The sequence below is a fragment of the Schistocerca piceifrons genome, unplaced genomic scaffold (assembly GCF_021461385.2).
Source record: "Schistocerca piceifrons isolate TAMUIC-IGC-003096 unplaced genomic scaffold, iqSchPice1.1 HiC_scaffold_853, whole genome shotgun sequence".
In the NCBI taxonomy this organism is placed as follows: domain Eukaryota; kingdom Metazoa; phylum Arthropoda; class Insecta; order Orthoptera; family Acrididae; genus Schistocerca; species Schistocerca piceifrons.
In genome coordinates this window covers 318,906-452,526 of record NW_025729117.1, presented here as the reverse complement: position 1 = coordinate 452,526, position 133,621 = coordinate 318,906, and the positions used below count along the sequence as shown (strand labels likewise).

Below are 133,621 nucleotides of genomic sequence, written 5' to 3'. Positions count from 1 at the left end.
TGGGATATGGATGCCATTTGAAAATTCCATTTCTGATTCATGCTATAAATATTACTATTTGTGTATTTCTCTTTTCCACTTTTCTGGATGGTTTACCCAACCACTTACTACATTTTTGAGTCACAAGGTATTTTGAAACTTACTTTGCTTTTCCTTGGCCTGGGACAGTGGAAATTTTAGTTCAAAACCTCTAAATCTTGAACACAATGAAAATCTAAGAATTCATGTAATACCTATTTATAACACAAAAGAACGTAATAATCAGTGATATATTGGTGAATAATTACTGTACACACATTACACTGATTGCTAAGGAGTAAATACTGATGGAAAGCTGTTACAGTAATTCAACATCCTATTTATAGATCAGCAATAACACAAATACATCAAAAACAATTATTTCTAAACAATAGAGATTCATTATTAGTTACATTAACATACTTAAGAAACATTAACTACAGACAAAATTTAAGAAATTTGATCTAAAGAGAAATACACAATTAATGAAAAATAAAACAAGTAATTTGAGATTAATGTTTTACAATTTTTTGACTGTGTTCAGAGTCTGGGTTTGCTTCCTTTAAAATTAAACAACAATGAAAACTACAAATAGATAAAAACTACTGGCAGAAATATGAAGGAACAAAAGTGTTTTATTACTTCATTATGCAACAAATATTTCAAATGAAAGTAATTAAGCCTTTTGCAAATGATGATTTTTGAAGTATTAAAAATAGGATGGAAGATGCTACATACCTGTGAAAGTAATGTGAATATGGTAAGGAGTCAACAGTTTTTCCCTTAATAAAGTGGTAATCATATTCTGACCATAGTTCCTGTAGGCACACAAAGTCATAGTCACATGTTGCCAAGTGATCTGCCAGGGCAGTAATTCTTTCATGCCGATTCTTGGATACCAGTGGTATTCCCCTACAGACAACATTAAAGATACGATTAATACATTTCAGAAATAAAATGTGTAACTACAAAACTCACAATCATCATGGATAACTATTTTCATTGCAGTTGTAAAAGATACAAATGACAACACTTATTCTAGATCACTACAACCTCTGGTTTGCTTGATTCATTATAGTTCAACATGCCTGGGTTAAATATCGTTCTACCATGGATCTTAGTCATTAAACTGTTAAGCTTTGTCAAAAAATCTACCGTAAATTTCACTTTGTTCGTATGTAAAGACACGAATTAAATCCACACTAAAATTTCATCCTAAACACATTGTCACTCGTAAAGGTGTTTTTGACATTAACAGTACAGCTACAATGGAAGTGATCACTAGTGGCAACCGCGGTGTAGCCGTAACATATGATAGACAGATGCCACCTTATGGTTACATAATACACATGCAGGTGGGTAACACATTAGCTACCATATTATATGCTGAGAATAAAGCATTTTGGCATTGAAATCTATGACAATTAGTGACAAACAGAAAGTACAACTTGTTAGATATAAAAAATATTAAAAAGTGAGATAAATTATTTTTATGCTCCATAGCACAAAATGAATTTCTTCCATCACTGTGGATGCCTTATAATGCAATAGTATGCCCAGAGAAAATGCTGCTCCATGTGGCACATGAAATATACCACAACAGACAGTGTGAACATCCATTTTCTCTTTTTCATTGACTGAGCCATCCTCTGTTTTCTCATGTCTAGCCAGCTCTTCTACAGTCAAACATCCAACACTTCTGTTTCTTCCAGATGGCCTCTGATTCACTTGTTGCCTTATAGAGCAGTACCAGGCCTAAACACAGGGAGCACACTAGTTGGAAACTCAAACTTACCAGTAAACTGGATTCGCTGACCAACTCTGCCCTCTACATACACAAATGTAATAATGAAATGATTATATGGCATTACAGCCCAGGACAGCCCATCTGGGGATGTTCTGCCATCTGGTGCAAGTCTTTCTATTTGCGCATCTTGATGATGAAGGTGAGATGAGATGATCACACCTACACAACACCCAGGCCTCGAGCAAAGATCTCTGACCCAGATGGGAATCGAACACAGAACCTTCCGACTCTGAGGCAGTGACACTTCCAATTAGTCCAGAAGTTATGGGCACACAGATGCATAAAAAGGGAGAATGTTCTTTACTTTTTGATTACTCCATTGGTACCAATCACTGGAAATTCAGAAACATAAAATACCTTGGAACAAGTCATGAATAAGCATGGTTTTAGAAAACATTGCTCTTATGAAACTCAGCTTGCCCTTTTACACGATATACTGCCAGCTGTGGAAGAAGGGCAACAGAATATTTCTAGATATCCAGAAAGTGTTTGACACAGTGCCCCATTATAAACAGTTAAAGAAGCTATGAGCATACGGAATAGGTTCACAGATATACGAGTGGCCTGAAGACATCTTGGGTTATAGAACTCCATACGTTGTCCTTCACGGCAAGTGTTTGTCAGAGACAAGATTATCGTCACATGTGGCCTAGGGAAGTGTGATAGGACTGCTATTATTCTCTATATACATAAACGATGTGGCAGACACAGTGGGCACCAATCTGGAGTTGTTTGCTTATGACGCTGAGGTGTACAGTAAGGTGCCGAAGTTGACTGACTGTAGGACAATACAAGATAACTTAAGACAAAATTTCTAGTTGCAGTGATGGATGACAGCTAGCACTAAATGTAGAAAATGTAAGTTAATGCAGATGAGTAGGAAAAACAAACCCATAATTTTTGGATACAGCGTTAGTGGTGTCCTACTTGACACAGTCATATTGTTTAAAAATCTGTGTGTATTGTTGCAAAGTGATATGAACATTGTGGTTGGGAAGGCAAATGGTCAACTTTGGTTTATTGGGAGAATTCTAGTAAAGTGTGATTCATCGGTACAGGAGAATGCACATAGGGTGCTAGTGCGACCTATTCTTGAGTACGGCTCAAGTTTTGGGGTTCGCATCAGGCTGGATTAAAGGAAGACATCAAAGCTGTTCAGAGGTGCGCTGCTAGTTTTGTTGTTTAGTTACTGGTAGGTTCGAACAACACCCAAGTGTTACGGAGATGTTTGGGAACTCAAAGGGGAATCCATGGGTGGGGGGAGGGGGGGGGGGAGGCAATGTTCTCTTCGAGAAACACTATTCAGAAAATTTAGAGAACCGGCATTTGAAACTGATTGCAGAACAATCCTGTTGCCTCCAACATATATTGTGTATAAAGACCATGACAGAAATTAGTTCTGATATGGAGGCATATGGGTAGTGTTTCTCCCTCATTCCATTTGCAAGTGGAACAGTAAAGGAAATGACTAGTAGTGGTATGGGGTACCCTCTGCCACATGCCATAAGGTGGATTGCGAAGTTTCGATGTAGATGTAAAACAATGACTGAGGCAATTTAACACACAAAAAGCATTAACAACTAGTTGTAGGAGAAGTGGATGCCAGATTAAGATTTACTGGAATAATCCTAAAGGAGTAATTTATCCCTGGTGGAGATACCTCACAAAACTCTCATCCAACCAATTCTACAACACTGATTATCAGTCTGGGCCCATTACCTGATAGGATTAAGAAAGAAGGTGGAGAAGATTCAAAGAATAGCTCCTTGTTTTGTCAGATATTCATTTAGCTACTCTCAGAGCTACTCAAGAGATGCTTACCCAATTTCACTGACAGATGCTATAAGAGAGGTAGTGTGCATTATCAAAATTATCAATAATGCATATCCCGAGAGAGAAATTAGTGGTGCAGCTAGAGAAATTCAATATTATATAAGCTTCTAACTAGTCATTCTTCCTGCATTCAGTTCTGGAATCGAATGGAAGAGGAGAAGGGAGGGGACAGGGAGAGGGGGGGGGGGGGGGGGGGGGAGATAGCAGTAATATGTGATGCACTCACACTATGCAGTCAAGTGACACTCATGTTACGAACCTAAGTGCATACACAACACTCTCACATGTACTGGGAGTAGTGTGATTACTTCTGTTACAGTACAGTGCTGCAGGTATGGGTTTTGGAAGAAACTTGTTCAATTAGCTAATAAATTCTGTCATGTACATTACTAACAGTTTAAATGAGACTAGGAAGGTGTGAAGACTAAGTAAATACAGAAGAACAGACAGTAAGTTTCCTTTTGATTTAATTATTCATGCTGTTGTATATGTTTGTGTACCAGATTAGCTACCACGATCTGTCCAAACAGTTTTACTTTCCCCAATACCTCACTCCTTCCTGAGACAGGCAAGGACAGCTAATTTAGTAAGTGCATATACGTGAGAAGCAATGTTCTGGGTTTGAGTCCTGTTCCAGAGCACTGTTTTAAACTGCCAAGAAGTTTCAAAACAGCGCACACTCCACTTTAGAGAGAAAAAATTATACTGCAAACAATCCCCTAGACTGCAGCTAAGACATTTCTCTCCACAACATCCTTTCATTCAGGAGTGATAGTTCAGCAAGAAATGAAGGAGTAAAATTGTGAGAGAGGGTCATGAATCATGCTTGGATAGCTCAGTCAGTAACTGCACTGCCCACAAAAGACAGAGTTCTCGGTTAAAGTCCAGGTCCGGCACACAGTTTTAATCTGCCGGCTAGTGTCAAGATACATTTTCTCTGTAAAAATCATGGCTACAAGCTCGTCATTTAAATAACTGTTTTCTTAAATATTAATCTACTATAAAGTTTGATAAATCACCCAACCAAATACAGATACTACCTATTAAGAAATTCATCTCTGGAGTACAATGAATTGTTGTTGTTGTGGCCTTCGGTCCAAAGCCTAGTTTGATGTAGCTTGCCATGCTGTTCTATACCGTGCAAGCCTCATCATCTCCGCATAACTGCTGTAACCTACATCCTGCTTAATCTGCTAACTGTATTCATGTCTCATCTCCCTCCACACTTTGTACTGCACCCCCCCCCCTTTCCCATTATCAAACTGGTGATCACTTGATGCCTCAGAACATGTCCTACCAACCTATCCCTTCTTCTAGTCAAGTTGTGCAAGAAATTCCTCTTCTCCCCAATTCTATTCTGTACCTCCTCACTAGTCATGTGTTCTACCCAGCTATTCATCAGTGTTCTTCTGTAGCACCACATTTCAAAAGCTTCTATTCTCTTCTTGTCCAAGCTGTTTATCATCCATGTTTCACTTCCACACCTGGCTACACTCCTTACAAATACTTTCAGGAAAGACTTCCTGAAAGATTAATCTATATCCACTGTTAACAAAACTCTCTTCTTTTGGAAATGTTTTTCTTGCCACTGCCAGTCTACATTTTTTATCCTCTCTCTTCAACCATCATTAGTTATTTTACTGCCCAAATATCAAAACTCATCTACTACTTCTACTGTCTCAGTTCCTGATCTAATTCCCTCAGCACCACTTGATGTAATTTGACCACATTCCATTATCCTCATTTAGCTTTGTTGATGTTCATCTTATATCCTCCTTTCAATATACTGTCTATTCCATTATTGAACTGCTCTTATAAATCCCTTGCTGTCTCTGACAGAATTACAATGTCATCAGCAAACCTCAAAGTTCTTATTTATGCCACCTGGACTTTAACACTACTCTTTTTTTCCCCTCAATGTACAGGCTGAATAACGTCGGTGCTAGATGAAAGCTCCCTTCTCAACCACTGCTTTCCTTTCATGCCCCTCGACTCTTATAACTGCCGTCTGGTTCTTAAACAAGTTGTAAATAACCTTTCACTTCCTGTATTTCACCTCTGTTACCTTCAGAATTTCAAAGACAGTATTCCAGCCAACACTGTCAAAAGCTTTCTCTAAATCTACAAACACTACAAAAGCAGGTTTACTTTTCCTCAACCTATCTTCTATGAGAAGTTGCAGGGTCAATATTGCCTCTCAAGTTCCTACATTTCTCCAAAATCGAAACTGTTCTTCCCTGAGGTCAGCTTCTACCAGTTTTTTCATTTTTCTGTAAAGAATTCATGTTAGGATTTGGCAACCATAACTTATTAAAATGATAGTTTGGTAATATTCACACCTGTCAACACCTGTTTTCTTTGGAATTGGAATTATTATATTCCTCTTGAAGTTTAACAGTTTTCACCTTGCACACCAGATGGAAGAGTTCTGTTATGACTGGTTCTCACAAGGCTATCAATAGTTCTGATGGGATTTTGCCTACTCCCAGGGCTTTGTATCGACTTAGGTCTTGCAGTACTCTCTTCTGTTTCCATAATACTGCCTGCAAGTTCATTTCCCTTGAATAGACCCTCTATATACTCCTTCCGCCTTTCTGCTTTCTTTCTTAGCTTAGTACTGGTTTTCCATCTGAGCTCTTGATGTTCATACAGCTGCTTCTCTTTTCTCCGAAGGCCTCTTTAATTTCCCCTAGTGATATTTGATTCTAAATCCCTACATTTGTCCAATAGCCATTCCTGCTTAGCTGTTTAGCATTTCCTGTCAATCTCATTTTTTAGTGTTTGCATTCCATTTCGCCAGCTTCATTTACTGTGTTTGTATATTTTCTCCTTTCATCAATTAAAGTCAATATCTCCTGTGTTATCCAAGGATTTCTACTTGGTCTTGTCTTTTTACCTACTTGATCCTCTGCTGCCTTCACTATTTCATCTCTCAAAGCTACCCATTCTTCTTCTATTGTATTTCTTTCCTCTGTTCTTGTGAATCGTTCCCTAATGCTCTTTCTGAAACACTCTACAACCTCTGGTTCTTTCAGTTTATCCAAGTCTCATCTTCTTAAATTCCTACCTTTTTGCACTTTCTTCCAGTTTTAAACCACAGTTCATAACCAATAAATTGTGGTCAAAAACCACATCTGGATGTGTTTTACAATTTAAAACCTGGTCTCTAAATCTCTGTCTTACTATTATATAACCAATCTGAAACCTTTCGGTATCCTTGAAGTGTCCTCCACGTGTACAACCTACTTTCATGATTTTTAAATCAGATGTTAGCGATAATTAGACAGTGCTCTGTGCAAAATTCTACCAGGCAGCTTCCTCTTGCATTCCTTTCCCCCAGTCCACATTCACCTAATTTTTTCTTATCTTCCTTTTCCTACTATCAAATTCTGGCCATCCATCACCCATCTTATCGTACATTTCTTCAATCTCTACATCATATGCAGGCCTGGTTGGCATATAAACTTGGTACTACTGTGGTTCAGTGTGGGCTTTGTGTCTACCTTGGCTACAATAGTGTGTTCACAATGCTGTTCAAGTAGCTTACCCACATTCCTACTTTCTTATTCATTATCAAACCTACTCCTGCATTTTCCATATTTGATTTTGTATTTATAACTCTGTAGTCACTTGACCAGAAGTCCTGTTCCACCTGCTACTGAACTTCAGTAATTCCCACAATATCTATCTGCAACCTATCTATTTGCCCTTTGAAATTAAGGGATCTAAAGTTCCATGCACCAGTCCATAATAGCCAATTTTGTTCTTCCAATAACAACATACTTCTGACCAATCCTCGCCTGGAGATCACAGTGACGGATTCGTTTACCTCCAGAATATTTTACCCAAGATGGTGCCATCATCATTTAACCATATAGTAGAGTTGCATGCCCTCGGGAAAAATTACCACCGTAGTTTAACCTTGCTTTCAGTTGTTCACAGTATCAGCAGAGTAAGGTCTTTTTGGTTGCTGTTATAAGGCCAGGTCAGTCAATCATCCAGACTGTTGACCCCGGACAACTACTGGAAAGGCTGCTGCCCCTATTCAGGAACCATACACTTATCAACTAGAAATTATTTCCATTTCTTTTAAAGCTTTCATTATCTACCAGTACCTTTAACTCACAAGGGTTGTGATCGAATTATATGTTTGGCTGCATATTTTGTTCATTTCTATCCAAGAGCAATGTTAAGCTGTGGATAATAAGGCTATTTTCATTTCTGGTGTTAGACACTACCTGATCAAACGTATTCGAACACCTATTAGTGGACATTAATATTGGGCATGTCCACATTTTGCTATGATGATAGTTTAAACTCTGCAACGGGCGACTTCCAATGAGGTGTCCAAATGTCTGTGGAGCACATTCTTCCTCAAAAGCTGAAATGCGAGATGGTAGTCATGGAGGACACTGGTGTTTGGAGCAAATTTGACATTCTGATTCATCCCAATGTTCCATTGTGTTCAGGTCAGGACTCTGGGCAGGCTAGTCCATTTCAGGAATGTTACTGTCCCCAAACCATTGCCTCACAGATGCTGCTTTATAACAGGGAGTATTTTCATGTTGTCCTTCCCTCCACCACCAGCTTCTCTAAGCTATCAAGATGGGAGTTGATCTCATAACATATTCTCAACTCCTGTAATCATCCTGGCCTAAATCTCAGGTAACCCACTGACCCTGCATCCCCTATCCAACAGCTTCCCCCTCCTCTGTCCTGTCACACCCTCCCAATTCACGTTCCCAGGTCGATTCCAGTGTGCGACGCTCCCCATCGGCTCCTACTAGTGTGCTTTTCATGACTAGCCCATATACCTGCCACCCCTCCTCCTGCATTCCTAGGTAGCAAACCGACTGTTTCCCTACAAGCCACTAGCCACCCATCCTCAGTCCCTCTCTACCCCCAATGCAAGCAGTCCACCTGCTGAGAAACGAAGTGTCGGCACTACTAGTCCAGCCGGCACCATACTGGGGCAGAGGTGTGTGTGTGTGTGTGTGTGTGTGTGTGTGTGTGTGTGTGTTTGTTACTCTAGCTCTAGGGGTCTCCTTTAATATAAAAATATTTACATTCTACAAGAATTTTCCTACAAAACAAATTATTATTTCTTTCCTTTTGCCAGATAGGTGACACCATGGACCAGAATCACCCCACACTGCAGCACCTGAGCTATATGCCTTGACAGGGCTTTGATTATGTATCATCATTCCTGGAAATGAGGGGCATTCCATCTCAGACCCTTACAACCATTCCTGAAGTGGTATTCTACCACCCACCCAATCTTCACGACATCCCGGTCCCTCCCTAAGTCACTCCAATCCCCAACCTCTTGACATAGGGGTTCTATCTCAGACCCAGGTGCAAGACCTGCCAAATACAAGATCCCAGCACATCCTATGCCGAGTTGTCACAGGGTTACCCTATTACATCAGAAGCAGAGCCCCATGTAAAAGCAGCCATGTAATATACCACCTGCATTGAAATCACTACACAGCATTTTACATGGGCACGTCCAATCTGCTGTCCACCAGAATGAATGACCACTGCCTAATTGTGGCCAAGAACAAAGTTGGCCTGCCAGCGACACAAAAGACTACTGAGGAAAAGATGCTTAAGTTCAAGGGCTGTTTGACAACTCATATCATATGGATTGTTCCCCTTCCACACCCACTTTTCTGAACTATGCAGATCGGAGATGTCCATGTAACACATCCTTTGCTCCCATAATCCTCCTAGCCTCTACCTCCACTGACCCATAGCCTCTACCCAACAGTTTCACCCTCTGTCTTATCACTCCATAACAATCCACATCATCTTCATCGTGCATCATACCTCAGTGGCTCTGGTACCTGTGTGTCACATGCCTAGCCTGTACACCAGCCACCATCCTATCCTGCATGCCTCCTGCCTCCCTCTGAGCTGCTAGCTATCTGTCCTCAACCCCTTCTCCTCCTTAAAGCCTCTTGCTTCCTCTACTGATCCCAACCTACAAAAGCCCCACCATCAGTCCACTTGCCGAACAGCAACCTTGGCATTATGTGTCCAGCTAGCACAATGTACACTATGTGATCAAAAGTATCTGGACACCTGGCTGAAAATGACTTACAAGTTCATGGTGCCCTCCATTTGTAATGTTGGAATTCAATATCATGTTGGCCCACCCTTAGCTTTGATGACAGCTTCAACTCTCACAGGCATATGTTCAATCAGGTGCTGGAAGGTTTCTTGGGGAATGGCAGTCCATTCTTCACAGAGTGCTGCACTGAGGAGAAGTATCAATGTCGGTCAGTGAGGTCTAGCACAAAGTTGGTGTTCTGAAACTTCCTAAACATGTTCTCTAGGATTCACGTCAGGATACTGTGCAAGCCAGTCCATTACAGGGATGTTACTGTCATGTAACCACTCTGCCACAGGCCGTGCCTTTTGAATACGTGCTCAATCGTGTTGAAAGATGCAATCGCCATCCCCGAATGCTCTTCAACAGTGGGAAGCAAGAAGGTGCTTAAAACATCAATGTAAGCCCGTGTTGTGATAGTGCCATGCAAAACAACAAGGATACAAGGCCCCTCCATTAAAAACAAGACCACACCATAACAGCACCACCTCCAAATTTTACTGTTGCACTACACACATTGGCACATGATGTTCACTGGGCATTTGCCATACCCACACCCTGCCATTGGATTGCCGCATTGTGTACCATGATTCGTCACTCCAGACAAAGTTTTTCCACTGTTCAATCATCCCATGTTTACACTCCTTACGCCAATTGAGGCGTCATTTAGCATTCACCAGTGTGATGTGTGGCTTATGAGCAGCCGTGCGACCAAGAAATCAAAGTTTTCCCACCTCCCGCCTAACTACTACAGTATTTGCAGCGGATCCTGATGCAGTTTGGAATTCCAGTGTGATGGTCTGGATACATGTGCGCTATTACACATTATGACCCTCTTCAACTGTAAGCTGTCCCTGCCAGTCAACAGACAAGGTTGGCCTGTACGCCTTTGTGCTGTCCATGCCGCTTCACATTTCCACTTCACTATCCCATTGGAAACAGTGGACCTAGGGATGTTTAGGAGTGTGGAAATTTCGCGTACAGATGTATGATGTAAGTGACACCCATTCACCTAACCATGTTCAAAGTCCATGAGTTCTGCAGAGCACCCCATTCTGCTCTCTCACGATGTATGATGACTACTGAGGTCACTAATATGGAGTACCTGGCAGTAGGTGGCAGCACAATGCACCTAATATGAAAAACATACGTTTTTTGGGGGTGTCCGGATACTTTTGATCACATAGTGTAGGTGCACAGTTGCGTATAAAATTCATTCTGAACTCTAGAAATGACTGCACAGTTTACATCAAAAGGATATTTACTTCTTGTATTACAGTTATGAATTTTTCAGTTTATCCTACATTTACTTTCATTATTAGCATAACAAATCATTAGGGAGGAAATTTCAGTTAAATTGTCACAATATAAGCCTCAAACATAATTTTCATGAAAACTTTGATCTTTATGTAGGGTTAATAATGGAGTTATGTATCACTGTGGTAAGATATTCAACAAAATAGATATTATATTCAACAAACCCCCCCCATGAACCATGGACCTTGCCGTTGGTGGGGAGGCTTGCGTGCCTCAGCGATACAGATAGCCGTACCGTAGGTGCAACCACAACGGAGGGGTATCTGTTGAGAGGCCAGACAAACGTGTGGTTCCTGAAGAGGGGCAGCAGCCTTTTCAGTAGTTGCAAGGGCAACAGTCTGGATGATTGACTGATCTGGCCTTGTAACAATAACCAAAACGGCCTTGCTGTGCTGGTACTGCGAACGGCTGAAAGCAAGGGGAAACTACAGCCGTAATTTTTCCCGAGGGCATGCAGCTTTACTGTATGATTACATGATGATGGCGTCCTCTTGGGTAAAATATTCCGGAGGTAAAATAGTCCCCCATTCGGATCTCCGGGCGGGGACTACTCAAGAGGATGTCGTTATCAGGAGAAAGAAAACCGGCGTTCTACGGATCGGAGCGTGGAATGTCAGATCCCTTAATCGGGCAGGTAGGTTAGAAAATTTAAAAAGGGAAATGGATAGGTTGAAGTTAGATATAGTGGGAATTAGTGAAGTTCGGTGGCAGGAGGAACAAGACTTCTGGTCAGGTGACTACAGGGTTATAAACACAAAATCAAATAGGGGTAATGCAGGAGTAGGTTTAATAATGAATAGGAAAATAGGAATGCGGGTAAGCTACTACAAACAGCATAGTGAACGCATTATTGTGGCCAAGATAGATACGAAGCCCACACCTACTACAGTAGTACAAGTTTATATGCCAACTAGCTCTGCAGATGACGAAGAAATTGAAGAAATGTATGATGAAATAAAAGAAATTATTCAGATTGTGAAGGGAGACGAAAATTTAATAGTCATGGGTGACTGGAATTCGAGTGTAGGAAAAGGGAGAGAAGGAAACATAGTAGGTGAATATGGATTGGGGGACAGAAATGAAAGAGGAAGCCGCCTGGTAGAATTTTGCACAGAGCACAACATAATCATAACTAACACTTGGTTTAAGAAACATGAAAGAAGGTTGTATACATGGAAGAACCCTGGAGATACTAAAAGGTATCAGATAGATTATATAATGGTAAGACAGAGATTTAGGAACCAGGTTTTAAATTGTAAGACATTTCCAGGGGCAGATGTGGACTCTGACCACAATCTATTGGTTATGACCTGTAGATTAAAACTGAAGAAACTGCAAAAAGGTGGGAATTTAAGGAGATGGGACCTGGATAAACTAAAAGAACCAGAGGTTGTACAGAGATTCAGGGAGAGCATAAGGGAGCAATTGACAGGAATGGGGGAAATAAATACAGTAGAAGAAGAATGGGTAGCTTTGAGGGATGAAGTAGTGAAGGCAGCAGAGGATCAAGTAGGTAAAAAGACGAGGGCTAGTAGAAATCCTTGGGTAACAGAAGAAATATTGAATTTAATTGATGAAAGGAGAAAATATAAAAATGCAGTAAGTGAAACAGGCAAAAAGGAATACAAACGTCTCAAAAATGAGATCGACAGGAAGTGCAAAATGGCTAAGCAGGGATGGCTAGAGGACAAATGTAAGGATGTAGAGGCGTATCTCACTAGGGGTAAGATAGATACTGCCTACAGGAAAATTAAAGAGACCTTTGGAAATAAGAGAACGACTTGTATGAATATGAAGAGCTCGGATGGAAACCCAGTTCTAAGCAAAGAAGGGAAAGCAGAAAGGTGGAAGGAGTATATAGAGGGTCTATACAAGGGCGATGTACTTGAGGACAATATTATGGAAATGGAAGGGGATGTAGATGAAGATGAAATGGGAGATACGATACTGCGTGAAGAGTTTGACAGAGCACTGAAAGACCTGAGTCGAAACAAGGCCCCCGGAGTAGGCAATATTCCATTGGAACTACTGACGGCCGTGGGAGAGCCAGTCCTGACAAAACTCTACCAGCTGGTGAGCAAGATGTATGAAACAGGCGAAATACCCTCAGACTTCAAGAAGAATATAATAATTCCAATCCCAAAGAAAGCAGATGTTGACAGATGTGAAAATTACCGAACTATCAGCTTAATAAGTCACAGCTGCAAAATACTAACACGAATTCTTTACAGACGAATGGAAAAACTAGTAGAAGCCAACCTCGGGGAAGATCAGTTTGGATTCCGTAGAAACACTGGAACACGTGAGGCAATACTGACCTTACGACTTATCTTAGAAGAAAGATTAAGGAAAGGCAAACCTACGTTTCTAGCATTTGTAGACTTAGAGAAAGCTTTTGACAATGTTGACTGGAATACTCTCTTTCAAATTCTAAAGGTGGCAGGGGTAAAATACAGGGAGCGAAAGGCTATTTACAATTTGTACAGAAACCAGATGGCAGTTATAAGAGTCGAGGGACATGAAAGGGAAGCAGTGGTTGGGAAGGGAGTAAGACAGGGTTGTAGCCTCTCCCCGATGTTGTTCAATCTGTATATTGAGCAAGCAGTAAAGGAAACAAAAGAAAAATTCGGAGTAGGTATTAAAATTCATGGAGAAGAAATAAAAACTTTGAGGTTCGCTGATGACATTGTAATTCTGTCAGAGACAGCAAAGGACTTGGAAGAGCAGTTGAATGGAATGGACAGTGTCTTGAAAGGAGGATATAAGATGAACGTCAACAAAAGCAAAACAAGGATAATGGAATGTAGTCTAATTAAGTCGGGTGATGCTGAGGGAATTAGATTAGGAAATGAGGCACTTAAAGTAGTTAAGGAGTTTTGCTATTTGGGGAGCAAAATAACTGATGATGGTCGAAGTAGAGAGGATATAAAATGTAGGCTGGCAATGGCAAGGAAAGCGTTCCTGAAGAAGAGAAATTTGTTAACATCCAGTATAGATTTAAGTGTCAGGAAGTCATTTCTGAAAGTATTCGTATGGAGTGTAGCCATGTATGGAAGTGAAACATGGACGATAAATAGTTTGGACAAGAAGAGAATAGAAGCTTTCGAAATGTGGTGCTATAGAAGAATGCTGAAGATTAGATGGGTAGATCACATAACTAATGAGGAAGTATTGAATAGGATTGGGGAGAAGAGAAGTTTGTGGCACAACTTGACCAGAAGAAGGGATCGGTTGGTAGGACATGTTCTGAGGCATCAAGGGATCACCAATTTAGTATTGGAGGGCAGCGTGGAGGGTAAAAATCGTAGAGGGAGACCAAGAGATGAATACACTAAGCAGATTCAGAAGGATGTAGGTTGCAGTAGGTACTGGGAGATGAAAAAGCTTGCACAGGATAGAGTAGCATGGAGAGCTGCATCAAACCAGTCCCAGGACTGAAGACCACAACAACAACAACATTCAACAAACTCCCATTTAACACAAAGCAAATACGTGGGAATCACAAGTAAACTTAAAAACATAAATTATCTGAATATCCAGGCTCAGGGACTGAAAAGTTACGTTAGTTATAGGGTAAGTTGAGTGCTGGTTGTAAAGTTTCATGAGAAGTGGTAATTTAGTGTAAACAAGGCTAACCATTTACTGTTGTAAGTAAATATTTTCTTCGAACATTATAATCAAGTAAGTATAATCAAGTAACAGATACGCTGCAGTTGTATGGTATAACTGAGAGGGCAACAACATTTTTCAGAGTAGCACATTTTAATTTATTTGATTAAATTTAGCTAACATAAACAGCATTAAATAGTAAAGTGGTAGCTTATTGTACAGCACACATTAAGTTTCTACGATTTTCTTGAATTTTGTTAATGTATGTGTTGACAGATTCCACATCCCTGAGGGTTTTCCTTCTCAATGGGACCTATGGAATGAATTGAATGAATGAATGGCCAATAAAATAAATGAGGAGTATGAGGGAAACAGTTCCTCATTGTACATCTATACTCTGCAAACCATCGTGAGGTGCATGGCAGAGGGTACATCCGATTGTACAAGTTATTAGGGTTTCTTTCTGTTCCATTCTCATAATGAGCACAGGAAGAAAGATTGTTTGAATGCCTCTGTGCGTAAGTAATTATTCTACTCTTACTCTCACAATCCCTATGTGAAACTTTGTTAATAGACTTCTCAGGACACTAAACGTTTATCTTCAAGAGTATTCCATTTCAGTTCCTTCAGTAACTCTGTGATATTCTCCCATGGATTAAATAAACCTGTGACCATTCATGCTGCCCTTCTCTGTAAACATTCAATATCCCCTGTTAGCCCTATTTGGCACTGGTTCCACACACTTCAGCAATATTCTAGGGTAGGTTGCATGAGTAAATTGTAAGCAATCTCCTGTGTAGATTGATTGCACTTGCCCAGAATTCTACCAATAAATGAAAGGCTTCCACCTGCTTTACCCACGACTGAGCCTATGTGATCATTACACCAGATAGTTGTACGAGTTGGCCAATTCCAGCAGTGACTCACTGATATTACAGTCATAGGATACTATGTCTCTTCATTTTGTGAAGTGCACAATTTTAAATTCCTAAACATTTAAAGCAAGTTGCCAATCTCTGCACCTCTCTGAAATCTCATTACGTCCAACTGAGTATTTATGCAGCTTCTTTCAGATAATACTTCATTATAGATAAATGCACCATCGGCAAAAAGCTTGATGTTACTATTAACATTGTCTGCAATGTGAACAGCAATGATCCCAACACATTTCCCTTGGGTACACCAAAGTTACTTCTATATCTGACAATGACTCTCCATCCAAGATAACAAGCTGTGTCCTCCCTACCAGAAAGTCCTCAGCCCAGTCACAAATTTCACTTGATACCACATATGATCAAACTTTTGACAATAAGTGCAGATGTGATACTGAGTCAAATGCTTTTCAGAAATCAAGAAATACTGCATCTACCCGATTTCCTTGAGCCAAAGCTTTCAGTGTATTATGTGAGAAAAGTGCAAATTGGGTTTCACATGATCAATATTTTTGGAATCCATGCTGGTTGGCATAGTTTTTAGGAAATAATCTGACTCTTAGCTACAATAAAACACCATATGTTCAGTTGTGTGTATGCAATAATTTTAGAAATGACATGATCCTTTATGACAGTGGTGTGGTTGGTGAGGTGGAAGACATCACATTTCTGTGATCGAAGTTAGGCGAAAAACACTGATGTAAGGTTCAAATTATGATATTCTGTAGAAGCTATGTAAAACTATCACTATAATTAGAATTTTTTTCTATACCAGTGATTACGAGGTAGTTAGGCTTGCTTACCACACACATTTTCATTCCTTGAAAACAAATGGAACCAAGTTTCGGGGCAACTTCATTCAGACAAAAATGGTATTTTCAGTACAAAACATACTATTTTTTAAACCATATTTTAGGTATTATTTAATAACCTATATGTTCTTTCCTGACACTGCAGTACACTTAGAATACAGAGGGACATTCAATACTAGTGACTGGCTAGGATAAGTGATATGGGAAATCTGCAACAAATAGTGTAAACAACGTGACTACAATAACATCACATCAGAGAGATTTTTTTTTAAAATGGGGTAAGTTACAATAAGTCATACTTCAGTCCGTCACCACAACCCCGTATTCTGCCTTCACATCCATTGGCTTTGCCAACTCACAACCAAACTGCCACTTTCCAGCCTAAGCTAGATTCTTAGGCTAAGCTACTGCTTAGTCTGCTTTCTTAAAAAAAACAATAGTATCTTATCTTATCTTAGACACACACATACAAAGAAGAAATTATGTTACAGCAGCATATAACATTACTTCGCTGGTTGAACCAGAAAGCTAATATAAATATTCCTTTTCATCCTAGATTTATTGTAATTGACTATGTACATTTGTTTTAAGGGTACTGGAGCACACTTGTAATGGAACCAACAGACAATTTTTTTTTTGCCGATGAGTTACTTGATTGTGTGGGAATTAAGGAACCGAACAATGGGATCATTAGTCCCTCATTTGCAAAAAAAACAGTCCACTGACTGTGATGCTGCTAATCAGAAGCAAAAAGTGCCTAAGTGTGTTACTATGCTGTATGGAAAATAGTAGGACAGAGATATCCATAGCTTTGATAATACTAAGAATTAAAAGGATTTTCTGGTACCGTTACAGTATAAGCATACTCAAAATCAGACCAGAGTGCAGATCTGAGGTAGATGAAGGAATATGTCTTCGCCTATGGCATGAATTATTGCTTAGCATCCATTTTCAATAGTTGTCCAAAATAATTAATGATGATTTGCAACAAACTATACAATTCCAAGAATAAATCTACTACTAATCTGTAGAAGATTATAAAAGGTGAAATAAACTGGGGTTGTTACTTAAAAGAATGAAATTTATGGTATAATGTTTTTGTTATGATGGTAAAAGATTGCTATTTGATCTAGTCATCTTTACTTTGGTTCTTCTCAAGCAGATCATTCAAGATATATCCTCAGCTGGGAAATAAAAACACCTCTCGCCAATAAGTTTCCCATATCTTTAATTTGAAACTAATATGTTATACAGTCACATTATTATTATTACTGCTGTTCGTGTTCCTCATAGTGTTGCAGATTTCCTGTGTGAGAAATAAACAAAATAAACAAGAAAACCTGGAAAGAAGGTCTAAACTTGGAAGGAATAAGTGGAACACACCTTCGGAACAAAGAAAACAACTCAAAATCAGGTGTTGACTTTTGCTGATGACTTTACTCTTCTAGTCAGAGACTGGAAGGATGTTTAAAGATTGCTGGAGATCTTGCATGAAATCACTGGAAAATGCTTCTCAAAGTCTCATATGAAAATTCAGAATATATGCAACAAAGACACCAAGGGGAAAAATAACTGGTGGTGAAGAAGTTGGGAAGATTAAAAGGGTAGACAGATTCAAATACTTAGGAAAACAGATGCAAAATAAGAGCCACAAAAATACGCCGTGCTTACAAATTAACATAGAATAGGTACAACAACAGAGTGATAGGTCTATATTACAAGGCCAAAATCATGCACCATAAATCAGTTATAAAACTAGGATTCTATACTTCAGAGTGTCTCAGGTTGAATAAAAAAAGGCACATGGAAGAACCTGAAAGAGGGAAAGGAGAATCCTCAGATCAAATTTAGAAGGAGAAAAAAGTCTTCAACAACAATATGTATTAATTAAGACTGATAATTTTGATCTGTTCCCGGTACTATATAAACACGCATCCTGCATGATGCATGGTAATGAATGGCAACTTTATGTCACCAAGATTCAATTATACTATGGTCATGGGTTTCATAAAGGGGTACAACTTCAGATATGTGCAACCTGTCAATAAGCATGGGCTGTTAACAAGTATCATTACTGTTTGTGTTTATTAAAAGAATAGTTGACCATGCACTGGATAGATATAAACCCAGTAGAACAGTTCACAACAGGAGAGAACCTCCATGGTACACAGTCGCTGTAAAGAAACTTCTAAAAAAACAGATATCACTGCACAATATGCATAAAACAAAGCATAGGGCTATAGACAGACAGATGCTGAATGAAACACATTTGGCTATCATGAGAGCCATGCCTGATGCTTTCAAGGACTACCATAGCAAAATATTGTCAAACAACATTTCACAAAATCCAAAGAAATTCTGGTTGTATGTAAAGGCAGTTAGTGGCACCAAAGTTAGTGTCCAGACAGGAACTGAAATTGAGGGTAGCAAAATAAAAGCTGAAATGCTTAACTCCATTTTCAAATGTTCGTTTACAAAGGAAAAACTAGAAGAATTTCCCCAATTTAATCCTCGTACCACTGAAAAGACGAATGAAATAAATATTAGTGGCAGTGGTGTTGAGAAACAGCTAAAATCATTAAAATTGAACAAAGCTCCAAACCCTGATGGAAACTCTCACATTCCATACTTAATTTGTGGCCAAGTTAGCCCCTCTTCCAACTACCATTTATTGTACATCCCTGGAACAAAAAACCGAACCCAGTTCTTGGAAAAAGAGCACAAGTCACACCTGTCTATAAGAAGTTTAGTAGAAGTGATCCAAACAAACTACTATCCAACACCCTTGACATCAATTTGTTATGGGGTCTTAGAACACATTCTGAGCTCAAACATAAAGAGGTATCTTGAACAGAATGACCTCCTCAGTGCCACCCACCATGGATTTCGAAAATATTGATTACGTGTGATCGAACTTGCACATTTTTCACATTACATACTGAAAGCTTTGGAGCAAGGCAACCAGGTACATGCAGTGTTTCTTGACTTCTCGAAAGCATTTGATTCCATACCACACCTACGCTTACTGTCAAAAGTGCTATCATATGGACTATCAAGTGAAATTTGTGACTAGAATGAGGACTTTTTGGTAGGGAGGACACAGCATGATATCTAGGATGGAGAGTTATCGTCAGATGTAGAAGTAACTTTTGTTGTGCCCCAGGGAAGTGTGTTGGGACCCTTGCTGTTCATGTTGTGTATTAATGACCTTGCATGCAATGTTAATAGTAAAATCAGGCTTTTTGCAGATGATGTCATTATCTATAATGGAGTACACTCTAAAAGATGCTGTATAAACATTCAGTCAGATCTTGATAAGATTTCAACATGGTGCAGAGACTGAAAGCTTGGTATAAATGTTCAGAAATGTAAAATTTTACACTTCATTAAATGAAAAAATTTAGTATCCTATGACTACAATATCAATGAGTCACTGTTGGAATCAGTCAATTCATTCAAATACCTGGGTGTAGCACTTTATAGGGATAGTGGTAGACTTCAGTTTATTTGTAGAATACTGGGGAAGTGTGATTAGTCTACAAAAGAGACTGCTTACAAGTCACTCTTGCGACCAGTTCTACAATACTGCTCAAGTGGTGGGACCTATACAGGTCAACTGATCAATGGGATACAACCAGTCAGCTTTGACTAATGACGTCATAGTTTACTCTTAGATATTAATGCCTTTATTTTCGAGTAATAGATAGTACATCACTTATCTTCCGAGAGGCGTCATCATTGTAAATTGAAATAAATGCATGTGTTTTTAAAAGACAGGGCTAAACATTGATAAGATTTTTGTTGCTTGTATTAATGTAAATCATTTGTTCATTCAAATTCATTTGGCACTTATTTTCATTCTTAGCAAGTTTGAGATATTCTGAAGAACTGGTTTTCATTCTGGACAGTTCTGTAGGTATGGGTTTATCTGTCTTAACTGCAGTACGGGATATAAATTTAACACTTGTCACTTCTTTCACCTTTACTAGTACTAGTATTACGACGATATTTTTCAGTCGACACTAGTATTATAAATGGTAAAATGAGTACATACGAAAAATTTGTATCCCATACTTCAGTTGATCTATTAGGTCAACTGAAGAAAAGGATACTAGTGTTAGTAAAGAAGAAAAAAGTGACATATGTAACATTGGAATGTTTTGCCTCATTTCATCTACGAACATAGTATCCTTTTCTTCAGTTGACCTATACACGTATGTCGCTATTTTTTGCCTTCGCTAGAGAAGGCAAAAAGACCAACATACTTAATATTTGTATCTCGTACTTCAGGTGAATTATATAGGTCAACTGAAGAATAGGGTGTTAGCGAAGGCAAAAGGCTCCAAAGATGTAAAATTTGTATCCCATGCTTAAGTGGACATATACAGGTCAACTTAAGAATAGGATACTACTGCTAGCGAAGATGAAAAAACCAACATACGTAACATTGACATCATCTACCATATCCTTTTCTTCAGTTGAGCTGTACAATTCAACTGAAGAGCAGGATGCTACCGAAGTTGGAAAAAAGCGACATGCGAAAAACTTGTATCCTATTCTTCAGCTGACCCATATAGTTTAACTGAAGTACAGGATACAAATTTTAGGTGTGTTGAGTTTTTCGCCTTCGCTATCACTAGTATCCTATTCTTCAGATGCTTTTCACCATACAATGGAAATGCTGAGTTACAGAAAGGCACAACAGAAAAACTGTCAAAGTCAGCTTTCGACCAACAAGGCCTTTGTCAAAAATAGACAACACACACAAAACACACGATCATAGTCTCTGGCAGCTTGAGCCTGACTCAGCATCTCCACTATATTGTGACAGGGGATATTGAACATATACAGGGAAGGGAAGCACGAATGGTGACAGGTTTGCTTAATCCGTGGCAGCGTGACACAGGGATACTGAAGGAACTGAACTGGCAGACTCCTGAAGACAGACGTAAACTATCCTAAGAAAGTCCTTTGTAAAATTTCAAGAACTGGCTTTAAATTATATACTACAAACTCCTACGTATCACTCACACAGGAATCGTGAGGATAAGATTAGAATAATGGCTGAACGCACAGATGCGTTCAAACAATCATTCTGTCCGCGCTCCATACGTGGATGGAACCGCAAGAAACCCTAATAACTGGTACCATGGGTCGTACCCTCTGCCATGTACCTCAGGTGGATTGCAGAAAGTAGACGTAGATAGCACAAATAAACGGCAATGTGTGTTGAATGCGCACACGACAAAACCTTTATTACAGCAATGTGTTTCAAACTCCGCTAAACGTAAAGTGAAATTCTTAAACTGTGCTGTAGACATAAGTTCTGTTCCCACTGCTCGTTTACTGATACTAACATTTTTTTTTAGATCCTTGCATAATAATACTAATAATATTGAAAAATTTGCGGACTGTAATGTAGTCGACACTGAATGACATTAACGCTGAAGTTATGTCTGAAGGTTCTCCACCTACGTTTAGATCCTTGTCATAACCTATACTTATGTAGCTATCAGTGTTATCTAAGTTACATACCAGCAATTCATAGTAAATATTTTTAGCAATCTTGTTTCTCCTTGCATAACGAATGTTTTCTTAATTCAGTTACAGCAAATATAGGCCACGCTTGCGTCCTTTAACTGATACATGGAGCACAAGTCTAAAAAAAAATATCCTGCTGTACGTGTGCCGACGTACTTCGCCACTACTTCGCTATTAGCAGGATGTGTCAAATGTTTATCACGTTACATAATCCGTGACACCGAATTATTGATTAGTATACTTAAACTTATTTACGTCACTATATTCATCTGTCGCTACTATCAAAACAATACGATCCTTCCCTATTATTGTCATTCTATTACATTATTGTCTCTGGAGTAGAGCCGTCGTATAGATCGCAGGAGATGTTGATTTGTTTATCTGGTGTCGGCTGATTTGTAAGTTGTGAAATAGTGTAATATAATTGCAGTTAATGTAATTAAATGTCATAGGAACAAGTTCTTTTATATAATTATTTATAAAAAAGAAACCACATAAGTCTCGAAGGAAGGAACCTTACATTACGTGGCAGTGTAGCAGTTAAACAACTGTTTGTTGCTGATTGGCTTGGTTCACACCGGTCTTGTGAGGTGTGTAGGGTGCTATAAGCAGGAAATGGTAATAGTTGTTTACGTGATTCCAATTTAGCCACCGCGACATAAACGGATGTTAAATTTGAGACACAGTTTGGATGCATTTGCAGAGATATACGCTCAGAATCTTGGCGTGAGGAAGATTATACGGTTAAAAGTTAGGTAATGGGATTAAAACTATCACATGATTTTGTGTGTGTGTGTGTGTGTGTGGACAAAATATAGTTTTACAAAATACGTATATCATTTCTTAAGAATTACCCACATTTAACTAAACAATAAATTTTAGCTTTAGTTTTGTTAGAGGATATTTTTTTCTGTTTGCAGTAAATCAAAGTTATTACGTAAGGAATGCTGTTGGCTGGTTTTGACGGAAAATTCACATGCGTGTGTCCTCCTTCAAAAGTGAGCTTGCTTACACCTTATGTTCGTGAATCACTTGTCTGACAACAAAGACATCGAACATGCCCGTTGCCGAGAGGCTGTAAAGCGCAAGTTAAAGTCTGTGCAATCGTCATAGCTCTTGTCATCTTACCAAATCGGATATACCAGAAATTTATTTCTTGTTTTCGTCGATGGCGTACCCATAGGTTAGCTAGTTGCAGTCCTGTAAGTATTAGACAATTCTTGCCACATCATTGCAGATACAGGCGTAAGTGTGTGATCAAAACCTGACTAAACGTGCAGTAGGCCAATCACACACTGCAGTTTTCTTCAGTTGGTTGGCAGGCACTGGTAAGAATGTTTCTCAGTATAACACAGTTTGAGGTAAATGTTAGAGTATTCTCTAAAACAGTGTAGCTCATTTAGCCAGACGTTGATAAGAATTGTTCTACAAAGATTTGTAACTTTCATCAAGGATTCACAAATGAGACTTTCTGACACTTTACAAAAGCAAAAAAATGTATTCGAGTGCTACAATATGAGTTAGTTACAATTGGAATCAGTGAGCTTGTACAAAAGCCTACGTGTAACAATTTGCAGTGTTGTAAAATTGAATTACCATCTAGGCTCAATCATATGTGAAACAGTTGGGAGACTTCAGTTCATTGGTAAGATACTGGCGAAATTTTTACACAGGAGAGTGCTTAGAAAACACTTGGACGTCCTATCCATAATATTGTTTAAGTGTTTGGAGACCCATTCCAGATGGTTGTAGTAGTTGATACTTAAAATAAATGAAATAGTGGCAGAAGGCCCCTGAATGATTACAAATCTGTTTGAATCACAGTAGAGTGTCACTGCAATCCTGAAAAAATTCAGTTGATAGGTGCTAGAAAATGCCATCTATTTTATGAAAATGTACCTACTTACAAAGTTTTGAGGAACAATATTAAGTAAGATATCAAGAAACGTATGATAACCTTCCCCCACACCCCACCCCCTTTATGTACCACCTCCATAGCAGACAAGATTTCACTGATTGCATCTCGCGTGGACATTTTTAAGCACTAGCTCTTCCCAAACTCCAAATTACTACACAAAGGGGAGTAGGCCTACTCCGTCCTTTGTAGTCTGCAGTAGTGTAGATGTACTTGGAAAAACAGTGAGTACATTGCTGGTACCATCTTATTTATGCAGTTATAATATTCTTCCATCTTCTGGACAGCAAATATTTAGTGTAATTGAGGATTTCACAACATGTAAAATTTTCATCCATGTATGGTACCCACCGATATAAACAAGTTGAAGTTCAAACATTATTCAATTTAAAATGTTCACTATTGAAACTCTTCATTGCCACAGATTCTTCAATATTGTAATTCCCTTAAATGCACCTTATCACTAATGACACATAAGAAACATACCAGCAGCATGCAGTCTGGTAAGTGTTTACAAAAAAGGTTTATTGAAACATTCAGAATGTTTGAACACAAATACAGTGTTGAAATACTATGCACAGATGTATATAACATATATAGGCCTTTGTTTCTACTACATTTTAGAAATGTTGGCAAGTGAGATAGTCTGTTGCAGTTCTCAAGGCTGAATTTTACTGTTCCATGGAACTAAATTTGGTAGGTTGTTAGTGCTTGCATTATATATGATAAATGAAAACCCTGATCAGTTTTTAGCCAAAGATTTCATCGGTTTTCTTGTATACTATTGTATGTGTTGAACAGATAACACTAGTCTAATGACCATGGATTACACTGAATACATTTATTAGTGTCAATATTTTTACATTAAGTACATTAGGGCTTAAGCTCTTAAATCTGTACAGAAATAAACAAATGTTGAAAATATTTATCACAAATTAATTGTTTGGTCTACTGTGTTAGTTGTGATTGGACAGAACTGGCATCTTTAGTGCAAGGCTTTATTGGGTGAGGATGGGGAAGGAAATTGGTAATTTTCTTTACAAAAGTGCCATCACCATCATTCACATTAAATGGAGTAGGAAAACACAAAAACCCTAACACAGGGCTGGTTAGATAGTGATTTGCCTTCTAATTCTAAATGAGAGTGCAGTGTCGTAATCACTCAGTAATTTGTGTTTAAAGCCACTGGTCCGCTGTGCGTGGTCGATTAGATTAACACATCCATCCATTTCAATATGATAGGCTATTCAAAACTTATTTTTTATTGCTTTGTGTAGTTATTAATCATTTTGTGTAAAATTCAGATTTCAAAAATTTCCATTGTGATTTGAAAGATAAATAATTACAATTGTAGTTTACTTTTGGGAAAACTTTTGAGTTGTGCAGTTTTGAGAAGTCCTTGTACCATTCCATTCTTTTGTCCAGTAAAACGGCTGTAGGGGCTACAGTTTTCCATTGATCGAAATGGCTCTGTGACTAGACACTGGACGAGCAGTGCTCAAATTCTTGTTCGGTCATCCAGAATTAGATTTTTCTATAATTTTTGTCTTACTCACGTGAACAGATGCCTGACTGGTTCCTATGAAAGGGACATTGCTGATAGCTTTCCCATACTAGATTGTGCTCTGTCAGTAATGACACCAGTGTTGTCAGAACATTAGATGCTAATATTCCACAAATGTTGTTCTTCTTCAATGACTTGTTTCTCATCTTAGTATAGCAGCTACTCTTCTGAAGCATGCTAATTTGGCAATTCAGTTTTATCCCAACATTTATTTGCTATGTGAGAGATGCACGCCATCCATCTGTAGCACTTTCAAAATGGAAAAACTATCTTACATACTATATACTAATTAGATTTTAATAATTGCCTGCCCTGGTTTGTCAGTGACTTAATCTACCAGACTTAAGTTCATATGGCAGAATGTAGTTGAAGGTTTTGTGAGATATGTATCAGTATAGGCTGGAGCTCTATGCACTGATATTTTAATTTCTGTGGAAATTTTAACATTTATCCTTGGGCTAAGATCCGTACTGCTAAAGTGTCCAAAAACCCTGTCAACCTCACACCCTTCCCTCCATTCTTTCCTCCAATCTCCCTCTAAGTGTACTTCTGTCAGCTTACTCTTTCTACCCACCATTGGCGTCATCCTCTTCTTGTCAATTAACCCATTCACTTACCATTGTTTTCCCCCATAGTTGACCCTATATTTTCTATGTAAATTTACAAAAATCAGCATAGTTTTATCACACACACTTTTCTCAAAATTATGTAATTCTTTTGATAGGAATTCTGTGTACGTCTATCCTTACTGTTTATTGAAGTGATGAACGAAGATAATACTGTTTTAAAGTTTCTGTTGATGTGGTATACCTGGAAAAATATGGGCATATGCAACACCACTAGACATTTCTCACTCTCACACTGTGTATGAATTTTCTTGTTTCTTGCTGTACACACTACACTATTTCTGGTATGTGTTTTCTTGATAGGATTGGGAGGGATAAACCTAACAAAACTGAAAACAATTGTTGATAACTCGCAAAAATTAGAAAGACATTGAGAGTGTATGTATCACTAAACAGACTGCTTTCTCAGCTTTCCGGAGGTATACAACACATCATGCCATCTACTAACAGAGAAGAAACACTACTAAGACCGTTTCACAGCAGGCGATGTAATAACCTGTGGCCAGTTGTGAGCAGGCTGTATAAGCCAGAGGGTTAATAAGACAATCACCAATAAGGCGTTAATAATATTTCTGTAATATTCACTCACATTTTCGCTGTTTTTTATATTTGACTTATACGTACAGTATTCATTGATTGTGACTGAAACGATAGTTTTTCTGTTGTAGTTTTCATAGTAAAATTTTTTACAAGTAGGCCTCCATTTTATATGTGCAAGTTGCTTATGGTAATTTTTATATTTTAGTAAGTTTATTATTACTTACATTAGTCATTTGTTTTCAGATAAATAAACCATGAGGCTTAAACTGTATCACTCTTCTTACATCTACATTTGTGCACTTGTTTTTGTGTGCCTGTGGACACAGTGCAGATTTGAAGACATAGATGATGACGATGCTGTGGTGACCACAGAAGAAATAGTACCGGTAAGTCAGTGGTTTTTCATATAAACTTAAAATAGTTTATATTAAATTATATTAGTCGTATTCTACAAATGGCAGGAGATTGGTCTTTGGAATATGGGAAAAGTTAAAGGTGTACATTTAAGTGCAGCCATAATCTTTGGATCTGATGATGAGTTTATGTGAAAATATGGTTGAGTGCAAATAAAGTTCTTTAATTCAACCCAGAACTCTACCACATATTATACGTGATATTTAACATTTGGTGATTGTTGGATACATGTATACCCATGTTTCTGACTCCTTCCTGTAATTAGTAAACCCCTTGAAGTCTTTTTAGCTGTTGCTTTTTCTAGAATTGACACTGGATATAGTTCTTATATCATGCTTCTATATTCTGAAAATACTGTGTCTGCAAGTTGATTTCCCTCATAAATGATTTCATAACTCGTTAATGAATGGAAATATTCAAAGGAAACTAGTGACTTCATTTTTAAATCACCTAGTGTAGTAATCATGGGTACTGCAAACATAGATAAAACTACTTAAAAGCATCTACTCAATCCTCTGGATTTGATCATGTATCAAATAGGATTTTAAAATCATGTGCAGTAAGATAGTGTGCTATTTGGGTACTAGTCAGTGAAAACTGGGACATCACAGTGAGTGAGTGAGAGAGAGAGGGAGAGCTATTTTTAGTGTAACAGATGAAATTCTTCGTGAACAGAATTTCTGTTTTATCAAAGACAATCCTTTGTCTGGCTGCAATCTTGCTTATACAACAGGAAACAGAGTTGTCTTCATGGAGGTAGGTGTAGTAATAAACTCAGATGGGGGAAATGTAAAATGCAGCATCTCCCAGGGCACGGTCCTTTCACCACTGATTTTCTTGCTCTACATTAATGATCAACCAATTACAATGAAGAATAGAGCGAAAATAGTGATATTTGCTGATACTAGTATTCTGATCAAAACACTCAACTCCACAATACAGGATACTGTCCAGTCAATCATTAACCAAGTATTCAAATGGTTCACAGCAAATAGCCTAACCTGTATCTTGAAAACTAGTTTCAGGCAATGAATAGGGAAGCTAAGATGATGGAACAATTGATTTGTGTACCCAGTGACTACAATGATTTGGTTTCAGTCATGGGAGAAACAAATATTGCATTGTAACATAGTAACAGGTAGACACATTTACCTGTTAATGTGTTACAGTGCAATATTTGTTTCTCCCATGACTGAAACCAAATCAGTGTTGTCACTGGGTACACAAATCAATTGTTCCATCATCTTCGCTTTCCTATTCATTGACAAAAAGAAGGGACCGATTAGTAGGGCATGTTCTGAGGCATCAAGGGATCACAAATTTAGCATTGGAGGGCAGCGTGGAGGGTAAAAATCGTAGAGGGAGACAAAGAGATGAATACACTAAGCAGATTCAGAAGGATGTGGGTTGCAGTAAGTAGTGGGAGATGAGGAAGCATGCACAGGATAGGGTAGCATGGAGAGCTGCATCAAACCAGTCTCAGGACTGAAGACAACAACAACAACAACAACAACAACAACAGGTAAATGGATAGGTTAAAGCTAGATCTAGTGGGAATTAGTGAAGTTTGGTGGCAGAAGAAACAAGACTTCTGGTCAGGTGATACGCAGTTATAAATACAAAATCAAATAATGGTAATGCAGGCGTAGGTTTAATAATGAATAAAAAAAAAAAATAGGAACGAGGATAAGCTGCTACGAATAGCATGGTGAACGCATTATTGTAGCCAAGATAGACACGAAGCCCATGCATACCACAGTAGTACAAGTTTATATGCCAGTTGCAGTGGAACTCTGCTTTTACACTTTTCAAGGGACTTCAAAAAATTGGTGTAAAATGCAGGAAAATGTAAAATGTGGGAGATAATGTTTTAAACTGTAAAGGTTACATATTGCACTTTATGTATGAAATATGTATATATCAGGCATCGAAAGAGTTGTCAGAGACATGTTTATTATCTAATGAAGGTTTGTTATCTAATAAAAACTGCTGTTGTAACTGGAGATGATAACTGTATGGGATATAGGAATGTTTGACTCAATTTCGTATGTCATAATCAATTTTGAAAGCCTGCAGCTGTCGTTCATTATTTAAGTAATGAATTACTGCAGTAGTTACGTATTTTTTCATTCTTAACATGACACGTTTCGAGAATTTTTTTCTCTTTGTCAGGTGCAAAAATGTAAATAAGTATTTTATGTGGTGTTTGAATATGTGTTGTTCTGCGTGTCTTGTGCTGTAGTCATTTTTTTGTGGTTATCAGGTACTGTGCCTCGCAAACTATCACTCACAAAAAAATACATACGTAAATACTGCACTTGACAACGAGAATAAGTTTTCGAAACACGTTTTGCTCAACGTGAATGAAATGCGTAACTGGCGCAATGTTTAAACTAAAAACATTTGAGCAATGCAAAGCGAATGATGGTATGGGAGCGTGATGTGTGTAGAGGTATACTGAACAAACTGTCGCAACAAATAACTGCACATAAATATATATTTCCACAGTAGTCGTACATATGTACATAGCAAGAGACATAAATGCAGAGTCCTAGAATTACATGGCAGCTCGAATGAACCAATCTCAGTCAAAGATCGTGTCGTTCATGGTCGATTTGGACGCCACACCTGAGGGCCGTTTTCAGTGTGTTGTGCCACCGTTCTACCAGCCCGTTGCTTTGTGGGTGGAATATTTTTTCCAAACGATACTCTCGGAGATGAGCCATATAGTGGTGCAGACGCCAGGGTGAGCGAGGTTATGCAGCATATCGAAGGCCTGTCTTCGCAGGGGGGAGGGGGGGGGGGGGCGGGAGCACTGGGTATAAGGTACTGGTAGAAGAGTCGCACCACACCTAGTCCACAACGCCAGGGAATTTACCTTTGGTAAACACAAGGGATGGTTGAGGGTCCGCGAGGAGAGCTTGAGTTTCCTCATCTGAGGCATGTAAGGCGGCCAGTCTATGATGCGTGAAATAGTATCGATCTGCGAGAAAAAAATCTGCGGCGATGTTGTCTGCGCCTTTGATGTACTGAATGTCGGTTGTGAATTAGGAGACTAGACCAAAGTGGCGAAAACACTGCGGGGGGGGGGGGGGGGGGTGCAGAGAAAGCGTCTGCTAGTGGTTTGTGATCAGTGAGGATGAAGAACGAGCGACCATCCACGTCGAGGTGGAAGTGTTTGATGGCCCTTTAGACCGCAAGGATTTCTCTATCGAAACCAGAGTATTTCTTCTGAGCTGTTGATAGTTTTTTAGAGAAGAAATGAAGAAGGGAAACTGTGTCTGCCTCGCGTTGCTGTAGTAGTGCTCCCACTGCAATGTCACTGGCGTCCGCAGTGATGAACAACTCGACCGAGGGGTCAGGGTGGGTGAGCGTTGCAGTGTGAGCTAAAGAAGTCTTTAGTGCATTGCAGGCCTCCAGCATAGGTGCAGTCCAGCAAACGGGTTTGAGTCCTGAAGTCTGTTTACCCAACAGCGAGTCTGTCAGTGGGGCCTGCACGGCGGTGGAAGAGGGCAGGTGATGGCAGTAGTAATTTATTGTGCCCAGGAAACGTCGGAGTTCTTTGTAAGTAGCAGGGAGTGGCATTGACGTGATGGCTTGCACGTGAGATTTGGGAGGCTGTATTCCGTCGGTGGAGACGATGTAACCCAAGAAAGTGACGGAAGGCTGGCGCAATTGGAATTTTTCTTTGTTGACCTTGACACCGTTGGAGTTCGAGGTCTGGAGGACCATGGATAAATGATTTTTATGTTCCTCAGCAGACTTGCTGAACACGATTATGTCATTCAGATATGGAAAGAAAAACTCGAATTGTTGTAAGATGAAGTCAGTGAATCGCTGCCACGTTTTTCAGGCTGAATGGCATGAAGTTGTATTGGAACAAACCAAGCGGCGTGATAATAGCTGTTTTAGGGATGTCTTCCGGGAATCTGGTGGTAGGCATGTTTACAGTCAATAACACTGAAGATTGTAGTGCCCAATAACATATGAGTGAAATTATGTATGTTAGGCATGGGATAATGATGGTACGAGCGTTTAGATGTCTGTAATCACCGCACATTTGGAAAGAACCATTGTGTTTGAGGGCGAGGTGAATCTGTGAAGACCAGTTGCTGTCTGACGGTTGCAGGATACCTGCCTCCAAAAGTTCTTTAATTTGCTGCCAGGCCGTGCACGACTTAATAGGGTTGAGGTGTCTAACCTTGTGCCTAATAGGAGGGCCGGCAGTGGTAACTATCTTGTGCATCATTCCGTCATTGGCAGAAGAAACTGAGAATGTGAAGTTTTTGGACGAGTAGGGTGTGACGAGGTGTAGCTGTTAGCATGAGTGGGAAAGGGCAGCACGAAAGTCACATGCCTAGTACGTGAGTGCGGCGTGCACTTGTGTGGAGAGGGAGGCTGCGTGCGCAGTGCGGAGTGGGCCAGAACACCTGGTGAGTATCTGCTGTCAACCTTGCACTTGATAACTGCCGCGGGTGAGAGTGGCATTGGCTTAGCACATGGAACAGCGATGGCTGGCGTGTGAGAAGAGGAGGAATGTTTATCAACACACGGGGCGGCTGGTTGCGCGGTGTGCATGGTCACATCGCATGCGCAACTGTCAGTAGAAGCACTATTTGAAAGACAAGGCACTAAACGTGGCGAGCGTGTTGGGGGCGTGGAGTCTACCGGACGCGAATCGTCGCAAGCGATTAATGTGTTAGGGCTAACCTGGTGAGTGTCTGAGCTGGTGTCAGTTGGAGAAGCTCGATTAGGTGGCGGAACTGTGGACCGCCGTTTTAGCAGCGTGTTACAAGCCACAATGAGCTTGTTGTATGTGTGTACGATGTGTTGTTTCAGCTCGTTGCCATCCTGGCGGAGTTGTGCTGCCGAGTCGTTTTCTTACAGTAGATTAGTTACACAGGTCACAATGTCGCCCGTGAGGGCAGAGCACTCCCGTACTACCTCACATGTCGCGAGAGAAGCAGAGCTGGGAACGTAAGTGCAGGAGCACTGTATCTGAGTGTTAGTGGGATGGTGTAGCACTGAGCCCTGAACTACATTTGGAGAGAGTTTGTAATGGGATAAAAAATCCATACCAAGAATTGGTTCATCAATGTTGGCAATGTAGAAAGTCCACAGAGAACAAGGTAGGTGCACCGTAACTTTGACAGAGTCTGAGGTTTGTAATGTTGATGCGTTGACAGCTTGTAGAAGTGACCTCATTGGTGAAAAAACGGGGGCTGGTGAGTCATCGATGTAGGTATGATAGACATGTCAGCACCAGTGTCGACTATGAAAGTGAGCTGTGACGAAATGTCAGTCATGTACAAACAGCCGCTCAGCAGGACGGACGAGTGGACAGAGTGCAATGTATGAGGACTCCTCTGAGGTTCCTCGCAAGACTTGGCGTCTTTTAGGTCCTGCGGTCAGCGTTTGGGTGCTGGCAAGGTAAGCAGCAGTTCTTAGCATCCTTGGCGAAAACCTTGTGGTACCAGCAGTATGGATGAGCCGGATGTGGTGGTGGTGGTGGTGGTTGGTGGTGACTGCGGCAGCGAAGGAGGCTCGTCCTCGTCAATTTGTTCTGCATGTATACCGGCACGTATGGTGCATGGGCGATCCTGGAGTGCTCGGACAGTGGAGAGAGCGAGCAGATGCTGCCAGGCGATATAGAATGCGCGGAGGCGGAGCGAGCCCTGCCTCTGCCAGCAGACGGCCGGTAAGGGGGAGCAGTTGTGGTGAGCTGGCTGGCATTGTCATAGCAACGTATACAGTTAGTCTGTGATGTGGAGATGAGCCAATTGACTTGAAGGAGAGTGGTAGCAGGTGGTTCTGTAGGTCATTAGGCTGCTTGGCAGACGACACCGCCCACAGAGTGATGTCCGACATGGTATGCTCACTCACAAGTAACTGAAGGTGGGCCAGAGTTGTGCTGAGGTTCGGGCCCCAGGTATTCCTCGTACATCTTGATGATTAATTCTTGTGGTGAGCAGGCGAGTTGTTCAGTGATCATCATCTTCACGAACTCGTATTTCGGTGGAGGCGGTGGCGAGAGGAGTAGATCGCAAGTTAAGTCTGAATGATCCTGGAGGTGCGTGAGGAGACACAGGATTTTAGAGTTGTTGTTGGACACGTGATGCAACTCAAAAAGATGCCCGACAAGCGCAGACAATGACACTGGGTTTTCCTCATATAAAGGTGGCAGCTTCAGCAGACGACTTGGAGTTGGGGGCGAAGGCGGCTTTGGTATCTCTTGGAAAACTGTCTGGTCTGTGACGGGTGAGGGTATACAGCATGCTGGCGAGGTGGGTGTGTTTTCTGACAAAAAAGTCCCTAGCAACTGCGGGTTGCATTGTCCTTGATGTGTCGCGAAAACACGACACGGCTGACATGGTCAGTTCCATGGAACGAGTGATTGCTTGGTAGGCACTGGGGTCAGGTAAACAGGGCCGTAGGCTACAGGCACTTATTTGAATTGACCCACCTCGGAAATAACCTGGAAGGCCGGTGCGGCAGACACAGGCAGTGCTGTGGGAGAGGCGAGTGGGTGAGCGGCCGGAACCGGGCCCCCTGCGATTGTGGTGGGGGGGAGGGGATGGGGTTGGTAACTCATATGACAAAAGTTTGAGTTCTCCGAGCACATTGAAGACACGCCCTGTGAGGTCGGACTATAAATGACCAGTGGAACTTGTGGAAAGTCACTTCGGTGTGGTAAGACGCCATTGGAAGGCGAAACACCGAATGATGCACTGAAACCGAAGTGGTCGAAAACTTGCGCACTAAAATGTCCTTGATTAGTTTGCAAATGAGGCAAAACCATACCAGGTTGCAGTTGATAGTGGCTGGGTGCATTTTGCAGTAAAGGCGGCATTGCACATGGCACCACAGTACTGGCATTGCGGCCGTTGAGTGTCGAAGTATGTGTGCAAATGTAGATTGCTTTGAGCATTATACGATTGATCAATAGGTATGCAGTTCTGAATATTGTCCACTTCAAACTTCACAAGTTGGCAAGCACAGTCCGGCAACACGAAACCTGAGTCCATTGTTTGTGTTAGTGGTGTAGCACTCGACCATTGTAGAGCGACAAAGTTTGAGGTTAACGTGGCTGGATATAGTGAATCACTGTGAATTAATGTAGAACTGGTCGTTGGCGAAGGAATGAAGAGGTCTGGTGATCGTTGTTGAGCTCCCAAATCTTCGAACAAAGCGTTGGATGAGGCGGCCACGGCGACGTGCACATAACCTGTTGATGCTACAACACCCAGTGCGGTAGTCACAGAAGACGTGCAGACTTCGAGGTCACCAGTATGGGAACGTGATGTGTGTAGACGTATACTGAACAGACTGTCCTACAAAAATCTGCACATAAATATATATTTCCACAGTAGTCGTACACATTTACACAGCTAGAGACATAAATGCAGACTCCTAGGATTACATGGTGGCTCGAATAAACTGATCTCACGTCAGTCAAAGATCATGTTGTTTATGGTCAATATGACCTATCGATGCCACAACAGTGTCAACTAGTGCTCCTAGTGGCCATATGCTGAAAGACGCTAAACATGGTTTGACGAAGGTGTCACAATGATCACATCAATGACAAAAATGCATTTGTGCAGTGGAAACAGTTTGAAAATGGTTGTGGTAGGTCATGATACCTTCATTTGAATTAACCTAGTTACACCCATCAGACACCATGCCAAGTAGAGCTTGGCAGTGGCAGGAGATACAGCACGAATTGTTCGAACTTTTACAGGTTTACCAGTTCAAATCTGCTGAGTAGAGTGCCCTGGTGTCAAGAAACTTAAATCATGTAATATTTGTAAACACTACTGGATGGCCAACATCATGCCAGCGTCATTTTTTCTCCACAAACGTTTTTTCGTAATGCGTAAATTGCAGGAAAATTATAAATATGTTGACGCAAAATCAGGTGCAAATTAACATTGTGGGCATAGGAAATTTGACAGGACCAATAAAAAATGTCATAAATGGCGGAAAATGTTAATTCAGGGAAAGTGTAAGTGGGGTTATACTGTAGCTCCACAGATGAAGAGCTTGAGGAAATGTATGATGTGATAAAAGAAATTATTCAGATAGTCAAGGGAGATGAAAATTCAATAGTCAGGGGGTCTGGAATTCGACTTTAGGAAAAGGAAGAGAAAGAAAAGTAGTAGGTGAATATGGACTGGAGACAAGGAATGAAATGGGAAGCCGCCTGGTAGAATTTTGCACAGTGTATAACTTAATCATAGCTGACACTTGGTTTAAGAATCATGAAAGAAGGATGTATACATGGAAGAGGCCTGGAGACACTGGAAGGTTTCAGATAGATTATATAATAGTAAGACAGAGATTGAGGAACAAGATTTTAAATTGTAAGACATTTCCAGGGGCAGATGTGGACTCTGATCATAATTTATTGGTTATGAACTGTAGATTAAAACTGAAGAAACTGCAAAAAAGGTACGAATTTATGGAGATGGGACCTGGATAAACTGAAACAACTAGAGGTTGTAGAAGGCAGCAGAGGATCAAGTAGGTAAAAAAATGATGGCTAGTAGAAATCCTTGGGTAACAGAAAAGATATTGAATTTATTTGATGAAAGGAGAAAATATAAAACTGTGGTAAATGAAACAGATGAAAAAGAATACAAACATCTCAAAAATGAGATTGACAGGAAGTGCAAAATAGTTAAGCCGGGATGGCTAGAGGACAAATGTAAGGATGTAGAGGCATATAGCACTAGGGGAAGACCTTAGTCACAACAAGACCCCGGGAGTAGACAACCTTCCATTGGAACTACTGATAGCGTTGGGAGAGCAAGCTGTGACAAAACTCTTCCATCTGATGAGTAAGATGTACGAGACAGGCAAAATACCCTTAGACTTCAAGAAGAATATAATAATTCAAATCCCAAAGAAAGCAAGTGTTGACAGGTATGAAAATTCCCCAACTATCAGTTTAATAAGTCACGGTTGCAAAATACTAACACGAATTCTTTATAGAAGAATGGAAAAGCTGGTAGAAGCCGACCCCCAGGGAAGGTCAATTTGAATTCCATAGAAATGTTGGAACACGCAAGGCAATACTGATCCTACGACTTATCTTAGAAGATAGGTTAAGGAAAAGTAAACCTGCTTTTGTAGCATTTGTAGACTTAGGGAAAGCTTTTGACAGTGTTTGGCTGGAATACTCTCCTCAAAAGGAGGCAGGGGTAAAATATAGGGAGGGAAAGGCTATTTACAATTTGTACAGAAACTAGATGGCAGTTATAAGAGTTGAGGGGCATGAAAGGGAAGCAGTTGTTGAGAAGGGAGTGAGACAGGGTTTGTAGCATATCCCTGATGTTATTGAGTCTGTATATTGAGCACGCAGTAGAGGAAACAAAAGGAAAATTTTAAGTAGGGATTAAAATCCATAGAGAAGAAATAAAAACTTAGGTTTGCCGACAACATTGCTGTTAGACCGCAAAGGACCTGGAAGGGCAGCCTGAACGGAATGGACAGTGTCTCTAAAAGAGGATATAAGATGAACTTCAACAAAAGCAAAGTGAGGATACTGGAGATGTAGTCGAATTAAATCCGGTGGTCGCTGAGGATATTAGATTAGGAAATGAAACACTTAAAGCAGTAAATGGGATTTGCTATTTGGGGTGCAAAATAACTGATAATGATCGAAGTATAGCAGATATAAAATGTAGACTGGGCTATGGTAAGGAAAGCATTTCTGAAGTAGAAGAGAAATTTGTTAATATCAAGTATAGATTTAAGTGTCAGGAGTCTTTCCTGAAAGTATTTTTATGGAATGTGGCCATGTATGGAAAGTGAAACATGTACAATAAACAGTTTAGACAAGAAGAAAATAGAAGCTTTCAAAATATGGTGCTACAGAAGAATACTGAAGGTTAGATGAATAGATCACGTACCTAATGAGGAAGGTACTGAACAGAATTGGGGAGAAGAGGAATCTGTAGCACAACCTGACTAGACGGGATCAGTTGGTAGGACATGTTCTGAGACATGAAGGGATTACAAGTGTAGTATTGAGAGGGAAGCTGGAGGGGTAAAAATCATAGAGGGAGACCAAGAGATGAATGCGCTAAGCAGAATCAGGAGGATGTAGGTTGCATTAGTTATCCGGAGATGAAGGGACTTGCACAGGATAGAGTAGCATGGAGAGCTGCATCAAACCAGTCTCTGGACTGAAGATGACAACAACAACAGCAGCCTTTAGCATGCTATGTATTATAGTATGATGCAATTGAATTCTCCCAGAAAAACCCAGATACTTACAAAAAATTGTAAATAATATAACAGCTGATTTTTATCATTATCATATTTTTTGTAGATGTGGCTTGAGTATGCAACTTAATGAAAGATGTTTAGTTTTATGCTATATGCATTTGCTTCCTTTTATTTACAAGACACATGATTACGTGTCACTGCTGATGCTTTGTCAGAGTGTAATACGACCCGGGGACAACTGGGGAGATCCGGGAAAAACCCGGAAATTTTTTCATTCGGGAGAAAACCGTGAAAAAATATGGGAATTTTTTAGAATTCCCGGGAATCTTTTGTTGTTTTAGTTTTCAGTAGAATTTTTGTAATTTTTGACTGGTAAGAACTGTTACTCTGACAAAGGATATTACTGTATCCCACTACTGCAGAATAATACTGCAGCATTAAAACATGAACGAGAGAAAAAAACGAAAATAAAATTTAAATTGCAAAGGAAATGCGCCATATAAAATAACCACAGTGCTCGTACAAGCGTCTGCCAACAGGCTTTCGGAAGACTATACAATGCTTCATAACAACAAATTGCCTTCGATGAGCGTGATGTCACAACTGCTTATATTATACTCATTTAATCAGTTATGAGCGGGGCTCATGCTCACGCGCAGTTGAGTCGCGTATGATTAAGTACCTTCTCCCGCTTCTGGCTACAGAAATGTGGCTGTTTGCTGTGTAAGCAGCAACCAGCCACATGGTACCCGGAAAAATTTTACTGCCGTCCCCAAGCTGCCAGATTCACACATGTGCAGCAGGCCCATATCAAGTGGGGAGTGAGGGCAAACAGGGGTATCTGAACCAGGGTGGCAATTTTGGGGGGGGGAGGGGGCAAATTCATATTCTTCAGAAAACAAAACCTAGTTTTACAAAGCACCTAGCATCCAGCGCATGCCGGTCTATCGATTATTCATATGATTTTGAAACGCACCCCTGCTGGTTTTTGAGCACATTCTAAGTTGATTTCCGAATGAATTATGAGTTGATTTTTTAATGCGTGCATAGTGTACGTGATGTCTCTGCCAGGGGAATCCTTGTCTCATCTAGAAATAAACTTTCGGGCAGACAAAACCAGTCTTGGGTACTATATGTATAACAGCTTTTTCAGTAGTAGACAACGACATTTCTATTTTTCATGGAGCAAAAACGTTTGACGAATTTTGATAAGGTAATAGTCCTTTCGCAGAAAGGAAAGCACGCTATGTAAAGCTGTAGCAAGATTAGAGAGAAAAATCGCTAGGACCTAAGGATTGAAGAAATGTGTACTGTCTTGCCTGTCTATTTCTTTTTACTGGTTTTAGGTGTCCTATATTTAATTTTATGTCACACAGAAGAGCAAGTTATTAGCTAATAGAGAGTCCAGTTTTTCTGAAGAGTTCTTGTTCTCCTGGTTACAAATAATCCTATCCAGTATTAATTGCAAACGGGTTAAAAAGAGGGGGGGGAGGGAGGGGGGTGCAGGATGTCAAAACTGGCCGACTGGAAGCAGGAGAGGCGCTACAGGACATTTTAATTTCCACTGTCCTGAAATAGTTTGATGGCATCCATTACAAAATATACATGTTTGAGTTCCTCAGAGCGAAATACAGTGACGTGCGGTATAACAATGTTGTTTGAAGATGCGCGGCACCTCACTGCACACTTAAGAACCAAATAACGTGTCTTACATTTCCTCAAAGATATATCTTTTATGTATCAGACTCTTCAGAAAGATGTGCACTACAAAATGAACTTTTTTTTTTTTTTTTCTTTTTCGTTCTGATGCGCAGAGCAGTCTGAGTTATAGTTGGGGGGGGGGGGGGGGGAGTGGGTCTCCACATGACCCATTATTACATTTAGTGATTTTTTCTGTTTCCTCTTCGTTTACTGCTCTCATGTCAAGTGAAAACAAGGCAGATACAGATTTTCTGCGGCTGGGAGCTATCAAGTGGTATTAAAAGTACATTCACATAATTACGGAAGGGTGTAAACTATTTTTGTCCTGTTTGATAAATAAATTTGGCATTTATTAAGCATTTCCTGCTGAGGCAGTTAATTTATTAAACACTATTGGCTAGTTTCAACTGTTCGCTGCATTTCAGGTGCACATTTTCATCTTCTAGCACGTATGGCTTTATGCCATAATAAAGAACCAAACATGGGATAATACAGTATTGGTACTCCAAGAAAATTTACATCCCGAAAACCACACTGAAAAGCTTCATGTATGGTCGAGGCCTACGTCATTGAGAATCTGGACATACGAATGTGCACTGTAAGGCGAACTAAGCATTTTAGTATGGTTCACGAAATTCTGACGCTCTTGGAGTATCCTCTGGTGTCTTGTTTCTTTTATGACATAATGTAAAATCTTTTAATGTTTTACACGTACGGACATACAGGCTTCCTACATCACCGTAACTGCCCTAGCACGGTGACGCCTCTTATCTGGCGCTCCCTGATAACTGCTGAAATGAATCTATTTCTAACAGGTCATGGGAAAATATTGCAAATTGTTGTTTGTAAAGCATTATTTTCAAAGTAAATTTCCTTTTACGCAAAGAGGAACTGTGTGCGAGAATGTACGATGGATTTCTTAAATCACAGTGTGTTTGGTCTCTTTTTAAAAATCAACTCTTTGATGTCAAGCCATTTAGAGCCCAGAAGATCAGAGATTTATGTCGGTATTAAAACTTTTGCTGGCGTATTTGTATGATGTATCTTATAGTGTAACATGCGCTAAACAGATCAACATTATAAGTGAAAGCTTAGCTTCTCTTGTAGCTTATTAATCTTCGAGACAAATATTATATGCGAAAGCTTTGCTTTTTTTGTAGTAACACTATGTATATTAATTTAAACCATTAACTTTTCCTGTTGGTGGAATTCAAATTTATACTTTCATAATAACGAAAATATGCAGCGTACATGTTGGTGCACATCAAAGATGTTTCCAAACGTGTTTTTTTCCCCCCTGAGTATCGTTTTCTAAAGTGCCAGGCAATTCTACGCTGCTGTATAAAACCATATCCTATAAAGATAAGTTTTACAGTTCCGAGAGAAAGTATACTGTCACTTAACGTGGCAAAAACGTATTTTCACCCGGGAGAAAATGTATTGTAACGGGGAGATCTGGCAATTTTTTCTCCCTTGTCTGCGTATACACCCTGTTTGTAAATGAAAGAATTGAAATGTGTGTGGTTTAGAAACAAAGTCTTTTATTTAGTTGCCTAGCTGAACCACATCTCCAAGAACATATTAAAAATAATATTAATAATAATCCTTTTCACTAATTGTGCAGTGATTTTCTTATGGATGACCAGGAGCCTTCAGTACTGTTTATATGTGCATCCATTGGTCCCTGAATGTCACTATGTGGTTCTGTTATATGCTTAAATCCTTAGTCATTCAAACACTTAACACGGTTTGAAACAGTCAGAAATTACTGTAGTTCGCAGGTAGATATATTGTTTTATGACACTCCAGAAGCACTTTCTAAGTACACCTGGGAACAACTTTTACACTTGTGGGTTCCTTTTTCTATTCATCCAAATACGCAACTTGCCTTCATTTAATCACATCTTGCAAATTTTCTTCTGGTAAACATTGCTTTATCGATTTCAGCATCATCTCGACCACAAAGTTTTTTGCTTTGTTTCAGACACATTTCCACATAAACTTCTGTACAAAAGCTTTATCAGTCACATACGCAGCTCGTATGTAGTAAAGTTCCCCACACAATTTTAACACTTAGATGCCTTAAATTTTATAAGACTTAATTTGCTTCCCACAAACCAAAAGCTTTTCCTGAATGCTGTTGCTGACTTGATGATCTCCCTTTCTGCAGCTCCAATGCACACTATCAGTACCTTTCTTACAAGCAATAAGGCTCCATAGCTCAACCATCAACTGTTACTATCCCTTTTAATACAAATATCGCACTAGACTACTCCGGGACTTCTCTATTGAATGGGTATGTAAAATTCCGCTTTGAAAATCATTTTATTTGTAATGGGGAAACAAACCGACGCTTTTCCCTCGACACTGGGCATTGTGTGTAAAGATGTTACGAGCGCTGTCTGTCTGGGCAGACTCCAGGCAGACAATGCAAAAATGAAGTTGCAGATATTTGCTGAAACACCAGAGAAAAAGTGCCAGACATACATACAAAAAGGACTATCCATACTATGCAAGTAATTCATACCAGTTAGTCACCATCACCAATATTCTGCATTTCAGACCAATTCATTTATAATATTTCAACTAGAAAAAGAGTTATATACTTTAAGGATAGAAAGCCAAGATGCTGCAACAGCAGAAAATGGAGAAAGGGACCCATCCAGAGAATGCAAGTAATTGGTGTGTGTCGGTCACAACAAGAAAATACTGTATTTTTTACAATTCAGTTGTCACCCCTACAAATATTCATTACATTAGATGTATTCATTGATATGCATTTCAGTACAAAAATCATAAGTGCTGCAAAAAATTATCTAGAGAAATACCAAGATAAAACACACACACACACACACACACACACACACCACACACACACACACACACACACAACTGGAAAGAATGCTAATTTTGGAGCACAAGAAAGGCAAATGTAAAGATGACTTTGACACAAAAGTGGGGAATCATTTGCCACAATCCTCATTTAATGTCCCCTCACCAAAAATATTCGTGATATTTTAACACGGAAGTTTGTAAACCCTTGCCCAGTCTCTCTTTGTAGTTAAGCCTTCATACTCAGCACCTCCCTGTCACTGCCACTGTCTATATGTCTCTCTTTCCCACTGTCTCCTTTCCCCCCCACCACCATTGATTTACAGTATATCCCACTGCCATTGTCTCCTCTATCATTTACATTGTCTCTTTTTGTCTTTTTTTCTCGCCACTACTGTCTCCACCATACCGTGGCTGCCGAAAAAATTCTGTAGGGTTGAACTTATTTTTTTCCCCTGTGCTCAGGTGTGTCAAATTTTGGTCCAAAATGTGCCCTCTCCTATACCTATTTATTAAATTTTGTTGGTCTGGGAGGGGCTGGACTCCTCCCCTTCGACCCTATTTATGGTTTCCACCCATCTGTATTTATCATTTCCACTGCCTCCTCTTTTGCTCTCAATGCTTCTATCTCGATTCATCTCTCTTCCTCATTTAATACCACTGTCTTTCACTGACTGTCAACATATCTTCTCTCTCTTTGGCTCCTACTGCCTATTGTCTTCATCCATCTCTTTCTCTCTCTCACTGCTACTTTCTCTCTTCCACCATCACTGTCTCTCTGTTACTGTATTTCAGCACTAAAAGACCAAATAAGTTTGCATGCCAACATTTTTGGTGAGAAATCCAGAACAAGAATTGAGGCATCTGGTCCCCCCCACTTTTCTGTCAGAGCCTTTTAAAGAGTAACATTTGCCTTTTTGTGCTCTGACAGGGGCAGTTTTCCACTGGTTCCCTTCTTTTCCATGCTACGGCAGGAAAGCTGCTTACAGAAAATTAATTATATAGGTAAGTAAAGTTTTGGAAGTTTATTTATAGACTTTACATATTTATATAATTTGACGTTTATAAACAGCAGATAAGTACACATAATATAAGGTTAACACACAATCATTTGCTTTACATTTTTCTGGATTCATTGCTTGTCAACACCAGTTCATCGAAAATGCCCATCTCATGATGTGTTTCTTAAAAGAATAAAAATGTTAGAAATATTTTACTGCATTTGCAGTCTTTCCATTTTTTACATAATTTTTGACAGCCATTTTAAGTTGTATGCAGGTATGTTAAGACCCATTTTATTCTATTTTTCGTCAGTGCAGTACCACTTTAGTCATACTTGTGCATGAAGTGCCTGTTCTACAGGGGCAGCGAACTATAAAGTTTCATGGATGGAAAAAATGCCGACTAAAAATAGTTTGATGACATCAGAACCCTTGCAATTACCATTGAACCCTTGCTGTGTGTTCACTACATCAGTTAAAACTGCATTTGCTCCTAAGACTGGATATTATGTGCATAATTTTGGATCTCTGGATCTCGGTAACAGAAAATGATACAGAAAAAAGTTTCAAAGTTCCAGGAGACTATCATCATAAGAACATACAATAAAAATTTCTATGATCTCCCATGAATAGAAATCATAGAAATGGCCATCCCCACAATTGGTACTTCTCGTGCAAAAAGAAAACCCACCCCCCACCCCCCCCCGGGTTTTCTCAGGAACTGGTCAAGAGCAAGTGGTGCTTTTGTAAAGCACCTAAGGTCCACCCTAGACCACACCTAATGCTAAAGAACCAACCAATTTGTTCAACTTTCCTGGGCTGGAGGAAGTGTGTAATGTTTAAATATGACCCTGTACTATAGGATAGCTGCTTTATGCCTGTTCTTACCATAGCAGTACTAAAGGTCACTAGGCCAAAAGCTATCAAAGACACTTGACCCTGTAGCTCTGTGATCAACAGAACTCAATATATGACCCCCTGAAAAATAGCATTTTCTGGCTAACAGCTCGCCATGAGCTGCTGCATAGTATGCTCCAGTTGGCTGCCACCAAACTGATAAGCAAATGCACTGCCAGCATCTGTGCTATGCCACAGATAAGGTCAGTGCCAGGATGGCCCATATTAAAGTTTGACTCATAAAAAAATTCCAAGGCATCCGAATGGAACTGGTCAAGAGCAAGTGGTGCTTTTGTAAAGCACCTAAGGTCCACCCTAGACCACACCTAATGCTAAAGAACCAACCAATTTGTTCAACTTTCCTGGGCTGGAGGAAGTGTGTAATGTTTAAATATGACCCTGTACTATAGGATAGCTGCTTTATGCCTGTTCTTACCATAGCAGTACTAAAGGTCACTAGGCCAAAAGCTATCAAAGACACTTGACCCTGTAGCTCTGTGATCAACAGAACTCAATATATGACCCCCTGAAAAATAGCATTTTCTGGCTAACAGCTCGCCATGGGCTGCTGCATAGTATGCTCCAGTTGGCTGCCACCAAACTGATAAGCAAATGCACTGCCAGCATCTGCGCTATGCCACAGATAAGGTCAGTGCCAGGATGGCCCATATTAAAGTTTGACTCATAAAAAAATTCCAAGGCATCCGAATGGACAATCAGTTAAGAGAGAATGAGCAAATTGAACAGTTGTTCAAGAAACTAAGCTCATCATACTTTGTAGTGAGAGCCATTTCACGCTTTGTTAATGGAGAAATAATGCTGTTATCGTGTTTTGCATATTTAAGTTTTATAATCTCCCCTCCAGGGAGTCTCTTAAAGTGTTTCATGATTTCTCCTTCCTTTGGTTGTATCACACAAAGTGTTAACTGGGTATACCATTTAAACAGTTGTATTTGCAGCACAAGAAATAAACTCACAGTTTTGGGATAAACACAATAACTAACTTCTGAAGAACAAAAATAACAACTTTCTTGACTGAGTGAATGCTCAAATAATGTGAGTTCTAAAAAGTAACAATGTAGAACGAATCCCTTTAAAGTCTATGGGAGTGAATTTTGTAATACTGACACTGAGTGTAACACTTCCCAAATTAGGAGATGTAACAAAACAGAATACCAAGTCCTCTCCGCTTGGCAGCACCCCATTTGGCTGCTCCCACTTAAAGGTAATGGACAGAAATAGGAGTTGATTGCAGTAGCACACCTTCCAGGAGAGGTCTCCCCAGTGCAGCTGGCTGCACTGGAATGGCTACCATCGTAGCAAGGTCCTAAATAGTCGTCTTGCAGAGTAACCCTTCTGTTTGATTGGCACAAACTTAGTTTCACCAGAAATGGGAAATGATTTGGCCTGCACAAGCTGTTCAGGGCTATGTGCGCGCGTTGTAGCTGCTGCTGGCTCGGTTACTAGCATTGCCCCCTTTTGATCTGCCAGTAAGCTGGCTGGTTTGAATTTCTACCTTGTGTGAACTGAAGTACTGTTGCTGTGATGTGTGTTGCGCAGATTGCAGTTTGGCACCTGTTACATTTGTCGCCGCACCATTTAAGATATTTGCTATTACTGGTCAGTGTGTGTACTGACTGATGGTGTTTGTAGCCAACAACAGGGAATTCTTTCTGACAAATTGCAACATCAGACAGGTAGAAAAATTCCACCAAGGCCCTGCAACTTTCACAAAAGAACATGATGGAGGTACCTACTTCGGTATAAAAGTGTGCTGTAAGCTTCCCATTTGTATAAAAAAAAGGAGATTAATAATGGACGGGTATTCCAAAGGAAACTAAAAACATTTCCCATAGATCACATATTTTATGAAACGCCTGAATTCTGGGTTCTAAGGCACCTAATTATTAAAAGAAAAACATGATACTTTTAGTTATGATATGAAGGTAAAAGCATTGCATTTTAATTTCAATTATGATGTAAATTTATTTATTTATTATTTATCTATGTTAGTAACACCAGTTGTTGTTGTTGTTGTTGTGGTCTTCAGTCCTGAGACTGGTTTGATGCAGCTCTCCATGCTACTCTATCCTGTGCAAGCTTTTTCATCTCCCAGTACCTACTGCAACCTACATCCTTCGGAATCTGCTTAGTGTATTCATCTCTTTGTCTCCCTCTACGATTTTTACCCTCCACGCTGCCCTCCAATACTAAATTGGTGATCCCTTGATGCCTCAGAACATGTCCTACCAACCGATCCCTTCTTCTGGTCAAGTTGTGCCACAAACTTCTCTTCTCCCCAATCCTATTCAATACTTCCTCATTAGTTATGTGATCTACCCATCTAATCTTCAGCATTCTTCTGTAGCACCACATTTCGAAAGCTTCTATTCTCTTCTTGTCCAAACTATTTATCGTCCATGTTTCACTTCCATACATGGCTACACTCCATACGAATACTTTCAGAAATGACTTCCTGACACTTAAATCAATACTGGATGTTAACAAATTTCTCTTCTTTAGAAACGCTTTCCTTGCCATTGCCAGCCTACATTTTATATCCTCTCTACTTCGACCATCATCAGTTATTTTGCTCCCCAAATAGCAAAACTCCTTTACTACTTTAAGTGCCTCATTTCCTAATCTAATTCCCTCAGCATCACCCGACTTATTTCGACTACATTCCATTATCCTTGTTTTGCTTTTGTTGATGTTCATCTTATATCCTCCTTTCAAGACACTGTCCATTCCATTCAATTGCTCTTCCAAGTCCTTTGCTGTCTCTGACAGAATTACAATGTCATCGGCGAACCTCAAAGTTTTTATTTCTTCTCCATGAATTTTAATACCTACTCCTAATTTTTCTTTTGTTTCCTTTACTGCTTGCTCAATATACAGATTGAACAACATCGGGGAGAGGCTACAACCCTGTCTTACTCCCTTCCCAACCACTGCTTCCCTTTCATGTCCCTCGACTCTTATAACTGCCATCTGGTTTCTGTACAAATTGTAAATAGCCTTTCGCTCCCTGCCACCTTTAGAATTTGAAAGAGAGTATTCCAGTCAACATTGTCAAAAGCTTTCTCTAAGTCTACAAATGCTAGAAACGTAGGTTTGCCTTTCCTTAATCTTTCTTCTAAGATAAGTCGTAAGGTCAGTATTGCCTCACGTGTTCCAGTGTTTCTACGGAATCCAAACTGATCTTCCCCGAGGTTGGCTTCTACTAGTTTTTCCATTCGTCTGTAAAGAATTCGTGTTAGTATTTTGCAGCTGTGACTTATTAAGCTGATAGTTCGGTAATTTTCACATCTGTCAACACCTGCTTTCTTTGGGATTGGAATTATTATATTCTTCTTGAAGTCTGAGGGTATTTCGCCTGTTTCATACATCTTGCTCACCAGATGGTAGAGTTTTGTCAGGACTGGCTCTCCCATGGCCGTCAGTAGTTCCAATGGAATATTGTCTACTCCGGGGGCCTTGTTTCGACTCAGGTCTTTCAGTGCTCTGTCAAACTCTTCACGCAGTATCATATCTCCCATTTCATCTTCATCTACATCCTCTTCCATTGCCATAATATTGTCCTCAAGTACATCGCCCTTGTATAGACCCTCTATATACTCCTCCCACCTTTCTGCCTTCCCTTCTTTGCTTAGAACTGGGTTTCCATCTGAGCTCTTGATATTCATACAAGTCGTTCTCTTATCTCCAAAGGTCTCTTTAATTTTCCTGTAGGCGGTATCTATCTTACCCCTAGCGAGATAGGCCTCTACATCCTTACATTTGTCCTCTAGCCATCCCTGCTTAGCCATTTTGCGCTTCCTGTCGATCTCATTTTTGAGGCGTTTGTATTCCTTTTTGCCTGTTTCACTTACTGCATTTTTATATTTTCTCCTTTCATCAATTAAATTCAGTATTTCTTCTGTTACCCAAGGATTTCTACTAGCCCTCGTCTTTTTACCTACTTGATCCTCTGCTGCCTTCACTACTTCATCCCTCAAAGCTACCCATTCTTCTTCTACTGTATTTATTTCCCCCATTCCTGTCAATTGCTCCCTTATGCTCTCCCTGAATCTCTGTACAACCTCTGGTTCTTTTAGTTTATCCAGGTCCCATCTCCTTAAATTCCCACCTTTTTGCAGTTTCTTCAGTTTTAATCTACAGGTCATAACCAATAGATTGTGGTCAGAGTCCACATCTGCCCCTGGAAATGTCTTACAATTTAAAACCTGGTTCCTAAATCTCTGTCTTACCATTATATAATCTATCTGATACCTTTTAGTATCTCCAGGGTTCTTCCATGTATACAACCTTCTTTCATTATTCTTAAACCAAGTGTTAGTTATGATTATCTTGTGCTCTGTGCAAAATTCTACAAGGCGGCTTCCTCTTTCATTTCTGTCCCCCAATCCATATTCACCTACTATGTTTCCTTCTCTCCCTTTTCCTACACTCGAATTCCAGTCACCCATGACTATTAAATTTTCGTCTCCCTTCACAATCTGAATAATTTCTTTTATTTCATCATACATTTCTTCAATTTCTTCGTCATCTGCAGAGCTAGTTGGCATATAAACTTGTACTACTGTAGTAGGTGTGGGCGTCGTATCTATCTTGGCCACAATAATGCGTTCACTATGCTGTTTGTAGTAGCTTACCCGCATTCCTATTTTCCTATTCATTATTAAACCTACTCCTGCGTTACCCCTATTTGATTTTGTGTTTATAACCCTGTAGTCACCTGACCAGAAGTCTTGTTCCTCCTGCCACCGAACTTCACTAATTCCCACTATATCTAACTTCAACCTATCCATTTCCCTTTTTAAATTTTCTAACCTACCTGCCCGATTAAGGGATCTGACATTCCACGCTCCGATCCGTAGAACGCCAGTTTTCTTTCTCCTGATAACGACATCCTCTTGAGTAGTCCCCGCCCGGAGATCCGAATGGGGGACTATTTTACCTCCGGAATATTTTACCCAAGAGGACGCCATCATCATTTAATCATACAGTAAAGCTGCATGTCCTCGGGAAAAATTACGGCTGTAGTTTCCCCTTGCTTTCAGCCGTTCGCAGTACCAGCACAGCAAGGCCGTTTTGGTTATTGTTACAAGGCCAGATCAGTCAATCATCCAGACTGTTGCCCTTGCAACTACTGAAAAGGCTGCTGCCCCTCTTCAGGAACCACCCGTTTGTCTGGCCTCTCAACAGATACCCCTCCGTTGTGGTTGCACCTACGGTACGGCTATCTGTATCGCTGAGGCACGCAAGCCTCCCCACCAACGGCAAGGTCCATAGTTCATGGGGGGGGGGGGGGAGTAACACCAGTATGCACAATTAATTATTCTCCGTTGTTAGCATTCATTTAAACTTACACTAGTAAACCACAGGTTGTAATTTTATAAGCAACCAAATGCTCTTAGAAAGTGGGTAAAACTCTCTCTCTCTCTCTCTCTCTCCCCCCCTCTCTCCCTCTCTCTCTCTCTCTCTCTCTGTGTGTGTGTGTGTGTGTGTGTGTGTGTGTGTGTGTGTGTGTGTGTGACAGACAGACAGAGAGAGAGACTGAAATTATTGTGAACAGAATTAGACAGGGCCAGGAGAGACTCAAGAACACGCGGAAACTTGTAGACTGGCCCAGGGCCATTAACAGCAGTCACCGAGTGTGCACAGGATGACAAAATTAAAGGGAAGATGGGCAGTGGGAAAGAGACAACAGAATAACAAGTGTGAAAGATTACCGAAGAGTAAAACTTAACGCATAGCAAATCCTAAGACCTAGAACAACGATCTATTGTGGCAGCAGTACAAGAGCACAGACAAATTATGGCTAAAGACTGAGCCGCTGTGCTGCTAGCTTTGAAGGGCAACTGCAAGCACTTATAGGCCAACAAGTTGGGTGTGGCCGTGGCCAATGATGCAGTGGTGATGCCAGCAGTTGTAGATGTAGCAGTGCTGTCTAACAAGTTCCATGCCCTCCAGAGAGCTTTCAAAATCGCTGGATCCCTCCTGTCTGAAATGAGCACATAGAGCTGGAAGTGTCCTTGGTGATGCTTTGGAAGGTGAATATGTGGCACCATTTGCTGAGAGGAACTGGACTTGACTGGCAACGAGCTGAGGTGCTGCACCCTGGATGACATCAGCTGAGGATCCAGCAAGATCTCGTTTTCCATGCCTGCATCCACAGGAATCAGTGCTTGTGGTCTGAGGCGCAAGTTATACCCCATGCGGTTGAGAGGCAGGCAACGATGAGCTTTTGAGGGCCGACTGAGCCACCGACAGTGGTGCAGTCGGTAGGTGAGGACAGAGTTGGTTGTTAAGACGGTGCTCCAAATTCCATAGCACATCAACTATTGCGAGGCACTGTCCACAAGTGGTGGTAACCAGCGTAACTGGCATCCATACGTCTTCTGTTCCCTATGAGCATCCTCTCACTGCTGTGCCCAGTGGATAGGGCCCTACATGGCAGGTCCAGGTTTCTGAAGCTTTGGGGGCAACGGTATGGAGTAGAGTATGTGGTTGCTACCCATTGAGGAGGTGCTCTTCTGGGCTATGGTCGTGGACAGGATTGCCTCTGTATGTGCTAAAGAATATTGTGAGCACAGCTATGGTGTCAGAGGTTCCCACTGCTTTTAACATTTGTTATTTAGACGCCTGCGGAAAATTGATTGAAGGCCATCATGAATTTTTGCGCCCTTTGTCTGACACGATGGTGGGGAAGGTATTTAAGCACTTTGATGTAGCCGGAAGCTCAAAAAAAAATTTCAGCATCAGTAAGAATTTGGAGGCATAATAACTTAACTAAACTGAGTAACAGAGGAATGCTGTTGGGATTGAACAAAAGTGCGAGTTAGGTATAGTTTAATGAGTAGCAGAGATGGAGACTGGGAATATAGTAGGACTGAAGAACATGTTGGAAGGCAAGTTCCTATGTGGATAACTCAGAGAATGCTGGTGTTGGAGGTGTCTGATAGGATCCAGGCAGGATGTGTTGGCAAACATTGACAGTGGATTGAGTGACATGTTTTACAACTGGATTGTCATACTAGTGCTTGGCTACACTCGGACCAACAAAGGGGGTTTGATGGACTAGTTTTCCAAACTATCTACTGGTAATTAATTTCTGTTGTTGGCGGTTCTTTTAATCTCCTTTTAGCATTATGCATTCTGCACTAATCAATACCACAGACACTCCTTCTCAAATTGCACACTGAACAAGGTGGCACAGTGGTTCAGCCGGTACATTTGCTGTCAGGAGGAGACACAGTCCAAATCCATGCCCAGCCATCCAGTACTGATTAGCCACAGTAGCCAACCCCCCCCCCCCCCCCCCCCCCCCCCCCCCCCCCCCCCCCCCCCCCCCGGCCCAAGATCCTGTTTCTTTGCCAATGACATTGTCATCAGTGGGCTGTTAAATTGAAGTCTTCAGTTTTTTAAATAGCAGTACTATGAAAAGGAAAGTTGCTAAGTTGCTACTCACCATATAGTGGGGATGGTGAGTCACAGATAGGCAGAACAAGACTGTCACAACATAAGCTTTCGGCCATCAAGGCCTTTGTCGAAAATGCACGCGCACACACACACACACACACACACACACACACACACACACACACTTGGCTTCAGTTGCCAAAGGGGGGGGGGGGGGGCCCTTGATGACCGAAAGCTTATATTGTGACAGTCTTTTTACGTTCTGCCTATGTGCAACTCAGCATCTCCACTATATGGTGAGTAGCAACTTTCCTTTTCATAGTATTGTTACGTTCCATCCTGGATATTCCAATGTTTCATTTTTCAAATAGTGTTATAGAATTCTCTGTTTGATCAGTAGCTCTTTTTTTTTTTTTTTTCCTGCCTGGTGAACCAAAGGAAGAAGCTAGATCAGTACAGTTTGCTGGGTTTGTTTTCTTAGATATCATAATTGTGTTTTGATTGATTTGTGCTTACTATGTTGCAGGAAGAGGCAGTTGTAAACGAAGAAATAAATTATGAGAGTCCTAGACCATCTGGAAATGTTTATTTTGCTGAGCATTTTGATGATGTGAATCGATTCAAACAGAGATGGGTTAGTTCTGAAGCAAAGAAAGAAGGCATTGATGAGAACATAGCAAAGTATGATGGTAAGAAATGTACATCCAATGCAATATGAAAATAAAAACGAATTGCAACAATATTCATATTTAGAATAAGTAGCAATCTGTATTTTTCCTACGTTGTTGTTATTCCTACCTGGAGTTTCTATTATTTGATTTTTGTTAATGATAGTTGTGTTGGTCTGCTATATATTTGCCAACATAAAAAGTTTCCTTTACACGTAAAGTTAATTACCGTATTTACTCGAACCTAAGCCACACTTTTTTTCTGGTTTTTGTAATCCAAAAAACTGCCTGCGGCTTAGAATCGAGTGCAAAGTAAGTGGAAGTCCTGAAAAATGTTGGTAGGTGCCGCCACAACTAACTTCTGCCGTCGAATATATGTAGCGGTACACAGGGATGCTTTGCAGGCACAAAGATAAATACTGGCACTAAAACCTTTGCCTTAGCAAATAAATTAAAGAGAAGGTAGAAGAATGTAAACATTATGCCGGGTATTCTTTCGTGTTTGTTGCTATCTCATTTAAATCCTGTCTGCCTAATAAACTACGAAACTAGAGTGAGACAACAGCAAACGCGGAAGAATATACATATCATGTCATGTTTATATTTGTATTATTCTTATGCCGAATAGTGATACAGTCAGAAATGAAGCACGGCAACTGACTAGATTTTTAAATCTAAAATGCCCCTAATTTCTGTGCAGAATGTAATGTACTAAAGAGGCGTCTGCAAAGATTTTCAAACAGAGAAAAATGTTCGCTAAACTCTCGTTCAGAACATCTTCTATCATACGCAGTCTATGATTTGGTTCTTGTTGCCATTATCAAAGAAAGCAGCAGTGTAAGTAACAACAGATAGCAGTCTATTGCTTTTGTTTCGCTTATGAGAAAATTCCTCTCTTTTTTATATTGTAAGTGACGGTAGCGCGCAGAAAAGCGAGCCATGCCGCGAGCGGCTACAGGTCGTAAACACTCATTATCAGAATGCGACAAACAATGCATGACACAGTACAATAATGCATTTTCAGCTTAGAGTGACGTAAACATCTATAACAAAGAGTATGACACTTATCAGATCAAAGCAAAATACGCGATCGATTCAAACCAGACGAAGCACTTGAAAAGGGAAGGGTACCCGTATAAATACGGAGGGAGCGCCTGACACATAGCAATGGCTATTTGGTAAATCTTAACTGTTAAGCTTACGACTCGAACCAAACTACTGTAGCTGTATCTTCATCCTTTCGACCTAAATTGTGTCTCATGCTACAGTGGACCAACTTTGCTTCGATTTGGAGGTGCGGTCTAAAACTTTTCTCTACCCTTGAATTTCGAGTCTCAAATTTCAGGTGCTGCTTAGATTCGGGACCATTTTTTTTTTTTCCGTGATGCGTGATGTCGAGTCTCATTTTTCAGGTGCGGCTTAGATTCGAGTAAATACGGTGATGTTTTCAAGTGAACTATACATGCCTTTGACCTAAATTGTAGATGATTCCCACCATGTCTTTTTCATTTTCAAAATTTTTTGATTATATTTTTTCCAGTATATTAGGACATGTTTTTAGAAAACCGATCTGAAAATTGTCATTATAGACCAAAACTGGTAGTCTGATGACATAAAAATTTGTCACCATAGATGTGAAGTAAAGGAGATTTATTCTATTTTTGGGTCACTGGTAAATTCGCGACCATGTTGCAGCTTTTGATATTTTATTTTGCCTATACAGCTTTTGGAATTTTGTTAGAAGAATTTGTAAGTCTAGAATTAACTGCGAAGACATTTGTAACCTTTTTGTCTTGCTTTTTAAATTTCTGTATCACTAGGCAGGTGGGAAGTCGAACCTCCTGTAAAAGATGGTTTGAAAGGAGACTTGGGATTGGTACTGAAAAGTAAAGCAAAGCACGCAGCAATTTCAGCGCGGCTGGATAAGCCATTTAGCTTTGTAGATAAGCCACTCATTGTTCAGTACGAAGTAGTCCTGCAGGAAGGACAAGAATGCGGTGGTGCGTATCTCAAGCTGCTTTCAGCAGGAAAGGCCACTGCCGATTTGCGCCAATTCCACGATAAAACGCCGTACACCATTATGTTTGGGCCAGACAAGTGTGGTAATGATCATAAGGTGTGTGTCTACGCATACTGTCTCATTTGTTATTGTACTGTTATTTCTGTGTTAAATATTTTATGAGGCCTAACATTGTGTTTCTCATGCAGTTACACTTTATCTTCCGACACAAAAATCCAGTTAATGGAACTTTATCAGAAAAGCATTGCAAGAAACCTAAAGAACGCCTGGAAGAGCCTTTCAAAGACAAACAGCCCCATCTCTACACCCTAGTGGTACGGCCTGACAATTCGTTTACCATTAGCTTAGACAACAAGGTAAGTTGTATCATTTTATAATTTGTGAGACTGAAGAATATACAACAGCAACTAAAGTTAATTTCGTATTGATTTTGCTTGATAGGCACATTTAATTCCCATGAACTCACGTACTCAGCTACATCCCATTATTATGACCACATCTGCAGCATGTAACTTATCGCTAGGAACACGAAAAAAATGCTTTATTGTATGACCAGGTATGCTCCTAATTTGTTCACCAATTTGTGTGTGTGGATTTGCCCCACCCCCCCAGTAATAGTATTATTTTTTGATGGCTTACTTTTAAAGTCTCATATGAACTTTTTATTTTTATCTTGTTTTACTGTTTTACAGTGTTATGATGAAAATGAAATACATACATCTCTGTTACTTTGTATTTATTGATGTTAACTACCACATTTATTTACATTATTGAAAAAGAGCAACGTTTATATTAAATCTATTAAATATAATCAGTTAAAGACAAAAAACACTACAATGATACACTTGAAAGTTTTTCATTAAAAAGCATTGTGATAACTTCAAACTTCACTTTCGATACGTTATGCTGCCGATTTGTCACCACATCTTCAAGCACAGACTGCAAACCACTGTGAAGTGGATGGCGAAAGGTACTTCACATGTGCCACTTATTAGGGTTTTTTCTCATTCCATTTGTGTATGGAGTATGAGAAGAATGACCTGATCTTATCTGTAGGTGCTTAAGGGATTGATACATAGTCATAGAATATTCATAGATTCATCACTTAAAGTTGGTTGTTGAAACATTTCAAGTAGCCTTTCATGGTTTAATTGGCCCAAGTATCACCTGATAGTTCAGTTTGATATGGTACAGAATTGTTTGCAGTTACCCTGTATACGAACATAGAAGACAATCTGTCTTTAGTAAAACAATGTAAATTTGGTAATGTTCACATTTTCTGCTAATGAGAAATGTTGCTTTTTGACTATATAATGAGAATAATCATTGCTCCTGAGGCCTCACATTCCAAGTATACGGAAGATGCTTTATCGTGTTGTTGTTAATATAATCAGTCATCTGAGTAGGCGCGCTCTCGATTTACGATTTTGCAAAGCTAAAGTGCCATATTTGGTTGTTTTTGTGTTTGTACTGCTGCATTACGATGCATACTTTAAAGATCTCTCGAAAACCTTCAGTGTTTATTAGAATTAGGGTATTTTCAAATGACGCCACATTTGTAGCATTGGTTTATAATGCTGGAAGTGATGCGTTATATTGAGGTTACACATTGTAATGGATCTGGGAGATGTGTTATTTTCTACCGGATTTGTCGATACCAAATTGTAAATGTTTTCTTACATTTTTGTCAGAATTTTTTTTATTGTAATTTGCCTTATTATATGTTAATTTACTTAAATTTTTGAGAGTGAAAGCATATTGATTACTATTAGTAAATGTGTCGAAGAATAGCAAAGAGACTGATTACAAGTGGAAGCTTGTGTGTTGTGTAAAATGTCTTTGACGCTGGAGTCGTCTTTGACTATAGTCAGTCGGCAGTTAACTTTTGGTGTGTGTTGACGGTAGAAGAATGTGCAGGTCGCCGTCATAAATAATTTTGAATTATGTTACTATTTTTTTTATATAAACTTTAAGAAGAAACTACATTTGAAGAAATGGCATTTGAAGCACCAAAAATGAGGCAAACACATTGAACCAGGTCATTTCTGCAGCCGACAAAGATACATTGTGGAATCATACTTCCACTAGACAACCGAAGCCAAGACCAATACCGCCTTGTAAACATCCACAATGGATAAAAGTCTTCTTGTAAACATCTAACGGAAAAGGTACTGCCAAGAAATATGCCAAATTAAATAAAAATAGTGAGCATATTTCAACTTTGTGTCTCAGCCGGGATACCATATTTCAACTGGTGTCTCAGCCGGGATACTATATTTCAACTGGGGATTGTAGCCGGGATATTGTGTTCACGAGATCTTCAACAGTGCTACGAGGAAGAAAATTTTTGTGTGTTAATACCAGTTTTTTCAGAATGTGTGTTACAGTATTTGTGTTCATCAGGAAGTAAAAGTTTTGGAGAAGTAATGTTTCGGCAAAAAATGTAGTTCATGACAGAAGAAGTAATTTCAAGAATTTTGGTCAACAGTCACATGGATAGAAAACGTTGATTTGCAACAGTAGAAGAGTGTTCCAGATAAGTCACGAAACCCTCGTATTTTGTTAAAACAATATTTTTATCTTGTTTTGTATTGTTGTGTATACATTTTTTTTCTTCACAATGACTTATGAGATTTTCGAGAGTATTGTGCCTAAAGTAGAAAGTAGTAATTTAATAGACTTCGAAAATCAGGACAGGTCGAATGAAACAGAAAGAACTGATCAATTTGATTTAAAAAGTTTTCTTGTAAATTTCACGAAAGAAATTAGACAATCAGTTGACGACAATAAGACTTACTGGGATGAAAAAACTGATAACATTTTGTTGCAAGTCCAAGCAGTCAATACCCAAGTGGGTGATCTTTCGAACAGAGTTGGCAGTGTTGAGGAAAAAATTGAATCTGTGGAAGCAAAAGTAAATGAAATTGATGCTAAATTGAGCGATGAAATTAATACTGTAAAAAATGAGGTACTGACAGATAGGGAAAGAAATTTAATTGATTTTAATGAGATAAAAGGGGAAATTAAAAATTTGGATGAGAACACAAAAGTTTTAGTAAAAAATGTACAACAAGAAACTGACTATCGTTTGGTTACTCTAGAAAAAAAGTAGAGTGCAATGATTTAGAAAACAAAAAAAATCTGCCGGCCGTGGTGGTCTAGCGGTTCTAGGCGCGCAGTCCGGAACCGCGCAACTGCTACGGTCGCAGGTTCGAATCCTGCCTCGGGCATGGTTGTGTGTGATGTCCTTAGGTTAGTTAGGTTTAAGTAGTTCTAAGTTCTAGGGGACTGATGACCACAGATGTTAAGTCCCATAGTGCTCAGAGCCATTTGAACCATTTGAACAAAAAATCTGTCAAAGAACTTAGCGAAAAAAATTGAAAGTTTTGACATTGAATTTCAAAGCAAAAATCACAATGTCAACACATACAATCTTGTATCTTAATATTCCAGTGAAGCACTTTTCGGTAGATGGACCCTTACATCCCGTTGATTTTATACAGTATTGTAAGGATTGTTTTTTTACCTCACTCACCAGATGATATGAAAATTAAATTTGTGAAAAAATTCTTGGAAGGGGAAGCTTTGACTTGGGCAAACCAGATTGTAACTTTGGGGATGACCTTTTCAGAATATGAATCAAAATTTCTGGAAAATATTTGGGATGATCTTAAACAAACTAGAATCAAAAGTGAAGTTTTGAATGGGAGAAACTATAGAGAATCAGATGGGAACGTGAAACAATTTTGCAAAAGTGAACTTCAAAAACTTATTCATTTAACAAAACCTTTGGATGACTTGATCAAAATTGATACCTTAAAGAGAAGATTGCCATCAGCAATGCAGTTGAGTTTAGTTCATTGTCCTGATAGTAATGTAGAGCAGTTTCTCAATTATATTGAAAAGTTGGATAGGGTAACAACAAGAACACGTAGTGGGTTTACTCAGAAAGGTAATGATCAAAATTGGGGAAATGATAACTTTCAAAAAAGGGAACAAAACAATTATCATGGTGTCAGTCAAAATTCATGGGGATATAACAATTTTCAAAAGAAGGACCATAATTTTTATCCAAAACAAGAACAACATTTTCGCGGAAATAATCAACAAAATAGAGAACACTTTAGGGATCAAAATCACAGAAATTTTGCTAGAGATCAGTACAACAGAAAGTACCAACAATCAGGTAATGTTTGGCATAGGAATGGGAACGGAAATGTTGATCAGAGACATTGGCAGAACCACAATCAGAAGTTCAAGCAGGAACAAGTTGTAATTCAGGAAATAAAAAACAAGTAGACACCCCCTTGAAGGTCCGCAAGGTTGAGGCAGAAGGTGAGCATGATGAAAGGACCAATGGATGTGACTATCATAAACCCAAACATGACAGTTCCAAACCTAAGCTATCACATGAGGTCATTAGTTGTTACTTATTGAAGAAATTTCAAGAGGAAAATAATGATGATATTGATAAAGATAAAATTTTCAGTACACAAGAACATACAGTAGGTAAAAGTAATTGTGATTCATTTAATTTGACAGAGTTTTACACGTGGGCAGAAAAGAACAACACTTTGTCAGATGATGTAATTCGTAGTAGTTCAGAGACATGTGTGAATGAAAGAGAGAATGCATGCTGTGAGAATGAAAATATTGGTGAAAGGGATCTGGTAACTTTAGAAAGGGGAAATTATATTTTGGGGAATAATTTGAATGTGTATGACCTGAATATGTGTAATGATAATGATGTTGATGATAAAGTTGATTATGATAGTAATGGTATTGATGATGATGTTGAGGAAAGGTATTTCATTAGTTTAAATAGGGAGTTGGGTATACATATGGTTTAAAATGGATTAGATAGTGAAAATGTTATAGAAATTCCCAGGGATGTTACCAGGATGAATAAGGCTCACAAGCTGGGTGTATGTGAAAGTGTGAATGTTGATGTTGTTGGTAAAGAATCTGACTACACTAATAATGATGACACATGTATAACTTCTAGCCTAAGTGAAACTTTTACAGATACTAATGACACACACACATTTCTTATGAATTTATGGCTGAACAGTGAAACTATTTCTTTTGACAAGAACTTTAGAAATATGCTTATTAATGTATGTGAAACTGTATGTCCTGAGTGGTGGAAAAAGATGAGATATTTTATTTTTGAAAAGTGAAGGATAAGTACTTCAATAGTATACAATGTGATTTGGATGAAAATTCTTGGCTATTTGAGATAATAGAGAGTACTAATGACAATTTTGTATCTTGGGCAAATTTTATAACTGTGACAAATAATACATGTAATGATACACCACATGATTCTGATAAGTATAGGTTTGGGGAAATTGAAAGTGATTTATTACATGAGGATACAGGTTCTGAGAAAAGTGATCAATTTTGCAGTCCTTATATAAAAGTTCAAATTGGTTCATGGATTGGTAAATGTTTAATTGATACAGGAAGTGAGATCTCAGGAATATCTGAAAGGTTAAGCAAGAAATTGAGAGTGGGGAAAGATTTTGTTGAAATGCCAGTTGTTGGGGTAAAGATAAAAGGTGCTACTGGGAAGAGCAGTAAATTGGTAAAAAGCCAGGCTTTAGTGACATTTTTAATTGAAGGCAAGTTGTTCACACATGGATGTTTTGTAATTCAGGAATTTAATGAGGATTTTCTTTTGGGTATGAATTGGATAGTAAAAGTAAATACAGCATTTGATTGGGTTGGAAGAAAACTTTTGAGGAAACTAGTGAAAGGGAATACATTCAGACAAATTTTGTGAACACACTTGGTGATCAGAGTAATGGAAATTTTGACAGTATCAATTTGCTAAAAGAAAATAGATTGGAGAATATTGAAACTCATAGATTTGATACTGATGAAGTTGAATTTGGGAATTTAGTAAATTTGAAAATTTATCTGGGGAGCAAAAACAACAGTTAGAAAATCTGCTGTGGGAATACAGTGGTGTTTTCAGTGACATACCTGGTAGGGTAAAGGGTTATCAGTGTGAGCTTCAGGTGAAACCTCATGAACCATTTTTCATAAAACCATACAGTATTGCAATATCAAAAAGACCTGCTGTTGAGAAAGAGCTGAAAAAGATGGAAGGATGTAATATAATAGAAAGGAGTATCAGTGCATATAATGATCCTCTAGTAGTAGTTTCGAAAAAAGATGGTGGAGTAAGATTGGTTTTGGACTCTAGACACTTAAACAAAATTTTGTTCAGACAGACAGACCATCCTGAAAGTATTGATGAGTTACTCTATAAATTTACAGATATAAGATATATGTCAAGTTTGGATCTAACTTCGGGTTTTCATCAGGTACCCCTTTCGGTTAATTCTAGGAAATATACTGCTTTCTTGTACAATGGTAAGAGTTACCAATATTGTGTTGTGCCATTTGGGTTAAATTCTTCTGTTTCTGAATTTATAAGAGCTTTGGATCATGTACTGGGGCAAGAACCTGCGTCTAAACTGATAATTTATGTAGATGACATTTTGGTTACAGGGCAAAATTGGGGGGGAACATTTTTCGATTTTGAAGTCAGTTTGTGAAAAACTTAGAACAAGTGGGGATGACATTGAAATTGGAGAAATGTAAATTTGCAGTTTCTGAATTAAAATTTTTGGGTCATGTTGTCACAGACAAGGGAATTTTGGCAGATCCAGAAAAAATTAAAGCAATTTCAGAAATTCCTATTCCTAAGACTAAAAAACAATTAAAATCGTTCTTTGGGTTATGCGGTTATTACCGAAAACATATAAGTGATCATAGTCTGAATGCACCATGTTTAAGTCTGTTACTTAAGAAAAACACTGTTTGGGTTTGGGATAAAAGTTGTCAGGAAGAGTTTGATAAAATTAAGCAAGAGTTGAGGAAGCAACACTTATTACATAGACCTGATTTTAATTTACCATTTTGTTTGAACACTGATAGCAGTAATTATGGGCTTGGAGCAGAGTTATTTCAAGAAAGAGTAGAGAATGGAGTTAAGATACATTGTACCATAGCATTTGCAAGCAGAATGTTGCTCAAGCATGAGAAAAGTCATAGAAAATCCACACCCTAATGCTTATCGTTTGGTATACCCTAAGTCAAAGAAATTATTTGGTCTCAGGAATGTTGTCTCTTTGAAACTATATAAACAGAAATCATAATTTCAAAAATTTAAATAACCTATTATCATCTAAAACAAAAGTCCTCCACTGGAATATGCTTGTTAGAACAAAACTACCTGTACAACCAAGTATGTATATTTGCATGTATAAATTAATAATTTGAAGTCACATGTTAATTGAAACTGATGAAAAAACACTGTTGTAACAAAGAATGAGAGAAAGATTTATTTTTACTTTTTTACAAAAAAAAAATCTCCCTAGTGAGCATTTCTGAATTTTTCTAATTTTTGGAAGCTAAGTCTTCCCTGTGGGTGAAGGCATGCATGTGAGGACATGCATGCAAAGGTATAAGTTTCGAAAACAATTTTAGATAAAGCCTCATGATATATGAGCAATTTATTGTTGTTTATACTGATGTTGTGGGGAGCGAAAGTACTCTTCACAAGAATGTGACTTGTAGTAATATTGTAGTAGAGAGGCAAGTGTACATAAATAATTGCAAAAAATTTAGATAATACTGATGTATCTTTAGCTGTACTAAAAGAAGAAAATCATAAGCAAAAAAATAAAAAATAAAAAAACGCAAGTAAAAAAATTAAAAAAATTTAAAAAGAAAATCATAAGCAAAAAATATACAAAACAAAAAACATGAGTAAAAAATAAAAAAAATTTTAAAAAGAAAATCATAAGCAAAAATATACAAAAAACATGAGTAAAAAAAAATTTTTAAAAAATCAGAAGTAAAAAAAAATATATAAAGGCAAATATATAGAAAAAAAACACTACACTATATATGTCCAGTATCATTTTTACTGTACAATATGTAAGCATAATGAAATTAACATTAATATATAAAAAAAATTTAAATCTTATTCTAGGAAATGAGTTTTACCTTTCTATTATTTTCAATCTGTATGCTGTATGTTAGAATATTTCTCATGTATGTTTTATACCATGTATATTTGTCATGTCAAATAATTTCTTTACTTGAATTTTTTGTGTATGGGATTGATGGGAAAGAATCATTGCAACAACAGCCAGTAACAAATCCACAGATTCAAAGAGTCCAAATTTGGAATAGGTTATCAGACTGCATCATTAATGTACTAATTGTGTAATACAGATCCATTACTGAGAGTGGTCGGGATTTTGTTGTATATGTCCATAACAACAAAAGCCCTGGGGAGCAGTTGTAATGGATCTGGGAGATGTGTTATTTTCTACCGGATTTGTCCATACCAAATTGTAAATGTTTTCTTATATTTTTTGTCAGAATTTTTTTTATTATAATTTGCCTTATTATATGTTAATTTACTTATATTTTTGAGAGTGAAAGCATATTGATTACTATTAGTAAATGTGTCAAAGAATAGCAAAGAGACTGATTACAAGTGGAAGCTTGTGTGTTGTGTAAAATGTCTTTGACGCTGGAGTCGTCTTTGACTATAGTCAGTCGGCAGTTAACTTTCGGCGTGTGTTGACGGTAGAAGAATGTGCAGGTCGCCGTCATAAATATTCTTGAATTATGTTACTATTTTTTTATATAAACTTTAAGAAGAAACTACATTCGAAGAAATGGTATTTGAAGCACCAAAAATGAGGCAAACACATTGAACCAGGTCATTTCTGCAGCCGACAAAGATGCATTGTGGAATCATTCTTCCACTAGACAACTGAAGCCAAGACCAATACCGCTTTGTAAACATCTAGCGGAAAAGGTACTGCCAAGAAATATGCCAAATTAAAGTAAATAAAAATAGTGAGCATATTTCAACTTTGTGTCTCAGCCGGGATACCATATTTCAACTGGTGTCTCAGCCGGGATACCATGTTTCAACATGATCCTCCTGGATTGTAATGACAAAGAAAGTCAAGATCCAGTTTCAGTATTTAATAACTATCAGTTACTAATGTTATTAAACTGGTAGCATCCGATTGACATTTTTCACAGGAGCAAGGAAAATGTCAACTTCCATGAAATTTGATTATATACACCAATTTGCATAATGTCGTTAAAAACTGCTGATTTTGTGTTGGCGTTTACATGAAACTTTGTTGTTCTTACATGTCCTGTATGTGCTCTGGCTATGTTAAGCTTATAAGAAGACTGACTGCTGTTCATAGGCCTACAAATTTCACTTACAACTGTCATGAGTAGCTTATGTTGTTCGTATTAGTGAATATTTTTGTTAAAATCCTGTAACTATATTTTGCTCTGTTAGTATGTCTTGTGGGGTATTATAGGAAGTATTCATAAATTTAAAATTAGCTGTAAAGAAAATTTTCATCGACAGTGTATTACTGAGCATCTGGGAAATGAATCACTTGTCAAATATGATTTGAAGTAGGACTTAAAATTGGTATTGAAAACTAAAGCAAGCTATTCAGCAAATGCATGATAACTGAATAAGCTGTTTAGTTTTGTAGATAAGCCAATACAGGCAATATTTACAAAATACAGAAGTTTGTCAGTTGCCTTTATGTCATAGTACTGTGATAAATAACAGTTTTAGAAACTATGAAGTTTCAGAGTGCCATGGTGCATGAAGACCAACTGGCATGCACCTGTGGAATAACTCAGCGTCCATATGAACCAGGTACCCTACGGGCTCATACATAATGGAAGGTGTCTGTAACGGCAATAAGAATGTTACATCCGTAGAAAAGACTCAAATTTACTGAATGTTACTGAGGAAGAACTGTTGGTGACTTACATTAGAAAGACTTCTGCAGGAGTCATACTGTTTTGCCTCATAAGACTTACAATTGGGTCGTGCCTGTTCAAGAACAAAACATATCACTGTGGCGCAGTGGTTAAGATCCTGAACCCACATTTTGGAAAAGTTCAACCCGTTTCCCCAATCTATTCACCTTAAGTTTTGTGTAGTTGCTCTGTTACATGAAGTAAACTCTGGAAAGTTTCTGATCTAACTTGATAGTACATTAAACCGTAAAACTAACCATCATCTGTCTTCCTTCCTGCCTTCCTTTCTTCAGAGAACGAAAACTGCAGTGAAATATTTGGAGAATATTTTCATAGCACTCGCTTGGGTTATTGAGTTACGTGTAAGACACTCATTACTTAGGAGTCCATTCTTGGAAATCACGTTAATATGCACATCGTTGTTGTCTTCTCTGCTGAAGATTAATTCTTCATAAATATAATGTGCTCTGACACACAGCTAGGGTGATCAGCATATAAGAAGGCAATAGCATCATTGAAACACCTGTCTCTAGCAACCCCCTTCTGGTTGCATATGACAATTTAGTTGATTTTCTTGTTAGTTTAGGTATGGTGTGGATATTTGTCCATTGTAGTGTTCATAATGGATGCCATAATGCAAACACAGGAAGAATTACATTAGGAAGTGTTACTGACAGTTTTCTGAGTATATAAATTTTTCTAGTGAGTTTCAGAAACTGAAGTAGTGTCTCCATGCAGAGCCCCAGCACTTCCAGTTACCAGTGGAAAGTACAGCTGGAGTGTGTTGTTGAAATCCAATAATATGGAAAGGATAGATTGCTACTCATCACTTAGAGGAGACGTTGAATGGCAGACAGGCAGAATGAAAAGGAATGCTAGAAAGCTAGAAATATTTCAGGTTTTGGACAGAGTCCTTCTTCTGCAATAGACAACCACACACACATGGCCACTTATGTCACCAGATTCAAAGGATTGACTACAACTGCATCTGACATGAGCAGCAATTTAGCTGGGCTAGCTATTATGGGTAAGGACGAATTGTGGGGTGGGGTGGGGATTGGGTGGAATAGCTGGCTAGGGTTGGGGAAAGAATGTAGTGCTGCCAGGGCCAGATAGGGCTGCTAGGTGCAGCATCAGTTGACTGTGCTGGGGCAGGGCTGGGGTGAGAATATAGAAGGCAATAGGACTATGTAGAATGTAGGTGCATAGGCATGAGAGAAGGTGTGTTTGTAGTGTTGTAGTGGGAGTAGGAAAAGAGAGAGGCGTAGATGGAGGGCAGTAAATAGCTAAGGTTGAGGCCACAGGAGCTACAGGATTGAAGAGTGTTGTAGGGAGAGTTCCCATCTGTGAAATTCAGGAAAACTGGTGTTGATGGAAAAATTCAGATAGAACATTTTGTGAAGCAGTCAGCAAAGTGAAACACAGTCTGTTGGATGGAATGTTTAGCACATATGTGGTCCAGCTCTCTCTAGGCCCCAGTTTGATGATGGTCATTCATGTGAGCAGACAACTTGTTACTTGTCATGCCGGCATAGAAGGTGGTATTGTGGTCCCAGTGAAACTGATAGGTCAAATGGTGCTTTTGTACTCCATCCTATAGTGTGTTATTTGACAGAGACAGAGCACACTGATGACAGTGCAATATACTCCCATTCCCTGCTCCCCCCCCCCCCCCCCCTCTCTCTCTCTCTCTCTCTCAGCATCTTCGCTATATGGTGAGTGGCAACTTTCCTTCTTATAATATTGTTACGTTTCATCCTGGATTTTCCATTGTTTGATTTGTTTCATCACTTGGAAATTCTTTCATTAATTAGCCTTCCTTGAACTGAATTAGCATCACCTCGAGCCTCACAGACTTCAAAGGGATTTTTTCTTAAACGGTTGTCAAGCACTAATGTACAATTTACTCGTAGTATGGTTCGATGTGAGTACTCACCAAATGTTCATGTCATGAATTTGTTCTTGCTTTTCAACAGGTGATTAATGAAGGAAGTTTATTAGAGGACTTCACTCCTCCTGTTAATCCCCCAAATGAGATTGATGATCCAAATGATAAAAAACCTGACGACTGGGATGAGAAAGAGAAGATACCAGACCCAGATGCTCGAAAACCTGATGACTGGGATGAGAATGCACCTGCTATGATTGTTGATAGCAGTGCAACAAAACCAGAAGGGTGGCTAGAAGATGAACCAGAGATGATACCTGACCCAAATGCAGAGAAACCTGATGATTGGTAAATAATTTAGTGTACTTGTTGTTGTGTTCCCCTTAATGCTAGTGATAAAATAATTTCTTTGCAATCAGTAACTCTGCTTTTACCTCTAACAGTGCTTTGCAATGCCAACCTTCACTTTGGTTTTGATTCTGTGTTAAACAGTAGATTTCCCACATGCCAGACAAGTCAGTTCAGAGCAAGGCAGAGCCATACCACCTCTAGTAGTATTATGCCTAATAAAGCAGTGTGATGTTGAAACTAGCATTTCATTTGAAGGTTACTGGACTTTAATTTTTGTGTATTAATGTTCCCTTTCCTTCTATTTTCATGCTTAATTCAGCTTTTAGCTTTTGGTACCTTCCACTTTACTAATTGCCAGTGATTATTTGCTTTGTGCTCTAGATGTTCCTTTGAGGAAATTTAACTTTAATTCATTAGTGAAATTTTTACTTTTCACAACTTGATCTCCAGCACAAATTAATAATTTCTCCATCACACAAATATGGTTTCTTCTTTGTCTTATCGTTATTATTGTATACAGCATAGTACTGGAATAAAAAAAGCCACAACTACCATTATATGTACTTCTATCATATAGTAAGTTGACAGTGTAGGACAAAAGGGCAATTACCACAGTTGTTCATATATTTTAAAAAATACTAACAATGGAAACTCCAGGTTCGAATACCAACAACATTAGTAAAATGGTAGATTGCTCGTCACTGTAAAAAGGACACGTTGAATTGCAGACAGGCACAATGAATAGACTATTACACATTTAGCTTTGACCAAAGCCTTCTTCAGAAAATAAAAGATGCATACACATTAATACAAGCAAGCATTCTTCACACCTGCATGACCACCATCTCTGGCAGCTAGGACCAGGCTGCAGCTGTCACATTGAATGAAAGTAACAATGTGGAGGAAGGGGGAGGGTTAGGAGGATACGGATGGGGAGGGAGGGGGAGTGCTGTCTGGCAGAAAGTGCAGGGGCTACATGGAGGCATGACAGGCTTGCTAGGCACAGCTTCAAGAGGCAGGCAGGAAGGGGTGGGGGGAGGGGAAGTGGGGGGAGTGTTGACAGAGATCCCAAAATAGCAGTGAATTCTTATGGTATTGCATTCTTAATTGTTAAACAGTCCTGTGGTGAAGTACATGATCTTAATAATCACCAGTGAAAAAAATTCACCCATAATCAAATGAGGTGGCAATATGGGACAGTAAATGTCACTGCATTTGTAGGTCAGATGGATAGGAAATGTTAATAATGCCTACAAGCTGAATGATTTTAATCTTAAACTGAGAGTATAATTGTATCTTCTTTCCCATAAACAAAATAACTTTTTTGACATTGCCTGACGTATTTAATTCCTTGTCATTCAAAATGAGGGTAATTGATCTTGATGTGTGTGAGCTATGTCTACTATAACTTTTTATAATCTGTTTCCAATTTAATTCTGTTAAATGTGAATTATAGAATATGTAAAGCAATCCATTATACTACTGCGGTAGAGAGATCAAATTATATTCTTGGATTATCGAGTTAAATTCTTGAGTTGTGGAGTTGTATTTACCATACCTCCTTTTTCCTAGGGACACAGACATGGATGGAGATTGGGAGGCTCCATTAATTCCTAATCCTGTATGTGAGAAAGCTCCAGGTTGTGGGCCATGGAAACCACCTATGGTAGCTAATCCTGCATACAAAGGGAAATGGAGAGCACCTCTTATTGATAATCCAAATTATAAGGGCAAATGGAAACCTCGCCGCATTCCAAATCCTGACTTCTTTGAGGACAAGTCACCTTTCAAAATGACAACAATCGTAAGATTTTGCTTCTTCCTTATTACAGCATGAAGTTGGTTTAGTTATGAAGTAGCTAACACTTGTCTTATATTGTTGGATAATATTTCATGTTATTGAATATAAATGCTTTCACATATCCTTTTTTACAGTCAGCTGTGGGGTTTGAACTTTGGTCAATGTCAAACATGATTTTGTTTGATAATATCATTGTAACTGATGATCCTGCTGTTGCTGAGAGGTGGGCAGCTGAAACCTTTATACTGAAACGCAGAAAAATTGATAAGGATTCTGTAAGTTTGTGATGATTCTGTATGAAGTTGTTATTCTCTCTCTCTCTCTCTCTCTCTCTTAGTTTAACAGAATGGAATCATTTTTTCAACAGAGCAATACTAAAAACTTTTTTATTAAGGCAATTTTTAGTTTGTTTTATTTATATAATATTTTTCAAAACTGTATTACAGTAGTGAACTTTGTACCCTGGAAAACTGGAGGCTTTAAGACTAAGAAAGCAGTCAATTGATGGACATTGTTAACAGCCCACCATATTCATTTACATTTTTTCATGATCTAGATAGTGTGCCCTGTGATTACCAAGCTCCCACATCATGTCAATACTCGGGAGCTCTTGAATTGCAGTCAATCGATGGATATTGTTAACAGCCCAGCATATTCATTTACATTTTTTCATGATCTAGATGGTGTGCCCTATGATTACCAAGCTCCCACATCATGTCAATACTCGGGAGCTCTTGAATTGCCAACGGATTGTAATCTTGCATTAATGTCAGTTAATTGATAACACATTTGCAGTGTCATAGAGAATGGTATTATTTTAGGTTTCTCAGTTTTTGCAAGCACAACATTCTCCACATCCATTCATGTTCTATATATTTATTTATTTATATGTACAATAAAGCTCCCTTTTTACACTTTCCAGTGGACTGACCCAAAAAAGTGCAAAATGCAGGAAAGTATAGGAAACCCAACAAGCTCTAGATTTTGTACTTATTGTTCTCTGGTTACGAAGAGTGCCAACTTTGGTCCTTTAACCAATATTGTGTTAAATTTTATTTACTGTGATTTAATAATGATTATCAATAATGAGTTTCGCATTTAGAACACGAATATCGTTTTAATGTGGTTTTGCTAAAGACTTTTGCTTCCATGTTTTATTTATGGTCGGAATGAAGAAAAAAATGCATGTTTATTTGTGTTAGCACTCAGTCCTTGTCTTCGTGATAATCACAAAGGCAGTGGCAGAGTGCTGGGTTTCCCTCTTCGTTCTGATTATTCCCAGAAGTGTAAATAAAACATGGAAAAAGTCTATTATGAAACCACGTTAGAGAGTTATTCGTGTTCTAATGTGAGACTTATAATTGATAATCATTATAAAACTACGGTAACTAAAACTTGTAACACAATGCTGGTTAAACCACTAAAATTGGCAGTCTTTGTAAACAGAAAACCATAGAGAAGAAGTCTACAGCTTGTTGCCGACAAGCAGGTAACTCGGTTTAGGGACATCCTGGATTAGAAAGAGGACAGAAATTATCATGTTACAGAGCATCTTGAGGAGGAATGTTTTCGTCAGGTCATATAAACTGAAGACCGCTCATATAGTACTAATTAATGTGTTTTATTTGGAGGTGACAATGATTTGTGGAAGCCCATTACAGGCACAGCTGTCTTTAAAGGTGGTGTTTATTTGTGTAGATGACTGTGAAATTAAATTAAAGCTGTTGTAATACAACACAATGAGTAGAACGGAAGTTGCTACTAGAGTCACTGTCATCACATTGTGATTATCATTAAGACAGTGATTCAGCACATACTCCCACCCTTCCAAACGCTCTGACCGAGCACTTGGTTAGCACACTGGACTTGCATTCAAGATGATGATGGTTAAACCTGCATCGGCCATCCTGATTTAGGGTTTCTGTGATTTCCCTAAACCGTTTCAGGCAAATGCCGGCTTGTTTCCTTTGAAAGCGCATGGTCAATTTCCTTCCCCATCCTTCCCTAATCCAAAGTGACCGATGACCTCACTGGTTGTCCGCTGCCCCGAACCAACCAAGCAACCATCCAAACACTGGGAACCTATTATACAGGTGGCCATGACTCAACATTCCGACAATGAAAATTTTGCTTACCGCACTATCCTTATGTTGCCTAACCAATAACTTTGTATGTAGTCTGCTTTTTGTGCCTCGTTCCAAAGCTGACTTTGAGCAGAAATATGATCTATGTTTAAAAATCAATTTTACAGGTTGTGATAACATCAAAGAAAATTCAAAGTGCGGAAAATGTTGTAATTTGGAATCATTATGGACAGGAAAGCATTGTATTGAGAGAACAAAACTTATGTTGGGACTGGCAAAAATGAATGTAAAAAAGCAGCAAAAATGCAAGAACGTAAAAATGGGGTTTTAACGTTTATCACCACCAGTCCATACAACTAATTAAGTTCTCGTGCCCCACAAATTGTGCACCCCTTGTGGTTAGGGATGGCAAAGGAAGTAACACTTTTGAATGAATGAACAGTGACAGATAACAGTATTTCAGTTGGAAAAACTTGTGTGTGTGTCTCAGACTTCTTTCTTCTTTTCTCCTCACATACATTCCTATAGTTAAGGCCTTAAGTTAACCTAGGTGCTGCATGATAACTGAGTACTGTTCTGAAGTGTGTGTAGAAGTTGGCTTTCTGAGGTCTGACAATAATCACATATTCCTACAATGGAAAATCCAGGTAGGGATATCAACAATGTAAGAAAAGATAGATTGCTACTTACTGTAAAGAAGACATGTCAAGTTGCAGAAAGGCACAATTAAGACACACATGGCTTTCAGCCTTTGTCAGTAAAACCACACACACACACACACACACACACACACACACACACACACACACACACGACCGCCAACTCTAGCATCTTGGGCCGAAATGCATCACGTGCGATGCAAGCAGCAATGTGGTGGGGCTGGGGAAGAGGAAGGGAAAGGGATAGTGTACAGATGGGGAGAGAGACAAATGCTGTCTTGTGGAGTGTGCAGGGACTAGACTGGCAACAGACTCACCATATGGAAGTTTTGGGGCAGGGAGGTGGGGAAAGAAGGAACAAAAACAGAGAGAGGTGGGGAAAGATGGGGGGAATGCGTTGGCAGAGGACTGCAAATAAACAGGGTGGGAGACGAGAATGGGGAGGAGATGATAGAACAGAGCGGATGGAAACTGTTGGGTGCATTGTGTGGGGACAGTCTGTTTCCGTAGGTTGAGGCCGGGATATTTATGGGAGTGGAGAATTTGTTGTAAGAATAACTCCCATCAGTGCAGTTCAGAAAAGCTGGTGGTGGACGGAAGGATCTAGATTGCTCGGGTAGTAAAGCAGCAATTGAAATCAAGTGTGTTGTGTTCAGATGCATGTTGTGCCACAGTGTGGTCTACTTTTCTTTTGGCCAAAGGTGGACAGCTGGTTGGTAGTCATACCAATATAAAAACCTGTGCAATGATTGCAGCAGAGCTGGTAAATGACATGGCTGCTTTCAAAGGTGGCTTGGATCCTGATGGAGTAGGATAAACCTGTGACAGGACTGGAGTAGGAACTGCAGGGTGGGTGAATTGGGCAGGTTTTGCACCTGGGTCTTCCACAGGGGTACAATTCTTGTGGCAAGGGGTTGGGATTGGGAGTGGCATAGGAATGGACTAGAATGTTGTCGAGGTTGGATGGGCGACAGAATACCACTTTAGGATGTGTGGGACGTATCTCAGGTAGGATGTCCCTCATTCCAGGACATGATTATAGGTAATCAAAGCCCTGGCAAAGGTCGAGATTATAGGTAATCAAAGCCCTGGCAAAGGGCATGATTATAGATAAACAAAGTTCTGGCAAAGGATGTGGTTTAGTTGTTCCAGTTCAGGGGTGCCACTAGGTGACCAAGGGAACACTCCTCTTTGTGTCTGATTTCTGGGGATGGTGGGAGGGAAATGGTACGGGAGATCTGTTTGGGGATTAGGTCCAAGGGATAGTGCCTGTCTGTGAAGGCCTTGGTGAGACCCTCAGCATAGTGGGCAAGGGAGTTTCTGTCACTGCAGGTACACTGTCCCTGTTATACTATGTGAGAGGGATTTTTTGGTGTGAAAGGGATGACAGCTGTCAAAATGCAGGTATTGTTGGTGGGTAGTGGGTTTAATGTGGTCAGAGGTGTGGGTGGAACCATCAGAGAAGAGGAGGTCAATATCTACGAAGATGGCATGCTGGGTTGAGGACTATGTGAAGCAGATGGGAGAGAAGGGGTGAAGATGTTGAGGAATGGTGATAGGGTGTCTTGGCCCTGGGTCCAGATCATTAAGATATCATAAATGAAACTGAACTAGACGAGGGGTTTGGTGCTTTGGGAGGCTAGGAAGGTCTCTTCTATATGGCCCATAAAAAGGTTGACATAGGAGGATGCCATGCGTGTGCCCATGGCTGTGCCACAGATTTGTTTATATACCTTCCCTTCACATGAGAAGTAGGTGTGGGTTAGGATAAAATTAGTAATATGTAAGAGTTATCACGTGGTGGGTTTGGAGTCTGAAGGACATTGGGAAAGACGGTGTTCAATAGTGGTTAGACCATGGGCATCAGGGATGGTGTATAGGGAGGTTGTGTCAACAGTGTATTAACAATCACCAATTTACTGGTGAAGTCTGTAGCTAAAAGCTATATTTCGGTGTCACTTAATCGTGCCTGTCTGCAACTTGACTTGTCTTCCTTATGGTAAGTAGCAATCTCTCTTCTTACATTGTTGATAATCACGTATTGATGCTTTGGACAGTACCAACAGCCACTGAATAGTTTCAAACCAAGGAAGATAAAAGAACTGATAGTGCCACTATTGCAGTTCATCAGTGAAATGAATTAGATGTGTCCACTATTAAAGTCGCGAAGGACACTTCGCTCTGAAATTCCAGCAATGAAGTACTATGCAACAGAACCCAACATGTCCTCGACAGCATGTGTTCGTCAGAGACGAGGGTACCATCGAGAGTGCCCCAGGGCAATGTGATAGGACCGTTGCTATTTTCTAAATACATAAATGAACTGGCGGACAAGGTAAGCAGCAGTATGTGTCTGTCTGATGATGATGTTGTGGTGTACGAGAAGGTGTCATCATTGAGTAACTGTAGAGGCACACAATGTGACTTAGAAAAAATTTCTAGCTCTAAATGTAAGTTAATCTAGACGAATAGGAAAAACAAACCTATGATATTCAAATACAGAAGTAGTAGTGGGTGGCTTCTCATAGCCACATTAACTAAATATCTGGCCATAACGCTGCAAAGTAAAATGGGATGGAATGAGCATGAATGAACATGTGAGGGTTGTAGTAGGGAAGGTTAGTGGTAGACTTCGGTTTATTGGGAGAATTTTAGGAAAGTGTTGATCATCTGTAAAGGAGACTGCATATAGGGCCGTTTTGCGACCTGTTATTGAATACTGATTGAATTTTCTCATGCTGCTAAATAAGTAGGAGCAATCTGTTTTACTTGGTAAAAGCTTTCTAAAGCCGTAATCACATAAATATTTCCTTATTTACAAACATTCATGTTCAGCAGACTGTGCTGCCATCTTCAGGTCATCAGAAATTTTTGTTATAAAATGTATTCACACTACATTTCTCTAGGGCAACACAGCAAATTTGGAGTGGCCAAACACCAGCAAGACTGTAACAAGGAGAAAAAATTACCTGTGTACTTGCCAAGCAGCCAGATTTACTAAAACACAAGATCAGAGAAGCCACTAAAATCTAAAGCAACCAACATCACAAAAAGAGGGGATGGGCTCGGGGTGACCCCACCCTGGCTGCCAGCCCTCAAAGTTAATAGGCTGTATCAATAACACGAGACCCGATTGCTCTTGTTGAGTTACCTGTTGCTGCATGGCCTGTGTCCAGCAGGAAGAAAACATAAGCGCACACCTCATTTGCCAATGACCACCAATTATGACACACAATGCAAGAACCAGTAGTTAACAGCAGATCCCCACTCCCTCCACTATAGTAACCTATTACAATAAAGTTCCCACTCCGTCCACATTAAAATACCAATTATAACAATCTTTTAAAATTGTGGTGCAATTTCATATTCAGTGAGCAGTAATGAAAAAATATAAATGACACTGCACAGCTAAAACACACCAGTAGACTCAGGAGGAGCCATTGTAACCATTGTCAAAACACTAGTTTCTCCAGTATACCTCTTTACATTATGGTGCAGTAACATACTCAGGAAACTTTTATGTCAACTCCATAAAGACGCTTTTTATAATCAGAAGTTAATAATATTAATACATTTAACAGCTGGCAAAATAATGAGTCACATTTGCAATGGATGTGGAGAAGTGTTCACACTCTATTGATTTTCTATGCACACACAGTTAATCATGTCTCCAGGATATATTTGTTGAGATTTTTTAAAATTAGGTCTATCAATTAATAGAAGTTTCATTATTGTTTGTTTTTTATTTCACAGACACACTTTTACAGTTGGCAATTTCCTGTTTTATAAATCATTGGGATGATAATAGGGAATGTGCCTCAACCTGTTGTGGCAAACCTATTCATGGAGTATTTTGAGGCAAAGGCTGTATGTAAATGGCAATTTGTGACCTGCTTACACAAAGTGGTAAAAGTAGACAGTTTCTTTAAACAACTTAACTCTATCCATCCCGATGTAAAATTTATGATGGACCATAAAACGGAGGCCCAACTACCTTCCCTCGGGTTTAGTTGAGGTAAAAGCCGACTGATGTATTGGCTACAACATCTGTAGAAAACCTACACACACAAGTCTGTATGTCTACACCTCAAGGCATCATCATCTGTTACAAAGAAATTGTATAATTCCTAGAACTTACGGTCAGGTAGGCAAAGTGTGTCTCATCTAAGAACAGCGAAATTTCTCGGAAAGTGTACCCATATCAACAAATTGAGCAAGCATTGTGGCCGTAACTTGAATAACATAACATAGTGATTGACAGATTACAGTGACATTGGATAGTGTTGTTGGAGTGGAGCCAACCACACTTCACAGCAGTCTGTAGGTACCTACAAAACAGGCAACACATCAAGAGAATATAGCTCTCGAGAAAGAACTGTGATTGGCTAGCAGCTGGCCCCTGTGACTGGACTCTCTAAAACTTCAGTCACAGAGTTATCTTAATTGAAGTACAAAATCATAAATGCCTTGCAGAAGGGATTGGAAAAAAGACTGAAAAAAAAACTGAGGATAACCCATCAGCCTACTGAATGCCACATCTGGGGAAAAATGGTAAATTCTACAGGAAAACAGCATTCTGTGGACATGGTGTCCAATGAAGTAAGTCTCTGATTTCAAACTTAAATATATTGAAAACTAAGATCGATAGTAGAGTATAAAAGAAGGTATGTTTATTGGGAAAACTAAAAATTGGGTTTCAGAATAGTTCAAAATCTACTAACGGACGCTTTGCAAGCTATGTAGCTCGGAAAATATCAGCATGCATAGTTAAAATCGTCCTCTGCAAGCAGTGTTTCTAAATGTTCACCACTTGCAGTTGGGGGTGAGGCAAAGGAACAATGAAATTTGTCATTATGTCCTTTAGTGTGTCAATGGAAATGGATTCAGAGGCCACACAGTTACCGATTCAAGCTCATCCACTGTGCTGGAATGGTTCTGGTAGACATTGTTTTTCAGTGTTCTCCACAAAAAGTAGCACAAGGCATCAGATCAGATGAATATGCTGGCCAATCCATTCTTGTGCCAGCAAATTTGCCATAATCCAATGCAGAAACACTATTCCCGAAGTGTTTATCAAGAAAGCGAAACACTTGTTCAGTGCGATGTGTTTTGGCACATGCATGAATGAACCGCTAGGTGCTTGGATGATGTTGGGCAGCAAATTGTTCCAAGATTGCAATGTAATGTACACTAGTGATTGTGATTATTTCTGGCATGGAAAAAGGGCCAATAATGCCTCTGTTGCATACTGCAGCCCAACCAGTAACTTTGGGAGAATATAGTGGTTTTGTGTCACACAAATGGTGATTTTAGAAACCCCAAAATCACCACACCAATTTTGTTTACTCAAGACTCCACTCAGATGGAAGTGTGCTTAAAGTCTGCTCTCTGTGGTACATCTTATATACAGGCTTTTGAATGGAAACTGTGTAGGCTCTTTCTCAATATTTTCTACATGCCAGAATGCTTCAAACCAGTCTCTGCTGGAATTCTTCATAGAGATTTCGTTAGATTTTGTTGAATAATTTCAGAAACAGTGGCGATATTTTCATGAGTAACTGCGGTTTGGCTGGGCTAACATTCCCCACTAGATCATAGCCAGGCTGCCTGTTTCTTGGAATTTGGTGAAGAGCATGCAAATCGGGTCCTTAAGGAACATTATATGGTGTTTAAAAAGTGTGCCCTGTTACAGTAGGTCCATGCTATCACCTGTGGTGTGCCAGTACCAGAAAAACACATTGTTCGGTGGAATACATTATTTCAACCTCTTCCTTCAGTGCCCTAACCTTCTTTCACGTTTCAGCAGTGGAACTGATTGCTCTGAGGTACACTATGTATAAGCATTACATATTCTGATTATACCATCATCTGTTTGCAGCTTCTTGAACTATTTCAAAATTACTGTGTAATTTCTGTATAAAATTCTTACAGCTTTCACAATAAACATACTGTTTGTTGCACTCGTGTATCAATCTTAGTTTTTGAGATATTTAATTTTGAAATCAGACACTCCTTGGCTGGACACCCTGTATTTCACTCCCGCCAAGAAGTAATCATAAAGGCTATCTACTCTGCTGAAAACATGGTATATGCATCATTTTATGCCAATCATATCATGTCATGTCATTTGTGAGTCAGAACAGAAAAGTTGAAGGAAGATGCAAGAAATTTCAGACAGAACAGTGCAGGAGAGGTGCAAGGAAGATCAGTTATACACAAGTCTCAAACAGACAAGCAAATCCCTTCTTCTCGGAGTAACCTCACAAAATGACATAAAAGACCAGTCTCATGGTGTAGGCACACAGTTTCTGAAAAACAAAATTAGGGCTCAGCTGAAATAATGTTTACAGAGCAGTGGAGGTTTCAGTTTAGCAATGTGTAGGATCAGGCATTCAGTTTATTAAACCCTCATTTGGCATCTTATCTGTCAAAGCTGAAGAACACAGGAGGTACATATTTCATCCAACAGTGCGAAACAAATGAGTGACAAAGAACATAGTGGGATGCTAGGGTAGAAATGCTTTAAACAGAGGCATAATACCAACAGTAATTCAGTCTGGCTCTACCACTCCAAGTAGCGAATACACACGAGACCACAGCTCGGAGGCACTCAAAGAAGACAGATTGATCAGTTGTTGAAGTACTGTGTGTAAAATGGAACTGTCAACTCTGCTAGGAATCCATAACATGCCATCAAAACAGCATACAGTGTTTCTTGTAAGATTACATACACAATCAAATGCTGTTATAGTGATATGGTAATTCATATTGGTTGAAAAGTAGTTCTATGAAATTATTGAGAAATTTTCAGTTGACAAGATGTCAGTCCAAATTTGAAATTTCACATATTACATGTAGTAATCATTTGCAATTTTTACAGAATATGGATTGTGCATCCTATGGTGACATTTTAGGTATTACTTTTAGCTGTTGAAATTTGCAGTGACTAATGTGCTCACTGAATAAATAAAGACATCTCTGCCCTCTCTTTGTATTGAACAGGAAACTTTGTGGGAATCTGCAATGCGTGCAATGAACTACAAGCCTGGTTGGTGGGCACTCTACTTTCTTTATTGCATTGTACCTATTGCAATATATGTGTGGTACCTCTGCAGACGTGTTTCAGAGGTAATACAAGATCACTGGGTTTGGAACAGGTCTCTTCCATACTGTATTGTAGAAACAGATACAGCATAGTGTAGGGCTACTTCTTTGTAGGCGAGTGTGAAACAGTCGAAGCAGTATCACTTAAAAACACAAGAAGTACCCACCTTTAATTTCTATTACTAAAGAAGTAAAATCATTTATAGGCACGCACATACTGTACTACATGTAATTATTAGTGGATGCATTGTGCTAGAATAGGAGACTGTTGAATTTTTATTGGCCTTATGGCTTAATTTTATAAATGCAAAGTGCAGTAGCATTAATATGTAGTAAATATGCATCTGTGGCATTTTTGTAAAGTTGTTACACTTGGATAACCTCCTGCATTGGTCTTTAATTGTAAAGCTGCTGCTGTTGTGATTATGCAGCGTGCTTTGTAGTGCTAGACATCCTGTAGTTACTCCTGATTTGCCCACAGGAATCACTCTTCATGCGCCTAGTGAAATACACCAATGAACAGCCATGGCTATGGGCTGTGTATGTAGTAGTGATTGGACTTCCCATAGTTCTGGTGATTGTGTTTTGTTGCGGCTCCTCAAGCAAGGTTGGTATCATATTTTCTTGCTGAGTCGTAGGTTTGTAGATTTTGCAGCAGATAACTAATAACTATGTGTCTTAGTTTTTATTGAAGTGATTACTAGCATTTTATCTGCATATGTAATGAGCTATAAATGGCAAGTATAATTATCATTTAGTTTTTACTAATTCTGATTATGATCTAAGGAAATCATATGTATTGTGTATTTCCAGAATTTGTAGTATTCAAGCAATCGTAATAATATTGGTGTAGTAGAATGAATGTATGTCTTATATTTCATCTATCATAATTGAAATTTATATAGGCCTATTTCTGTTTTCAATTATAAAAGGACTTTGTACATCAAATATTGTTTCTGCATCCTGCATTTAAATTTTCATATGTTTCTTTAAGCTTAAAATTTTGATAGCTCTTTGTGTGTTTATAAGTAAAGAGTAAAAAGGAGAAAGCTGACAGGCATACTGTACATTATAACAATGTACGCGTCAGTGTGTGCAATGGTAACAAGTATTTTCCACAGAGATGAGCACAGGCAACACTCAAGGGGGTGTGTGTGTGTGTGTGTGTGTATATATGTGTGAATGTATGAGTGAGTATGCAAATGTTCTTGAACCATCAAACTGCAAAATTTAAAAATCAATCAGTGCTCCTCATACTTCATCAAGATTGTCAAAATGAGATACCAGGTAGTGTGAAAATTCATTTTGATATCTCTGCTCTCCTGTTGTTAATTCTGTGGCTCCTTGAATCCACGTTTTGAAAATAGTTAGTCGTAGTAACATTATCCCATGCTTTATCAGCCAATGGTCATCACTGCAAAAATTGTTATGGCAAACCTCTGTGACCATCTTTAATTTTACCCAACACTATTATCACAACTTTTTTCCAGTACAAAGTTTTAAAATTCTGGTCAACCAGTTCAAAATGGCGTGTAAAAGAAAAAAATGAAGTTTCATATAAATGAACTGTGCAATTGCCAAGTGACAACAGAATTTTTCCGTCTATATTTTCATGTGTCTGTCTTAAGATCAGTAGTCACCCCATTGAACAACTCTGTTGACATCCACCCCTTTTCTTGGAGTAATAAAATATACACAAGGAACTGATTCTTTTGAAATATCTGGGGTTAGCATCTTTCACTATCAAAAGAGAGATTAGTTTCTGAAACAGCCACATTTGGTCATCTTCATCTACCATATGGTACATTTTTGGATTTCAATTATTTTTTATTTATTTATTTATTATTTATTTATTTATTTTTTGCACCCTTCTTTTCTTCAGTGAGAGAGAAACAAGTGTACGTCTTTGAAGTCGTAAAAAGTGTTTATACACCATATTATGTATTGGTGAGTTAACAAAGGAGTGTCACGAACAGTTGACTGAGGAAATAGTTTTATGACTTCTGTCCATCATGATAACCACCTCAATTTATCAAATTTACCAGACCACACAATTTTGTAGATTTGTCGACTCGACAGCTAGTTGAATTTGTGTAGGTTCGAATTAGCAAAAGCCGACTGTTCACATAAGAAAATTGATATAAAATAATTTTGTTCCCTATTGCAGCCCAAGCTCAAACTGTGATGTGCCTACCTTGTAACATGTCATGAAAGCATAACAGTGAATAGTACAGACAAGAAGAGAACAGAAGCTCAGATAACTAATGACGTAGTACTGAATCAAAGTGGGGGAAAAATTGTGGTACAGCTTGACTAAAATAAGGGATCAGTTGAAATGATTCACATTGAGGCATCAGAGAATAGTGAATTTATCAGTGGAGGAAAGTATTGGAGTAAAAATTGTAGAGAAAGATTTGGGCTAGACTATAGTCTCAACACTTTCAGGTGAAGTGTTTCAGTTTGACTTGGGCTGCGTGGTGGTTTGTTATACTTCCTCATGCACCATACACTTAAATAAGTTGCCACCTGAACACTCCTTTTATATAAATGAATGTTGCTTACTGAATATTCGGTCACTGTCAAGTATTTGGATTCCAGATACTCTGTGTTTTGAATCTGTTTGCCTTCTTCCTCCAACTTGGCGCAGATTTTGCCTCCTTACAGGCTGTGGACAAAGCTGCCGAAAATTAACTTCTCGTTTTCATTCACTCCACCATGTAAATAAGAAGTGAGGTTCAATTCTTTGTCTTCTGTTATCACAAAAGTCACAACTCAAAGCATGATAAACAAGGGCAGCTACCAAATCATATACTGCCTCTGTACTACATACATAACATATCCGAGTCAACATGATACTTAACAATTACAATACATTTATTATCTTTGACATTTAACATTCTTTGATTTCATGGAGCTCTTTCATCTGCATCACCTGCTCCATGGAACTCCCATCTCCACCTCAGCAGGTAGGGTCATCTGACTGCTATCCACTTACAGCCACAGGGTTGTTAGCTCTGGTATCAGCACATATGATTTAAAACACCTCCCAGCTGTGGGGTGCTTACCACTTATCAACTATTGTCATGAACATCTTTCCTCTGACATATGCTTTTAAGGAAGTGATGCCTCTCATTCAAGGAACAGGATGTTTCACTATACAGGTAGATTTAGGTTGCAGTAGTTGTAGAGGCAGGATAGGCTGTCTGGAACCGCACACCTAACTAGTCTTCAGATGACAATAACAGCAGCAGCAGCATGTGGAAGTAAACTATTGAGTGTTTGGAACACAAGTGCTTCAAATTTTTATTTCTTTATAAGATAAAATCTTGTGTTCCAATGCACTTAACCAAATTTTCCTGTCATTTATGCATGATGAGTCACTTAATCTGATATTTTCTTCAAAAACAATGAGATATTGATAGAATAATTTTTACATAATTTGTACATTTAGCTCAGTGTAAAGTTCCATAGGTCAGTTAACATGCAATTTTTACATAAGTATCCCCTTGTATTTTTATTGCATGGCAGAAAGCGAAAGTGCTGCCAAAACTATATTTGTCCAGACATCGTAGTAATACTTGTTATGAAAATGTCACTGCTTCAAAGCAGATAATCTAATCCAGTGGTCATCAAACTGCAGCCCCAGTCAAGTATTTGTACAACCTGTGGTACTTTTGTATGAAGTAGAGTTGCTGGAGAGCAGCAACTGTTCTTCTGTACATAAAGAAACGAAAGACATACTAAAGGAGTCAGTCCTTTGCTACACTTAATCCGTTTATTATTCAGAAAGATGTCAATGTGATTGCAATCCTGTGAAATCCTGCCCTCGCTTACATGATGGGACTTCGCTTCTGGAGACTAAATTGCGATTTTTCAAGCCCAACAACTACTTACAGCTTCGTTCCTCTATGGGTGTCCTGTTCATGTCAAAGCCCATCATATGCTGAACTCTTTGTGTGGTGTTATTTATACTTGGCTCCTTGATAGTCTGAGGGAGCAATCCAAAATTATGTCATATGATCATGGTGTCACTGTGGTCTGTTGGGTAATGAAAAAGGTTATTGCAAGCTTAGTACCTACACGCACTCTTTTTATCACATTTGATCGAGTAGTGCCTTCATTGAAGACTAAGGCAGGCCATGAAGTCATCATGATTAAACTGCACGTTCCAAACTGGATGCATTACTACCAGTGTCGATGTTATAATCACACTCATGTGTCCTGTCAGAACATGGCCAAATGTGATACATGTGGTAGAGATGTTCATGAGGGGTGATTGCCCGCCTCCTCCTCCCCACTTGTATAAATTGTAATGGTGATCATGCAGCCTCATCCTGTGAGTGACCCATGTATCTTGATGAGCGGGCCATCCAGGAGATCCAGGTGAAGGAAAAGTGCGCTACCCTAGTTTACACGACGACATTGGGTTGCGCCACTCGTTGCGTGGAATGAGTAGCATGCAAATGGTTTCATATTTGACTGTAGACACGGCGAAACCAGTATATACTTCAGTTTCGTTGTTTTGTGGGTTCCTGAGTCGTGTCTGAAATGAAAGTTTTGGCAGCTGCATGTCGCACAAGTTGTGATGGAGTTAAAGCCTGTTGCATGGAATCGCTACATAAGAAAAAAATAAGAAACGTGTTTCGATTCATGACTGGATGAAGAAAAGATGCCAGCTCGGTTGCTCAGCATCCTTGCTGAAATAATTTGTAATGGAAGACCCAAGAAGCTCATTTAATTATCTTTGAATGTCACCAGAACTGCATTTCCTGTAAATAGTTATTTATGCGATAAGGAATAAAGATATTGTAATGCATGAAGCACTGTTGCCAGAACTGAAATTATGTGTCACATTGCATGTATTACAATTGAGGACACTTGGCATACTAAAAGATGCGGTTTTAGTTGGTGATGACACTTTTTCATTAACACCAGTAATTATTAACAGCAGTAATTATTTGCAGCAGGCCGCATTAAGAAGAGAATGGTTTGCAAACTACTCTCTTGACAGATCTGTACAGAGGCAATATTTCAAAATTCGAACGTATGTGAATGGGGAGCACTGTGCGACATTTTAAATAGATGAATATTGAATAAAGAATGTAGCTTCTTGATTTGAGTAGCCTTCCTTCCTTTCAACAATATTCTTGTATATGTGCTTCTAATTCAATAAATTTTGCCCTGCAGCTCAGATATTGTCAAACTATCTATGTTCTGATCGCATGTGGAGGTCTCTGGAGCAGCAATATGTTTGTTATTTTTGTAATCAGCATCACTGAAATCCCACACACACCTATGAAAAGCATAGATATCCAAAAAGCAAACATTATTCTCCATTCCCCACTTCATATTTCAGTTTGTCTACACTGTACACACACACACATAACATCAAAACTCATGCAACTAGTGTTGCCAATGTTGGAACACACCGAAACTGTTCAGTTTCACCAATGAGTTGCGCAGACATGCAGCGTGCATGCGCAGTGGCTGGTAGCGCAGTTGCCTGCAATCTAATGTCGTTATGTAAACTAGGCTTTAGTGTTAGATCCCTGGTCAGTTGTAGGATTTTTAATCTGTCATTTATCACTTCGTTCACATCAGGCAGTGTTTATTAATGTGCAAAATCCGAAGTTGTACTGTGGATCAGGTCCACATAAAACTGTATGTCCCTTGATAAAAGAGTGGACTAGTGAGTTTGAAGGTCGCTGGAAGGCAACAGCAAACCACAACAAGGACTATGCCTAGTAAAGCACTGTGGTGTTGAAACCTATCTTCTGATTGATAACAGCTTTACTTTGCTAAAGTGATACCCTTTTACACTGTGAAGCACAGCGTTGTCTCACAGTGTTTACGACTGGTCGATAGGGAACTAAAAAATTCACATTTGCGATAGATGCGAATGATATCTCAAAATGCAAAAATGAGAATTTACCTAATAACTGGTGCTTCATAGCAGTGTGTTTCCAAACGAACTGTTGCATCAAAAATAATTGCAAAATAAAGAGTGCACCAATGCATGAATGCAACGACATATCAGTGTGGTCATAATTTGTGCTCTGGTGCCATGTTAGCTGCATCCATTGAATGGTCTATATTAAGATACATGCTACGTATAACTACGTAGGACTCGGCTGTGGGACCTATACCTTGATCATGACAATAAAGTGACTGACAACTAGACATGGAAAAGGGCAATGTTCACGGTTCGCCATTACCCGTTCGCCAAAATAGCCGCAACAGCAGCAGCTGTGCATTTCAGTTCTGTAGTCCATCCAACGTTTCCTGTTGATCTGCAGTAATGAGATCACCTTGCAGGTTCTTAATACTCTTATCACTTTGCTGCTCACTTTCAACATAGCTGCATAAATTCATTTGTGTATTGTAAACAGAATTAGCAAAAAGAAACAAAGCTGGTGATGAAAACAAATAACTACAGTTATATAAGTGTCCGTAATTGTCGTCCATACAGTGACAAGACAATGGTGAACAAACAGGCAATGCGATCAAGCTTGTTCTCTGGTTGGATGTTCAGGGTGTATACGACCTGGGACAGCCGGGATATCCAAGAATTTTTTCATCTGTGACGAAAACTGGAAAAACTTGGGATTTTTTTAGAATTCCGGGAATTTTCCATTGTTTTAGTTTTCAGTTAGATTTTTGTAACATTGACTGGTAAGAACCAATACTCTAACAAAGGATATTACTGTATTTCGCTACTGCAGAATCATACTGCAGCAATAAAACTTGAAAGAGAGGAAAAAATGAAAATAAAACAAAGTTGCCAAGGATATGCGCCATATACAGCAACGAAACACAGTGCTCACACAAGCATCTGCCAACAGCAAAATTTGTCAATGGCTTTAGGAAGACTATGCAATGCTTCATAACAGCAAATTGCCTCCGATGAGCATGACGTCACAAGTGCTTAGAGTAGATTCATTTCAGCAGTTGCGAGCGAGCTCACGCACATGCGCAGTTGAGTCGCGTATGAGTAGTACCTTCTCCCTCTTTTTTGCCAGAATGCTACAGTGGTAAGGGTCAGTTGTACAGTTCGCAGCTAGCAGCTGCTAGATTTCTGTTGTGGGAGCAGTGCGGAAAACGCGTTGTACGAACACGTAATAACGCCTAACCGGAGAAAAAATACGGGATAACTAAAACGGTAAATGTGGCAGGTTTAGTCAAGTTAACTGGAGAATAAGTTGTAACCCTGGCAGGAATAGTCACAGAATTAGTGATGACAAGATTGTTAGAATGAGGAAGGAGAAGAAACTGGGACATCACACAAATTATGGAAGAATATGACGACTCCAAATTTATATGAAAATTTCGTACGACTGCTTCAAAAGCTAGAGTGTATGAATGAAATGCGAAACTATTCCATGGTACTTCGTGATTATATTCTGTCGTGTTATAAAAATGACCCTTTGTGCCTAAACAGTGTCGTTTATTCGGTGTGTGTTACAATTGCTGCAATATTAGGCAGACCTATTTCGTGACAAAATACACATAATAAGATTGAGAAACCACACCAGTCTATTCATATTAGTATCATTTTCAGTATTAGACAACATTTGGTTTTTTCATGTAGCAAGACGTTTGACGATCTTTGATGAGTTAATAGATTCTTACCCAAAAGGAAAGCACGCCATGTAAAGCTGTACTAAGGTTAGTGAGAAAAACAATGTAAGGACTTAAGAATTGAAGAAATGTGTACTGTCTTGTTTGTCTATTGTCTTTACTGGTTTTATGTATCCTATATTTAATTTTATGTCACACAAAATATAAAGTTATTAGCTAACAGTTAATAAAGAGTGCAAATTTTCTGAAGAGTTACTGTTCTCCCAGTTACAAATAATCCCATCCAGTAATTATTGTGAGTTTTTTTAAAAACAGAGGCAGTTTGTCAAACCGGCCGATTAGGAGCAGGAGAGGCACCACAGGAAATTTTAATTTCCACTGTCCTGAATATAGTTCGATGCCACCCATTACAAAATGTTACATGTTTGAGTTCCACAGAACGAAATACATTGACGTACGATAGAATGCTGTGTGAAGAGGCGTGGGACTGCACTTTGGCACATTTAAGACCAAACAATATGTCTTACATTTCCTCAAACACACATTTTATGTATCAGACTCTTCAGAAAGATGTGCGCTACAAAATGGACTTTTTTGAAAAGTCGATTTTTAAAATTTTTGGTGTCCTACCTCTCAAATGCTCGATGGGGTGGAGGGGGGGCTGTATCTAGCATTGCCCCGGATCGGAAATATCGTAGATGCAGTCTTAAGTTGTAATGGGGAAGCGGGTAGTCTCACGTGACCTATGTTTACGTTTGGTGATTTTGCTGTTCCTTTTCGTTTATTGCTCTTAAGTCAAATGAAAACAAAACTGATTTTTGTGACAGGAAGCCATCAAGTGAATTACATAATTACGGAAGGCTAAAATATGTTATTAGTTTCATATTTTATTTTATTTCCCCTTTCTGACAGTCAAGCATTAATCACAATGCAGAACAATGAAGTTATTTCTGTCGATTTACTAAAGAAATTTGGTTTTTATTAATCTTTTCCACTGAACCAGCCAATTTATTTGAAACGGAGTGTTTAATTCCATACTATTGGCTAGTTTCAACTGTTCGCTGCATTTCAGGTGCATGTTTTCATCTTCTAGAACGTATGGCATTATGCCATAATAAGGAACCAAACATGAGATAATACAGTACTGGTACTCCAAGAATCTGGACATACGAATGTGCACTTTAAGGCGAATTATGCATTTTGGTATGGTTCATGAAATACCCGTGCTCTTAGAGTATCCTCTAATCTCTTGTTTCTTTTATGACATTATGTAAGACGCTTGTTATCAGGCGCCTTCTGGCCATTGCTGAAACAAACCTATTTCCAACAGTTGCTGGAAAATATTGCGAATGGTGGTTTGGTAAGCGTTACTTGCAAAGTAAATTTCCTTTTACGCAAGATGAACTGTGTGTGAGAATGTAAGATGAATTTCATAAATCCCAGAGCTTTTGACTCTTAATTCAAAAATCAACTCTTTGAGTACGATGATTCAGAATAATTTCGAGCCCAAAAGATCTAGCAATTATGTAGTTCTTAAACATTTTACTGGCACATTTGTGTCATGTATCTTAAAGTGTAACATGTGCAAAAAGGGGCAACATTATATGTGAAAACTTTTCTTTTCTTGTAGCAGCACTACGTATATTAATTTAAACCATTAACTTTCCCTATTTGTGTGTTCGTGTTACCTAAAAGTGATGTTGCATTTGGCCGACTACATCACGTGTTCTATGTTCTGAATATCCACTGTCATCGACTGGCGAGATCACGTGATGTGAGCTATGAGTGGCTTACAAAAGGGCATCGCAATCGCGATTTCAGTGCTTTGGAAAGTAACAAGCGGTGTTTGGTGGAATTCGAATTTATACTTTCGTAATATGAAAATACGCAGTGTACATGTTGCTGCACGTCAGTCATCTTCCCAAAACGTGTTCGGCTCCCTGAGTTTCGTTTTCTAAAGTGCTGGGAAATTCTACTCCCATGTATAAAACCATAACCATTCAAAAGACTGATAAGTTTTACAGTTCCAAGGAAAAGTATACTCACCCGGGAGGAAATGTACTTTTAACCAAGAAAAATCCGGGAATTTTTTTTTCCTCGTCCACGTGTACACCCTGATGTTGCTATGGTAGCAATCCTGTAAACAACTAGCTGCCTGTCACTTTATTATTCTGATCTGGGTACAGCATTTTATAGCAAAGAAATGCATATTTTTATATGCTAGTATGAGTAAAAACATAGCAGTTTTTAGATTGGACTAGAATGTTTTGAACTGTGGTTGCAAAAGGTACTGATGGACATTGGGCCTGAAGTACTTCATTGATGATGTGCAAACTGTGGCAATAAATTGACAGTAGCTGTTACCAACTACATTTCTGCGATCCCTAAGACCGAGAGTCTGTTCTGCTGTCAGAAACATAGAACATGGTTGTAGACCAGCGAGAGAGGGGTGAGGTTTGTTCTCCCACACCGCTTCTCTCCCCTCAGACGGTCAAAGTTCTCGATTGTGTATTCACGCGGCTGAGTGCCACATTATATTGTCCACACTCTCAGAAAACAAAACCAGTCAGTGTGAGGCCGAGGAAAAAATGTAGCTTGTCGACAGAAACATTTAATTGTTGAAAGGTTGTATATACTCAAAAGAAGAAGAAAAACAAAAACTGTTTTTAAAAAAGCTGTTTAAAGTTTTTGTAAAAGCTAATATTCCATAGAAATCATACATTCTTTTTTATTACTTAATCTCTGGTCACTGTTTTTGCAGCCATTTTTGCCTTCAGGCGCATTAGTATGACAGTTTTTAAATTTGTAAGTCTAATAATTTTTTAAAACATGTTAATTTCATCCAAAATAGATACCAATTTCGCCAAAAATTGATGCTAAATTTTCAGATCCCTATTAGAGATCACAAATGAGCTCCATGCACTTACTCGCTTTAAACTCATTAGCAATTCCTCTGAGGTCATCTTCATATACACTGTCTCCATGTGCCCGTAGACTCTACTTGTCTGTCCCTGCCGCAGCTCACATGTCAAGTGAGTCTGTTGTCAGATACAATTGGATTTGATTCGCTCAGAAAGGAGAGCAAGTACAAAAGTTCACAAGTATAATATCAGATTCGTGGCATTTGTACTACATACATACATACATACATACATAACTGTTTTGAAAGTACATACATAACTGTTTTGAAACAAATTTCCACCATAAACTGTAAATTACTAGTAATTTATTTCATACAGTAATGATTTTGGCATTATAATTATTCTCAAGTGGAAGTTGAAGTATCACAAAATGTCTGATCTACCTACCGTATTTACTCGAATCCAAGCCGCACTTTTTTTACGGTTTTTGTAATCCAAAAAACTGCCCGCGGCTTAGAATTGAGTGCAAAGTAAGCGGAAGTTCTAAAAAATGCCGTCGAATATATGTAGCACTACACAGGCATGCTTTGCAGGCACAAAGATAAATATTGACGCCAAAACCTCTGAGTCAGTAAATAAATTAAAAGAGAAGGTAGAAGAATGTAAACATGCCGTGTATTCTTTCGTATTTGCTGCTATCTCATTTAAATCCTGTCTGCCTAATAAACTACGAAAGTAGAGTGTGACAAAGTAAACATGGAAGAATATACATAACATGTTTATATTCGTATTATTCTTATGCTGAATAGTGATACAGTCAGAAATGAAGCATGGCAACTGACTAGGTTTTTAAATCTAAGATGACTCTACTCTCTGTGCAGAATGTAATGTACTAAAGAGACGTCTGCAAAAATTTTCAAACGGAGAAAAATTCTCACTAATCTCTCGTTCAGAACATCTTCTATCATACACAGTCTATTATTTGGTTCTTGTTGATCATTATCAAAGAAAGCACCAGTGTAAGTAACAACAAATAGCAGTCTCTTGCCATTGTTTCGCTTACGAGACAATTCCCCTCTCTCTCTCTCTCTCTCTCTCTCTCTCTCTCTCTCTCTCTCCCTCTCTCTCTCTCTCTCCCTCTCCCTCTCCCTCTCCCCCCCTCCCCCCCCCTCCCTCCCCTTCTCTCCCTTTTTTAAAAAAGCTGCAGTAGCACGCCACAAAAGCGAGCCATGCTGTGAGCGGCAACAGGTTGTAAACACTCATTATCAGAATCGCGACAAACAATGCATGACACACAACAATAATGCATTGTCAGCTTGTTGTTGTTGTTGTTGTTGTTGTTGTGGTCTTCAGTCCTGAGACTGGTTTGATGCAGCTCTCCATGCTACTCTATCCTGTGCAAGCTTCTTCATCTCCCAGTACTTACTGCAACCTACATCCTTCTGAATCTGCTTAGTGTATTCATCTCTTGGTCTACCTCTACGATTTTTACCTTCCACGCTGCCCTCCAATGCTAAATTTGTGATCCCTTGATGCCTCAGAACATGTCCTACCAACCGGTCCCTTCTTTTTGTCAGGTTGTGCCACAAACTCCTCCCCAATTCTATTCAATACCTCCTCTTTAGTTATGTGATCTACCCATCTAATCTTCAGCATTCTTCTGTAGCACCACATTTCGAAAGCTTCTATTCTCTTCTTGCCCAAACTATTTATCGTCTATGTTTCACTTCCATACATGGCTACACTCCATACAAATACTTTCAGAAAAGACTTCATGACACTTAAAACTGTACTCGATGTTAACAAATTTCTCTTCTTCAGAAACGCTTTCCTTGCCATTGCCAGTCTTCTTTTTATATCCTCTCTACTTCGACCATCATCCGTTACTTTGCTCCCCAAATAGCAAAACTCCTTTACTACTTTTAAGTGTCTCATTTCCTAATCTAATTCCCTCAGCATCACCCGACATAATTAGACTACATTCCATTATACTCGTTTTGCTTTTGTTGATGTTCATCTAATATCCTCCTTTCAAGACACTGTCAACTGCTCTTCCAGGTCCTTTGCTGCCTCTGACAGTATTACAATGTCATTGGCGAACCTCAAAGTTTTTATTTCTTCTCCATGGATTTTAATACCTACTCCGAATTTTTCTTTTGTTTCCTTTACTGCTTGCTCAATATACAGAGTGAATAACACCGGGGATAGGCTACAACCCTGTCTCACTCCCTTCCCAACCACTGCTTCTCTTTCATGCCCCTCGACTCTTATAACTGCCATCTGGTTTCTGTACAAATAGTAAATAGCCTTTCGCTTCCTGTATTTTACGCCTGCCACCTTCAGAATTTGAAAGAGAGTATTCCAGTCAACATTGTCAAAAGCTTTCTCTAAGTCTACAAATGCTAGAAATATAGGTTTGCCTTTCCTTAATCTTTCTTCTAAGATAAGTCGTAAGGTCAGTATTGCCTCACGTGTTCCAACATTTCTACGGAATCCAAACTGATCTTCCCCTAGGTCGGCTTCTACCAGTTTTTCCATTCGTTTGTAAAGAATTCGCATTAGTATTTTGCAGCTGTGACTTATTAAACTGATAGTTCGGTAATTTTCACATCTGTCAACACCTGCTTTCTTTGGGATTGGAATTATTATACCTGTCTCATGCATCTTGCTCATCAGATGGTATAGTTTTGTCATGACTGGCTCTCCCAAGGCTATCAGTAGTTCTAATGGAACGTTGTCTACTCCCGGGGCCTTGTTTCGACTCAGGTCTTTCAGTGCTCTGTCAAACTCTTCACGCAGTATCATATCTCCCATTTCATCTTCATCTACATCCTCTTCCATTTCCATAATATTGTCCTCAAGTACATCGCCCTTGTATAGATCCTCTATATACTCCTTCCACCTTTCTGCTTTCCCTTCTTTGCTTAGAACTTGGTTTCCATCTGAGATCTTGATATTCATACAAGTGGTTCTCTTCTCTCCAAAGGTCTCTTCAATTTTCCTGTAGGCAGTATCTATCTTACCCCTAGTGACATAAGCCTCTACATCCTTACATTTGTTCTCTAGCCATCCCTGCTTAGCCATTTTGCACTTCCTGTCGATCTCATTTTTGAGACGTTTGTATTCCTTTTTGCCTGCTTCATTTACTGCATTTTTATGTTTTCTCCTTTCATCAATTAAATTCAATATTTCTTCTGTTACCCAAGGATTTCTACTAGCCCTCGTCTTTTTACCTACTTGATCCTCTGCCGCCTTCACTACTTCATCCCTCAAAGCTACCTATTCTTCTTCTACTGTATTTATTGTTCCCTTATGCTCTCCCTGAAACTCTGTACAACCTCTGGTTTAGTCAGTTTATCCAGGTCCCATCTCCTTAAATTCCCACCTTTTTGCAGTTTCTTCAGTTTTCATCTACAGATTGTGGTCACAGTCCACATCTGCCCCTGGAAATGTCTTACAATTTAAAACCTGGTTCCTAAACCTCTGTCTTACCATTATATAATCTATCTGATACCTTTTAGTATCTCCAGGGTTTTTCCATGTATACAACCTTCTTTTATGATTCTTAAACCAAGTGTTAGCTATGATTAAGATATGCTCTGTACAAAATTCCACCAGATGGCTTCCTCTTTCATTTCTTACCCCCAATCCATATTCACCTACTATGTTTCCTTCTCTCCCTTTTCCTACTCTCAAATTCCAGTCACCCATGACTACTAAATTTTCGTCTCCCTTCACTACCTGAATAATTTCTTTTATCTCCTCATACATTTCATCAATTTCTGCAAAGCTAGTTGGCATATAAAGCTGTACTACTGTAGTGGGCATGGGCTTAGTACATTATATAAATTTTACAGGAGGTGAACAGATCATTCTTTCTCGACAAGACAATGCTGTGTTCTGCTCTTGGCTATCTAGATCTCCGTACCTGACAACCATTGATTTCTTTTTTGTCAGATTAAGTGAAAGACATTGTGCATGTGCCTCTTTTATGAAAAATAATTCCAGAACTAAAAAAAGGCACATTTTTAATGAGCTCGTGTCAGTGATACTGCATATACTTGATAATGTATGACATAAAATGGATTTTTGCTTATGTTGTCCAAGTGAACGGGAGGAGTCCTATAGATAGTTGTAAACACCCTTTTACAAATTCCCTGTAATTCTTATTGATGTACTGCTTTACATTAAATACTTGCCATTTGTAATTGGTCTACTCACTTTGAATTGTATACAAAATTCAAAGCTCCTCTCAGCAGTTATGGAGGTTATAGAGCTAACAGGAGACCAGGGGCTCCTGAAGCAAAAAACCAATATAAGTTTATGATTGTAATTGTTTGTTGCATCATGCTTAGTGTGCCCCATAAGTTTTTGATAATTTTTGTTCTGCATTTGTGTTGGTGCAGTTCCCACAAACAACGTAGGCATGTAGGGGTGAAGGTAATCTTTATTCTTTTAAAAACTATATTTGCTGCATTAAATGCATATATGGGCTGTATGTTGTAAATTAATGGCATGTGCCCATGTATAAAATGAACTTCTGAATTAGCTGACTCACAAATGATTTCCATGTTTCCTAATTTTTCTTCTTCCTCTTTTTAGCTCTCTGGAAGAGGTATTAGTTCCAGTTTCCAATTTATTTCTGCGTTCCAGTTCTAATTTTTGAGACAGTGTCATTTGCCATTTTGTTTTACTGTTACTGTGCTGCTCTTGCTCAGCAATAAAATGTGTGGATTAAATCACCCTACTAATGTATGCTCTTCTGGGCTGACCAGTAAATTTATAGTCACATTACAGATTTCATTGTGAAAGCTTCATTTCCAGTTGTTACAGTGTGCATATTGGCAACACTTGTTTGCTATTTAATTATGCCTTCCTATGGCAACTTCCAGGAACGTGATGAACATAGGCGTACTGCTGAAGCAAAGAAGACAGATGCCATATCTCCTGATGATAACATAGAAGAAATACAGGAACTGAAACCAAGAAACACTGTTCCAACTTCGAAGAGTGATCTGGAGGTTCCAGAAGAGGAAGAGGAGGAAGAAGAAGAAAAAACAGCAGCAGCAGTAGATGCTGCAGCAGAACCAGAAGTGGCAACTTCTGGAGTTCAGGATGAAGGGGAGAAAACTAAAGGATCCGAAGACTCTAAACCTGAGCATACACCAGTTTCGGAACCTGAAGTGGTAAGTGTTAATAGTTGCTCCTTATAACTATTCCAGATGTTCATGCATCATGCCACCATTACTAAGACTTTTAACTTTGATGTGCCTGTTTTTATTTACGATGTTGAACACTAAAACTGTTAAGATTTTTTACTTTTATTATATTCTACACTTCATACTGCAGAAAATTGAAATCTTAGCCACCAGCCAAATAAAATTAAGTTTAGGAACTTAGGTGCAGTGTTTTTAACTGTTATCTCACCAACACATATGGGGGAGCAGAGGGGGGTGGGGGGGAGGGGGGGGGGGGTGGACGAAAAATGTGGAAACCCCTAAAACGACACATTACCATGTCTGATGTGTTTAGGCAAACTGTGGGCTTTCAAAACAACTTCCAGTTGTCTTGGAAGGAATGGATAAATACAGGTTTTGCATGGTTTTCAAGGGAATCGTACACCATTCTTTCTGCATTATAGTAGCAAGTTCAGATAATGATGATTGAGAATATAGACTGGATGTGTGTGGATTCATTGCAGGGGGGGTACAGACAGAAGGTCTTGTGAAGTACTTTTGATCACAGTTTTCTGAAAACTGTCTGTAGCAGCTAGATTGGCAGCTAACATGCAATGCAAGTATCTTGGACATTGTAGTTACAAGCAGGCCGGACCTTATCAATGGTATCAGTGTAGAGACAGGGATAAGTGATCATGATGGCATCATCGGACTGTTGTTGTTGTTGTTGTTGTTGTTGTTGTGGTCTTCAGTCCTGAGACTGATTTGATGCAGCTCTCCATGCTACTCTATGTCATAGGACCATAATTATGAAATTTAATAAATCAGTCAAGATGTCAAGGAGGGTTACCAATTATAAGTAAACACCAACCACAGTTATAAGTCTCTAATATTGGTCTGAAATGAATTAATAAATAAACCCCTATAAAGAGCAGATAAACAGTTGGTAGCATCTCACATTGACAATGAACTGCAATCATTTAGTTTCCAAATGATGGCCATAGAGGGCTTATGGGCAAAATGTAAACAGATTGTAAATCGTGCTGTGGAAAACAATGTGCCTTGTAAGTGGATTAAAGACAGAAAAGACCCACCATGGTTTAGTAAAAATGCTGAGGAAGCAGAGGCTGTTGGACTCTCAGTTCAAAAGAGGATGCAAAAATTACGACAGGCAAAGATTAGTGGAGATTTGTACGTCTGTGAAAAATTTTGTGCATGAAGGTTACAACTACTATCACCGTCATACCTTAACTAAAGATCTGGTGGAGAACCTGAAGACAATCTGGTCCTATGTAAAATCACTAAGCAGGTTTAAGGCTCCAATTCAGTCACTTGTTGACCAGTCTGGTTTGGCACTAAAAGATAGCAAAAGGAAGGCCGAACACAATAATAAGCATCCCTGGCTCAAAGAAATAACTGAAGGACTTGAAAGCAAATAAGTCACCAGGTCCGGATGGAATCACTGTTCAGTTACAGAGTGTACTCTACATCATAGGCCCCTTACTTAGCTTGCATTTATCATGAATCTCTCGGCCAACACAAAATGCCAAGTGACTGGAAAAAAGGGGAGGTGACTCCTGTATATAAAAGGGGTAAAAGAATGCACCCGCAGAATTACAGATCAATATCCTTAACATTGGTTTGGTGCAGAATTCTAGAGCGTATTCAGAGTTCGAATATAATAAATTTCCTAGAGACCGAAAAGTTCATGTACACAAATTAGCAAGGCTTTAAAAAGCATCACTCGTGCGAAACCTAGCATGCTCTTTTCTCACATGATATGGTGCAAGCTGTGGATGAAGAGCAACAGGCTGTCTAACGGTTTCTGCAACAAGAGAAGTGATGAAAATCTGGATTGCGAACTTCACACTTCTCTCACTGTAGTTGACTTACTTGAAACGTTTGGCCGATCCTGTTCTGGATATGCGTCTGCGTCAATCTCCCTAACTTGTTCACCGAAGAAATAATGAAAAGACGATAAGCGGGGCAGTTGAATGATGCCGCTGAGTGTTTACTGCAAGAGCAAACGCTATGTGAGAGGACACGGAGTAATTAAATGCTATTCTTTGCTGTGTTAGTAAATGTGATTCAGCTGAACTGAAAGTATGAGAGTACAGAGTTATTTCAAGTGAGAGAGAGAGTTCCTCTAGGAACCAAAAAATTACTCTCTCTCTCACCTGAAATAACTCTGTGCTCTCATACTTTCATTTCAGCTCAGGTGTATTTTTCTTAACACAGCAAAGAATAGCATTTAATTACTCTGTGTCCTCTCACATAGCGTTTGCTCTTGCAGAAAACACTTGGCGGCCCCGCTGATTGTCTTCTCATTAGAAAATTCCAACCTGCGCACAGAAACCAGCTTTGCAGTAGATACATTTCCTCTCTCTTACTTACTTTTAAAATATCGGATGTTTGAGACGGTGGGAGGCCGAGTGTCTCTAGAATTTACACCAAAATTCTCGAGTCACTACGGCTGATCCCATATTTCTAGATTTCTGAAAAGTATTAGACATGGTACTCCACTGCAGACTGTTAATGAAGGTATGTGCACATGGAATAGGCTCCCAGGTATGTGACTGCCTTGAAGACTTCTTAAATAATAGAACCCAGTATGTTGTCCTCGACGGCAAGTGTTCATCGGGTAACATCAGGAGTCCCCCAGGGAAGTGTGATAAGAGCGTTGCTATTCTCCGTATACATAAATGATCTGGCAGGCAGGGTGGGCAGCAGTCTGCAGTTGTTCACTGACGACGCTGTGGTGTACAGGAAGGTGTCACAGATAAATGGCTCTTACGTTGATATAAGATGACCTAGACAAAATTTCTAGTTTAGTGATGAATGGCAGCTAGAAAAAATGCAAGTTAATACAGATGAGTAGGAAAAACAAACCTGTAATGTTTGGGTACAGCATTAGTAGTGTCCTGCTTGACCCAGTCATGTCATTAAATATCTGAGTGTAATGTTGCAAAGCAATATGAAATGTAATGAGCGTGTTAGGGTTGTGACATGGATGGTGAATGGTTGACTTCGGTTTATTGGGAGAATTTTAGGAAATTGTGGCTCATCTGTAGAGAAAACCACATATTGGAAGCTAGTGTGATCTGTTCTTAAGTACTGCTAGAGCATTCGGGATCCGCACCTGGTTGGATTGAAAGAAGACATTGAAGCAATTCAGAGACAAGCCACTATATTTGTTACCAGTAGGTTGGATCAGAATGCAAGTGTTACTGCTATGCTTAGAGAGCTCAATTGGGAATCCCTGCAGGGAAGAAGAGACACATTTCAAAGATCATTACTGAGAAAGTTTAGAGAACTGACATTTGAAGTTGACTGCAGAATGATCTTACTGCTGCCAACATACATTTCGTGTATAGACCACAAAGATAAGATAGGAGAAGTTAGGGCTGGTACAGAGGGGTCTTTCTTCTCTTGCTCTACCTGCGAGTGGAATGGGAAATGAAAGGACTAGTTGTGGTACAGGGTACCTCTGTCATGCACTGTACAGTGGCTTGCTGAGTATGTATGTAGAATGTGCAGGTGAATAGCGATCGCACATCCTTCTCCCCAAAGTAGACCACACACGCCCGTTAATATTGAGATCTGGTGATGGTCAGGGCAGGGCTCTCAAAACCAGTTCTGGACTAAGGTAACCATGTGAACAGGGGCTCTGTTGTGTTAGAACACAGCATCACCATAGGGGAACAAACACTGTACCAGTGAATTGAATTGGCCTGGTTGGCTAAAATGGCCTCTCAGTGCTTGGCAGTAGTGAGACCTTGCAGAGTAACCATGGGGCCCTTGGAATACCATGATATGGGTGCCCAAGTCATCACTGAACTTGCACTGTGTTTCACTCTTTGGACATAAAATTTACCCAGAAATTAGAAACCGTGTAGTACAAGACTCATCCAACCAAATGACTTTGTTCCATTGCTCATTAGTCCCTGTTTTATGGCTTTGGCACCACGTTTTCCTGTTGTGGGAAATTACATCAATGCTGAGTAATTTTGGAATTTTAGCTTGCCCTGCAGTTTCTACTTATGCAGCTTCTTCTGCATTGTTTCTGAGCAGACAAAGTTTGAGAGTGTGACATTCAGTTCTACAGTGACTTTTGCACCTGTCTTCATTTTACTTTTTGTCGCAATCATCTTCAGTGGCCATCTGCTATGGCCACTCGTCCATGTTATGACTTAGCGGATGATGTTTTTCAGCTTTTCCTGTATGCGGCATAAATATTAGATTGGAACACCCATCACTTTGGCTATCTTGTTTATGGAAGCACCCACAACATAAGCACCACAGTTTGCCTACATTCAAATTCAATTAACTGGCATAATGTACTCACAGCTACACAGAGCACTATTCTGACCATGATTGACACTGGCAACAGAGTTACGGCATTGCACAGGTGCCATTCTTTGTCAAGTACAACAGCCTAACCGGCAGGCTCGGCGGCCATCTGCATTTATGTTCAAGCATGCATTTCTTATGAGGTTTCCATATTTCTCTCCAACCTCTGTAAGGCTAAACAAAAACATAACAGCTTTTAAAATCATTCATAGCCTAATATATTAAACTTCATTGAAACTGAATATAAAGTTGCTGATTGTTACACTGACAATATTCTTTCCCAATCAGGAAATAATTGAAGAAGAGGAAGAAGAAAATAAAGATGCTGATGGGGAAACAGCTGCAGGAGATGCACCTCGGTCTCCAAAGAAAAGACGCCCCCGGAAAGAATAAATTGTCTTAAAACAATGCAGCTGATCTTAGCATTACCTCAAAGTGCAGCTTCAGTTTACTGTGCTTTGTGACTGAAACAGAAACTCTGAACATAGAGTGCTAATTTTGATTGTGTTTGTTTTACGTTGTTGAAAATATTGTGCAGATGTTTATAGTTTTATGTATTACTGTATGTGTTCATGACTGTCAGTGTGAATCAACTATGGGTAACAAACTCAGTTATTTTTTAAAAAAATGCAGTTGAAATATTTTCGTTACACTGCTTCAGTTCTGGTCATTTTAACTGTTTCATTTGTGGTTTTTATTTATATATAATTATTATTGTTTTCTTAAAGTTTAGTATGGATGTGTCACAGAGAATATGGTTGAAGTAACAAGTGTGTACCAAAGTTTTTGTAGTGTTTGCATAATCTTGCTATCAATGCCTTATAATGCTGGAAATCATTGCCAGGATAAACATTCATTTCATTCCATGCCATTTATTTCTACATAATGATATGTAAAGAAATTTAAAGCTGTTAGATATTTTAGTTTGGAAGATGCTGAAGAGTATTAAATTGTCATTTAGTAACCTCATTCTTCCAATATGTTATACTTTATCCATGTTCCATGTATATTATTTCAAAAGTATTTATTGTAGAAATTTGAGGTTCTAATATAGAATAATCATTTTGTAAGGAGATAACGAATAATTGGACGTGAGCTTGTTAGAATATTTATGCATTTTCACAATAAATTGAAATATAATCTGTTTTATTGTATGTTCTCACTTAAGAACAAGTGAAGTACTTAGAAATAAACAGTGTTACACAATATTTTTTGTTTGATTTAAGATGAAATTTCACAGGTGATAAACACTGAAGCGCCAAAGAAACTGGTATAGGCATGCATATTCAAATACAGATACACGTAAACAGGCAAAATACGGCGCTGTGGTCAGCAACATCTACATAAGACAAGTGTCTGGCGCAGTTGTTAAATTGATTACTGCTGCTACAATGGCAGGAGTTTGAACGTGGTGTTATATGCTTAATGTTTTCTCTGTTTTCAATTTTAACCTGGAATCATAAATGTTTTTTATGTATTTTCAATTAGTGGTAGTTAGGAGTTCGCATGATGCAACGGTGTTGTTTCATCTCGTCACATGGCCTTTGCTGGGATTGGTTGACCGAAGCAAATCGAACAACCCCCATGTTGATTTAAGTGTTTGCAAAACTAACTTGCTTTATTTGTCGGTTTTCGTATTTATACCTGTTTATTATGAAAATATGCAATTTTAAGTGATGCACCAAAGAAAACATGTCTCCAAAACATGTTATTTTTAATACAATTTTTTGTGGTCAAGTGTCAGGAAATTTGACGTCAGTGGCTGCATTTGTTACATTACAAGTATATAATTTCTTTAAAATTACATACATACTCTTGCCTTGTTGTGGATGTTTTTGTTCTCGGTTGATTTTAAGATTGGAATTGGGCTCCAAGTTCCTTCACTTTCATCCTAAGCTTATGTTCCACACTTTTCCTAATAAATTGCAAACTGAGTTCGTATTGTGCTGTTTTCAGATTCTCAGTATGCTATAGTTATTCACAAAAAAGTAAAAACACGAATCCAATTACAATACTGACAAAAAGGAACTTACTAGTAACTCACTTTACCTTGTGTACGCTTTCAGCAAGCAAGGAAATTTTTAGCAAATAAAGACAATGGAACATGTTTTGAGTGATTATTTCCTCTAATCATTCATCAAACTTTCATTAGATGGTGCCATTTATATTACTGTAATTTAGTACTTTCTGGCAAAACATTCACAAACTTAGCATGTCTTTCCTACAGCAGATAGAATTGCCAATGCCAGAAACAAAAAAACTATCTTCAACACTGTCAAAACATTAATAGTAGAAGTCGATTAGTAATGGGTCGAAGGATATAGAGATATAAAGAGACAGGAATTTTATAGCTGTTAATTCCTTTTCATTGCAAGCAGTGAAATGTGAAAATCATGGTGGTTGGTAGGACAACCTTAAGCTGAACGAACAGAGCCTTTGAAAGCCCCGCAAGAGCAGTACGTTGTAGAACTTACACCCTCAGACCTCTGCTATTTGGAGCGAACCAGTGTTTCAAAGCACATCCTGAAAGTAACTACTACCTGTTTGAAAAATATCACTTGATATCAAGAGTCCCAGAAATTTTGACTGTCTTTGCTTACATACATGTAAGAAATTTTGAAATGCGTCCTGATAAACTTCGTGATCTTCGAGAGTGGTTTGAAAAGTTCTCAGAATGGAACAGAAAAAAGTACTTGCATCACTGAAACGTTTTTATTTTTCAATGTAGTCTCGTTGTAGATTAATGCATATGTTCCAGCGATGTTCCTATGCCTTGATGCCATATTGAAAGTGAGTTTCCTCCAGGCTTGCAAAATAGGTGTTAACTCCGGCTATCAGTTCTTCGTTTGAAGTGAATCTCTGTCCACCAAGAAAAATTTTCAGTTTTGGTGAGAGATGGAAATCTGATGGAGCCATATCAAGTGAATAAGGTGGGTGTGGCAACAATTAATGCTTAGTTTGTGTAATTTTGCCATTGCGTTGGCACATCTTTTGTTGCAATTTGTCCAGGAGGCTATCATAGTATTCTCTAGTAATTGTTTGCCCAGTGGGGAGATAATCTACAAACAGAATCCCCTTTGCATCCCAGAATACTGATGCCATGACCTTTCCCGCCAAGGGAATTTTCTTTGCTTTCTTTGGTGGCGGAGAATCGGCATGTTTCCACTGCTCTGACTGTTGTTTTGTCTCTGGGGTATAGTAGTGCACCCAAGTTTCATCTGTGGTCACAAACTAGCACAAAAAATCTTGTTCATTTCTCCTAAAACAGGCCAAACATTGTTCCGGTATGTCCGTTCTCAAGTGTTTTCGATCCAGCAGATAATTTTTTCATTTCTAATTCTTCAGTTTAAAATGTGATACACCTTTTCACATGACATCTAGCAAGCCTGAGCACTTTCAATCGGCGATCCTCTCTGAAAATTTTGTGCACTTTTGCAATGATTTCTGAGGTAGTGATACATCTTGGCCAACCACTGCCCGAATCATCATCTAAGCTCTCCCGACCCAATTTCAATTCATTTGTCCACTTGGCAACAGTTGAATATGAAGGAGCATTTGTCCCCCAGTGAATTCTGGAAATCAGCATGAATATCCTTTGCTTTCATACCTTTCTTTACAAAGTACTTAATTACTGCTCAGATCTCTTTTATTTATTTTTCCCCCATCTTCGCAAATCACTGTGCAGGAACAACAACAGAGCCACGTCACCTTGACAGCTCTTTCAAGAGCACTGACGTGGAATGTGTTTATAGGTAACAGTCCAATGAATATCACGTGAACAACTTGTTGCGCTAGCACTGACCTCTCGTGGTGCTTCTGAGAACTTCTCAAACCACTCTCATATTATTGAGAAATATATTGTGAAATCAAACAATGGAAAATCCAGGATGGAATAATGATAGTATTGTGAAAAGGATGGATTGCTACTCACTGTATAATAATGGACATGCTGAGATGCAGATAGGCACAACAAATAGACTGTCAAGCAAGTAAGCTTTTGGCCAAAGAGATCTTCATCGGAATTAACTCTCAGAGACAGCATGTGGTACTGCACTGCTGCTGGTAGTTCATCAGCTCTCCCATCAGTAGTGGTTGGTGTGACACGGCATGAAGTTTGTCTTTGGAGTTCAGCTCTGCGGCACTCCATGGCTGGCTGGTACTGTGCTGGTTGATCTGAGACAAGACTTAGTAAAACAACATGGTCATGGAATGGAATGTCATCGACACAGACTCCATCGTTCCCATTGACCTGAACCATTCTCCCTTACTTGGAGCTATGGCTTCGGTATTTAAAGAGCTCTCTATAGTTCTGCGACATGCAGTTTACTAACGATGACTGCATGTGGCCTCGTTATTCTGCTACCATTGCTTTCATTCTCTCTTAGCAGCTAGTTAAACTGGTCTATGAGTATTTTCCCTAGTCATGTCTATTGATTCTTCCAGCAACCTGCCGCACAAACGAGCGTGTTTGTTATTTTGCTTAGTCGCTGTCCTTTCCTGTTCTCCTGCTGTGTGTGCTCTCTCTCTGTTACTGCAGAGTTGCAGACTGTGCTACCCATCTGTCTTGTATCACCGTGCTTCCTGGTCCACCGCTAATCGTGGCTTAACCAGCCTATCATAAATCAGGGTGGTTGAATTCCATTAAAAATTTTATAACAGAACCCATATTACTCTGTGCTGTAACTCATCCCTCCCCTTAGTTAAAATTCATCCCGAATTTTGAGCTTCACCTGTTCTTAGTTATATTCTTAAACATTAATTTACATTTCTCCCTGTGCTAAGTTACAGTGGAATACTGAATCCTAGTTCATTCTGTTATGCTTATCTAATTAAAGTGTTGTGTTTTCTGTTTCTATCTTATGTTTAGGTTGTATCCATTTTTCTGGCATTTGGTAGTTTGCTATTTCACTTGAGTGTACCATCTTACATCTCGGACAGAAGTAGATTCGACAAATAAATATCGGAACCCAGATTACACTCATGGTTGACAAACTGTAATAATTGTCTTCCTCCTACGCTTTTCAAGATACCGTTTCACATGCTGCAATATTTGGTGTACTGAGATTTGTTGGTTTTTGAAATTTATCAAGTTGTCTGCCGACTGAAATAAAGTTGAATCCAACAAGTTGTTGATAAAAGTTAAGTTTTGGCGGGATACAATGTGTGGGGGTTTCTCTGGCCAATACAACATTGGTCTGGACACGTTAATTAGTGTTGTACCAGTAATGGTAGCTGGGAGATGAAACTGTCTTCCTGCTATCTTGCAACTAGTCTCGTTTATTAGCTATCCGTTACCTTGTAAATCTAATTGCATTATTTCTGTAGGTTTTCCATTTTCGTAACAAGTAATGATTACTGTTACTGACGTACACATAGAATAAAGCCAGTGGTCTCAGATTCTTTGGAATTCCATTTGCGGCAACAAAACTTTTTTCTCACACTCTGCCGCTTCTAGTTTCCCTAAAAACAATTGTATTTCACATGACTTTTGGTTGGTTTGTATCGTTCTTGCTGGACAAATAATAATTCTTTCCTGAATGCAATTGTTGAAATCCGTTATGGGCATGAAAACATGAGCATCTCTTTTCTTAGAAACTAATATTTCTCATGTTTGTAACTGCATCCATTTCTGAATTGTACTCCAGTTTATTGGATATAGACATACCATGTAACATTGGTATTGTGTATTCATTCCTACTACCGGGAATTTAATTCTAACATGTATCTTAGCATGATCAGTGGTTACTCCTATGGCAGATATACGATAAATTAAAGCTTTTCCTATTTGTCATTGGTATGATATGCTGCAACCCCTCAGGGAAGTCTCTTTGTGCTTATTTAACACTACGAGAATTTGCTGTGCACTTACTAATGCTGAACTCAATTGCCCATGAGTAGCATGGTGTATTGCCTCAAATAATGTCTCTGACTCTATTTGTGCGTCATCTAATGTGTTCGCTGGAGTGTGTAGTGATATGGCTACTAGCATTTTATTATCTAAACTACTCAATTGAGTTTGAATCTTCTCTGAATCACTATTCAAAACATTTCTGGTTCCACATGCATACTGTTCTAATTCAGCTCTTAAGTTTATTACTGTTCTAGTCGCATTGAGTACTCCTTGCTCCATATTCCCTATTTGTGTTGTGTGCCATTCCACTTTTGTTCTCGTATCCTGTAATTCCTGTACACTCTTAATCTTACTGTGGATGTTCTCAATCTCCTCATTATCTGCTGTCCCAAATACAGTTTTTAATACCTTTCCTCCTGCATCTAACCAACCTTACTTCCTTCGTACTGATGCTCGCGGTACAATTTTGGTTACCTGTCGCAACTGAGTCCTCTATCCACCTCTTTCTGTAATGCTACAAACCTGTCTTGTAGTCTTCTTACTTCATTTCTCATTTCCCAAACATTAAAAGCAAATTCAGTTATCCAATTGTGACTTATTAGTAGGACATCTGCTTTTCTAACAAACAGGGTACCATTGTGCAGTGGTTAATTCTGCATTATATCTGCTTTGCAGCAATATAGCAGAACTACGTACAGAGGAATTTTTCTGGCCAGCATCTTGGCACATAACGTGGGATAAAGGTAAATGTTGTATTCTCCAACAGTTTATTGAACGTAACTACTTCTACAATACAATAGATGGCTGTACAATAGATGTAGACGTCCGTCGCTCTAGCCGGAGATGTGGTTCCTCTCGGTTGGTTGGTACTCCGATCGGCGGTGCAATACAGCGGCTTCAGTAATATCTTCTCGGATACTCTGCTATAGCGGTTGCCATTAGCAGCGGACGAAGATTGGTCTGCCTTCGACTGGCCGGGCCTATATAGTGAGCTGTAGCCAATAGAAACCCGGCGTACGAATCCGTGGCTGGATATGTCGCGGCGAGCCGGCCGCGGTGGTCTCGCGGTTAAGGCGCTCAGTTCGGAACTGCGCGACTGCTACGGTCGTAGGTTCGAACCTGCCTCGGGCATGGATGTGTGTGATGTCCTTAGGTTAATTAGGTTTAAGTTGTTCTAAGTTCTAGGGGACTGATGACCACAGATGTTGAGTCACATAGTGCTAAGAGCCATTTGAACCATTTCTATTGTTGCGGCGACCTCTGCAAGGAAAGGTTCCCATTAATCGACTGGAATCTTCAACGTGTTTACCTGATGTCTTCGCCTGTTTAGCTGTTGGTTTGTTTCCCTCATAGTGTGGCTGTTATGTGGTGCTGCCTGCCATTTAGGGGAACCCAATGGCAGACAGTACACACCTCCCTTCCCAGGGGGGGAGAGGAGGGCGACATCGTCCTGCTCGGGATGAGGCGGTGAAAACTCGCCCCCGCAGAGTAGGGCGCGGCATGGCAGGCCAGACGGGCGGAGCTGCGTCGCGGAAGAGGCGGGGAAGCCGGCCACGATGGCGCCAGGGGCATAGGTTCATTGATGTCCGCGGGATGCTGCCCAGAAGGTGGACAGTGCGGGCATCGCTGGCTAGGCTGTGACTTTGGCGGCAGCGGTGCCAAGGGCATGGGGGCATAGTCAACGATGGCGGATGGCGCAGCCAGTCGAGCCAGCGGAGGAGCCGGTGGAGCCTGCAGCCACTGTGGAGACGATGGTTGTTGCAGCTGGACGGAGTCTGGCGCCGCTGCACACCGACCATGGGTGGAAGGGAGCACATCCGGGTGGCCGGAAGAAGGCAGCAGAGCGGCTTGCCGGAAAGAAGAGGCGGTCGAAAAACCCTGATACCGGCGCCAGAGTTGGTTGCGGTGCCGGCGGACCACTTTGTCAGCGATGCGGACGTCAAAGAGCTGACGGCCTCGTGGTTGGACGAACACCCCTGAATCCATCCGGCTCTCGGGCCGAAACCTTGCACCCAGATAAGGGATCCTGAAACAAAGGGAGCCTGTGCAGTTGGAATCCGTTGTTTGGGTCCAGGCCGGAGGAGGTGCAAAAGGGTACGAGGTTGCCAGCCATGCAAAAGTTCCGCCGGACTACGGGAGCTGATGGGCGTTGACCGATAGGAACTGAGGAACAATGTCAGCGACTCGTCCAAAGTGTGGGCAGAGCCATATTTTGTCATTTGGGCCTTAAATGTCCGGACGAGGCGTTCGGCCGCGTCGTCTGATTGTGGGTGAAAGGGTGGAGTGAGGACGTGTTGGATGCTGTTGGCAGAACAAAACGTCGCGAACTCCTGGCTCCGGAAATGAGGGCCGTTATTTAGCGGCAACCCTTCCAAGGAAAAAACTTTCTGGAGAGCAGCGAGGGTCGCTTCCGAAGTGGTGCTGGTACAACGGATAACGAACAGAAAATGCAAAAAGGCATCGGTGACGAGAAGCCATTGGTAGCCGAGGGAGGGGCCGGCGAAGTCCAAATGAATGCGATCCCAGGGACCCTCTGGCTTAGGCCAAGAGAGGAAGGTTTGAGGGTGCTGGGACAGCTGTTGGGTGCACGTGGAGCAATTCTGAACCATGTGAGTGACGTCTCTGGTAAGCCCGAACCAAAAGACGTGACGCCGGGCCAACGCCTTGGTGCGAGCGATTCCCCAATGGCCTTGATTTAAGAGACGCAAGACTTCAGTCCGTAGATGCTGGGGAACGACCACACACGGAGTGGACATAGGGTCTACCCACAATAGGACACCATCCACCGCCGACAGCTGATGGCGGATAGAAAATAAAGAACCGTAGGTGCTGCTGGTCGCGGGTGGGGCCACAGCTGAGCCACCTGCGCTGAACATAGGAGCGGACACGGTGCAACAATGGGTCACGGGTTGTCGCAATTGCCACCGTGGAGGCCATGATGGGAAACCTGCGCAGGGTGTTCTGGATTGCCTCATCAACTTGGAACACGAGGACGGCCGAAGAGTCAAACACAGGGTCGGGACCAAGAGGAAGGCAGGAAAGAGCATCCGCGGTAGCGTGCTGAGAGGTGGACTTAAAATGCGAGGTGTAACGGAATTGCGAGAGGAACAGGGCCCATCGTTGAAGCCTCTGAGACGTTTTCGTAGGAAGCGAGGCCTCTGGGGAAAACGGGGAGAGGAGGGGCTTGTGGTCAGTGACGATATGAAAGGCCCGTCCATATAAAAAAGGCATGAGTTTGGAACAGGCAAATATGATAGCCAATGCCTCCTTTTCGATCTGAGAGTACTTCAGCTGCGTGGCAGTTAGGGCCTTGGATAGAAAAGCCACCGGACGTTCTGTCCCATCCGGAAGCTTGTGGGAGAGGACAGCCCCAACCCCGTAATCAGAGGCGTCCGTGGCCAGGAGCAATGGCAGAGACGGATCATACGGCATCAGGCAGGAGGCCAATTGTAACTGGGGTTTGAGGGTGGAAAAGGCCATCTCACAGGTTGGGGACCAACTGAAGGGGACATTTTTGCGGCATAAGTGATATAAGGGGGCCGCTACCTGAGCGGCTGATGGAAGGAACTTCCGGTAATACAATATTTTTCCAAGGAAAGATTTCGGCTGATGGATGTCCTGTGGGGGAGGCAGGCAGTGTATGGCGTCCACATAGGAAAATGACGGAGAGATGCCTTTATGTGAAATAATATGTCCTAAATAGGAAATAGAAGGTTGACAGAAGGAACATTTCTCCTTATTGAATTTTAGCCCTGCCTGGCGGAGGCGAAGAAACAGCTGACGCAAGTTGGTAAGATGGGCTGCAGCAGTAGGGCCCGTAACGACAATGTCGTCGAGGTAATTAATGCAACCGGGAATGTCCTGCAGAAGTTGTTCCAAGAAGCGTTGGAAAATGGCCGGGGCGCTAGCCAGGCCAAACATGAGACGTGTGACTTGGAACAGGCCGGCGGGCGTATTCAGAACGGTGGGTCTTGAGAAGCTTCATCCAAAGGAACCTTGAGGTACGCCTCAGCAATATCAATTTTGGTAAAGTAATGACCACCAGCCAATTTACGGAAGAGATCATCAGGCCTAGGGAGCGGAAAGTCGTCCACCTGGAGCTGAGGGTTGAGGGTCGCTGTAAAGCCCCCACAGAGACGGAGACGCCCACCTAGCTTCTGGACGAAGACGAGAGGCGAGGCCCAGGGGCTGAACTGAACAGGCCGTAGCACCCCATCCTGTTGCAGATGGTCCAATTCGCTGCGCAGTGGCTGCTGGAGAGCGACGGGGACCTGCCTCGCCCAGAAGTATCGAGGGCAGGCTGACGGCCGGAGGTGGAGTGTCGCTGCAAACCCCTTGGTGCACCCGATGCCAGGGGAGAAGAGATCTTGGAATTTGGTGCAGAGAGTGTCAACTTCGGGAAACGGCACCTGTGGAGAAACCAGATGTACATGATTGTCGATTGTGAACCCGAACATTTGGAAAGCATCCAACCCAAACAGATTAGTACCATCGGAACTGTTGACTACCAGAAAAGAAATCATACGACTGACAGATTTGTAAGAATCCACCATCGTGAACTGCCCCAACAAAGCGATTTCCTTTTTGTTGTATGTAAGGAGACGTTGAGGAGCCGGTTGAAGGCTTGGCGATCCTAAAACGGTGAAGGTAGTGTAACTGAGTAGGGATACTGCAGCCCCTGTATCGACCTGCATTCGAACTGGCTTACCCAATATGGTGACATCAATATACAGTTTGGGGGATGCCGAAGACACAACTTGGTTGATGTCCATGGACTCCTCGGTGTCGGAGTGTCTGGAGATCGGCGCCGTGGCAGAGCGACAGACAGATGCAAGGTGCCCGTCCCGACCACAACGGCGACACGTCGCCCAGCGGTCAGGACGATCCTCACGTTCATGCTGGGAGTAGCATCCCGGACAAGATGGAAGGCGCAGGGGTTCCCTGTGGCGGCGTTGCTGGCCCGGCGGCGGCTGCTGGTTGTCTTCCTGGAACGACCGTCTTTTTTTCTTTTCCGTACACCAAGAATATGCCGGGGTGTTGCGTTGGGGAGTGCGGCGCGAAGTTGCATATATGGCCGTGACGTTGTCCTGGACGTCAGAAGTCTCTTCTCGGATGGCTGCGACGTCGGTCCACATTTCCAATCTGCGGTGAGCTGCAGTGGAAACTTCAAACTTGAATGCAAGGTCTATGATTTGATATAGCAACGGGTCCTCCAACTTTAAGACGTCGTGGCGGAAAGCCGCGTCTGCGGCTGCTTGGTTCAGGTTATCCCGGACCATGTCATCTGCATAAGATTCCCGGGATATGCGGGTGACAAAATTGCACTTCCGAGCGAGACCTTGGAGTTCAGCAGCCCATTGTCGGTACATCTGATCGGGTTTCTTTTGACTCTGGTGAAATTCCACTATTGCTGCCATGACGTGATATCTGCGGTGATAGTAGGAGGTGAGACACTTACATATGGCGGTGAAGGTAAGATTGTCAGGATCATGTGGTTGGAGCACGTACATATGGGAGACATTCCAAGAAAGAAAATAGGCTCTCTGATCATTTTCCTGGGATACCTGATGAATCCGGAAATGTTGACGAATCCTCTTTTCATATGTTTCCCAATCTTCAGCGTCTTCATCGAATGCCAGGAATGCTGGTGGTGTCGGGGACGGTGAAGACTTTGAATTTCGGCAATCAGTTGCTGCTGCAGTATCGCGAACTGTTGAAAAAGTTGATTCAGTACCTGCTGCACTGATAGATTCTGCTGTTGCAGTTGTGGTTGTTGTGGTTCCATCTTCTTTGGGTTGTCGAATCCTTACTCGTCGCCACTGTTGTATTCTCCATCAGTTTATTGAAAGTAACTTCTTCTACAATACAACAGCTGGCTGTACAATAGATGTAGACGTCCATCGATCTAGCCGGAGATGTGGTTCCTCTCGGTCGGCTGGTACTTCGATCGGTGGTGCAGTACAGCGGCTTTGGTGATATCTTCTCGGAGACTCTGCTATAGCGGTTGCCATTAGTAGCGGACGAAGACTGGTCTTCCTTCAACCGGCCAGGCCTATATAGTGAGCTGTAGCAAATAGAAACCCGGCATAGGAATCCGTGGCCGGATATGTCGCGGCGACCTCTGCAAGGAAAGGTTCCTATTAATCGACTGGAATCTTCGGCATGTTTACTTGATGTCTTTGCCTGTTTGGCTGTTGGTTTGTTTCCCTCATAGCGTGGCTGTTATGTGGTGCTGCCTGCCATTTAGGGGAACCCGATGGCAGACAGTACAGTAAACATCATCACTCCCCTCTCTCCTTAAAGAACTAACTAAAGACAAAACAGTATAATAGAAGAAAAAATGATACTAACGTAATAACAACCATCATGATACATGGATTGCACTGGAGAATCCTACTTTACTTACTCCTAGGTCTAAGTGAATAAGATATATCCTTCTTAGGTGGTTGCTTCTTTTGTCCTGATCTTTCGGGATTGGTTGAAGAGGTTTGTGGAAATGCATCAACTACGCCCTCAAATGGTTTGATTTGACTGACAGGGTCTATCAGAGTCCTTGTTTGTAATTGCAATTTTATGTTGGTTGGTGAAGTCATTTCAACAGCTTGGTATGGTCTTTGATACTTGGTCAAAAATTTCTTAGTTTTGCCTGTCGGAAAGTAAGGATTAGTTAACAGCACTCATTGTCCTATTCTGTACTGTGGTAGTTTACTTGCTCTTTGCCCAATACGCTGTAGTTTTTCTTACGCTTTTGTATTGGTGCTTTTCACCATTTTCCAAATTTCTCTTAACTTTTTTGCAAATTCTTCCATTGGTTCACCTTGTGGACCCAGCTTATGTTGGAGCAGGTGATAGCATTTTCCTACCATATACAACTTCGGATGGCGAGAGACACATTCCAGTATGAACTTTTGCATTGTAGGCGCAGATGACTAGGTTCAGACGGACATCTAAATGAAATGCTGAGTCAATGTAGTCGCTCAACATCTTAGATAACGTACGGTGAACTTGTTCACTTCACCTGTTTGCTTGAGGATGAAATGGAGTGATACATATCTTCTTAATTTGTAATAACCGACATAGTTGTTTCAGTAGTTCATATACAAAATTTTTTCCCTAGTCTGTAACAATAATTTCAGGTATACCGTACTTCAGTAGCCAATCGTTCACCATTGCTTGTGCTACTGCACTAGCCTTCTGATCAGGAATAGATACCATAAAGAAATAACGTGAAAAATGGTCCAAAATTGTTAAAAAAAATTGTTCCTAGCAGATGTTTTGTTAAAAGGTCCCAGAATGTCTAATCCTAAAAAAAAGAAAATGGTCTATCTGCTTCATGTAGTCATCGTAACTCAATCTTTTGATGGCTTAAATCGGATCGTTGCACAATGGAACACATTTTTTTACATATTGTGCTACATGATCTATCTGTTGTATGTTTACCTCCGTCACCTGATAAAACATGCTCATGAGCCTGACGTAACACTTCCTGTCTCAGCACTGCAGGAACGACAACACATGGTCTGCACTTTGTAGTTCTGTATTTCAAACTATGGCTGTGTGTGAAACAATGTGCACTCTCTGTAAGCTAGTTGTGCATTTATCCAGTCTGCCCAATCAAAACCCAAAAACCCATTACTTGTAAAGCTGCAACCTTTGTGTTTAAAGCGTCAGCTTTTTTTTGAAGCTCCTGATTTATGAATCACTTCATAATCAAATTCATTTAATTTCAATGACGGATCCTTTAACCCTAATAACCATCTGAGGGAAGCATGGTCCGTAGCGACTTTGAATTTCCAGCCATACAAGTAACAGTGAAAGTATGAAATTCCATATACAAGAGTTGGAACTTAAATAGTGGCAACTATTTATTCACAACCGATACAAAAGAGTTACATGTTTTCACGTGTTACTGTCCTTCAAAGTAGTCACCAGCATTGTGTAGAACTCGTTGCCAGTGATGTGGAAGGTATAGTACACTGTTAGCAGAGCCTGTTCTGTTGATGGTGCAAATAGAGCAGTCTAAAGTTATGGTGATTCTCGTGTACGACTGTGATGGTGTTATCCTAATACATTACGTTCCTCCATGGCAGACCGTCAATGCACAGTATTACTGTTTGTTTTTGGAGCATCACCTGCGACCAGCTTTGCCAAAGAAGCGGAAACACTTTCTGTGCAACCCACCCATCATTTTGCACAACAATGCGTGCGCATACAGCACAAGCTGTATCTGCTCTGCTCGGTCGATGGGACTGGGAAGTACTGTACCATCCACCATACTCCGCGGACTTAAGTCCTTGTGACTTTGATTTGATTCCGAGTATGAAGGAACAACTTCGTGGCATTCGCTTCAGAACTGTTCCAGAGATTCAACAGGCAGTAGACTGCTCCATTCGCACCATCAACAGAACAGCCTCTGATAACGGTATACTATGCCTTCCACATCGCGGGCAACAGGTTCTACACAACGCTGGTGACTACTTTGAAGGACATTAACAGGTACAAACATGTAACTCTTTTGTATTGGTTGTGAATAAATAGTTGCCACTATTTAAGTTCCAGCTCTCGTGTGACAGCTAGCATTTCCTTCTCTGTTTTGGAATAATTTGTTTCTGCTTTATTTAACTGCCTGGAGGCATACACTGCTGAATGTTCATTTCCATCTATATTTTGATGTAATACACAACCCAACACGATATTAGATGTCTGACATGCGAATATGAATTCAGCTTCAAAATCAGGAAACATTAACACAAGATCTGACACTAGAATTTTCTTATGTTCCTCGAAAACCTTGACATTTTGGTGACCATTGGTACCCAACTCCTTTCTTAAGAAACCTGGTTAATGGTCGTGTGACTTCAGCAAAACCCTTTACAAATCTACAGTAATAATTACATAAACCAAGATAAGATTGCAATTGCTTAGTAGTCTTTGGCACTGGAAAATTGCTTATGGCTGATGTAAGTCTAGGATCTGTTTTGACTTCATCTCTTGTAATAATATGACCTGGGTACGTTACTTGTGCTTGCACAAAACGACATTTCTCTACACTTAAATTAAGACGTGCTGCTTGTAACCTACTAAACACTTCATTTAAACTTTTAATGTGTTCTTCCATTGTTTTTTAATCTACTATTACATCATCCAGATAGACCAAACAAATTTTGGGTTCTTCTTGGTGGTAACTGCTTCGAAAGTCTATCATTGAAAAATACGTACAATTTCCTAGGTTGTCTAACGTATCCGAAATGTTAGGAATTGGATATGCATCCGTTGTAGTACATGCATTTACAAACTGATTTTTTGGACCAAGCACTATCACTGTTATGTGATACCTCCACGCAGTCTACTCATGGTTGTAGATGCTTTGCAATCCTATATGGCTTCTTATACACAGGCAAATTATTCCCTGTTCATATACAATGTTGTGTGATCAGTGTTGCTGGTAGTGGACCATTCGAACCAAATAAATCTATATGCTACATCAGTAAAGCTACCATGCCTTCCCATTCTCCACCCCTCAAGTGAGTAACCTTGTTCCATAGTACATCTGCATTATCAGATTGATGGACGCCATGATCACCATGTGATCCGTTGATATCCTCTTCGTCGAGTACCTCTAAGCTCACTACAAGTAAACCTTTCAGGAGATCCATATCATCTGCCCCGAAATTATCCATGCTAACTGGAACCATCAGTTTGCCATAAACATCTTATATGTGCACAAGATGATTCCCTATACAGCAATGCATTTCATCCAAATTCTTGTTGTTCTGCAGTGGCTCAACGACACACAATCTTACCTGTGGAACATTGGTGCCTGCCTATACCCAAACTAACTTCTCTGTGCCAGCAGGTACTTTGTCATGCGTAACTGTCCTTAATGCATGTGCACGCAGCTCATTTGTTAACACTTTAGCTATCGATGCACCTTGCGACATTCTAACATTTACAGTTGTCGTACCCATTGGAAACAAGTTTCCGCCAAGTTCGACTGTGCACTGCGAAAGATTAATTTTAGCATGATGACTGTTCAGGAATTCAAGTCCAAGAATTGCAGAGTAACCTTGTCATACAGACGGCAATACTTCCATTTGCTCACAGAATTCCGTATTTCCAATATGAAGAAGAGTCATGTTGTCCTTAATGACACCACATTGTCACCTACTCCACGTAAATTATACCTTGGAGTCGCCAATCTTCTCCTATGCGCAAGGTCTAGATTAACCACAGAAATGTTTGCACCTGTATTGATCAAATACTTATACTTCTTACTATTTATAATGCCCATCAAATCACAATCTGCCTCTGCCATAAATTCTGCAGTATTTTGATTTACTGGGAATGCTTTCCTATGGACGAAACATTCCCGGTGCGGTTTAACGCGTCCTGTCATTTGTTTCCGCCATTCCGCTTTCTAGTCCTACATTCCTTCGCTTTATGGCCAAAATGCCCACACCCATAGCATTGTACCTGGTTGCATTGTGCTTTGACATGTCCCTTGTTCCCACAACGGTAGCAAGTTTTCTCTGTAACAAACGATCGTTTCACTGTGCATCCTCACATCGCACTATCTACTTCCTGCAAATATGGCAATATGCAATGCTGCAGCTAAATCATCCGGATCTCCCATTCTAACTCGTCATGAAAATTCCACAAGAATACCCCTCAAAAACACATCTAAAGCCCTGTTCTCAGATTCCCGCAGGATAACACGATCAACGTCTGGATTTCCTGTTAATTCATGTGTCTAAGTGTAAACCTTAAATATTCGGTCCAAAAAATTTTCTACTGTTTCATTTGCTTTCTGTGTTAAGCCATTCAATTGTTCTCTAAAAAACCTAGCACTATTCTGTTTATGGTACCTCTGCCACAAACCCTCAGCTAATTGCTTAAATGAGGTTGCTTTACCAAGTGTTGCATAATACATGACGTATGTCTTTGCTTCACCCACAAGGTGTAAATTAGCCATCCATAACATAACCTCATCTGACAATTCTGGCTGTAGGCAAGACATCACTAATAAATACCGTGACATCCTCAGTTGTCTTCCCAGAGAAAAGTGTAATCAAGTGAGCTACAGAACAATCTATTGCAAAGTGACACTGCCCTATTGAATATTTTGTTTCACCCGAACATGGCTGTGAATTTTGTGCAGCTCGCAAAGCCTCTAATTGTGCCATTAATTACTTATACTGCACTCTCTGCTGTGCATTCTCTTCTAGCAAATGTGATACTTGATCTGTTAATTCGGTTATTGCCTCACTGATAGAAACAGATCTTGTGTCTGGCATTCTTGTGCAATTTACTACTATCTTCCAAACCACAATACATAACAGATATGTGTGACACTAAACCAGAACAGACAACAAAACTTAATATTATATTACGTGACTGACAGTCCAACCGACCCTTTAACCAACCTAGATCAAACCCCTTGCACACCTTAACGCTAACATGTCACATGACCCATTCACTGACACAACAACTCATATGGGTTAAACCAGCTTGACACATGCTAATGAACACAACTTACTAACACTATTACATAGAATTATTATTTCCTCCATCCCATACCCACATATTACTAAAATAATGATGACAACATATGCCTTCTACAAACACAAACCCGTGATATAGCTACCAGAACAGGAAAAATGTTTTCATGATGCTCACCACATTACAGTTGCTGTTGCGAAGTCTGGATTCTCGCTACAGTGACCTACTCCAAGTGTTGAGGCGGAGGACCTCCGATGCCCAACCTCCAGATGAAAATAGCGGAGGCGACACTTTTGAGGGCAATTTACAGAGGGGCTGAGCGGATGACGCCTCTGCATGATGCCAGGAATTGCCTGAAAGCACTCATGGCAATAAGAAAACGTGGTTAATCAGTGAATCATTTATTTTGACAACTTTTACAAAGGGTGGTGCACTGTTGACCATAGTTGGCTTCTGCCCTGGTCACGAACAGATTCTCGGTGTCGGACGCTACGCCAGTCCCTGCAACTGCATCCTAGCGAAACGTTCCTCTTGCATTGATATGGATGCTTAGCCCAGCCTGGTACAGAATGGTGGCTGCTACCAGCTGAGGGAATGTACTCAATCCCACTCCATGCCTCTTCTTCCCGGGACCACACCATCCACGGTGCAGTGTAGGTGGCAGGCGTTGTACCCAGTACTGTTGGCTTGGTAGGTCCTGCACCTGGAGACACTTAGGTGTACTGGACGGTGGCCCGCCAGGAACCCTGGTCGTTACCTTCCATCCCACACTCGGAGAGTACAGCACTGGTACTGCACTGCTGCTGGTAGTTCATCAGCTCTCTCATCTGTAGTGGTTGGTGTGACACAGCATGAAGTTCGTCAATGGAGTTCAGCTCTGTGGCACCCCACGACTAGCTGGTACTGTGCTGGTTGATCTCATGGTCATGGAAGGAAATATCATTGACACGGACTCCATCATTCCCACTGACCTGAACCGTTCTCCCCTACTTGGAGCTGGGGTTCCAGTATTTAAAGAGCTTTCCACAGTTCTGTGATGTGCAGTTTATTAGCAACAACTGCATGTGGTCTCGTTATTTTGCTACCCGTGCTTTAATTCTCTCTTAGCAGCTAGTTAAATTGGGATGTAAGTGTTTTCCCTAGCCGTGTCTATTGCTTCTTGCTGCATCCCGCTGCAGAAACGAGCGTGCATGTTATTTTGCTTAGTCGCTGTCTCCTGTTTTCCTGCTGTGTGTGCTCTCTATCTCTCTCTCAGCTACTGTAGAGTTACAGAGTGTGCTGCCCCTCTGTCTTGCATCAGCATGCTTCCTGGTGCGCCGCTAATTGTGGCATAACCAGCCTATCTTATGTCAAGATGGTTGAACTCTGTTGAAAATTTTGTAATTTGGAACGTGTATTACTCTGTGCCAAAACAGTATGTCTAATTCTGATGAAGTGCTTTTTTACCAAAAGCCTACTTGTTTGAAAGTCTTTCTGTTGTTCATATGGTTAGTAGCAATCTATCCTTTTCATAATTTTGTCGCAATATATTGTAATGTATACTTTGGGCTGCTCCTCTTCAGAGCCTTTAAATATGAGCCGCACATGTTTTTTTTTTATTATTATTTCAGACTTTATTATGTGTTATTGAAAACTGTGAAGTAGTGATCATTTTATATTTTACTGAAGACCTCTGTTACAGATGGTATTCAACAGAGTAAGATGTATAAAGTTGAAAGTACTTTAGTACTAGATATTTATAAGCACAAAGCAATTGCATGCATTTAACAATGCTTATGTGTGTGTAATGAATTGAGTGAAATTATGTCTGTAAACAGTACTTCAAATTTTGTGTCATGTTAAGTACTGCTCTTTGCAATTATAGATACTAAGGGCATTTTTATACAAGGAAATGCTCAAGATTGTACATTACTGGCCAAATTAATTTTTAAAAGCATTGTAAATTCATCCCATTCCAGACAACCAATTGAGTTTTTTTCCTGAAGAAATGGTATCATCATAACTAACAATTTCAGTAAGATTATAGAGGATGTCAGTGTGGTAGATATTTTATCTTATACAAACAGATACATAATATCAAGAATAAAGTTTTGTATATGAAGGATCTCAGTATTTCACTTGCACTACATGTGTTGATTCCAGAGAAGTTTTGTCTGTTAAAAAACTGAAGTATAGTCCAGACTATCAGCACTGCCATAAGACTGCAAACAAAAACTGCAGTCGAGTCTGCAGCCCGTGGTCTTGCGGTCGCGTTCTCAGTTCCCGAGCATGGGGTCCCGGGTTCGATTCCTGGTGGGATCAGGGATTTTCACCTGCCTGAAGATGACTGGCTGTTTGTGTTGTCCTCATAATTTCATCATCATTCATGAAAGAGGCTAGATTGGACTGGGCACAGGTTGGAAATTTGTATGGGCGGTGATAACCGCACAGTTGAGTGCGCCACAAACCAAACATCATCAAAAACTGCAGTCGAAACAATGTACTCATAAAGGTGAAATCATACAAATAAGGTAACTGCTTATAATTTTGTCGGCTACAAAATGATAAAAACTATTACCAGCTGACTAAGTTGAAGGGAGTAAGACACTGACTGACTCTTAACGAATCTAGTAGCAGAAAGTATGGGGTGGGGGCTGGACTGGTCAGCAGTTGTCTCATAAATTATAAGTTTTCTCGGCTGCATTTTTCTTTTATGCTTTTGACTGTGTCAATCATAACATTCTGTTATAGAAATTAAGTTTGTATGGGATCCATGATATGCATCCAGGGGAACGATAGCAAATGATGTTTTTGTTACATTTATTGGCTGGTTTTGCTCAGACTAGTTTTATAGTTTGAAAAACCCAGTTCATCCAGTTCAGATAACTTGCGAGAATGCAGCCGGGTAATGACAACTGCCGGTATTTCAACAGGTGACAACCCTGTCATTTTGAAGGCAAAACTGCAGCAAGTAAGTGCTGTGTAAGTGAATTTAAAACCTTGGTTTGCACAGTAATTCTGGAAAGATCACGCACACACACACACACACACACACACACACACACACACACACAGAGAGAGAGAGAGAGAGAGAGAGAGAGAGAGAGAGAGAGAGAGAGAGAGAGAGAGAGGGGGGGGGGGGGGGGGGGTACTCTGTAAACACTAATGCCACCACACAACCAAAGACACCAGTTATCGATAGTGAAAATTACTAAACAATGGGTGAGTTAGGATTAACTTCGTTCCTCTGTTTTTTTTTAGAAGGGGGAGAGCAAGATTCCAAACAGAATTTAAGCAAAAACCTTGGTTTCTCTTTACAAGATTACTTGTTAATATAATTTCAACTGTTTCCTTAATGATACTATCCCAACAGCCAGAACTGCTTGCCAGAATCTCAGTATGGGATGACTGGTACCAGGACCGTGTTCTGCAATAGCCAATTTGCTTGGCTGCTTAAGCATCTGTGACACTTATGCTTAGAACACCAATCCTCCATATCCTGGTAGTCTGACCAGTATATGACATGCCACAACTGCAAGGAATTCGATAGAAAACCTGCATACACAAAACAGGATCATCCTTAATGGAATCTAATCTGAAATGGAGCTCAGAAAACACATTCCACGTAATATTTCTGCAAGATATGACCAGACTTATTGAACTGTTCCCCACATAAGGCAAAAGACCTAGGTGCCAACTTGGTATTATCATCACTCACCCAGTGCAAAGGTTGGTTGATAGTGCAACACATGTCTGATGTGGCTTTCACTATATCCATACTGACAAAAGGTGATCTCAAGATGGGTTAACTCAGTTGACAAACTTGAAATGACTTGGACTCTGTGTCCAAGGTATGAAGTTTCCTTTCGCACTGAGCTAGGTAGTGACAACTATCAGCCTTTACATGCAAGTCAGTGTGTTTAGACTTCCTATAAACAGCATGTCCCAATATACCATCAACCTTCCTCATGACCAACACATCAAGGAAGGGAAGGGAGCCATTCTTTTCCACCTCCATGGTGAAGCAAATATACGGATGGATTTAATTCAGGTGTTCTGAAAAGTCATTTAAATTGTCACCTGCCAACTCCAAGGCACATTCCTCGAAGTCTTCCATAAATTTGCAACAATAGGTGACAACAAGCTCCAGTCACAACTCCATCTGTCTGCTTATAGCACTAGACATTGAATAAAAAGTAAGTAGAAGTCAACACATCTTGAAATAGGTTTGTTAACTCAGCACTATATCTAGCCTCACTTAACCGTAACAAGTGAGATGGAGAAACAAAAGTGAAGAGAGAGGCCATATCAAAATTAACTATAATATCAGTCATTCAAATGCATTCAGTTGTTTATGTGATGCTCACACCTACCAGCTGGTGGACTCAACAGAGTAGTAAGGTGTTTTGTTACGCAATATGCCAGAGCACCAACATTACAATCAGACAAAGAGGAACCCCATCGTTGTGTATTTTTGGAAGGCCATATAACCTAGGGGGACCAGCACAATAAGTATTAAGACTCTTGATAGTCTCCTGTGACAAAGAACTTTTCTGCAGAAGATGTTAGTCTTTCTCTCAACACTTCTTGTGAGTCAGCATTGATCCTGCAATACATTGAATCAGATAATAAACACTGCTATCTCTTGAATATAATTCTGCTTGTCCAAAACAATTTTAGCATTGGTCTTGTCCGTGGGTAAAATAACAATATCTGGATCGATTCTAAGTGAACATAAAGCAGCTCTCTCTGCTGCTGTTATCTTACTCTTTCGTGGATGTGCACCAGTCAACACGGCATGCCACACTGCTAGTCTCCTCTGCAACCTCAGGAGGTAGTTTAAAAAGAGCCTGTTCAACAGAATTAATATTTCAACCACTGGCAAACACTTGGGGCATCAGTGCAAAATTAAATCTTTCCGTAACACAGATAAAGCAGTCATCAAAAACTTCCTCCATAAGATTTATCACAGAATGTTGGGATACAGAATAAGACTCTGAGCTGCAGAAACATTTCAAACTTCGCCAAAGGCCTGGCAGTTACTGAATAAAATTTCCAATCAGACTGTTACCATGTAGCATCGTCCAGCCAATTCCAAAAAAAGCTGAAATTCTTGAAGCAGTCATTAAATGAACTCGAAACAATTCCTCTGCAATCTTAGGTTTCAAATTAACTTGCAAAGCGCTTACTTGCTACAGTTTAGCCTTCAAAATGACAGGGTGGTCGCCTGTCAAAACCTCAGTGGTTGTCGAGATGTTGCACGGCTGTATTCTCATAAGTTATTTGAGCAGTGTATACGCCTAGGGAAACTTAAGTCTCACAACTCGTCCAGTTTTGCATAATTAAAAAATCCCACCTACTATTACTGTAGTTTGACAACAAAAAATGATAAATGGTCTATAAAGTTCCAATTCTTGGCCATGCATATCGATGAAAACCTAAATTATAAAAACCATATACAGGGTTAGCCATAAAACCCTCCACAGTTTCAGATGATGATTGCTGATGCTGAATACAGACACTGTTTGTCATGTGGCAAATGTCAATAAAATAGTAAAACTCTTGCCGTACACATCCAAACACATTGTGGCTGATATCAGAACCACACAGGGATTATCATTCCTTGCTACTCGTCCAAATTAGGTGGCAGATGGAGGCAGGAATACACAACCTTTGGCATCACGTGGAGTTAAGTCAGGTAACTGCAAGAGCCACTGAAATGAAGACACGTGATGGGAAATAAATCCAGTCCGATGCTGAGGCAGTTTGGCATTCAGGTAATCACAAACATCTGAAAGAAAGTGTGGTGCTGCACTGTCGTATTACTCCTGATGAAAGAGTCCCAGACATGCTCCATCTTCTCTGCTGATGGTCTTGGCTGGTCTGGTTTCTTCTCACTACGTAAGCAGCCAGTCTCATGGAATGTGTTGTACCACCCATGGATTGCTTCATCTGTTGGAGTTTTTGTGTGACGTATAGTATCAAATTGTCACTGAATCATCACAACAGATTCAAGTTTAGCGAATAAAGGAGACATACGACTCCATTATCCCCTGTGCTCTGCAGCACCTGCGCCTTAGTGGTGCGCTCTGCAATTATTCCATGGCGCATATTATGAATCAAACTTAAACAAGATACTCTATCCACTGAGATCTGTCATTTTTCTGTATGTCTTGTGCTTGTGCAGTTGTCGTCAGGAACTCTGCATGTAGTTCTGAATACCCCTGTAGCAGACCTGCTGAAACATTTAGACTCAGTTATTTTTTCTGTAAGAATAACTGCTGTTTTTGGGAACATGGGAATCAGTAAGATAACATTTTCTTTTGCTGATTGCATACGGGATAATATTGTGAAGTACATCCTCAATATGTTAAAAGTAGTCTTTGCACAAAAGAAAGTAATTAGATTTACATTTGGAGTTCGGATGTACATTTGCAGGCACCTGTTTAAACACATGGCAATATAAACCACAGTTTCACAGTACATTTATTCTCTCTTAATATTTGTTGTCAACACACTATTAAAATTTCTGTGTAATAGAGTGCTCAACCACGAAGACACAGTATCAGTTCACATTTTGGTTGTGGTGGCTGTAAGAGTGGCTTGGAGGGGATGTTTTTGTCCTAGAGTATTCATCAATACATTTCTCATCACCATTCAAAATTTGCGAACAATACTCAGTTAATCAACAGAAAATAACCAACTAATCACAATAAAATTAAAAGAAATATATTTAAACACAGAAGTACGAAGGTACATTAAATCAGAATGTTAAAAAGAATATAGATGTCTAAAACTACCAACTGAAGAGTTATGATGTGCTTAGAAGGACGTTATATTAGCCTTTAAAAGACTAGGAATAACATTTCTTCCCTCAAAGAATTTTTTGATTCTTACCATGTCATCATATTAAATTCGAGACATTGTCAGTTAAACCATTTAAAATACTCTCCAACCATGTAACTAACAAGTCTCTGTCAAAGTATGGTGCATTTTTTATGTTGGTGCTATGGGGGCCGCACATTGAAGAAAGATTGGATTTTAATGTCAGAACAGAGAAGGATTGGGAAAGTTGGACAGAGGTTAGAACTCCTCTAGTACCCAAAGTGAGTTATATGCTAACCATTCTCTCACCTCACTTGCCCTATAGTGGTGAATCATCTTGATAATAGAGGAGACCATGAGTTAAACAGTGAGGCTCTACAGAAAGGCAACATAAAATTATATTTCATCTGAGTGACTGGACGGAGATGTGCCGAAATTGAATGGTTGGTTTGACTAAGCAAAGCCACTCTCCATCCTCTCTGTTAATGTACTTTTCAACAATAATATTACATAAGTGATAGAGTAGCACTTTCCATCACAATGAGAGTCTCGCAAGCCTGTTCAACTGCAGGTCTACCATTTTGTTACGTTGGATTTTAACTTGCCCCAGTAGCCTACTTTAATGAGAAGGAACGGATAAGCTTCTTTGCACATTTGAGGCCCATGTCATGCTCATGACTTGACAAAATATCAAAGCTCACAATGGAAGTAACTAATATAGATTGCATAACAAACATTGTCATTTTCCCTTTTCAAAATGAAATTAATTTCATTTTTTATTTTTTATTTTTTTTGATGTTCAATGTAACTTTATTGCATATTTATCAATTGTAAACGTCCTTGATGGTCCCATTTGCTTCCTCTGCAAGGAGTTTTCTTATTTCCTCAGTGACTAAAATGTTTCTGTCATCAGCAAAGAGAATTTTTTCCACATGGCTGATACTACTGAGAAAGTCATTGATGTTTACCTAGAGCAGTACTGGTCCTAATATAATACCCTAGCTTTAGTTATGCCTCTTATTCCTAATGATTCTAGCTCAATTAGTAGAATATCAAAAGCCTTAGAAAAGATCTCAGAATATGCTTATGACACACTCCTGCTTGTTACCCTTTTGGAACCCAAAATGTGGTTCACTTAGAGGGTTGTACTTATTCAGGTAATTTATTCATCTTTTATGAGAGATAGTATTAGTATATTATAAATTACCCACACAAAATTTTTATTCATGTAAGACAAACCAGAAATGAGACTAAACAAGTGTTACCACGACAACTGTGGCAAAGATACTTTTGAAATAAATGGTTGTAGCTTTGTCATAAATTGCATTGAGAAGTATATTTTTCAATTTTTTTGATGGTGACTAGTTTTGGACACCTCTGTCCATTTTCAGACCATCCATGCTGTAAGTATGACAAATATAGGTGATAACCCGTGCACAGAATCTGCTCCTGCAGTAGTCAAATCAGTATATGGCCTACTTAACAACAACAAAATGCACCACATAGGATGGACATTAGAGAACCTGCAGCATGCTGCAAGTTCCTAAAGATATTTTTATATAGTCAGCAGTGAGTTAGTTCACTCACTGAGGAAAAATGGATTAATGATCTCTCCACATCAGCTCCCACCCCCATTTTTTTCTCTAGTTTTATTTATTTAATAGAGTGTCCCCAGCATACAGGAGAACTTGTATTTGATTTGACTGCCTGTTCTCATGAAACAACTGATGCTAACAAGGGTTTCTCCTATTCTGCTATTGTCTCTTTGGCATCCGCTTCTGGTGCCAAGGGTTCAGTGAAACTGGCTGCAGAAATGTCGGCCTTACTTTGGATTTTAACTTGCCCCAGTAGCCTACTTTAATGAGAAGGAACGGATAAGCTTCTTTGCACATTTGAGGCCCATGTCATGCTCATGACTTGACAAAATATCAAAGCTCACAATGGAAGTAACTAATATAGATTGCATAACAAACATTGTCATTTTCCCTTTTCAAAATGAAATTAATTTCATTTTTTATTTTTTATTTTTTTTGATGTTCAATGTAACTTTATTGCATATTTATCAATTGTAAACGTCCTTGATGGTCCCTCATTGGTATACATGGGTTTTTTAGCCACTCTATTGAGAGCGTCTTTTGTTTGTTGTCTTTTTCAATTTTGAAATTATGACTTCATCTTGCAATTACCTTGTAGTGTCCAGAGTACTGCAAAATGAGTAGTGGGTTCACTGCATCATCCGTGACCCACACATGGAGCATTTTTTCCTGATCTTTGTGCATGAACACCCTCCAGTCTCCAATGATTGACAGGGTTGATAGGCTGTGTGTTCCTCATTCTGATGCTGAGTTGTTGTGTGAACTGCATACATAGCTCAGGGACAGCCAGCTGTGCAAATGCTGGCATGATTAAATCCCCTGGAACCCACAGCTGCTTGCCATAGACCAATTAAGTTGGAGGGTACTATATGCCCTTCTTCATGGATGTTATTAATCTGAGCAAGAATAGGGCCAATGCTGAGGATCACAATGATGAGCTACACATTAGGATAGTAAAGTGTGCAGCAAAACGATTACCATTCCATTGCTGTCAAGATGGTGGCTTATAGTGTGGGGATGGTTGCAGCCGCGCAGCTATAATATTTTCATTGAAAAGTTGGTTTTCAAATTGCCTCCCACAATCTGTAATTATGAATTGTGGGATACCAAACCTGGGAAACCATGAGGGCACTAGTTCCCTCACGACCAATGCAGCAGGTATGTCTTGTATTATGATGGCTTCTGGTCACCTGTTAAAATGATCGATGATTGTGAGCAAATAATGTTGGCCCAAAGAGTATGGTAGCAGCCCTATAGTGTTCACATGTATGTGTCAAAACCTGCTGATGGTATCAGCAAGTGAGAAGTAGGTGGGAAGGCACACTTGCTAATCTTATTTATGTACTGCTTCTTTCAGACCTATTCTTTCTCTCTATACAATAGGTTGTGTTTCAACAGTTTTTTGAAGTTGTTGATTATAAAGTTATGTCTGAGTATAAGAGCAAGAATGATAATATTAATAATAATAGTATAATATAAATAATGATAATATTGATAATAGTAAACATGAAGTAATAGTTGAGGAGAAAGAAAAAGAAAATACACATTTATATATAAATATGTCTGCTTGTGTCTGTATGTGTGGATGGATATGTGCATGTGTGCGAGTGTATACCCGTCCTTTTTTCCCTCTAAGGTAAGTCTTTCCGCTCCCGGGATTGGAATGACTCCTTACCCTCTCCCTTAAAACCCACTTCCTTCCCTCTTTCCTGATGAGGCAACAGTTTGTTGCGAAAGCTTGAATTTTGTGTGTATGTTTGTGTTTGTTTGTGTGTCTATCGACCTGCCAGCGCTTTCGTTCGGTAAGTCACCTCATCTTTGTTTTTATATATAATTTTTCCCACGTGGAATGTTTCCTTCTATTATATTTATATATACTTGAATGTACTATGTATTGATATATTGGCACATTTATTATATAAATGTAAATATGCTCCAGAATGGCATCAGAGCACATTACCATTCCATTTCCTTTTAGTTTTTATAATAATGATAATTATTATTATTTGAATGTGTTTTTGAAAACATCAGGATTGTTACACATTATGTGTATCTCATCTCTGTTGCCAAGGTGGATCTAGAAGCTGCGCCGACATGGGGCTGATGTGATATTGTGTGTCCTGCTTCGTGTGTTGCTGTAATCTTGGTTGAACACAGACATTTTGTGATGCAGCACTTGCATTCACATCTTTCACAACACTAGATGCACTCATTAGCACTTTGTTGTTCACATTGACTCTCTTAAGTTGATCTGTGAAGAATGGGACAGGTTCTGTGATTGCTGTACCCTGCGGTTCTGACTGGAAAATCCATGATTTTTTTTTTTTTTTTTTTTTTTTTTTTTTTTTTTGGGCCTTTTTTTTTTTTTTTTTTTTTTTTTTTTTTTTTTTTTTTTTTTTTTTTTTTTTTTTTTTTTTTTTGGGCCGGGAAATAGTGTTGGCAACATTGTATATCACAGTCCACCATTCATTGTGTCTTATGAGTTCACTTAGTAGTTGTTAGACGTGTACAGATATGGCCTGTGTTCCATTATGTAATGTACTATGCCCTGACTGGGGTTTACATGGCCAAGCGCTAGGCATTTTCAAATGCACAGGAATAGTTGGTAGACTCTTTGACCTGTTTCACTGTTGTCTCAGTCTACATCTACATCTACATGGATACTCTGCAAATCACATTTAAGTGCCTGGCAGAGAGCTCATTGAACCAATTTCACAATTCTCTATTATTCTAATTTTGTATATCATGTGGAAAGAATGAACACCTATATCTTTCTGTACAAACTCTGATTTCTCTTTTTTTATCGTGGTGATTTTTCCTCCCTCTGTAGGTCGGTGTCAACAAAATATTTTCGCATTCAGAGGAGAAAGTTGGTGATTGAAATACTAACATAGAGATAGAGGGGCTGGCCAGTACTTACCTCAGCTCAGTACAGCCGATAGATACACAAAAAACAGAACCGAAAATTTACGTTCCTAGCTTTCAGAACAAATGTTCCTTCATCAGGGAGGAGAGAGGGGAAAGAAAGGGGAGAAGGAAAAGTGGATTCAGTTACTCACAACCCAGGTTATGAAGCAACAGGGAAAGGAAAACAGGGAGGGTAGCAAGGATGGAGGCATGGTTGTCAGAGGGAAGCCAAAGATCTTCTACTGTAAGTACTGTGCCAACTTCAAACCAAAGAGGATGCATACAGAAGTAAAGAGGTATATAGTATAAAGATAAACACAACTATGTAGGATGAAAAGATGCGTGAATGGCTAAACAGGAAAGGGAAAGAGGAGAAGACTGAAGAGTAAATGGGAGTGAGGTTGTTTAACGTAGGTTCAGTCCAGGGGGATGGCGGGATGAAAGGATGTGTTGGAGTGCAAGTTCCCATCTCCACAGTTCAGAGTGACTGGTGTTGGGTGGGAGAAGCCAAACGGCACATATGGTGTAGCAGGTTCCTAGGTCCCTAGAATTATGATGGAGGGCATGCTCTACTACTGGGTATTGGACATCTCCTAGGCGGACAGTTCGTCTGTGTCCGTTAATGGGCTCAGCCAGTTTAGTTGTTGTCATACCGATGTAAAAGGCTGTGCAGTGCAGGCATGTCAGCTGATAAATGACATGTGTAGTTTCACACGTGGCCCTGCCTTGAATTGTGTATATTTTACCAATAGCGGGGCTGGAGTAGGTGGTTGTGGGGGGATGCATGGGGCAGGTTATGCAGTGGGGTCAGTTACAGGGGTAGGAACCGCCGGGCAGAGAAGGTAGTCTGGGAATATTGTAGGGTTTAACAAGGATGTTACGGATGTTAGGGGGGCGACGAAAGGCAGCTCTGGGTGGAGAATTTTGTCAAGGGATGATCTTATTTCAGGGGTTGACTTTAGACAGTCATATCCCTGGCGGAGTAATTTGTTGATGTATTCGAGGCCAGGATAATATTGAGTTACAAGAGGGATGCTTCTGTGTGGTCTAGGGGGAGGAACATTGTTGTTGGATGGGGAGGAATGTATTGCTCGGGAGATCTGTTTGTGGACAAGGTCTGCAGGATAGTTGCGGGAGAGGAAAGCACTGGTCAGGTTATTGGTGTAATTGATGAGGGATTCGTCACTGGAGCAGATATGTTTACCACGAATACCTAGGCTGTAGGGAAGGGAGCGTTTGATGTGGAATGGATGGCAGCTATCAAAGTGAAGGTACTGTTGTTTGTTTGTGGGTTTGATATGGACAGAGGTGTGGATGTGAGCTTAAACAAGATGAAGGTCAGCATCCAGGAAGGTGGCTTGGGTTTTGGAGAAGGACCAAGTGAAATTCAGATTCGAAAAGGAGTTGAGGTTATGGAAGAAATTTAGGAGTGTTTCTTCACCGTGAGTCCAGACCACAAAGATTTCATCTATAAACCTATACCAGGTCAGGGGAAGCCACTGTTGGGTCTTCAGGAAAGCCTCCTCCATGCGGCCCATGAAGAGGTTGCATAGGACGGAGCCATCCTGGTTCCCATCGCCGTTCCCCTGATTTGTTTATAGGTCTGGCCTTCAAAAGTGAAGTAATTATGGGTGAGGATGAAGTTGGTAAGTGTTATAGGGAACAAGGTTTTTGGAAGATCTTCGGGTGGGCGTTGGGAGAGGTAGTGCTCAAGGGCAGAGAGACCATGGGTATGTGGGATGTTTGTGTAAAGGGATGTAGCATCTATGGTGACAAGAAGGGTTTCAGGTGGGAGAGGAGTGGGAATGGATTTGAGGCGTTCTAGGAAGTGGTTTGTGTCTTTGATGTAGGATGCGAGTCTGCGGGTGATAGGTTGCAGGTGTTGGTCTACCAGAGCCGAGATACATTCTGTTGGGGCTTTGAAGCCTGCTACAATGGGACGGCCAGGATGGTTCTCTTGGTGGATTTTGGGTAATAGGTAGAAGGTAGGGGTACGTGGCTCAGGTGGAGTGAGTAAGCCATTGTGACACCTTGTGAGGGACCTTGGATTTTTAGGATTTTCTGCAGCTCAGTCTGGATGGAGGGAATGGGATCCTGGGTAACAGCTTTGTAGGTTGAGGTGTCGGAGAGTTGACGCAGTCCTTCTGCCACATACTCCACACGGTCAAGTACCACAGTTGTGGAGCTTTTATCTGCCGGGAGGATGCAATAGAGTGGTCTGTTTTCAGCTCCTTACTGGCACAGGATTCAGCTGGGGTGATGTTGGGGGCTGTCGGGATGTTCTTCGAGAAGGACTGGGAGGCAACACTGGATGTGAGGAATTCCTGAAATGTCTGCAAAGGATGGTTTTGGGGGAGGGGAGGAGGATCCCTTTGAGAAGGCAGTCGGAACTATTCTAGACAGGGTTCAACACTGGGTCTAGTATTTGGGGGCTGTGTTAGGGTAGTGAAGTGATATTTCCAGTTGAGGTTCCGGGTGAATGAGAGGAGATCTTTAACCAGGGCAGTGTTGTTGAATTTGGGCGTGGGGCTAAAGGTTAAGCCTTTTGATAGAACAGATGTCTCTGGAGGAGAGAGGGATCTGGATGAGAGGTTTAGAACTGAACTGGGACTGGTGCTATGTGGCATTTGACTGTGGTTATAGTTGAGATTTGGTCTGTGTGGGGTATGTGTTGGGATGGGGAGATTGAGTAGGGTGGCTAGGCTAGGTTTGTTGGCTATGAGGGGGGTTTGTTGAAGGTTCTGTTGTGGTTGGTATTTGTGAGTGATAGGGAGAGGGATCGCACTTTTAGGTGTTGCACTAGCACTGTGGATAGTTTTTTCAGGCGGTGTGTGGCATGCAACTCAAGTTTGCAGCTGGCTTCTAGGATGATGTTCCTGAGTGTGTTCTCCAAGCAAGGGTTTGCGTGGTGGAGGACTTTGAAGAGAGATAGGAGCTGTTGGGAGTGGTGGTTACATGAAGTAGTGTAGAGATTCAGGACAAGTTGGGTAAGGGCTAAGGATTGAAAGTTCTGGAAGTCCAGGAGAGACTGGTGGAAGGAAGAATTGCACCCAGAGATGGGAACTTTTAATGTAAGTCCTTTAGGGGTAATTCCAAAGGTTAAGGAGGACCGGAGGTAAAGTATGTGGGATTGCAGTTTGGCTACGGTGAAAGCACGTTTCCGGAATGAATGTAAATAACGTGGTATAGGATTAGGGTACATAGTGGGTAACTGGTGGGTAGGGAAATTAAATAACTTAAGTTAAAATAGTAATCATAAGAAGGAATAAAACACGGAGGGAAGGACGAGAAAGAAAGAAAGAAATTGTGTTGGTAATGTTCAATACCAAAGGAAGACCACTAAATAAGAAAAAAACGGAAAAAGTTGACCGGACCAAGCAAGTATGTCCAGATCAGGGGAAAAGAACACACGTTGCTCAAAAACAGAGACAGCGAGTGGCGAAAAAAACGATCGCGCGTGCCGCTAAAAGGATGGCGCAAGCTGAAAAAAGATCGCCCGAGGCGCCAAAAAGATCATGCGGGCGGCAAAAAAGATTGCGCGTGCAGCAAAAAAGATCGCGCGTGCCACAAAAAAGATCGTGGGTGGTGCAGAAATATCCCAAAAAAATTTTCCTTTGGCAGGGAAAGATAGCCAATGGCACAAAAATATCGCCAGCAATACGAAATCGACGGAAATGGATGATACTGGTAGGTGTGGAAGAGATTGTTGGCAGTGATTGTTGACTGGAAAACAGCGAGTAACGAACGTTAAGACTATGGAATGTTAAATAAATAAATCAATAAATAAAAAAGAGAAGTGGACTATAAATGGAACAAGATAATAGGAGGAAAATGAAACTAGCACAGTTGGTGACGAAAATATTTATTGATGTATATATAAAACACTGAAGAAGAGAAAGTGTTTAGATGACAGATGTAAGTGATAGCTAACAAAAGGGACGAAACAGTGAAGGATGTGGACCATATAGGTGAGCTAAATGATTAATGGAAAATCTCATATAAAGATGTGTAACAAGTACTAACAAAGAGATAGAGGGGCTGGCCAGTACTTACCTCAGCTCAGTACAGCCAATAGATACACAAAAAACAGAACCGAAAATTTACATTCCTAGCTTTCGGAACAAATGTTCCTTCATCAGGGGGGAGAGAGGGGAAAGAAAGGGGAGAAGGGAAAGTGGATTCAGTTACCCACAACCCAGGTTATGAAGCAAAAGGGAGGGTAGCAAGGATGTAGGCATGGTCATCAGAGGGAAGCCAAAGATATTCTACTGTAAGTACTGTGCCAGCATCTTTTTTGCTGCACGCGTGATCTTTTTTGTAGCTCGCGCGAATCTTTTTTGCGCCTCGCGCGATCTTTTTTGCGGCTTGCGCGATCTTTTTACTGGCACGCGCGATCTTTTTTTCGCCAGTATCTATCTCTGTTTTTGAGCAACGTGTATTCTTTTCCCCTGATCTGGACATACTTGCTTGGTCTGGTCAACTTTTTCCGTATTTTTCTTATTTAGTGGTCTTCCTTTGGTATTGAACATTACCAACACAATTTCTTTCTTTCTCGTCCTTCCCTCCGTGTTTTATTCCTTCTTATGATTACTATTTTAACTTAAGTTATTTAATTTCCCTATCCACCAGTTACCCACTATGTACCCTAATCCTATACCACATTATTTACATTCATTCCGGAAACATGCATTCACCGTAGCCAAACTGCAATCCCACATACTTTTCCTCCGGTCCTCCTTAACCTTTGGAATTACCCCTAAAGGACTTACATTAAAAGTTCCCATCTCTGGGTGCAATTCTTCCTTCCACCAGTCTCTCCTGGACTTCCAGAACTTTCAATCCTTAGCCCTTACCCAACTTGTCCTGAATCTCTACACTACTTCATGTAACCACCACTCCCAACAGCTCCTATCTCTCTTCAAAGTCCTCCACCACTCAAACCCTTGCTTGGAGAACACACTCAGGAACATCATCCTAGAAGCCAGCTGCAAACTTGAGTTCCATGCCACACACCGCCTGAAAAAACTATCCACAGTGCTAGTGCAACACCTAAGAAGTGCGATCCCTCTCCCTATCACTCACAAACACCAACCACAACAGAACCTTCAACAAACCCCCCTCATAGCCAACAAACCTAGCGTAGCCACCCTACTCAATCTCCCCATCCCAGCACATACCCCACACAGACCAAATCTCAACTATAACCACAGTCAAATGCCACATAGCACCAGTCCCAATTCAGTTCTAAACCTCTCATCCAGATCCCTCTCTCCGCTAGAGACATCTGTTCTATCAAAAGGCTTAACCTTTAGCCCCACGCCTAAATTCAACAACACTGCCCTGGTTAAAGATCTCTTCTCATTCACCCGGAACCTCAACTGGAAATATCACTTCACTACCCAAACACAGCCCCCAAATACTAGATCCAGTGTTGAACCCTGTCTAGAATAGTTCCTACTGCCTTCTCAAAGGGATCCTCCTCCCCTCCCCCAAAACCATCCTTTGCAGACATTTCAGGAATTCCTCACATCCAGTGTTGCCTCCCAGTCCTTCTTGAAGAACATCCCGACAGCCCCCAACATCATCCCAGCCGAATCCCGTGCCAGTAAGGAGCTGAAAACAGGCCACTCTATTGTCATCCTCCCAGCGGATAAAGGCTCCACAACTGTGGTACATGACCATGTGGAGTATGTGGCAGAAGGACTGCGTCAACTCTCTGACATCTCAACCTACAAAGCTGTTACCCAGGATCCCATTCCCTCCATCCAGACTGAGCTGCAGAAAATCCTAAAAATCCAAGGTCCCTCACAAGGTCTCACAATGGCTTACTCACTTCACCTGAGCCACTTACCCCTACCTTCTACCGATTACCCAAAATCCACCAAGAGAACCATCCTGGCCATCCCATTGTAGCAGGCTTCAAAGTCCCAACAGAATGTATCTCGGCTCTGGTAGACCAACACCTGCAACCTATCACCCGCAGACTCCCATCGTACATCAAAGACACAAACCACTTCCTAGAACGCCTCAAATCCATTCCCACTCCTCTCCCACCTGAAACCTTTCTTGTCACCATAGATGCTACATCACTTTACACAAACATCCCACATACCCATGGTCTCTGTCCTTGAGCACTACCTCTCCCAATGCCCACCTGAAGATCTTCCAAAAACCTAGTTCCTTATAACACTTACCAACTTCATCGTCACCCATAATTACTTCACTTTTGAAGGCCAGACCTACAAACAAATCAGGGGAACGGCCATGGGAGCCAGGATGGCTCCATCCTATGCCAACCTCTTCATGGGCCGCATGGAGGAGGCTTTCCTGAAGACCCAACAGTGGCTTCCCCTGACCTGGTATAGGTTTATAGATGACATCTTTGTGGTCTGGACTCATGGTGAAGAAACACTCCTTAATTTCCTCCATAACCTCAACTCCTTTTCGAATCTGAATTTCACTTCATCCTTCTCCAAAACCCAAGCCACCTTCCTGGATGTTGACCTTCGTCTTGTTGAAGCTCACATCCACACCTCTGTCCATATCAAACCTACAAACAAACAACAGTACCTTCACTTTGATAGCTGCCATCCATTCCACATCAAACGCTCCCTTCCCTACAGCCTAGGTATTCGTGGTAAACGTATATGCTCCAGTGACGAATCCCTCAACAATTACACCAATAACCTGACCAGTGCTTTCCTCTACCGCAACTATCCTGCAGACCCTGTCCACAAACAGATCTCCTGAGCAATACATTCCTCCCCATCCAACAACAATGTTCCTCCCCCTAGACCACACAGAAGCATCCCTCTTGTCACCCAATATTATCCTGGCCTCGAATACATCAACAAATCACTCCGCCAGGGATATGACTGTCTAAAGTCAACCCCTGAAATGAGATCATCCCTTGACAAAATTCTCCACCCAGAGCTGCCTTTCATCGCCCCCTAACCTCCGTAACATCCTTGTTAAACCCTACAATATTCCCAGACTACCTTCTCTACCCAGCAGTTCCTACCCCTGTAACCGACCCCACTGCATAACCTGCCCCATGCATCCCCCCACAACCACCTACTCCAGGCCCGCTATTGGTAAAATATACACAATTCAAGGCAGGGCCACGTGTGAAACTACACATGTCATTTATCAGCTGACATGCCTGCACTGCACAGCCTTTTACATTGGTATGACAACAACTAAACTGGCTGAGCCCATGAATGGACACAGACGAACTGTCCGCCTAGGAGATGTCCAATACCCAGGAGTGGAGCATGCCCTCCATCATAATTCTAGGGACCTAGGAACCTGCTACACCATATGTGCCATTTGGCTTCTCCCACCCAACACCAGTCCCTCTGAACTGCGGAGATGGTAACTTGCACTCCAACACATCCTTTCATCCCGCCATCCCCGTGGACTGAACCTACGTTAAACAACCTCACTCCCATTTACTCTTCA

General features: G+C 40.1%; 1 protein-coding gene across 3 annotated transcripts; it reads left to right on the top strand.

Annotated features, from left to right (window-relative positions):
- Nucleotides 1–22,361: 22,361 nt before the first annotated feature.
- Nucleotides 22,362–98,498, top strand: LOC124771005 (calnexin-like). Of its 3 annotated transcripts, none has more exons than XM_047249264.1 (11): nucleotides 22,362–22,379; nucleotides 26,870–27,012; nucleotides 51,656–51,818; nucleotides 53,618–53,913; nucleotides 54,006–54,173; nucleotides 65,628–65,887; nucleotides 67,463–67,694; nucleotides 67,826–67,966; nucleotides 78,020–78,145; nucleotides 92,870–93,163; nucleotides 97,793–98,497. In XM_047249264.1, the coding sequence occupies exons 2-11, from the start codon at nucleotides 26,881–26,883 to the stop codon at nucleotides 97,895–97,897; spliced, it is 1,917 nt and encodes a 638-aa protein (XP_047105220.1). In that variant the 5' UTR covers nucleotides 22,362–22,379; nucleotides 26,870–26,880; the 3' UTR covers nucleotides 97,898–98,497. The 3 variants fall into 3 exon arrangements, with proteins under 3 accessions (XP_047105220.1, XP_047105219.1, XP_047105218.1); XM_047249263.1 differs by lacking the exons at nucleotides 22,362–22,379; nucleotides 78,020–78,145 and adding exons at nucleotides 22,398–22,736; nucleotides 77,437–77,562 and having other exon boundaries at nucleotides 97,793–98,498; XM_047249262.1 differs by lacking the exon at nucleotides 22,362–22,379 and adding an exon at nucleotides 22,398–22,736.
- The last annotated feature ends 35,123 nt before the right edge of the window (nucleotides 98,499–133,621 follow it).

Excerpts from the sequence above, each read along its gene's own strand:
- LOC124771005 (XM_047249263.1), top strand. The coding sequence starts at position 26,881 with ATGAGGCTTAAACTGTATCACTCTTCTTACATCTACATTTGTGCACTT. Across the intron at positions 54,174-65,627 it reads CCATTAGCTTAGACAACAAG|GTGATTAATGAAGGAAGTTT; the intron begins GTAAGTTGTATC and ends GCTTTTCAACAG. Across the intron at positions 67,695-67,825 it reads CTTTCAAAATGACAACAATC|TCAGCTGTGGGGTTTGAACT; the intron begins GTAAGATTTTGC and ends CCTTTTTTACAG.